This window comes from Ranitomeya variabilis, chromosome 4 (assembly GCF_051348905.1).
Source record: "Ranitomeya variabilis isolate aRanVar5 chromosome 4, aRanVar5.hap1, whole genome shotgun sequence".
NCBI classification, from domain to species: Eukaryota; Metazoa; Chordata; class Amphibia; order Anura; family Dendrobatidae; genus Ranitomeya; species Ranitomeya variabilis.
In genome coordinates, this window is record NC_135235.1 from 624081912 (window position 1) to 624186088 (window position 104177).

The 104177-nt window shown below is 41.8% G+C and overlaps 1 protein-coding gene across 3 annotated transcripts; it reads right to left on the reverse strand.

Annotated features, from left to right (window-relative positions):
• Nucleotides 1–564: 564 nt before the first annotated feature.
• On the reverse strand, nucleotides 565–103097 carry PIK3R5 (phosphoinositide-3-kinase regulatory subunit 5). 3 transcript variants are annotated; one of them, XM_077253533.1, is made up of 19 exons: nucleotides 102959–103097; nucleotides 41740–41855; nucleotides 40741–40841; nucleotides 23652–23720; nucleotides 23157–23295; nucleotides 23008–23077; nucleotides 21027–21201; nucleotides 20487–20643; nucleotides 19568–19648; nucleotides 17459–18221; nucleotides 17172–17328; nucleotides 15418–15537; nucleotides 15016–15135; nucleotides 13996–14089; nucleotides 12819–12895; nucleotides 12645–12738; nucleotides 12173–12255; nucleotides 2749–2861; nucleotides 565–1921 (listed from the first exon to the last, which is right to left on the reverse strand). In XM_077253533.1, exons 2-19 carry the CDS (start codon nucleotides 41840–41842, stop codon nucleotides 1780–1782), a joined length of 2658 nt encoding a protein of 885 aa, XP_077109648.1. In that variant the 5' UTR covers nucleotides 41843–41855; nucleotides 102959–103097; the 3' UTR covers nucleotides 565–1779. The 3 variants fall into 3 exon arrangements, with proteins under 3 accessions (XP_077109648.1, XP_077109650.1, XP_077109651.1); XM_077253535.1 differs by lacking the exon at nucleotides 102959–103097 and adding an exon at nucleotides 52081–52188; XM_077253536.1 differs by lacking the exon at nucleotides 102959–103097 and adding an exon at nucleotides 85957–85976 and having other exon boundaries at nucleotides 1642–1921.
• Between the last annotated feature and the right edge of the window lie 1080 nt (nucleotides 103098–104177).

The window sequence follows — 104177 nt, forward strand, 5'->3', positions numbered from 1 at the left end:
TAAAATGAGAAGAAAATCTGGCCACTTTTAATCTGGTAACTTGTCTTTTTTTTAAAAGGGCATTCCAGTTTCAGGAAAGCCCTTTCCCGGCTTCAGTTTGACTTAAAAACATACAAACTCCGCTTTACTCAACATCCTCAGGTCCAGTACTTAGTCTTCACCACTGCTCTGGGTGTCTTTTGTTTGTTGTTAGCGCTGTCATCACATTGACAGTACTACAGCCAATCAGTGATCTGAGCGCCTCTCTCTGAGTTGATAGCAAAAGCCGCCAGAGCCGCTGAGCTCAGTGATTGGTTGCAGTGTTCTAGAAATGGTATCAGCGCTGCAGACAATCACAGACACCAGTAGCGGTAGCAGTGGCAGAGACTCAGCACTGGACCTAGGCAGGTTTTTTTCTCTTCAAACTGCAACCGGGAGACATGTTTTTTGAAGCCAGAGAACCCTCTTTAATAATTATTTTTCATTTCCTAAAAATATTTTTTTAAAATCGTTTGATGTATGAAACAAAATATTATTCTATATATCCATATATGAAGGAAGGAAATAAAAACATAAATCACAAAAGAAAATTGAAATTTTATAATTACAAAAGTTGGAATATTTAAAGCTGAACATAATAAATACACATAAAAACACAAAGGAACAATTCCAATTTCCAAAAATGTTAAGTGCTGAGTACGGTATATTTTCTGAATCATCATATTTACAAAAACGATGAACTTCATAGGGAAAAATTGGTGCAAATAAAAAATGAGCTACAATTTAAAGGGTTATTCCCAAAATCATAAATACGTTTTTTAATAATCTACAATACGTTTTTTGATAATTTACATGATCTTTTTACAAAATGTGGCAACAGAGGAATTTTACAAATCCGCATAGTTTAGCAGTAATTACCCCCTAGTTATGCCCCCCTCAGGCTGTGTTAACCCTACTTTTGTAAGTCCAAAAGCTTAGGTCGCTCATGTGCAGTGCTTACGGGAGAGATTATGTTTATGAAAGTCTAATGTATATGGCTTTATAGGTCTATGTAATACTACATAAGTGCATTATCTACATGTATTACATGAGAAATCTTTGTATATTTATTATCTAACTGCTGTGTCCAGTTACTATGAACCTGTATATATACACGCAGAAGAGCAAATTGAGGGACACTGCAGCACTGAGGAGAAGCAGGGTGCTGCTAGGAAATGTAGTTTTAGCAGAGAATAAGACGTCTGCTAATTCACCTTTATTGAGCTGGAAGCACACAGTGCGAAGGTAGATTAAAAAATATACAAAGGTGCAAGTATGAAACCTAATATTAGATTCATTCTTTATATAGTTAACCTGATGCTGTGCTTGTGAAAAATAATGTGATTGTGGGAATAGCCCTTTAAATGACTTATTTCTATGTTGTAAGGTAAAATCTGGTTTCCATGCAGGCCTTATAAATTCTTAGAACACAGAGCTGTTGACTATGACAAGAACATTTTATTTATCGAACTTGTTAAACAAGCCATTGTGAAAAACCATTGGCCCATCAGTAGTACAAAGCTCCAGAAATCTGTATCCACAAGTATTGCACTTGTCTTTATTTCTTTTTTAATGTTCATCTCACTTGCCAATCAACAAAGTAGCAGAATTGCCTCCAGCTCACCTTATGGACCTACGCTTGTACCGTAAAGAAGGTGCGTTTCCACTTATGTACATCAATATACAAATAAAGTAATAATCATAAAATAGTTCAAAATCCATGATTTGAGGACATAGGCGAACCATCTTCACAACTTCCATCTACAGCTGAGCACCACTGAACGTTGCCACCGGCAAACACAAAAGGGAGCCGAATTGGTCCTGGGAGGTCTGTGACCAGTGAGGCCTGTAGATATGACGGAAGTCTCGGATTTCAGGTTTGTAGCATGGAGACACCTCGCACCTGGAGCACAAGGAAATTTACTTGGCATTAGTAATATGTTCCAAACCATTTTTGGTTAAATCATAGACCTCAAATATGATGTCCTCCTCTCGAAACCTACACTTTGACCCAGACCTGGCAACAAACTGTGGCTTTTACAGATCTGCCCTATCCAGCAATGACAGATAATTGATGAGGAATTCTAAACCCAGACCGGCAGCAATCGACTTCAGGGCTCATTCAGACAACCAAACTATGGTTTCATAATTGGTGATGCAGGGACTCCTCTGTCAGCTGGACTCTTTGTGAGCTGTAGCAAGAGCAAGATCGTACATCCTCCGGAAAAATGCTCGCGTTTCACATTGACTTCCATTATGCTCGCTACTCGAGTCGAGCATGTCCAAGTGTCTGACACGGTCGATTTGAGTACCGAGCACTTGAGCACTTTAGAGGGGTTATCCTTTACTGGCATTCAAGAGGTGTTGTCAAAGAGTGGACAACCCCTTTAAAGCCACAAGACCTGGCCCAGAATTTCCAGGATCATAGGCATATATGATGTTGTAAGTTCAAGTAATGAGGCCCTCTGTCAAGTTGGAAATTGTGCCAAACTACCGCCACATTACAGTCATCTGTATCAGCCATAAGAAAGAATTGTTATAGTGTGGAAACCGCCTTAAACTATTCTTATATATATTTTCTAGGCAGGATATACGTGTCTTTTATTTTAATAGGGACTTACTGTGCTTTCATGTAAAAATTCCAAACTCTGTTGGTCTGCTAATCTAATGCTGAACGCATGGCTGAAGATGAACTAGATATTGTGACCTACTGTACACACAATGACTCACTTTATAACTCGCTGAAGAATTTTGCGTTCATCTTGGTCCAAGCACAAGGGAAAAGTCCCGCCGTTCTGTGCTATAATTTGAGCTTTGTCCACTTTTATTTGTGAAATGCTGATCTGTGGAAAAGAATGGAAGTGAATTAGTTTAGGTAGAACAAGTATTATATATAATGACTATACTCATACATAGGGGCAGTACTAGATTACTTATATTCTTGTATATAGGCAGCAGTGTTACAGTAGTTATATTCTTGTACATAGGGGCAGTATTATAGTAGTTATATTCTTGTACATTGGGAAAAATATTATAGAAGTTATATTCTTGTACATACAGTTAGGTCCATATATATTTGGACAGAGACAACATTTTTCTAAATTTGGTTATAGACATTACCACAATGAATTTTAAACAAAACAATTCAGATGCAGTTGAAGTTCAGACTTTCAGCTTTCATTTGAGGGTATCCACATTAAAATTGGATGAATGGTTTAGGAGTTTCAGCTCCTTAACATGTGCCACCCTGTTTTTAAAGGGACCAAAAGTAATTGGACAGATTAAATAATTTTAAATAAAATGTTCATTTCTAGTACTTGGTTGAAAACCCTTTGTTGGCAATGACTGCCTGTAGTCTTGAACTCATGGCCATCCCCAGACGCTGTGTTTCCTCCTTTTGATGCTCTGCCAGGCCTTCACTGCGGTGGTTTTCAGTTGCTGTTTGTTTGTGGGCCTTTCTGTCTGACGTTTAGTCTTTAACAAGTGAAATGCATGCTCAATTGGGTTGAGATCAGGTTACATAGTTACATAGTTATTAAGGTTGAAGGAAGACTGTAAGTCCATCTAGTTCAACCCATAGCCTAACCTAACATGCCCTAACATGTTGATCCAGGGGAAGGCAAAAAAACCCCATGTGGCAAAGAGTAACTCCACCATGGGGAAAAAAATTCCTTCCCGACTCCACATACGGCAATCAGACTAGTTCCCTGGATCAACGCCTTATCAAGGAATCTAGTGTATATACCCTGTAACATTATACTTTTCCAGAAAGGTATCCAGTCCCCTCTTAAAAACTGACTGACTTGGCCATTCAAGAATATTCCACTTCTTTGCTTTAATAAACTCCTGGGTTGCTTTGGCTTTATGTTTTGGGTCATTGTCCATCTGTAGTATGAAACGACGACCAATCAGTTTGGCTGCATTTGGCTGGATCTGAGCACACAGTATGTCTCTGAATACCTCAGAATTCATTTGGCTGCTTCTGTCCTGTGTCACATCATCAATAAACACTAGTGACCCAGTGCCACTGGCAGCCATGCATGCCCAAGCCATCACACTGCCTCCGCCGTGTTCTACAGATGATGTGGTATGCTTTGGATCATGAGCTGTGCCACGCCTTCGCCATACTTTTCTCTTTCCATCATTCTTGTAGAGGTTGATCTTGGTTTCATCTGTGCAAAGAATGTTCTTCCAGAACTGTGCTGGCTTTTTTAGATGTTTTTTAGCAAAGTCCAGTCTAGCCTTTTTATTCTTGACACTTATGAGTGGCTTGCACCGTGCAGTGAACCCTCTGTATTTACTTTCATGCAGTCTTCTCTTTATGGTAGATTTGGATATTGATACGCCGACCTCCTGGAGAGTGTTGTTCACTTGGTTGGTTGTTGTGAAGGGGTTTCTCTTCACCATGGAGATTATTCTGCGATCATCCACCACTGTTGTCTTCCGTGGGCGCCCAGGTCTTTTTGCATTGATGAGTTCACCAGTGCTTTTTTTTTCTTTCTCAGGATGTACCAAGCTGTAGATTTTGCCACTCCTAATATTGTAGCAATTTCTCGGATGGTTTTTTCTGTTTTCGCAGCTTAAGGATGGCTTGATTCACCAGCATGGAGAGCTCCTTTGACCGCATGTTTACCTCACAGCAAAACCTTCTAAGGCTACGTTCACATTTGCGGTCAGCGCCGCAGCGTCGGGCGCCGCAGCGGCGCCGCATGCGTCATGCGCCCCTATATTTAACATGGGGGCGCATGGACATGCGTTGTGCTGCGTTTTGCGCTGCATGGCCGCAAGCGTTGGACGCAAGAAATGCATCAAGTTGCATTTTTTTTGCGCCCAACTTTCGGCCAAAAACGACGCATGCGGCGCAAAACGCAGCGTTTTAGCGTGCGTTTTGCCGCGTTTTTTGTTTGCGGCGCACAACGCAAATGTGAACGTAGCCTAAATGCAAGCACCGCACCTCAAATCAACTCCAGGCCTTTTATCTGCTTAATTGAGATTGAAATAACGAAGGGATTGCCCACACCTGTCCAAGAAATAGCCTTGGAGTCAATTGTCCAATTACTTTTGGTCCTTTTAAAAAGAGGGTGGCACATGTTAAGGAGCTGAAACTCCTAAACCCTTCATCCAATTTGAATGTGGATCCCCTCAAATGACAGCTGAAAGTCTGAACTTCAACTGCATCTGAATTGTTTTGTTTAAAATTCATTGTGGTAATGTCTATAACCAAAATTAGAAAAATGTTGTCTTTCTGAAATCGGCATGTGTAAACCCAGCTTCACTGGATCAATGTAGTGTGGGAAAGAAGCCGCAGTTTGTACAGCTCTGGCGATGACTCCAACGTTTGCAAGTTATGTTATCATGCCCACAGGGGCATAATAACATGCTAAGTGGGCAGACTAGACCGGGGAAAATACCACCCCAGCGACTAGTCAAAGCCTTCATTTACATATCACAAACTTACTTTAGAAATACTTTTTCCAAAGATCTCTTTATGTGTTTAATGTAATAAAGGAACTGGTAGGCCGGGAATTTAGATATGTAGGCACAACTGCTGGTGATTCTGGGGGCACATGGGACCTGACAAGTTCCCTTTCATTTCATATACGGTGATATGTAAAAGTCTTGGCACCCTTGGTCAGTATTACTATTATTGAGAACAGTTAAGCAAGTTGAAGATGAAATGATGTGTAAAAATGCTAAAATAAAGATGAAACATTTCTTTTGTATTTTAGGCAAATATATATATAGTCATTTTTTACTTTTTAAAAATAACAAAAAGAAAAATAGAAAATATGCTGACACAAAAGTTTGGCCACCTTGGAGATTTGTGTGCTCAGATAACTTTGACCAAGGTTTCAAACCTTAATTAGTCTGTTATGGTTATGGCTTGTTCACTATCATCGTTTGGAAAGACCAGATGATGCAAATTTCCCAGCTTTATAAAAATCCAGCCTCCTGTAACCTTGTGCCAAAAAACTGCAGCCATGGTTTCTTCTAAGCAGCTGCCTAGCACTCTGAAAATGAAAATGGTGGAAGCCCACAAAGCAAAAGAAGGTTTTAAGAAGTTAGCAAAGCGTTTTCAAGTTGCCCTTTTCTCACTTCAAAATGTAATTAAGAAATGGCAGTTAACAAGAACAGTGGAGGTCAAAATAAGGTCTGAAAGGCCAAAATTTCAGTGAGAACTGCTCATAGGATTGCTAGAGGCAAAACAGAATCCCCGCTTGACTGCAAAAGATCTTCAGAAAGATTTAGCAGACTCTGGAGTTATGGTACATTGTTCTACTGTTCAGAGACATCTGCACAAATATGGCCTTCACAGAAGAGTCATGAGAAGAAAACCTCTCCTGCATCCTCACAATGAAATTCAGGGTCAGAAGTATGCAAAAGAACATCTGAACAAGCCTGATGAATTTTGGAAACAAGTCCTGTAAATCAATCAGGTTAAAATAGAACTATTTGGCCACAATGATCAAAGATATGTGTGGAGAAAAAAGGGCACATAATTTCAGGAAAAAAACATCTTGCCAGCCATTTGGCATGGGGGTGGATCAATCCTGCTCTAGGGATGTGCTGCAACCAGTGGCACTGGCAACATTTCACAAATTCTTGATGCGAACAATACACCAACTTCAAAAATGCTGAAGTTGAAAAGAGGATGGCTTCTACAAATGGATAATGATCCTAAACACACGTCAAAATCCGCAATAGACTACCTCAAAAGGCGCAAGCTGAAGGTTTTACAATGGCCAAAACATTAGCCAGAAAGCATTGGTACTGAGATGTGGTCTGTGGTCCCCACCTGCAGAACCACTCCTTTATTGAGTGTGTCTTGATAATTGCCAATAATTTCCATCTGTTGTCTATTCCATTTGCACAACAGCATGTGAAACTGATTGTCAAACAGTGTTGCTTCCTAAGTGGGCAGTTTGATTTCACAGAAGTTTGATTCACTTGGAGTCATATTCAGTTGTTTAACCCCTTCATGACCCTGCCTATTTTGACCTTAAAGGGAACCTGTCACCCCCCCCCCCCCCCCGGCGTTTTTAACTAAAAGAGCCACCTTGTGGAGCAGTAATACTGCATTCTGACAAGGTGGCTCTGTTAGTTCTGGGTGCTGTAACTGCCGAAATAATCAGTTTTATAATTTGTCCTAAATACCTTGTCTTCAGTCAAGGAGGCAGGCGTTTCCCCCCTGCTACAGACGCCACACAGCCGTCACTCAAATCTTGGCGCTGGGCGCCACCTCCTCACTGCTGTTTTGAAATCTGCCGGCGCCTGCACTCTTTTGTCCTGCCTTAGGCAGATGCAGTGAGCGCTGCCCGTCCGTCCTCATATGCAGTCTAGCAGACTGCGCCTGTGCGGCCACCCTGCCTGTGAATCCCAGCCCCGCAGTGTCTTCTGATTTATTCACATTGCGGGGCTGGGATTTAGAGTCAGGGCGGCCGCACAGGCGCAGTCAGCTAGACTGCATATGAGGATGGACGGGCAGCGCTCATTGTGCCTGCTCAAGGCAGAAGAAAAGAGCGCAGGCGCCGGCTCATTTCAAAACAGCGGTGAGGAGGCGGCGCCCGGTGCCAAGAAGATTTGAGTGATGGCTGTGTGGCGTCTGAAACAGGGGGGAAATGCCTGCCTCCTTGACTGAAGACAAGGTATTTAGGACAAATTATAAAACTGATTATTTTGGCAGTTACAGCACCCAGAACTAAAAAAAGAGCCACCTTGTCAGAATGCAGCATTACTGCTGCACAAGGTGGCTCTTTTAGTTAAAAACGCCCGGGAAGGGGGGGGGGTGACAGGTTCCCTTTAATGACCTGGCCGGTTTTTGCAATTCTGACCAGTGTCCCTTTATGAGGTAATAACTCAGGAACGCTTCAACGGATCCTAGCGGTTCTGAGACTGTTTTTTCGTGACATATTGGGCTTCATTTTAGTGGTAAATTTAGGTCGATAATTTTTGCGTTTATTTGTGCAAAAAATGGAAATTTAGCGAAACTTTTGCAATTTTCAAATTTTGAATTTTTATTCTGTTAAACGAGAGAGTTATGTGGCACAAAATAGTTAATAAATAACATTACCCACATGTCTACTTTACATCAGCACAATTTTTGAAACAAAAATTTTTTTGCTAGGAAGTTATAAGGGTTCAAATTTGACCAGCAATTTCTCATTTTTACAACGAAATTTACAAAACCATTTTATTTAGGGACCACCTCACATTTGAAGTCAGTTTGAGGGGTCTATATGGCTGAAAATACCCAAAAGTGACACCATTTTAAAAACTGCACCCCTCAAGGTGCTCAAAACCACATTCAAAAAGTTTATTAACCCTTCAGGTGCTTCACAGCAGCAGAAGCAACATGGAAGGAAAAAATTAACATTTAACTTTTTAGTCACAAAAATGAACTTTTAGCAACAATTTTTTTATTTTCCCAAGGGTAAAAAGAGAAACTGGACCCCAAAAGTTATTGTACAATTTTTGCTGAGTACGCCGATACCCCATATGGGGAGGAACCACTGTTTGGGCGCACGACAGGGCTCGGAAGGGAAGGAGCGCCATTTGACTTTTTCAATGAAAAATTGGTCCAATCTTTTGCGGACACCATGTCGCGTTTGGAGAGCCCCTGTGTGCCTAAACATTGGAGCTCCCCCACAAGTGACCCCATTTTTGAAACTAGACCCCCAAGGAGCTTATCTAGATGCATAGTGAGCACTTTGAACCCCCAGATGCTTCACAAATTGATCTGTAAAAATGAAAAAGTACTTTTTTTTCACAAAAAATTTCTTTTAGCCTCAATTTGTTTATTTCCACATGGGCAACATGATAAAATGGACATAAACATTGGAGCTCCCCCACATGTCATCCCATTTTGGAAACTAGACCTCCCATGGAACTAATCTAGATGTGCGGTGACCACTTTAAACCCCCAAGTGCTTCACAGAAGTTTATACGCAGAGCCGTGAAAATAAAAAATCATTTTTCTTTCCTCAATTTTTTATTTTCACAAGAGTAACAGGAGAAATTAGACCCCAGAAGTTGTTGTCCAGTTTGTCCTGAGTACGCTAATACCCCATATATGGGGGGGAACCACTGTTTGGGCACACGTTGGGGCTCAGAAGGGAAGTAGTGACGTTTTGGAATGCAGACTTTGATGGAATGGTCTGCGGGCATCATGTTACGTTTGCAGAGCCCCTGATGTGCCTAAACAGTAGAAACCCCTCACAAGTGACCCATTTTGGAAACTAGACCCCCCAAGGAACTTATCTAGATGTGCAGTGAGCACTTTGAACCTCCAAGTGCTTCACAGAAGTTTATAACGCAGAGCCGTGAAAATAAAAAATAATTTTTCTTTCCTCAAAAATTATGTATTAGCAAGCAATTTTTTTATTTTCACAAGGGTAACAGGAGAAATTGGACCCCAATAGTTGTTGCCCAGTTTGTTCTGAGTACACTGATACCCCACATGTGGGGGTAAACCACTGTTTGGGCACACGTCGGGGCTCAGAAGGGAAGTAGTGACGTTTTGAAATGCAGACTTTGATGGAATGGTCTGCGGGCGTCACGTTGCGTTTGCAGAGCCCCTGATGTGCCTAAACAGTAGAAACCCCCCACAAGTGACCCCATTTTGGAAACTAGACCCCCCCAAGGAACTTATCTAGACATGTGAGCACTTTGAACCCCCAAGTGCTTCACAGAAGTTTACAATGCAGAGCCGTGAAAATAAAAAATCATTTTTCTTTCCTCAAAAATTATGTTTTAGCAAGCAATTTTTTATTTTCACAAGAGTAACAGGAGAAATTGGACCCCAAAAGTTGTTGTCCAATTTGTCCTGAGTACGCTGATGCCCCATATGTGGGGGTAAACCACTGCTTGGGCACACGTCGGGGCTCGGAAGGGAAGTAGTGACGTTTAGAAATGCAGACTTTGATGGAATGGTCTGCGGGCGTCACGTTGCGTTTACAGAGCCCCTGATCTGCCTAAACAGTAGAAACCCCCCACAAGTGACCCCATTTTGGAAACTAGACCCCCCCCAAGGAACTTATCCAGATTTATGGTGAGCACTTTGAACCCCCAAGTGCTTCACAGAAGTTTATAACGCAGATCCGTGAAAATAAAAAATCATTTTTCTTTCCTCAAAAATTATGTTTTAGCAAGCAATTTTTTATTTTCACAACGGTAACAGGAGAAATTGGACCCCAATAGTTGTTGCCCAGTTTGTCCTGAGTATGCTGGAACCCCATATGTGGGGGTAAACCACTGTTTGGGCGCACGTCAGGGCTCGGAAGGGAGGGAGCACCATTTGACTTTTTGAACGCAAGATTGGCTGGAATCAATGGTGGCGCCATGTTGCGTTTGGAGACCCCTGATGTGCCTAAACAGTGGAAACCCCTCAATTCTAACTCCAACAGTAACCCAAACACACTCCTAACCCTAATCCCAACTCTAGCCATAACCCTAATCACAACCCTAACCCCAACACACCCCTAACCACAACCCTAACCCCGACACAACCCTAACCCTAATCCCAACCCTAACCCTAATCCCAACCCTAACCCTAATCCCAACCCTAACCCTAATCCCAACCCTAACCACAACCCTGACCCCAACACACCCTTAACCCTAACCATAACCCTAACCACAAGCCTAATCTTAACCCTATTTCCAACCCTAGCCCTAATTCCAACCCTAACTCTAATTCCAACCCTAACCCTAAGGTTATGTGCCCAGGTTGCGGATTCGTGTGAGATTTTTCCGCACCATTTTTGAAAAATCCGCAGGTAAAATGTACTGCGTTTTACCTGCAGATTTACCGCGGATCTCCAGTGTTTTTTTGTGCGGATTTCACCTGCGGATTCCTATTGAGGAACAGGTGTAAAACGCTGCGGAATCCGCACAAAGAATTGACATGCTGCGGAAAATACAATGCAGCGTTGCCGCGCAGTATTTTCCGCACGATGGGCACAGCGGATTTAGTTTTCCATAGGTTTACATGGTACTGTAAACCTGATGGAAAACTGCTACGAATCCGCAGCGGCCAATCCGCCGCGGATCCGCAGCCAAATCAGCACCGTGTGCACATAGCCTAATTCTAACCCTAATTCTAACCCTAACCCTTACCCTAACCCTAGCCCTAACCCTAACCCTAATTCTAACCCTAATTCTAACCCTAACCCTAGTTCTGACCCTAACCCTAGTGGAAAAATAAAAGTAAATATATTTTCTTTATTTTTATTATTGTCCCTACCTATGGGGGTGATAAAGGGGGGTTCATTTACTATTTTTTTTATTTTGATCACTGTGATAGGTTTTATCACAGTGATCAAAATGTACCTGGAACGAATCTGCCGGCCGGCAGATTCGGCGGGCGCACTGCGCATGCGCCCGCCATTTTGGAAGATGGTGGCGCCCATGGAGCAGACGGACGGACACCGGGAGGCTCGGTAAGTATGAGGGGGGGATCGGAGCACAGGGGGAATCGGAGCACGGGGGGTGGGATCGCTCCGGGGGGAGCGGACAGGAGGACGGGGGAGCGGACAGGACGGAGGACTGGGGAGGCGATCAGTGGCGGTGGGCAGATCAGGGTTTCCAGCCATGGCCGATGATATTGCAGCATCGGCCTTGGCTGGATTGTAATATTTCACCATTTTCATAGGTGAAATATTACAAATCGCTCTGATTGGCTGTTTCACTTTCAACAGCCAATCAGAGCGATCGTAGCCACAGGGGGGGTGAAGCCACCCCCCCCCCCCCTGGGCTGAAGTACCACTCCCCCTGTCCCTGCTGATTGGGTGAAATTGGAGTTAACCCTTTCACCCGATCTGCAGGGACGCGATCCCTCCATGATGCCACATAGGCGTCACGGGTCGGATTGGCACCGACTTTCATGATGCCTACGTGGCGTCACAGGTCGGGAAGGGGTTAAGTGTTCCCTTTATTTATTTTTTTATATATATTTGCATAAAATGCAAAGTAAATATGTCATCTGTAACTTTTACAGATAATTTCATCTTCCACTTGCTTAATTATTCACAATAACAGTGGGTGCCCAAACTTTTACATGCCACTGTAATTAAATGAGCAGATGAACTACATGGACTTGTTATGTGTTTATTAATTATGCTGTAGAAATTGGTAATTTCTGGTCTAATATGGTTCTTACCTGATTAAAACATTTCTTTGTTTTGGAGTTCTGTCTTTTCACCACTTCCCGTACAGTTAGATTTAGACATTCCATTTTGGAATCTTTTAGAAAAATGTTAGCAAAAAAAGGACACATTGTTATTTCTATACCAGGATGTGTTAAGAGAATGCATTCTGCATACTTAATGTCTATAATTTCTCTTGATAATGTTTGACATGCAGTCCTGTCCCCACAGTTTCTTCCACGACCAGTAAAATATTTTTTTGCAATGCATGAGATTTTGTTTCTTCATTCATCAGTGATCTTCCACTTGCCCTCCTTACATTGTAACACTGTACACTAATATCACCACTGGAGTTGACCGGTCTCTGCCTTCCATAACATTTTAGATATTCTGGTGCATTAAGAAGTAATTTAACTTTTAATTTCAGTTTCCAGAAAATCAAAAATATATATATTTTTATGAATTGTAACATCTTGAGTCCCTCACCAAGTTCTTCAAATGTCTTGCACGCTTTTCTAAGGCTTACAGATGTACACAACTTTTCTCCATCGCTCCATCGGCTCCGGCCACTTACGCTGGACTAAAAAATAATGAGAACAATGCTATGATCTGATTGTCCTTTCCATTTTAGTAGAACTTTTATATGCATTTTATACCTACTTTGCTGTAAACAATTTGTAGTGTAAAGGGAATTGCTTCTCGATCTCCATCAATCCCAAGTCTCTTGCAGCCAGGTCCTAAAAGAAAGCCCTAAATCACCATGTTGCCAACTTTTGACTATGGTTTTATAACACTCATCGGTACAAATTCCGAGCAGTCCAGATTATGGGATCTGATTCATCGTTGATTTTGTACCTTTTTCTCAAGCAAAAATCGTTTAAAAGGGAAGAATCAGACTCTGGTATAACTCAGACGAGGATCGTAATGCAATGCTGAGACTGGCCTTCAGCTCTCTAGACTAGTGATGAGCGAGTATGCTCGTTACTCGAGTTTCTCCGAGCATGCTCATGTGGTCTCCAAGTATTTTGGCATGCTCGGAGATTTAGTTTATGTCGACGCAGCTGCATGATTTGCGGCTGCTAGACAGCTTGAATACAGTACATGTGGGGATTCCCTAACAAACATGCAATCCCCACATATATTCAAGCTGTCTAGCAGCCGCAAATCATGCAGCTGTGTTGACATAAACTAAATCTCTGGGTACGCCGAAATACTCAGAGACCACCCGAGCATGCTCGGAGAAACTCGAGTAAGAAGAATACTCGCTCATCACTACTCTCGACCTAAGCATGATGGCATGTATTTCTATGCAGCTGTCATGCTTAGGTGGGGAGTGCCGATGGAAAGTCCGAACATTGCGTTGCGATCCTCATCCGAGTTATACAACCGACTGACTCTCTCCTAATAGTGACTTATTATTATTAATTGATTTGTGTTTTTTTTTAAATTTGGCTTTACTTGATTTCACCTATTTTTTTTTTATTCTTTCGCAATGTGAGCATGTGTACGCCATGTTTACGTCTAATTCATCTGTTGCAACTTTTTGAAAATTATTTGCACAGTTGTACTCCAGTAGTCACTTGAGTGCAAAATCTAATTTTTTTTAAAGACTAAAACGCAACATCTTAAAAGGTCATGCAAGTTTTTTGCGCTAAGAAGATGCAACAAAAGGAAAAAGACAAGAAAAAAACAGTATTTTTGATTTTTGTTGAATTTGCCATAAAAATCAGCAACTAATACCACAAGGCAAGCAAACAGTCACTTACAAAAACACAATTGATGAATCTGGGTCTATAAATTTTTCATACAGACTTTTACCATTTGCATGACCCCTTACCTGAAGCTTTGATAGCTCTTAAGGCTGCAGAATGCCCCATTTCCAGAGATTGGATGAAAACCTCTGTTTGTTTTCTGCCGCCATCAAATGTGATCTAAAGGTAAAAGAAAATGGGACATACCATGTATCATTTTTATTTTTTTCAGTGAAATTGTTCTACATTCTTACACTGAGCTTTACTATTCGTTTTCCCATTTGTAAAGTCTTAGTCAAGATGAACCTCAGTGTTGAGCTTTTGTGTGATGCTAGTGGATGTTTCTTCATAACAGCACTCCATATGGTTTGACAGAGTACTGCAAGTAAAATTTTGAGATTGCTTGCTTTTTTGGGCCAGTTCAGGCATTCAAAAATATATATATATATTTTTTTAAAAAAATCTGTTTATTAAAATTTTTTAAAATTAACAAGACATCTGAACAGCCTTAACACATAGCAATCACAAGAACCCATAAACCCTAGCCCTCCCCATCCCACCCCAAGTCTTCTTCTCTGAAAGAAAAAAAATATATATTTTTTTTTAAAGTAGAAGATGCTCAAGGAATTGTTATTTTTTCAAGAGTTTTGAAAACCTGAAGCTTTTTTTATTTTAAGCATTTTCTGGTTGTTTGCTACAATTTCTTTCTAATTGATTTTTTGCTGACTTTTTTATTTAGCATTTTCTTTATTTGGCTATTTTTTAACAGACTTTAAAAAAAAAAATTCCATTAAACAATAAAGAAGACGCTGAAAAAAAAATATTTAAAGAAGCTCAAAAGTCTGAATGTGTGAACAGCAAGTTGTTTTTACATAGAAATTATTATTTATCATATATCATTGGGAGTTTTTTTTCCAGCATTTTCTACTCCAAAATTGCCAGAAAAAGGCATCTATATAAGAAGAAACAGTTTTTTCTTTCACGAGTGAATGAATGCAAGGTTGTTATTATTTTTTATGTTGAGAGAACATTATGACAATGCAGAGGAGATATTGGTGCATGACAGAGCTTTTTCTAGACCGTTGTTTGATGGAAATTGTGCTTACCTCGGCTTGGTACAACTGGAGAAGTAGAGAGCGATTGGCAAATCGGCAATAATACAGCACCATGTCGGCAAGGATGGGCATCTTTTGGGTCTCTACTAAGCCATTTTCAGGTGTAGAGGACTGCAGGAGATTATGGAAGAGATATATCGCTTATCACGTTTTTTGCATTTAATTGCCTGATCAAAGCACCCCTAATGTGTCATTTGTTTCCACATTGTTCATGGTACCAACACTTTTCAATAAAAATTAGATTTAGCCAAGAAATAATCATACCTCACAGCTAGTGTTGGTCTACCTTGCCCTTTGGCTTTGTCACATACATGATGTACTTCGGAGTCCAAGTCATATGGAAAGTTGTAAATTGCCTTCTATGGCCTCTAGTGCCTCATTGTTATTAATTACCTGAGAGAGGACAGATGTGGGAAGATCCATCAGACCCAAGATGTTCCGTTTGTACCATGGATCCAACATTCCGATGTAGTGAGAGATGTCGTTAGTGCTTTCCTCGGTTCCTGTCATGTCCTGGTGGAGGGCATTATGGAATTTAGGTCATGGTTAAACTTTTAAAAGGTTTCTTGTCAAGTTACTTTGTAGTCCTCAAAGATGACCTATTTCTTCAATCAGGTTTTCATGGTATAAATGTTTTTTTTTTTTTTAGTTTTTCATATCACTATCTATATTGAAGAAACAAAAATCTGGGGACTAGGCCTTATACTAGACTCACACTTTCTTTCTATACAGTAGATAACACAGGATCCACCACTAACAATGGATGATGTTACAGCTCACTTCCACCACCTTCCTTGACAATGACATTTGCCCTCATTAGTGCACTCTCTTAAAGGGAGCCTGTGTCAGAGGAAAACATACCGTAAAAGCTGCGAGGAGACTAATTGAACAGGCGGGTTCCCGGTGACTTCTCCTTGCTCACTGCCAGTGATTGACACATGCGGCAAAAGACCTGTCGCTCAAGGGGAGCAGGTTTGGAGAAGCTGCCGGGGACAAGCCGCACAGGAGACTAGTCAGAAAGGTGGGTCCTTTTAAATGTTGTTTTTCTCTGAAACGCTCCTGCATTCCAGAGTCATACATACCTGTCTGAAATCATGCTGCCAGTGTCTGATACATGCTGCCCATGGTTCGGATAGTATGTATCAGCTGTCAGGTTCCCTTTAAATGCTTCAATAAAATGCAATAGGGTCTGAATCAGTCTATAACTGCTAATGTCCCTGTGCCCAACGGGAGATCTAATATATTAGGCTTAATGGCCAGTGTGAAAATTGTATTATTTTTTTTTTTTTAAATATAGTGATATGAAAAATAAAAAATTGGACAAGAAGCACCTGTGTAAATGTGTGTGTAATGTAGTGTAAGTGTGCTATATTCTCACTGATCGCTGTCCTCCCCAGTTTTCAGCGTAGCTCCGTTCCTCTTCTGAGTCACGTGCCAGCTATTCTGACTCACGGGATTACAGTGGGTTCTATGTGTGAGCTGGAAGTCTTTACAAGAGTATGTCTGTGTCACAACGAGATTCCATAGACTTACATTGTAATAGTGACTGCTGGCTCACACGTAGAGCACCGTGTGATGATGTGAGTCAGAATAGCCGTCATGTGGCTCAGAAGAGGAGTGGACTGGTGCTGGAAATTGGAGGAAAAAACCCTAAGGCTAGGTTCACATTGCGTTAATGTGTGCACGCTAACGGACAGCTTTGCACGGCGAAAATGTCGCAATTAACGCCGTGCAACGGGTCCGTTAGCGCACCCATTGACAGCAATGTGAAGTTTCCCTGTAGCGCATCGCAAGCGCGTGCCTTTTTTGGCTCGCGCTAGCGATGTGCCGTTCTTCTGTGGCGCGCCTCGGACGCTGCTTGCAGCGTCCGCGGCGCGCCCGAGGTCCGTTCCCCGCTCTCGCAGATCGGGGATCTGCGAGAGCGGGGACGTTACCGCGACCCCTAAACGTGGCCCCTAAATAAACATTGCGTTAGCGCAATCTGCTAGCGCTAGCGCTAAACGGATTGCCCTAACGCAATGTGAACCTAGCCTACCACTCACATCACGAGCTGCATTCACAATTCAGCTATTTACCAGAGTTTCTGTAATTTATCACACAATGCACTGTTGAAGATGAACTGTTTATCTCTGCTAGGTAGACATTACCTCTGGGATAGTCTTTGCTGATGGACTTGGAGATTTTAAGGGGGAGTCTATGTTTGTCAGTGTTACTGTTGGGGAAAGACTGTTTCTTCTTACTGGCACATAGTGCAGCTGCAGCTTAAAGAACCGTGTAAGCATTGGACATTTACTTTCTTTCAACCTGAATGACAAAGACATAGACAATGAATGAAGGAAACATTACTTGGTGATATCAAGGTCTCACGAGATTTGATTATATTCCACCATTACATAATTTAGGTAAAAGCAAGCAGAAATTTACCGGTATTCACCTTAGGTTGCTGTATGCTCTCGCTAACTTTCCAGAAATTCGATCAGAACCGAACACTACGACCCTCAACGTGGAAGCTTTGGAGTCCTCATTAGAGCTCAGGAAAGGTCTCCTCTTTAAAGCCAGCTTTTGGTTCTGCTGAATTTCCCAGATATGAGCGCCAAGAGCATGTTGAGGAAGAGACTGAGATCTTTTTGACCTCACTGGCACTCGTCTCACCTGGGGCGTACATAAGCTACCGGCTCGTCTTAATGGTATATTCTGCAGGTGGGACATAGATCCTGTCATAGAATAGGTGGGAGAATTACTTAAATCAGTCTTTGACTTGCCCTTAGATAGATGGTTCTTGGGTCTAAAAAGCTTACAGATCTTCTGAGTGAATTTTCGATTGACCTTTTCTTCTCGGTAATCCACTCTTTCCGGTGTCTCCTGAGAACTGTCATCGCTGTCTTCAATATATCCACTATCTACACAGCTGGAGAGGTTGGAGACAAATTGCACGGAGTGGGTGGAGATGCTGGTCATGTTGGCTTCCTCTTGTACATTACTTGGTGTGCTCCAGTACACGTAACGTCTGGAGGCGTTAGAGAAAACAGAATCTCGCTGGTTAGTATCATTGGGAATTTCCTCTTCTACCTCTTCCAGTTCTTCTTCCTCTTCTTCCTCTTCAACATCAACGTCATCCTCCTCGTTGACTTCATTTTCTGGAGAAAGACTGGTTGCTCTAGTGTCTTCTTCAGATAAAAGTATATTATTCAGTACGTCTGCCAAAGAGAAATGAGGCAATTAATCTCTGATGACGTTGGAGAACATAAATGGCTCTTCGAATGAAACGGCAAATGTTTACGTGATTGGGGTGTGCAAAGACGTGGCTAGTGGGGGAATCCGTTTATGGGAAATTAGATCAGTTGCTGATATACAATGCGGCACATGTATCAATACTAATTGTCAGCATTTTTACAGCTTTTTTATGCAACTGATAAGCTGCTTTTTACAGTACCAGCAAAAGCTGTGAGATGTCAGAAATCTCATGTACACTCTTGTTTTTTTTCTCCTGACCAAATTTGAGAACTGTGTTGAGAGCGGTGTTTTTGAAACCCGCAGCATGTCAATACTTTCAGCGTTTTTGCAGCGATTTTCCACTCATAAAAAGCAATGACAAAGTAAAGAAACAATGCATTTTTGGCAAATAAAACTAACTTTATTAAACATCTGCACCCAAATAAAAAAAACACAGCTGTAGAAGACAGTCTGAAAATGTGCCAGATTTATGGGTCATGCTGTCTGATCTATCTATCATTTTTATTGCCTTTTTTGGGGGGTTGGGGAAGGGGGCGAGAGTAAAAGTTTGTGGGTCTGATTCATTCTTTGTGTATATTTTTTTAAGTCACATTTTTTGGTTTGGGTTTTTGTGCGGAATTTTTCAAAATGTTGCATGCAGTTCACTAAATTTTGTTCAAAGAAAGAAAGAAATAACATCATTTTTTTGTCTATAACCTTTAAACCACTATTTAGGACAAAAAGTCACACATTTGCAGAAACTGTGCCAAAATATCTGGCAAACATGAAATCACTCTTAGGAAGGGGGAGAACTAGAGTACTTTTGTCACAAACTTAGCAACTTTTCCTGTCTCGCGCTGTTGCACATTAGGACACGCCTCATTTCAACTAAACAACGTCCATTTTTAGTGAACAAGAAGCAGAAAGTGTCTAAAATACATAATAAATATGGTTACAAGTCATGAAAACAGGTTTTTTTGGCTGAAATCTGATGCATTTAGCTTGATGAGTTTCCTCCAATGTCTGTGGTTAGAATTTGTCGTACTTACACGCATTCATTGATTGGCTTACTTACTGATCCGTCATTAGATTTCACAATACAAATTACATTCATGATTAATTAGATCTCTTAGACCGCAAGGGGTTGCTGTACTTACTTAAAGAATCCACAACCGAATAGTTGCAATCACTTCAAATTAAAACAAGCATTTTATGATTCCAGTCAAAGTTGGTAATTTTAATATATAAGGGAGAAAAAAGGTTGTACAGCCAATCCGGCATGGATTTTCATAGTAAGTATACTACATATAATGTGTATATATCTACTCACCAAAGTTATCTTGATCCCAGGTGTATGTGTAACATTTGGGAATTGGAAGACAGATGGGCTGGAACTGGTCTAATGAGATGTCTAGTTGGATAGAGGGAAGAACATATTTGTCATTATTTTAGGTAACATAAGCTCAATATTGGGTACATGACCCTGATGGCTATGGCGTCCTTTGCCGTCTACATCGACATGACTGATGCTACCGGTGATTGACTGCAGTGGTCAGGTACTGTAGACAAGCTGTAACTTGTCAACTGCCGCCCTGTCAACAAATACTGGCATGGACCAACAGAGAGATGTTATTGTATCGGTATGGGCACAAGTAGGTAAGTACTGCTTGGTTTGTTGTTTTTAAAGTACAAGCAGCCATGGCCCGATATTTAATGTAACTGGACAACCCATCTGGGGACATCTGTGGCGCATTGGAAGATTGTCAAAGAAAACTCTGGGGTCTATGGGGTCATATTTTTTTCCTTCTGGAGAGTGACATGTCAAGCCTGGCATGTCAGCTTGCGGAGACTTATAGGCCATGCATGCTCCTCTGGGAAATTAAATATGCAATTGTCTCTTCAGAGAGAATAAGGACTTGAACTCTAGCGTCACCTATTGGAAGCAGCGATCTTATGTCTCCTCACTCTGATATGCCACTCTGATGTTACCCCTTAGACCCCAGTCCAGAGCCTCTCACCTAGCCAAATCAGACCTCATACTTTGCACTGACGAGGGGCAACATCCCTAAATACCGTGACTGCAAATTGAGATTCTGCTTTGGCTTTTATCCTAAACCATATTGCAAGGCTCGTTAAACGGTCAGTGTTTACTTTTAGGATTGCTGCTTCCAAAAGGTGGCGCTATAGAGTTCTAGTCCTCTTCTTCTCTGAAGATACAATTCGCATAAAGAAAACTCTAAAATCCTCACCTGTTTGGTACCCTAGAAAACCACCTTGTTTCCCAATCTCCTGTAGCTTGTTTTTTATCCACGCCCTATTCTTCTCCAGGTCGCCATCATTGAACGCTTCTTCTACAGTGTCCGTCAAATCCGAAAAGAGGGTTTTCAGCTCCTCTTCTGTCTTAGACTAAAAAAGAAAATAAAGGCATACATTATGGTATAATCAGATGCATACAGTAGTTAGTGGAACCAATCCAAGTTTCTCCCTGTCCCATTTCAGATCCCGTGAGGCTGGACCAGGTCCACCATAGCATGCAGTACTCCTGGGTCACACAGAACTTGTATTGTTTGATAAGGAAGCAAGGTACCACAGGAGGGTCAGGGTTAACAAATTGGGGCTTGGTACAGTACCCCCACAAAGATGGCACAGTAACACTGGGGGGACTCTCATCTTGTGAGGACTAACTTAACTTTCCTCTGGATATCGAGCAAGTGGTAAGCGTTCCACACAATGGCTCTTACTTAATATTTGGTGCTTTGGTAAAATCCACCCATTTAGTGGACACCTACCTTTAGCTTCTCCTTTATGACAGTGATTTGGGAGGATGGCCCCAGGTTGGCTTGGTACAGATGCTGAATAAGGGAAATGTAAGTGTTTTCAGCAGTTTGCTCTATGGTTCTTAGACGGTCAGTGACTGACAAAAACTCTTTAGGAAGTTCTACAGGATTCACCAACAGCACCGTCCTAGAAGAAAATGAAATCTTAAGGCATTAATTGTGTCCCGATCAGCAACCGAACTGTACATTAAAGTTTCCGTCCTGCTCTATGCAATTAAGACATGATCAACAATGTGATCGAATGGACCCCCTTATGGAATGAATAAAAAATGTAAAGAAAAAAAAAATACAAAGCAATAAAATGTTTACAATTATTAAGAAAAAATAGGAGCCCCCCACTATTTTGCTATTAAATATGCTTCATTATCTAAAAGAAAAAAAGTAGAGAAAGTACACAAAAAAGTACCCATTGGTATCTGTGACTGTTCTGCTGTAAGTTATAATCTTATCACTTTGTTAGAACGTCATAAAATAGATAAAACAAAGCCAAGATAGCTCCCAAAAATGGAGTAAGAAGTTATCAAAAGTCTCATCTATTCCAAAATAGTACTAGTAAAAATTTCACCTTTTCCCACAAAAAGAACAAGCTAGAATTTGTTGCACAAACAAAACCTAAAATAAACAACCCCAAAATTGCCCCATAACAAAAGGTCTATATACATACAGTGAAGGAAAAATTATTTGATCCCTTGCTGATTTTGTAAGTTTTCCCACTGACAAAGTATCTTTTGCCAGAGGGATCAAATTCATATTTCTCACAGCAAAATGCAAATACATTTATATAATTTATATAATATGATTTTCTAGATTTTATTTTTGATATTCTATCTCTCAATGTTAAAAATTGATCTACCCTTACAATTATAGACTGTTGATATCTGTCAGTGGGCATACTTACAAAATCAGCAAGGGATCAAATAATGATTTCCTTCGCTGTATACAGTATATGACGACAAAGTATGCAAAGGTGAAAAACATCACTTCCTTGTACTGTCCTATTGGACTTATCACTTTCCATTAGGTCATGAAAAGGCAGTTATTATTCGTCACAGGATTGTGGTAACAGGGCTCCAACTTTCTAATAGTGATCAATTCCCAGTGCTATATCAAAGGGGATTGATCGTGGTTACTGTTTACAGTGGCTCAGGTAACTCCTTACATACTGCAGTCAATTATGACAGCTGCATGTAAAGCGTAAGTGCGAGATCGCTCCCTCTGTCACTCCATTGGCATCCCACAGTGTGATTGCGGGGAGCTGCTGGTTTCTATTTCATCCAGAGGAGAATCAATGGCCTCAGGTCTGAAATAAATAAAAAGTTTAATAGGTTGTCTTGCACAATCTGTTAGAGTATGTGCACACAGTGTTTTTGGGGATGTTTTTGAGCGGGTCTGCTCCAAAAACGCCTTAAAAGTCTCTAAAAACAATGCGCAAAATAATCTTCCCATTTATTTGCATTGTGAGAACATTGTTTTTTATATATTAAGTATTTAGAGCATTTTTGTTCCCCTTCATGTTTTGAAAAACACCAGGTGGTAAAAAAGGAAAGTACAAGGGCATTGGGTGGTAATGGTGTGAAATTTCCTGATGAAGGTGTTCCTTTGACCTCACACCACCGCTCTCAAACGCTGTTATGGTGCAGCGTAAGATAGCAAAGGCGGTCTATCCTCTTCAGTCATAAGTCCCACTTTCATTTTGGGCGCAATCATAGCAGGAGATTGGTCTGGAGACTATGTGGGCATCACCATGAAGATGCCTTCACAGTGGAAACATCACTGTATGGTAGCCAGATCCTTCTAGTCTTCATTCCAAGTGCTCTAACAGCTTGACGTTACATTGATTTGGTCATATTTCCAGATGTAAAAAATACTCGTAAATTAAGACTGACATCGATATCTATGTTTTCTCGTTAAATCTTCACTTCGCTTTACTTACACAATGCTGGGCATGGAGGATTTCGTTAATAGACCTTGTTCTGCTCTAACCAGACGCTGATAGGTGATTCCTGCCAAAAGATATTACGTCATTGACTAGTAACTTGTAAAAAAGAAACAGTGGATATTAAAATATTATAATAATAATACCTGGAGCTTTTTGCTCCTCACTGATAAAGCTTAGGATCTCCTGGTAAATGTCGCAGTATGGAGCTGGCCAAGTAAGGAAGACATGAAATGTCTCAAAGGCTTTAGGTAGAAGGGTGCACTCTTCAGGAATCCAAGGGGCCTGCATTGAAGATAGACAGATGGACGCAACACTGTTACCACTATGACAATATTGGTCAATATTAGCGAATGCACAAACTCTGTTCTGCTACATTTAGAAGTGACCAGTTGCTAAATTGTAGACACCTCTCACACCATTCAAAGACATCTTTATCGCCTGCTTTTGTATACTTTTTTCTTTTTCCGTTCACGCTTTTTTTTATTAGTATTATGCTTTTTTTTGCTATATACTGTATTTATTTGTGCTTTGAGTCAAACAATGGATTTACTTTTGACTCGTGACCAGTAGGGGGCACCATATGGTCATCTGTTGTAAGGCTTCGGACTGTCGTCCGTCATATACTAATGATTGCTTACCAAGATAACTGCAAAATGAAACATCAACGCCAGAGGCGTGAGAAGCTCATACTCGCATTTTTCCTGGGCCTGAAAAACAATAAAATAAATCACATAGTTCAGAAAGTTGTATGGATATTTGGGATATGAATGCCTCCTGACGCCTTGACATTTGTTAAATGCGTATATTTGAAATATTCACCCCCATTAAAAAAAGAAAAAAACAAAAAAAATCATACCATCAGCTTTCTACATTTCTGTTTCTCCAAAGATCTGTCACATAGACTGTACCTGCTATAAAACTGAGGCCCCAATCGACTTCTAGAACTTCGGAGCTCTGTAGAATAAGGGGTTGATCCACCTTTGGCAACAATTTCTTTTTCTAACTTAAATGCAGATATTTTTGCTAAAAAAAAATGTTTGGAATAGAGTTTCATTAAAAATGTTGCACTCTTTATCTTCTATAGCCTCCGTGTTGCACTGTCTATTGCTGGCTTCAGAAAAGGCTTAAAGGCGTATTTCCATCTCAGAGATCCTATCTCAATATGTAGTAGTTGTAATAGTTATAATATGAGAAAATACCTCCAATTAGAACTGTAGTATAGTTTTTCTGATTAGCTATGTCGCTTACCCCATATGCAGGGGTGACATAGCGAATCAGAAGAACTATGCTACATTTCAAATTGGAGGTATTTGCTAATATTACAATTATTACACCTACTACATATTGGGATAGGAGCTCAGAGATGGAAATACCCCTTTAACTTGGCTCATTTTGACAGTCCGATGGTAGAATTTCTAATTCTTTTAGCTTTCTTTCCATCTCCTCTGAGTTGATCTATGACCATAGCAATTTTTAATGTGCAGAGAAACATAGAGCCTGATAAAGTCAGACAGTGCTTAAAGTTTTCATGAAACCAAAGTGCAAAAATGATTTCTAGCCCCAAATTCATCCATTTAAGTAAAAAAAAAAAATTCACAATGATGGAAATTATTAGGAGTTCTACAGACCCTTGGTGTTAAGGGGGTTGCCTGCTACTTGGATAGCCCCTTCTCAATTACTACATTTCCCCATGTAAAATAAAACAGCATGTTCTCACTTCTCCCAGGGCTTGCGTGACATAATTATGTGATGCGTCCCCTGCAGCCAATCAGCATCCGGTAATGGTCCGCGCCACTCTCACCTCCTTCCGATGTAGCTAAAATGTGGAGGGAGTCAGAGTGTGGCATCCATGATTTTAATGAGAGTGAAGTCATGGACTATGGCAGCTGCAGGGCTGACATGACAATATAATGTCACAGGAGATTCACCGGCGATGCCGCTGGAACAGCACTGGCACGGAGATGACTACAGGCTTTTTTTACATTTTATATAGGGGAAAATAGTAATTGAGAGGGGATTTTATGATTCGAATAGTGGACAAAGCCTTTAAGAATATGTTGAGTTTACAGCTCAGTGATCTCTATTGTTATCCATGTCAGAAGATAGGTCTATATAGCGTTCTTTTTTTGAGAAATTCTAAGGATCTAAACATGATAGAATCACTGTATTCTTAGAGGTGCAGGGATAACACAGGTTGTCTCTCCTGCTACACTGAATCAAAATAAACACAAATAAAATACAAAACAACGTATAAATGATTAATAATAATAATAATAATCTTTATTTTTATATAGCGCTAACATATTACGCAGCGCTTTACAGTTTGTACACATTATCATCGCTGTCCCCGATGGGGCTCACAATCTAAATTCCCTATCAGTATGTCTTTGGAATGTGGGAGGAAACCGGAGTGCCCGGAGGAAACCCACGCAAACACGGAGAGAACATACAAACTCTTTGCAGATGTTGTCCAAGGTGGGATTAGAACCCAGGACTCCAGCGCTGCAAGGCTGCTGTGCTAACCACTGCGCCACCGTGCTGCCCTCAAAATAACACCTTAAAAAATAACATAGTGAAAACAATAAAGAAATTGTTATTAATTATTTCTCCCGGAAAATTATTGAAATTACACGTTTTGTTATACATGTGTGTATTTCCCTTGTGTGTATTGCAGCAACACAAAAAAAACTAAGAAAAAAGGCAAATTAGACATAATATCACATAAAAACCCAAAAATGGGCCGGACAAAATTGTTGGCACCCTCAACTTAATATTTGGTTGCACACCCTTTGAAATAAATAACTACAATCCATCGCTTCCTATAACCATCTACACGCTTCTTACTCCTCTCAACTGGAATTTTGGACCACTCTTCTTTTTCAAACTGCTCCAGGTCTCTCATATTTGAAGGCGCCTTCTCTCACCAGCAACAATTTTAAGATTTCTCCACAGGTGTTCAATGGGATTTAAATTCTGACCCATTGCTGGCCACTTCAGACTTCTTGAGCTCTTTGTTTCCATTTCTGGGTGTTGTTTGAAGTACATTTGGGGTCATTGTCCTGCTGGAAGACCCATGACCTAGGTTGCAAACCTAGCTTTCTGACACTGGGCACTATATTGTGACCCAAAATCCGTTGGTAATCTTCAGATTTCATGATGCCTTGCACAGTCAGAGGCAGCAATACAACCACAAAACATCTTTGAACCTCCACCATGTTTGACTGTAGGTACTGTGTTCTTTTCTTTGTAGGCCTCATTCAGTTTTCAGTAAACAGTAGAATGATGTCCTTTACCAAAAAGCTCTATCTTGGTCTCTTCTGTCCACAAAACGCTTTCCCAAGAGGATTTTGGCTTACTCATATACATTTTGGCAAACTGCACTCTAGCTTTATTATGTCTTGGTGTCAGCACTAGGGTCCTCCTGGGTCTCCTACCATAGCGTTTCATGTTATTCTAATGTCGATGGACACTGATGCACCCTGAGCGTGCGAGACAACTTGAATTTCTTTGGAACTTGACGGGGCTACATATCCAAAATCTGGACTATTCTGCGTTGCAACCTTTCATCAATTTTTCTCTGCTGTCCACATTCAGGGAGATTAACTACAGTGCCACGGGTTGTAAACGTCTTGATTATATTGCGCACCGTGGACGAAGGAACATCAAGATCTCTGGAGATGGACTTGTAACCTTGAGATTGTTTTTCCTCAGACAGCTCTCTTCTCCTCTTTCTGTTCTCCATGCATCGTGTGGCACACACATGCAAAGATTGAGTCAACTTATCTGGTTTCAGGTGTGATTTTCATATTTCCCACATCTGTTGCTTGCCATGGGTGAGTTTGAATGACCATCTCATGCTTGAAACAAAGTTGTTTACCCACAATTTTGGAAAGGGGCCAACAATTTAACAATTTTGTCTGGCCCATTTTGGGGGTTGTGTGTGAAATAATGTCCAATTTGCCTTTTCTCTGTTTTTTTTGTGTTGTTCCAATACACACAAATAAATATGTGTATAACAAAACAAGTGTAATTGCAATAATTTTCTGGGAGAAATACTTCATTTTCTGGGTGTGAACACTTACATTCATGACTGTATATGAAAGTAACAGACTCTTAGGCTGCGTTCCCACAATGAGCTTTTGGTGAGCTTTTGATGTTTGCAGATTTTCTGCACCATTTCTGCACACATTAATTAAAATGGGTTACAGTGCCTAAAAGTAGTATTCAACCCCCTGCAGATTTAGCAGGTTTAATAAGATGCAAATAAGTTAGAGCCTTCAAACTTCAAACAAGAGCAGGATTTATTAACAGATGCATAAATCTTACAAACCAAAAAGTTTTGTTGCTCAGTTAAATTTTTATAAATTTTAAACATAAAAGTGTGGGTCAATTATTATTCAACCCCTAGGTTTAATATTTTGTGGAATAACCTTTGTTTGCAATTACAGCTAATAATCGTCTTTTATAAGACCTGATCAGGCCGGCACAGGTTTCTGGAGTTATCTTGGCCCACTCCTCCATGCAGATCTTCTCCAAGTTATCTAGGTTCTTTGGGTGTCTCATGTGGACTTTAATCTTGAGCTCCTTCCACAAGTTTTCAATTGGGTTAAGGTCAGGAGACTGACTAGGCCACTGCAACACCTTGATTTTTTGCCTCTTGAACCAGGCCTTGGTTTTCTTGGCTGTGTGCTTTGGGTCGTTGTCTTGTTGGAAGATGAAATGACGACCCATCTTAAGATCCTTGATGGAGGAGCGGAGGTTCTTGGCCAAAATCTCCAGGTAGGCCGTGCTATCCATCTTCCCATGGATGTGGACCAGATGGCCAGGCCCCTTGGCTGAGAAACAGCCCCACAGCATGATGCTGCCACCACCATGCTTGACTGTAGGGATGGTATTCTTGGGGTCGTATGCAGTGCCATCCAGTCTCCAAATGTCACGTGTGTGGTTGGCACCAAAGATCTCGATCTTGGTCTCATCAGACCAGAGAACCTTGAAACAGTCAGTCTCAGAGTCCTCCAAGTGATCATGAGCAAACTGTAGACGAGCCTTGACATGACGCTTTGAAAGTAACCTTACGGGCTCGTCTGGAACGGAGACCATTGCGGTGGAGTACGTTACTTATGGTATTGACTGAAACCAATGTCCCCACTGCCATGAGATCTTCCCAGAGCTCCTTCCTTGTTGTCCTTGGGTTAGCCTTGACTCTTCGGACAAGCCTGGCCTCGGCACGGGAGGAAACTTTCAAAGGCTGTCCAGGCCGTGGAAGGCTAACAGTAGTTCCATAAGCCTTCCACTTCCGGATGATGCTCCCAACAGTGGAGACAGGTAGGCCCAACTCCTTGGAAAGGGTTTTGTACCCCTTGCCAGCCTTGTGACCCTCCACGATCTTGTCTCTGATGGCCTTGGAATGCTCCTTTGTCTTTCCCATGTTGACCATGTTTGAGTGCTGTTCGCAAGTTTGGGGAGGGTCTTAAATAGTCAGAAAAGGCTGGAAAAAGAGATAATTAATCCAAACATGTGAAGCTCATTGTTCTTTGTGCCTGAACTGCTTCTTAATACTTTAGGGGAACCAAACAGAATTCTGGTGGGTTGAGGGGTTGAATAATAAATGACCCTCTGACAAAACTTTTCCCAATTTTTACAAAAAATAAACAAAGAAATAACATTATTTTTTGCTGCAGTGCATTTCACACTTCCAGGCTGATCTACAGTCCAAATGTCACAATGCCAAGTTAATTCCAAATGTGTAAACCTGCTAAATCTGCAGGGGGTTGAATACTACTTGTAGGCACTGTACTTGCAGTTTTTTTAAAATATGCAGCATAAAAAAATCACCAAAATTTTTTTGTGGGAATGTAGCCTTATTGTGCTGCTTCCATCCTGCATGACATCTTTCTAGGTTTTGGTATAACATTGTGTGCGGTGGATATTGATGGTTCATACATACAATGCTGGGACATGTCTGTCTTGTTTCCGTAAAGACTTGCCTATTTGATACGTACAGTGTGAATTTAGTTCATGAAGGAAGCTCAAAATGACAACCAGTATAAACAAGCGGTCATAATAGAGTAAAGCAATACAGTGACTGTGATGGCCCATTGTCTAGGCGCAGGTCGTGTGGTGGCTCTGGGGAGTAATTCATGTCACCTGTCTTGATTAATGACCTCCATGTTGTTTGTTATGAGTTTAAAGTTTGGAAACTAGAACCTTCTTCCTGCAGAGTCCTTCTTGTTTGTCTTGTGGGCTCATTGTTACCAGCCGAGATCTGGACAAGAGAGTAAACTCAGGAAGCAATGTCTCTTCCCCTCAACTTCCATTCACAGAGCAGATGGTAGAGAATATGTTTTGCTTCATTGACTGTAGGTTCCCATCAACCTCAGGGGAAACATTGCACCTGACATGACCATTCTTTGTAAGAGATCAAGCAGGTGTATTATGTCTATTATGTGAAAATATTGTGTATTATTGTAAACATATTTTAGGGGGCAGTATTCTAGTAGATAGATTACCATACATACAAGGGCAATATTATATAAATTATATTCTTTTACATAAGGGGCAGTATTATAGTAGTTATATTCTTGTACATAGGCGCAGTATTACAGCAATTATATTCTTATACATAGAGGCAGTATTATAGTTGTTATGTTCTTGTACATAGGGGCAGTATTATAGTAGTTATATTCTTGTACATAGGGACAGTATTATAGTAGTTATATTCTTGTACATAGGGACAGTATTATAGTAGTTATATTCTTGTACATAGGGGGCAGTATTATAGTAGTTATATTCTTGTACATAGGAGGCAGTATTATAGTAGATATATTGTTGTACATAGGGGCAGTAATATAGTAGTTATATTCTTGTACATAGGGATAGTATTATAGTAGTTATAGTCTTGTACATAGGGGCAGTATTATAGTAGTTATATTCTTGTGCATAGAGGCAGTATTATAGTGGTCATATTCTTGTACATAGGAGGCAGTATTATAGCAGTTATATTCTAGGATATAGGGATCAGGATTATATTAGTTATGTTCTTATAATTAGGAGCAGTATTGTAGTAGTTATATTCTTGTGCAAAGGAGGCAGCATTATAGTAGTTATATTCTTGTACATAGGGATAGTATTATAGTGGTTATATTCTTATATATAGGAGCAGTATTGTAGTAGTTATATTCTTATATATAGGAGCAGTATTATAGTAGTTATATTCTTGTACATAGAGGGCAGTATTATAGTAGTTATATTGTACATAGAGGGCAGTATTATAGTAGTTATATTCTTGTACATAGAGGGCAGTATAATAGTAGTTATATTCTTGTACATAGAGGGCAGTATTATAGTAGTTATATTCTTGTACATAGGGGCAGTATTATAGTAGGTATATTCTTGTACATAGAGGGCAGTATTATAGTAGTTATATTCTTGTACATAGAGGGCAGTATAATAGTAGTTATATTCTTGTACATAGAGGGCAGTATTATAGTAGTTATATTCTTGTACATAGGGGCAGTATTATAGTAGGTATATTCTTGTACATAGAGGGCAGTATTATAGTAGTTATATTCTTGAACATAGAGGGCAGTATTATAGTAGTTATATTCTTGTATATGGGGCAGTATAATAGTAGTTATATTCTTGTACATAGAGGGCAGTATAATAGTAGTTATATTCTTGTACATAGAGGGCAGTATTATAGTAGTTATATTCTTGTACATAGAGGGCAGTATTATAGTAGTTATATTCTTGTACATAGAGGGCAGTATTATAGTAGTTATATTCTTGTACATAGAGGGCAGTATAAAAGTAGTTATATTCTTGTACATAGAGGGCAGTATTATAGTAGTTATATTCTTGTACATAGGGGCAGTATTATAGTAGGTATATTCTTGTACATAGAGGGCAGTATTATAGTAGTTATATTCTTGTACATAGAGGGCAGTATAATAGTAGTTATATTCTTGTACATAGAGGGCAGTATTATAGTAGTTATATTCTTGTACATAGGGGCAGTATTATAGTAGGTATATTCTTGTACATAGAGGGCAGTATTATAGTAGTTATATTCTTGAACATAGAGGGCAGTATTATAGTAGTTATATTCTTGTATATGGGGCAGTATAATAGTAGTTATATTCTTGTACATAGAGGGCAGTATAATAGTAGTTATATTCTTGTACATAGAGGGCAGTATTATAGTAGTTATATTCTTGTACATAGAGGGCAGTATTATAGTAGTTATATTCTTGTACATAGAGGGCAGTATTATAGTAGTTATATTCTTGTACATAGAGGGCAGTATAATAGTAGTTATATTCTTGTACATAGAGGGCAGTATTATAGTAGTTATATTCTTGTACATAGGGGCAGTATTATAGTAGGTATATTCTTGTACATAGAGGGCAGTATTATAGTAGTTATATTCTTGTACATAGAGGGCAGTATAATAGTAGTTATATTCTTGTACATAGAGGGCAGTATTATAGTAGTTATATTCTTGTACATAGGGGCAGTATTATAGTAGGTATATTCTTGTACATAGAGGGCAGTATTATAGTAGTTATCTTGTAGGGCAGTATTATAGTAGTTATATTCTTGAACATAGAGGGCAGTATTATAGTCGTTATATTCTTGTATATGGGGCAGTATTATAGTAGTTATATTCTTGTACATAGGGGCAGTATTATAGTCGTTATATTCCTGTACATAGAGGGCAGTATTATAGTAGTTATATTCTTGTATATGGAGGCAGTATTATAGCAGTTATATTCTAGGATATAGGGATCAGTATTATATTAGTTATGTTCTTATAAATAGTTGCAGTATTGTAGTAGTTATATTCTTGTGCAAAGGAGGCAGCATTATAGTAGCTATATTCTTGTACATAGGGATAGTATTATAGTGGTTATATTCTTAAATATAGCAGCAGTATTGTAGCAGTATATTCTTATATATAGGAGTAGTATTATAGTAGTTATATTCTTTAACAATGGAGCAGCATTATAGTAGTTATATTCTTCTATATAGGGGAAGTATTATAGTAGTTGTATTCTTGTACATAGGGCAGTATTATAGTAGTTATATTCTTTTACATAAGGGGCAGTATTATAGTAGTTATATTCTTTTACATAAGGGGCAGTATTATAGTATTTATATTCTTGTACATAGGAGCAGTATTATAGTAGTTATATTCTTGTATATGGGGTCAGTATTATATGTAACAAAACACTCCGGGATCGCCTTTGCTGGGGTCAAAGGTCACGTAGTTTGTGCATTGAATTCTGAGGCGACAGCAGGTTTCCAAGTTGGCTGACCTTAGGTCAGGTGTATTAAAGTGAAAGCAACATAGAAAAAAACAAAACATAAAAATAAATCCTAGCCTGTCCGGCACTAACTAAACCAATACGTTGCTATCTTAACAACTGGGGGGGCTTCTCCCACCCAGCTAACAACACATAGTCCTTGATCACAGCTCTCACTCACGTTTGTCTCACACAGACAGGCAATCTGTGTGCCCCAGGCTGACGATGGAAACCCCCAGCTGGTCATCCTTTATTCCTGCACTTATTAACCCCTCGGTATCCTGAAGATACTGAGCGGCCTAACTCACATAGGACAAGTACCTGGGCGAGATATATCTGCCCCCGATTACCAGACCGACATGACTCTTACACATCCCCCCCCCCTTTGCTCAGACCGCTCCGGTCGAGCAAGAGCACTCCTGAAACAGTGCACTCGGGACAGGGCATCAGCGTTCCCCATCTGCATCCCGGGGCAGTGCTCCACCGTAAAAGAGTACGCCTGCAGAGCAAGGAACCACCGGGTTACCCGACTATTACGGTCCTTGTGTAGGTGCATCCACTTGAGAGGGGCATGGTCCGTGACCAGCCTAAACTTCCTACCCGCCAGGTAATACTTGAGGGAGTCGAGAGCCCATTTAATGGCTAGGCACTCTTTTTCAACTACGGCATACCTCTGCTCATGTACATTCAGTTTCCGGCTGAGGTAGAGGACCGGGTGTTCCACTCCGTCCCTCACCTGTGAAAGTACAGCTCCGACACCAGTATCAGAGGCATCAGTTTGCACCACAAACTCGCCGCTGAAATCAGGAGCCACTAGTACTGGCTGAGAGCACAAAGCCCGTTTCAGGCTGTGGAAGGCCTCTTCAGCAGCCGAGGTCCATTTTACCATGACGGAACCCTTCCCTTTGGTAAGGTCCGTCAAAGGGGTAGCCATGGCTGCAAAATTGGGTATGAACCGGCGATAATAGCCGGCAATCCCCAGGAAAGCTTGTACTTGTTTCTTGTTCACTGGTTGCGGCCAGCCCTGAATTGCCTGTATTTTGTCGATCTGTGGTTTAACCACTCCTCTGCCAATCACGTAGCCCAAGTAGCGGGCTTCTTCAAGTCCGATGTGGCATTTCTTGGGGTTCGCCGTTAAGCCCGCGTCTCGTAGGTCATCAATCACTGCCTGTACCTTCTGGAGGTGAGTTTCCCAGTCCATGCTGTAAGTTACGATGTCATCCAGGTAGGCCGAGGCGTACTGCCTGTGGGGCCTCAAGACTCGATCCATCAATCTTTGGAACGTTGCTGGAGCTCCGTGAAGTCCAAACGACATGTAGACATACTGGAACAGACCTTCCGGTGTAGCAAATGCCGTCTTCTCTCTGGCCGCCTCCGCCAGAGGGATCTGCCAGTACCTCTTTGTTAGATCCAGGGTCGTAATGTATCGGGCTTTACCAAGCCGGTCGATTAACTCATCGACCCGGGGCATAGGGTACGCATCAAATTTAGAAACCGCATTCAGTTTCCTAAAGTCATTACAAAACCGGATGGAGCCATCCGGTTTAGGTACCAACACGATTGGACTGGACCAGGCGCTGTGCGACTCCTCAATGACTCCTAAGTACACCATTGCCATTACTTCCCGGGAGACGGCTTCACGGCGCGCTTCCAGGATCCGGTAGGGCTTCGCATGAACTGTGACCCCAGGTTCTGTGACAATCTCATGTTTCACCAGCTTAGTCCGGCCAGGTTTTTCCGAGAAAAACTGTCGGTTCTGTAACAAAAACTGCTTAACCTCAGATTTTTGTTGTTCCGAGAGAGTCTCGGCAATCTGCACCTCCGGTACGGTAGGTGAGCAAACCGGTTGGGGCAGATTCGCCGTTAGGGCAGAGCGGTCTTTCCAGGGCTTTATCAGATTCACATGATAAATCTGTTCTGGTTTTCTCTTACCAGGCTGGTACACTTTATAGTTCACTTCACCAACTCTACCTACGATCTCAAAGGGACCCTGCCATTTCGCCAGAAATTTACTATCTACCGTAGGGATCAGGATCAACACCCTATCCCCAGATGCAAATGTACGGACCTTAGCGCCTCTATCATAACTTTGCCTCTGGGCTCCCTGGGCCTGTAGCATATGGTCCTTAACAATGGGCATCACAGCGGCAATACGGTCCTGCATTTGTGTTACATGGTCGATCACCGTTTTAAAGGGAGTGACTTGTCCTTCTGCCATGGAATAACGCTCGACCAACTCCACAAGTTGATCCGCGGTCGTGGGATTTCCTTGGCTTACCCACCTTCTCAGCGCTGGTGGTAGTACCCTCAGGTACTTGTCCAGGACAATCCGCTGGATTATTTCTGGTGTTGTCAGTACCTCGGGTTGCAACCATTTCTTTGTTAAGTAGATCAGGTCGAACATCTGAGACCGCGGCGGTTTATCTGGCTGGTATGTCCACTGGTGTACCCTCTGTGCACGGACAGCCGTCGTCACCCCCAGCCGGGCCAGGACCTCAACTTTCAGCTTCTCAAAGTCCTGAGCTTCTTCCGGGTCCAAGTCATGGTAAGCTTTTTGGGCCTCGCCGGAGAGAAACGGGGCAATCAAATCGGCCCAACGTGCCTTCGGCCACTTCTCCCTCAAGGCCGTCCGCTCAAACGTTGTCAGGTATGCCTCGACGTCATCTTCTGCAGTCAGCTTTTGCCAGTATCGACTCACATGGATCCTTCTGGACTCTGCTTCTGGGTCCACCTCAGGCATGCTCACCAGGCGCTGCACCACCTGTTGGAGAAGCTGGCGGTCTGCACCCGTCATGTCCACTAACTCCTTCAGCTGTGCGGCCATCAAGCAATTAGCTTCATGCTGTGCGGCAGTGGCCTGCTGCTGTACGGCAGTGGACTGTACTAGGGCTTTCACCACGTCTTCCATACTGTCGCCTGTCCCACGTTAATGCCCGCGTTCTCCACCACAATGTAACAAAACACTCCGGGATCGCCTTTGCTGGGGTCAAAGGTCACGTGGTTTGTGCATTGAATTCTGAGGCGACAGCAGGTTTGCAAGTTGGCTGATCTTAGGTCAGGTTTATTAAAGTGAAAGCAACATAGAAAAAACAAAACATAAAAATAAATCCTAGCCTGTCCGGCACTAACTAAACCAATACGTTGCTATCTTAACAACTGGGGGGGCTTCTCCCACCCAGCTAACAACACATAGTCCTTGATCACAGCTCTCACTCACGTTTGTCTCACACAGACAGGCAATCTGTGTGCCCCAGGCTGACGATGGAAACCCCCAGCTGGTCATCCTTTATTCCTGCACTTATTAACCCCTCGGCATCCTGAAGATACTGAGCGGCCTAATTCACATAGGACAAGTACCTGGGCGAGATATATCTGCCCCCGATTACCAGACCGACATGACTCTTACATATAGCAATTATATTCTTTTACATAAGTGGCAGTATTATAGTAATTATATTCTTTTACATAGGGGCAGTATTATAGTAGTTATATTCTTGTACATAGGATCCGTATTATAGTAGTTATATTCTTGTACATAGAGGGCAGTATTATAGTAGTTACATTCTTGCACATAGGGGCAGTATTATAGTAGTTATATTCTTGTACATAGAGGGCAGTATTATACTAGTTATACTCTTGTATATGGGGGCAGTATTATAGTAGTTATATTCTTGTACATAGAGAGCAGTATTATAGTAGTTGTACTCTTGTACATAGGAGCAGTACTATAGTAGTTATCTTCTTGTATATAGGGGCAGTATTATAGTAGTTATAGTCTTGCACAAAGAGGGCAGCATTATATTAGTCATATTCTTGTACATAAGGGCAGTATTATAGAAGTTATATTCTTGTATATGGGGCAGTATTATAGTAGTTATATTCTTGTACATAGGGGCAGTATTATAGTAGGTATATTCTTGTACATAGAGGGCAGTTTTATAGTAGTTATATTCTTTTACATAGGAGCAGTATTATAGTAGTTATCTTCTTGTATATATGGGCAGTATTATAGTAGTTATATTCTTGTACAAAGGAGCAGTATTATGGTAGTTATATTCTTGTACATAGAGGGCAGTATTATAATAGTTATATTCCTGTACATAAAGGGCAGTATTATAGTAGTTATATTCTTGTATATGGAGGCAGTATTATAGTAGTTATATTCTTGTACATAGAGGGCTTTATTATAGCAGTTATATTCTTGTACATAGGTGCAGTATTATAGTAGGTATATTCTTGTACATAGAGGGCAGTATTATAGTAGTTATATTCTTGTATATGGGGCAGTATTATAGTAGTTATATTCTTGTACATATAGGGCAGTATTATAGTAGTTATATTCTTGTACATAGGGGCAGTATTATAGTCATTATATTCCTGTACATAGAGGGCAGTATTATAGTAGTTATATTCTTGTATATGGAGGCAGTATTATAGCAGTTATATTCTAGGATATAGGGATCAGTATTATATTAGTTATGTTCTTATAAATAGTTGCAGTATTGTAGTAGTTATATTCTTGTGCAAAGGAGGCAGCATTATAGTAGTTATATTCTTGTACATAGGGATAGTATTATAGTGGTTATATTCTTATATATAGGAGCAGTATTGCAGCAGTTATATTCTTATATATAGGAGTAGTATTATAGTAGTTATATTCTTTAACAATGGAGCAGTATTATAGTAGTTATATTCTTATATATAGGGGCAGTATTATAGTAGTTATATTCTTGTACATAGGGCAGTATTATAGTAGTTATATTCTTGTATATAGGGGCAGTATTTTAGTAGTTATATTCTTTTACATAAGGGGCAGTATTATAGTAGTTATAGTGTTGTACTTAGGGGACAGTATTATAGTATTTATATTGTTGTACATAGGATCAGTATTATAGTAGTTATATTCTTGTATATGGGGTCAGTATTATAGCAATTATACTCTTTTACATAAGTGGCAGTATTATAGTAATTATATTCTTTCACATAGGGGCAGTATTATAGTAGTTATATTCTTGTACATAGGATCAGTATTATAGTAGTTATATTCTTGTACATAGGGGCAGTATTATAGTAGTTATATTCTTGTACATAGAGAGCAGTATTATACTAGTTATACGCTTGTATATGGGGGCAGTATTATAGTAGTTATATTCTTGTACATAGAGAGCATTATTATAGTAGTTATATTCTTGCACATAGAGGGCAGTATTATAGTAGTTATATTCTTGTACATAGGGGCAGTATTATAGTAGGTATCTTCTTGTATACAGGGGCAGTATTATAGTAGTTATAGTCTTGTACATAGAGGGCAGCATTATATTAGATATATTCTTGTACATAAGGGCAGTATTATAGAAGTTATATTCTTGTATATGGGGCAGTATTATAGTAGTTATATTCTTGTACTTAGAGGGCAGTATTATAGCAGTTATATTCTTGTACTTAGGTGCAGTATTATAGTAGGTATATTCTTGTACATAGGGCAGTATTATAGTAGTTATATTCTTGTATATAGGGGCAGTATTTTAGTAGTTATATTCTTTTACATAAGGGGCAGAGGGCAGTATTATAGAAGTTATATTCTTGAACATAGGAGCAGTATTATAGTAGTTATCTTCTTGTATATATGGGCAGTATTATAGTAGTTATATTCTTGTACATAGGAGCAGTATTATAGTAGTTATATTCTTGTACATAGAGGGCAGTATTATAATAGTTATATTCCTGTACATAAAGGGCGGTATTATAGTAGTTATATTCTTGTATATGCAGGCAGTATTATAGTAGTTATATTCTTGTACATAGAGGGCTTTATTATAGCAGTTATATTCTTGTACATAGGTGCAGTATTATAGTAGGTATATTCTTTTACATAGAGGGCAGTATTATAGTAGTTATACTGTTGTACATTGGAGCTGTATTATAGTAGTTATATTCTTGTACATAGAGGGCAGTATTATAGTAGTTATATTCTTGTACATAGAGGGCAGTATTATAATAGTTATATTCTTGTATATAGGGGCAGTATTATAGTAGTTATATTCTTGTACATAGGAGCAGTATTGTAGTAGGTATATTCTTGTACATAGAGGGCAGTATTATAGTAGTTATATTCTTGTATATGGGGCAGTATTATAGTAGTTATATTCTTGTACATAGAGGGCAGTATTATAATAGTTATATTCTTGTACATAGGGGCAGTATTATAGTCGTTATATTCCTGTACATAGAGGGCAGTATTATAGTAGTTATATTCTTGTATATGGAGGCAGTATTATTGCAGTTATATTCTAGGATATAGGGATCAGTATTATATTAGTTATGTTCTTATAAATAGTTGCAGTATTGTAGTAGTTATATTCTTGTGCAAAGGAGGCAGCATTATAGTAGTTATATTCTTCTACATAGGGATAGTATTATAGTGGTTATATTGTTATATATAGGAGCAGTATTGTAGCAGTTATATTCTTATATATAGGAGTAGTATTATAGTAGTTATATTCTTTAACAATGGAGCAGTATTATAGTAGTTATAGTCTTGTATATAGGGGCAGTATTATAGTAGTTATATTCTTGTACATAGGGCAGTATTATAGTAGTTATATTCTTGTATATAGGGGCAGTATTATAGGAGTTATATTCTTTTACATAAGGGGCAGTATTATAGTAGTTATAGTGTTGTACTTAGGGGACAGTACTATAGTAGTTATATTCTTGTACATAGGAGCAGTATTATAGTAGTTATCTTCTTGTATATAGGGGCAGTATTATAGTAGTTATAGTCTTGTATATGGAGGCAGTATTATAGTAGTTATATTCTTGTACATAGAGGGCTTTATTATAGCAGTTTTTTTCTTGTACATAGGTGCAGTATTATAGTAGTTATATTCTTGTACATAGAGGGCTTTATTATAGCAGTTATTTTCTTGTACATAGGTGCAGTATTATAGTAGTTATATTCTTGTACATAGGAGCAGTATTATAGTAGTTATATTCTTGTACATAGATGTCAGTATTATAGTAGTTATATTCTTGTATATGGGGCAGTATTATAGTAGTTATATTCTTGTACATAGAGGGCAGTATTATAATAGTTATATTCTTGTACATAGGGGCAGTATTATAGTACGGTAGTTATATTCCTGTACATAGAGGGCAGTATTATAGTAGTTATATTCCTGTACATAGAGGGCAGTATTATAGTAGTTATATTCTTGTATATAGGGATCAGTATTATATTAGTTATGTTCTTATAAATAGGAGCAGTATTATAGTAGTTATATTCTTGTACATAGGAGCAGTATTATAGTAGTTATATTCTTGTATATAGGAGCAGTGTTATAGTAGGTTGTACCTAGAGTAAATATTTTAGAAGTTTCAGTGACTGCTATGTTATTGATTATGTTATTCTATTACTTTTTATGTCATAGTGTCTTCATGTCACAGAAAGATCAGAGTATTTCTGACGAGTGAAATGCCCTTCAAACTTGTGGATTTCAAGGTGAAACATCTTGCTTTCTGAGGTTGTTTATTAAAGTTGTCTAAATAAGAAGGAAAACGTGATTAACAAAAAAAATTAAATCTTCAATTGAGAATGCTCATCAGGTCATGTTTTCCAGAAGATGTGACCAACGATGTCATCCCCAGGATTTCAGCCATTATTTGGTAGAGTTTACTCTCCTCTCTTTTTGCTATATCCTGAGAATTGAGTTGTGAGACCTCAGCCCACTTGCTGTATATTATTTCAGATGGCGGTCAGCACTTTTTCACCTGACAGTTATCTCTCCTACCTCCCTCATACACATGCACGCTCAGTTCAGCAGGATATTCATGTGTTTTTAGTGGTGAGATGTGAGGAAGCTACTTGTTTCCCAGTGATACACAAGGATTGGGCATTGTAATGCATCATGTCCAGTTTGTCCCTCTACTTCATCCACATGTCTATGGAGACCACAATACAAATTAGATAGTTGGCCGACCTCTACAAAAGTTAGATGAAGTCTATTTAACCCATTCATTCCCTTTTCTAGCTGATGGTAAGGAGAACTTTCATTTGGAACAGCCGTGAATAACCCATAGCAAGTGATATGCTTATGGTAGGAGACAGAGATGAGCAAATCAAATCACAGAACCGTAGTACAGCGGCCACATCTGTGGTCCAAGGCCACTAGGCAGAAGCCATCCCAACATCCTCCAACCTGCTAGAGTCCTTGGCATCTCTTCTGATTATTTTGCACAGCGTGACTTCATGCACGCATCATGCCGCAATGATGATGTCATGATGGGCCTGCAAAACAGAAGAGGCGCGGGGAACTCCGGCAGTTAGATGGTGGTTGTTCACAGTGGCCGCTGGACCAGGCTCCTGCGAATGGAATGATTCACTGGACTCTAGTAGGAGTTGATACATGGGGTCATTCCTCACCTCTCTTGTCCTGTCCAGGATTTTCTCAGCCAGTATAATGTGATTGGCAGCCTCACGATTCACCAGCTCCTCCAAGCTCCAGTAATTAAGACAAAGCCCCGCTGGAAGGCAACAATGTTTGTGACAATGAGTGATATGACTACAAGGTGCACGGTCAACCGTCGTAAGTTACAGTGAAGTGTGTGAAAAGTTACTTTCTCACGGTGCTAAGAAATATCAGAACACTTCCCTTATTTATACAAATGAAGTTTGTTACCTAGCTGAAGGGAAGCCGATACCATGCGGTATTTTTATTAGTCTGTTCTTCACATAAGCAATTTCCATCAGCTGTCCAACCTATCTTAATAGCTTTTCATAGTCTTCAGAGTTCAGTTTTTAGGATGTGTGTCATTTGTAACAAATGTCATTTTGTTACCTGGTGTAAATGCCGTTGTTCACCTGAATCCGAAGATCTTATTCTATTGTTCCCTCGACTCTCCGTTCCTGAGCTATGGCCTCCTCTTCTCTGTAAATAAATCTGTTACCCAGGTGGGTGTGGCCCTCAACTTTTCTCTGTGGCCATCTTCATGATGACACGCCCAGTTGACTAAAAAAGCCCTAGATTTATATACAGGTAAGAGGAGGCCATAGCTCAGGAACAGAGAGATGCACCGGATTCAGGAGTACAGCACCATTTACACCAGGTAAGAAATTGCATATTATTTTTGACAAGTGGTAGGTCTACATGAAAGGATTGGTCCAAAACTAATACAGATTTTCATTCTAAATGTCTCTCTAAATTTTATTTTAATAATATCAGCATTTTTCTAATATGGTTTAATTAAAAAGTCCCTAGCCTTCCATCTCTAATCGAATTGCTATATTTTTTTGTACCTATTCCTGTTTTGATGACACTTTGTTTGAGAATACTGGGATACTCAAACAAGGCTGCAGTCACTGTCTCCACCCTCAGTCTCTGCGTTGTAGTACCTTGTGATAGCTTATTTACAGAGATCTTACCTGTCCAAGTGGAGGAGGAAGATCCAGGTATAGCACTGAGCCCATGCAGACACCTCTCTAACGCATGCTGAATCCTGTCCTCGGTGCAGGATGTGTTCTGCATTTTAAGGCATGTCCTGAAAGAAGAAGATTCAATAAATCATCGTATTCTTAAGCAGTACCTCGAAAGTGTTTAATTTTGCAAAGAATAGTATGTGAATCTAAATAACGCTACAAGTTGTTTTTTTTTTAAATATAATCTCTTAAGAAAAATTATCTGGTGAAGTGCTATGACATTTACATATATAGTATGGTGGCTTAGCAATGTGCACATCCACTAAATTTCCAGAGTGCTGGTGGTCACACACAGTGGCGTATCCAGGGGGGGACAGCTGGGGCATGTGCCCCGGGCGCAGCCGACAGGGGTGCACCAGCGGGCCGCCTGATGATGCGGCGGTCCAACGAGGCTCCTCGTTGAGTCATACCCAGGGGTCGGCAGGAGAGGGGGAGCGGGGGCTGTCTAATTATACTCACCTGCTCCTGGCGCGGTCCCTGCAGGTCCCTGGCTCCCTGGCGCCCCAGCTTCTTCCTGTACTGAGCGGTCACATGGTACCGCTCATTACAGTAATGAATATGCGGCTCCACCTCCCATAGGGGTGGAGCCGCATATTCATTACTGTAATGAGCGGTACCAATGACCGCTCAGTACAGGAAGAAGCTGCCGGCGCCGGGGAAGCAGGGACTGCACCGAGCCAGGAGCAGGTGAGTATAACGGGAAGGGGAGTGCAGCGCGATATTCACCTGCTCCTCGTTCCGGGCAATGCTCCGTCTTCAGCATCTTCTGCAGTGACGCTCAGGTCAGAGGGCGCGGTGACGTGGTTAGTGCGCGCCCTCTGCCTGAACGTCAGTGCAGAAGACGCTGAAGATGGAGCGGCGCCGGAACGAGGAGCAGGTGAATATTGAAAGTGTCGGGGGCCTGAGCGACGGAGAGGTGAGTATGTGATTTTTTTTTTATCGCAGCAACAGCAAATGGGGCAAGTGTCTGTATGGAGTATCTTATGGGGCCATAACGTTTGTGCAGCACTATAATGGGGCAAGTGTCTGTACAGAGCATCTTATGGGGCCATAACATTTGCGCAGCATTATATGGGGCAAGTGTCTGTATAGAGCATCTTATGGGGCCATAACGTTTGTGCAGCACTATATGGCGCAAGTGTCTGTATGGAGCATCTTATGGGGCCATAACGTTTGTGCAGCACTATATGGGGCAAGTGTCTGTATGGGGCCATAATCAACGTTTGTGCAGCACTATATGGGGCAAGTGTCTGTATGGGGCCATAATCAACGTTTGTGCAGCACTATATGGGGCAAATTTCTTTATGGAGCATCTTATGGGGCCATAATCAACGTTTCTGCAGCACTATATGGCGCAAATATCTTTATGGAGCATCTTATGGGGCCATAATCAACGTTTCTGCAGCACTATATTGGGCAAATGTGTCTATGGAGCATCTTATGGGGCCGTTATTAACCATTATGCAGGATTATATGGGGCTCCTGATTCAATATGGACATTCAAAAACACTTAAAATACTGATGTCTCAATTAATTTTTATGGTATCTATTTTAATATTATGGGGATTCAGGAATGTACCTTGGCTTGGTCATACAGTTTCAATAGAGTTAAGGTTCAAATGGGGGAGGTTTTTTTTGGGGGGGGGGAGCCGAACTGATCCTTTGCCCCGGGTGCAGGAAGGGCTAGATACACCTCTGGTCACACATGCTCACTACCTCAATTAACTGCATGGTGATCTTCTGTTCACGATACCAAGCATCAATGACATTGTTTTGGTGGTCCGGGGTCTGCTGAAGGCCATGGTTTTACACCTACAAGATCAGCGCTTTTACTGTAGTATTGCAGTGTATAAGCAATCACAGGTTCAAAGCCTAAAAGAATGTACGTTATAAATATATGCACATACAGTTTATAAAAGCTGAAATCACCCCCCTTTTCCCCAAAAAAAGAAATCTAAAAAGTAAAAAAAAAGTTACGTGTGGCATACCACATATGTAACTGTCTGAAATAATAAAATATCATAGTATTTTCCCCATATAATGATTGCAAAAAAATAATTACATTGCAAAAACACAGGATTCCCCCCCAAAAAAAATGGAATAAAAAAAGATCCGAAAGTCTAATGGACCTTAAAATGCTTATGATAAAAACTACAGCTTGTATCTCAACAAACAAGACCAGCATAATCCTGGAGTCTCCCTGCCATGTACACTGCTGAGTAGCCAATAGAAATGGCTTTCTGCCCTGCTTGTCAGGGAAGGAGCAGAATCTCTGTAGTACAAGTGCAGCGCCCCAGAGTCCTGGTCGTTGCAGTACTGATGCCCCGCCGCTAAGGGGGGCTATGGTACGTCTGATGGCACTGAAGGAATTCACCTGACCAGGTATCACAGACACCAATACACTTCACGGTCTGGCCTCCAGGGGGAGCTAAGGGTGCTATGTATTAGGCCACTCCTCACAATCTGGTAAAACTGGGGGTTAGGCAGGAAGTTAGAGAGAAGCTGACTGGGAATCGAACAGGCAGCACCCTGTGGCAGAGGGTGTTGCGGGGAGAGACTCAGGGGGGTCCCTGTCAGGGGTGGGATCCTGACAGAGGCCTAGCGAACAGAGAGAACGTTACGGGACCGCGCCTGCACTAGATAGCGACGGTGCCCTAAGAAAGGACGAGAAGCGAGGTATATTGTGCTGAGTGAGAAACGAGATCAACGCAACAAGGAGAAATACCAGTAGGAGTCGTGCTGTAAGACGAGGCAACATCCTACTGAGGCGCGTAGCCGGAGGCCGGAACGCCGAGGAAGTACTAGGCTCCAAGCAATACTTCAAACCTACGGCAGGACAGTCAGCTATAGGCGGGCTGTCTCACACAAATCACCTACGAAGACATAGGGGGCAACAACAGGAGAAGGGCGACACTAGGGTCCAGGAAGAGCTCCGAGCCTACCCGTCATACGGGTGCGTCCTAGCCATATCATCTGGGGGACGAAGAAGATCAGAATCGAGTTGTGAGGGAACACGAGAAACAGACACAACAGTTGTGGGGACTATCCCGTAAGCACAGCAGGGGAGGACCGCAACACACAAGCGCTAGAAGGTAGGCACAGATTTCCACCTGCAAAGGGAACTCTGGAGGTGCCATCGGACCGGCCGGACTTGCGCAGCCTGGTTAACCGTATTCCGGACTGAGGATCCTGAAGCCTTCAGTAAAGAGGTAAAGAGACTGCAACCTGGTGTCCTCGTTATTTACTGTGACCAGCACTGCACCGCACTACCACCACCATCCACACCTTTCATTGGGCGCCCCTCAGCAGGGTCACGGACCGGGTCTAGCCACCGTGACAACCCCAGAGCAGAGACTCAGAGGCCCGGTACCGGGTACCCCTCGGCCCTGCGGCAGTGGGGGTGCTGCAAACTTGGCGTCACGAACAGGATCTACTTAAGCCTGAAGAATCAGGTCATGTGTGCCTTGGAACTGTGATTATTGTGCTTGGTCTGTGACTTATTGCAAAGACTGTGGACTGCCACTTGCCGCCAAAAGTTCCCGCCAAAACCGCCGCCATTACAGCGCTAAGGAGAGCGCAGGAGAAGAAGAGGGGCATGAAGTGGGCGTAAACAAGCTGAAGAGCGCAAAAGACAATGGCCGCCCAGTCTAAGTATTTCTGTCCCTTGAGGACATGTCCGTCAGCAGCCGAGATCCTCCTCCTAATCCTTAATGGAGGGCGGAGGCAAAGAAAGCGAAACCGCCCACGGAGGAGAGAGCGGGAAAAGGATGAAGAAGAAGAAGCGAACCATGTGGAGGATGCCATGGCGAGCTGCCCGGAACCGGAGCGTGGGGTCGGAGCAGAGGACTCCCCCAGCTACCCGGAGGGACACCATGACCAGGCCTCCACCGCTGATACTGACTTCCTGCCGGCCGGAGTGGATGAGCTCAGCGACCAACTCCTGCGGATGCAGCTGAGCACTGAGGCCGGGTGGAAGAAGACCTTCATCGGGAGCCTCACCAGACGTCTGTCGGCAGCCTCGTCTGGTCCGGAGCAAGAAAGAAGTTCCAGCGCTCCGAAGCCAGAAAGCAAGGCTCTGCCGGAAAGCGAAATGCTGCAAACGGAGATGACAATGCCGCAGCGCAAGGCCCTGCAACTAGCGTTCCAGACCCCAGCGGAGACGGAGCAGATCGGCACCGGAGGGACCGCATCTGAAGCAGGTATGAAGAACGACCCTGCCTCGCCAGCAGAGGACCGGCTGATAGGCCCCGTCACGGCACCCCCTCTCCCTGGGACCTATAGCCTCCAGCGCCTTACACCCTGGGATCGAGCCACGGGTAGGGAGCACTTCTTAAAGGCCCCGATCTCGCCGATCACCTTGCCGAGCGAGGTCTATGCGGAGCTACGGCCGCCAGAGCGAGAGTAAACCTCGATGCCATGGATATGTAAATAGTTAACTGTTTGTTTCCCTGCTTTTTGCTGCTTTAAAAACCCGACTAGGGTTATTCTTAAAGGGATCCCTTTGTTTACCCGGGATCCCTTCTTCTGCTTTTTGTTTTTGTTCCTGTTTTATTATTGTGGAAATGAACTGCTGGATCATGAACACTGCATGATTACAAACTCCTTGTAAATAGTTTGCACCTTCTTAAAGGTGCCCTCTACTGGTTTTATAAAAGAAAGGACTCTTTGCGAAGAAACTGTTCCTGGAAGCAGTACCGGAGTCCTTGCTGCGTACGGACTTGCAGCTTGAGAAGTTGCACTACCTCATAGAGACTTGGTTCCTTCTTAAAGGGAACGTTCACCCATAGCACTTAAAGTATAATGATGCCTTAAAAGAAATAGTGATAATGCTTATATGTAAAGTTATATGTAGTCAGAGAGTTGATAGTAAGAAATGTTTAATGATGTGTCAGAGAATGAGGACAGGAAGTGGGCCCGTACGGGGTTAGTCGGTGAGTCCTCCTAGGAGCCATACAGAGATGGCTCGGTGATCCTGAACTGAGAGATGGATGATACGTTCTATACTGTGTATAGTAGCAGAAAGGCAGTAGGCCTGGGCTGAAAGGGGCGGTCCTGCAACAGAACGAGAGGCAGTAGGCCTGGGGCAGATAGACAGGCGGTCCTGCAGATGTAAAGATGGAAAATGAAGGAAAAAGTTGATTAGCCTTATAATGTTTTATAAGAAGGTCTTTAGTGGATTCAGCGTGTACGTCCTTAAAGGCAACGTTAAATTATTGTTCAAAATTTTGCACTTAGTAGAATACCCGGTTGGGTAAGAAAAGTTATTTATAATATGCTATTTAAAGTATTTAACCAAGTTTGTAACGTTCAAGTGTCCTCACCTCCCATAAAGGGAAGCTCTGTTCAAATTTACTTATTGTTACTGCATTTTCAAAATTGTATGTCTTTTTGCTGACATGTATTGTTGTTTTCTTCCCAGTCCAGGAGTACTGGATTTAACCGGGGGGGAGTGCAGCGCCCCAGAGTCCTGGTCGTTGCAGTACTGATGCCCCGCCGCTAAGGGGGGCTATGGTACGTCTGATGGCACTGAAGGAATTCACCTGACCAGGTATCACAGACACTAATACACTTCACGGTCTGGCCTCCAGGGGGAGCTAAGGGTGCTATGTATTAGGCCACTCCTCACAATCTGGTAAAACTGGGGGTTAGACAGGAAGTTAGAGAGAAGCTGACTGGGAATCGAACAGGCAGCACCCTGTGGCAGAGGGTGTTGCGGGGAGAGACTCAGGGGGGTCCCTGTCAGGGGTGGGTTCCTGACAGAGGCCTAGCGAACAGAGAGAACGTTACAGGACCGCGCCTGCACTAGATAGCGGCGGTGCCCTAAGAAAGGACGAGAAGCGAGGTATATTGTGCTGAGTGAGAAACGAGATCAACGCAACAAGGAGAAATACCAGTAGGAGTCGTGCTGTAAGACGAGGCAACATCCTACTGAGGCGCGTAGCCGGTGGCCGGAACGCCGAGGAAGTACTAGGCTCCAAGCAATACTTCAAACCTACGGCAGGACAGTCAGCTATAGGCGGGCTGTCTCACACAAATCACCTACGAAGACATAGGGGGCAACAACAGGAGAAGGGCGACACTACGGTCCAGGAAGAGCTCCGAGCCTACCCGTCATACGGGTGCGTCCTAGCCATATCATCTGGGGGACGAAGAAGAACATCAGAATCGAGTTGTGAGGGAACACGAGAAACAGACACAACAGTTGTGGGGACTATCCCGTAAGCACAGCAGGGGAGGACCGCAACACACAAGCGCTAGAAGGTAGGCACAGATTTCCACCTGCAAAGGGAACTCTGGAGGTGCCATCGGACCGGCCGGACTTGCGCAGCCTGGTTAACCGTATTCCGGACTGAGGATCCTGAAGCCTTCAGTAAAGAGGTAAAGAGACTGCAACCTGGTGTCCTCGTTATTTACTGTGACCAGCACTGCACCGCACTACCACCACCATCCACACCTTTCATTGGGCGCCCCTCAGCAGGGTCACGGACCGGGTCTAGCCACCGTGACAACCCCAGAGCAGAGACTCAGAGGCCCGGTACCGGGTACCCCTCGGCCCTGCGGCAGTGGGGGTGCTGCAAACTTGGCGTCACGAACAGGATCTACTTAAGCCTGAAGAATCATGTCATGTGTGCCTTGGAACTGTGATTATTGTGCTTGGACTGTGACTTATTGCAAAGACTGTGGACTGCCACTTGCCGCCAAAAGTTCCCCCAAAACCGCCGCCATTACAGCGCTAAGGAGAGCGCAGGAGAAGAAGAGGGGCATGAAGTGGGCGTAAACAAGCTGAAGAGCGCAAAAGACAATGGCCGCCCAGTCTAAGTATTTCTGTCCCTTGAGGATGTGTCCGTCAGCAGCCGAGATCCGCCTCCTAATCCTTAATGGAGGGCGGAGGCAAAGAAAGCGAAACCGCCCACGGAGGAGAGAGCGGGAAAAGGATGAAGAAGAAGAAGCGAACCATGTGGAGGACGCCATGGCGAGCTGCCCGGAACCGGAGCGTGGGGTCGGAGCAGAGGACTCCCCCAGCTACCCGGAGGGACACCGTGACCAGGCCTCCACCGCTGATACTGACTTCCTGCCGGCCGGAGTGGATGAGCTCAGCGACCAACTCCTGCGGATGCAGCTGAGCACTGAGGCCGGGTGGAAGAAGACCTTCATCGGGAGCCTCACCAGACGTCTGTCGGCAGCCTCGTCTGGTCCGGAGCAAGAAAGAAGTTCCAGCGCTCCGAAGCCAGAAAGCAAGGCTCTGCCGGAAAGCGAAATGCTGCAAACGGAGATGACAACGCCACAGCGCAAGGCCCTGCAACTAGCGTTCCAGACCCCAGCGGAGACGGAGCAGATCGGCACCGGAGGGACCGCATCTGAAGCAGGTATGAAGAACGACCCTGCCTTGCCAGCAGAGGACCGGCTGATAGGCCCCGTCACGGCACCCCCTCTCCCTGGGACCTATAGCCTCCAGCGCCTTACACCCTGGGATCGAGCCACGGGTAGGGAGCACTTCTTAAAGGCCCCGATCTCGCCGATCACCTTGCCGAGCGAGGTCTATGCGGAGCTACGGCCGCCAGAGCGAGAGTAAACCTCGATGCCATGGATATGTAAATAGTTAACTGTTTGTTTCCCTGCTTTTTGCTGCTTTAAAAACCCGACTAGGGTTATTCTTAAAGGGATCCCTTTGTTTACCCGGGATCCCTTCTTCTGCTTTTTGTTTTTGTTCCTGTTTTATTATTGTGGAAATGAACTGCTGGATCATGAACACTGCATGATTACAAACTCCTTGTAAATAGTTTGCACCTTCTTAAAGGTGCCCTCTACTGGTTTTATAAAAGAAAGGACTCTTTGCGAAGAAACTGTTCCTGGAAGCAGTACCGGAGTCCTTGCTGCGTACGGACTTGCAGCTTGAGAAGTTGCACTACCTCATAGAGACTTGGTTCCTTCTTAAAGGGAACGTTCACCCATAGCACTTAAAGTATAATGATGCCTTAAAAGAAATAGTGATAATGCTTATATGTAAAGTTATATGTAGTCAGAGAGTTGATAGTAAGAAATGTTTAATGATGTGTCAGAGAATGAGGACAGGAAGTGGGCCCGTACGGGGTTAGTCGGTGAGTCCTCCTAGGAGCCATACAGAGATGGCTCGGTGATCCTGAACTGAGAGATGGATGATACATTCTATACTGTGTATAGTAGCAGAAAGGCAGTAGGCCCGGGCTGAAAGGGGCGGTCCTGCAACAGAACGAGAGGCAGTAGGCCTGGGGCAGATAGACAGGCGGTCCTGCAGATGTAAAGATGGAAAATGAAGGAAAAAGTTGATTAGCCTTATAATGTTTTATAAGAAGGTTTTTAGTGGATTCAGCGTGTACGTCCTTAAAGGCAACGTTAAATTATTGTTCAAAATTTTGCACTTAGTAGAATACCCGGTTGGGTAAGAAAAGTTATTTATAATATGCTATTTAAAGTATTTAACCAAGTTTGTAACGTTCAAGTGTCCTCTCCTCCCATAAAGGGAAGCTCTGTTCAAATTTACTTATTGTTACTGCATTTTCAAAATTGTATGTCTTTTTGCTGACATGTATTGTTGTTTTCTTCCCAGTCCAGGAGTACTGGATTTAACCGGGGGGGAGTGCAGCGCCCCAGAGTCCTGGTCGTTGCAGTACTGATGCCCCGCCGCTAAGGGGGGCTATGGTACGTCTGATGGCACTGAAGGAATTCACCTGACCAGGTATCACAGACACTAATACACTTCACGGTCTGGCCTCCAGGGGGAGCTAAGGGTGCTATGTATTAGGCCACTCCTCACAATCTGGTAAAACTGGGGGTTAGGCAGGAAGTTAGAGAGAAGCTGACTGGGAATCGAACAGGCAGCACCCTGTGGCAGAGGGTGTTGCGGGGAGAGACTCAGGGGGGTCCCTGTCAGGGGTGGGTTCCTGACAGAGGCCTAGCGAACAGAGAGAACGTTACGGGACCGCGCCTGCACTAGATAGCGGCGGTGCCCTAAGAAAGGCCGAGAAGCGAGGTATATTGTGCTGAGTGAGAAACGAGATCAATGCAACAAGGAGAAATACCAGTAGGAGTCGTGCTGTAAGACGAGGCAACATCCTACTGAGGCGCGTAGCCGGTGGCCGGAACGCCGAGGAAGTACTAGGCTCCAAGCAATACTTCAAACCTACGGCAGGACAGTCAGCTATAGGCGGGCTGTCTCACACAAATCACCTACGAAGACATAGGGGACAACAACAGGAGAGGGGCGACACTAGGGTCCAGGAAGAGCTCCGAGCCTACCCGTCATACGGGTGCGTCCTAGCCATATCATCTGGGGGACGAAGAAGAACATCAGAATCGAGTTGTGAGGGAACACGAGAAACAGACACAACAGTTGTGGGGACTATCCCGTAAGCACAGCAGGGGAGGACCGCAACACACAAGCGCTAGAAGGTAGGCACAGATTTCCACCTGCAAAGGGAACTCTGGAGGTGCCATCGGACCGGCCGGACTTGCGCAGCCTGGTTAACCGTATTCCGGACTGAGGATCCCGAAGCCTTCAGTAAAGAGGTAAAGAGACTGCAACCTGGAGTCCTCGTTATTTACTGTGACCAGCACTGCACCGCACTACCACCACCATCCACACCTTTCATTGGGCGCCCCTCAGCAGGGTCACGGACCGGGTCTAGCCACCGTGACAACCCCAGAGCAGAGACTCAGAGGCCCGGTACCGGGTACCCCTCGGCCCTGCGGCAGTGGGGGCGCTGCACATGTCAACATAGCTTTGAAAACTCCTTATACAAGAGAAATAAATAGCGACTATGTTGTCAGCTGCCAGTGGGAGAAGGAGACTGATTCTGTCTAGAGCTCTTTTTCAGCAGAATGAACAAGAAGTAACACCAAAGGGAGTAAGGACAGAAAAAAATTTTTTTTATGCTAGAAATGCTGCCAATCACTGAAAAACAGCTATTAACAGCATATTAGTAGGAAAATGATTTCAGAGATAGCTCTTTTAATAGCAAATAAAACACTACAAAAACTTCTCATGTGAAAGCTAAGTGGATTTCTCATAGAAGTGAATGGGGACATTTTTCCAACCATTTTTTTATCTGGTGTTTAAGGAGGATTTAGCGGAAAATCCAAAGTGAAAATTGTAAATGTATGCTTTGCGTTTTTCTTGCAGATTTCTCTCTTTCCACAAGGAAATTCACTATAAAATCGACACAATTTTTTTTACAGATTTTGTCACTTGATTTGCTGCTATTTTCAACTTGAAGAATTGAACACTGGAAATGTCCTGCATGGACATACCCATAAGGCACTGCTGCCAATTGGAGAGCTGTCACTTCTCCCCCGAAAGCAACCCATGACACCCAATAAACACAGCACACATTAGATTCCAGTTCGGTGGCCTAGGACAAAATAGAAGAAAACAGAAAATATTTAATCGCCATGATATATTGCGCCCACTAGATATTACGGCAGAGCCTTTGAAGACGTCATTGTGATGAATGTGTTTGTAAATATTATTGCATGAATATAAATCATTGATAATACACTTTCTAAATATAAAAATATAAGCCAATAAAATATCTTAAATTGGTGGAAAATAATTAATAGAATGAAAATACTTAATATTGCAATATTCATCGAAATAGCATAAGTTTGCGTAAAGGTTTAACCAATTATTTTTATGACGAGCTCCTTGGCCGGGGACAGGTCTGTAGGAGTTCTGATTATCAGCACATTTAGTTATGTTTTAGGCAGCTCGATGTTGAAACACTGGTCCTCTTCACATAGTAGGAAATTCCCCCAGAAATTTCTGTGAATGGGACATTATCCAGCACCATAAATGGCGACTGTAAAGTAAGATACAAGGCACTAGAGCTTACAACTTCCCTCTTTCTTATCTCATAGTGCAAAACCAAGCATTTGTACGTCAGTCTGAGCAGAAGAAAAGGGGAACTAATGTAGGAGAAAAGGCACACAACGTTGTGTCTGACCTTTTAAAAGGCAATACGTCATAAATGGTCTCGTGTGGACTTGATATGCTTATTCCTGTGCAAGTGCCTATTGTATAGCCCTAAAGGTGTCCATACATTGCTCAACTGAACCCACCGATATTTGTTTTATTGTCTACTTACAGTAATTGGGGTCTCCTAACTCTCCCTGACACATGATATCGGCAAAAATAAGGGTTGTTCACATTGTTGAGAGAAATAATCTGTATACCAAAAATTATCTAATATGTGTGACCACATTTAAAGTGTAACATTAATATATCGCTACCCTTTAAAACCACTGAAGATTGTCTGGAATTTAGAGCAGGGCAAAAGTGCCCAGCAAACACATGAGACTCTGGTAGGCTCACCCGGGGAGGTTAATTAATGAAGCCACAGGTCAGAGTGAACACGTGGACCCAGAATGTTGGCGCAGCAATCTGGAAGGCACGTGGAACATTTAACACCCGGACCCCAGACTATACTGGATGGCAGAAAAACAAGCAAGACAGGAAACATCGGAAGCCAGAGAACCAGGAGGGCTGATGAAGAGGAAAACAGCAGGTCTGAAATAATACTCCGATGTAGGTAGCAGAATCCACAACAAATTGTAGCATAATGTGAACAGCATCTAATAACAGTTCATAATGCTTACAGCAAATGATGGATTAGCCAGCAGGTCACAGAATGAGCATGTTCACATCACTTAAGAGGCTTCTAATGCTCTAGCATATGCCCCATCCACTCTCATACTAAATGCAAGTTATAGAAACCACAGCAGACTGGAACATAAGGTGAACAGATACTAATAACAGTTTGTGATGCTTAAAGCAAATGATGGGTTAACTGTCAGCTTTCAGAAGCAGCAGTACCAAAAAGGGCAAACACAAGAGTCTGAGGAGATGACAGCAACAGAAGCAACTGAATGCTGGTAATCTCCAAACAATTGGCAACTGAACACATTACAGTCTCAATACTCAAACACGGGTGAGTCCAAATGGACATTGAAAGACCTGACATGAAGCCCAATAAAGAGTGGCAGCCACAGAGGAAGGGATCGGAGTTTGTCTGTAGGTCCTTTCACTATAGTACATGCACACATGCAAGTGCTGAATACTTCGGCCATATAATTTGAGTTATCAGTGGAGTTCTCAGGACCTAGACTATCATTGATTCCTTATCCTTTAAGGCAGTGTTCCCCAACTCCAGTCCTCAAGAGCCACCAACAGGTCATGTTTTCAGGATTTCCTTAGTATTTCACAGGTGATGGAATTATTGCCTGTGAAGGTGATGCAAATATCACCTGTGCAATACTAAGGAAATCCTGAAAACATGACCTGTTGGTGGCTCTTGAGGACCTGAGTTGGGGAGCACTGCGTTAAGGGATATTCCCTTCTTGAATGTTTATGGAATATTCCTCCATGTGCCGTGAATTCCTTATAGGTAATCCTAATTCGCCACAATGCATGTCCTGAGTGTAATCTATGTAATGTCACTCCCCATTGAAGTCTATATATATATTTACTATTTACATAGCTATAATCAACAGAAAAAGCTATGAAGGGCTGGTCAAGTTTTGTAAATTCATCCCTTGCACATTAAATAAACATAATGGACATTTAATTTGATATAGAATCATATGAAGTGTTGGCTCTATTACTTTTCCTTCCTGCATTCAACTAATAGCAATAGGAAATTAAGACTTCCTTTCCACTGTATTAAGCTTCCCTTTCCCGTGCTTCATACAATAAGCTAGCTCAACCTGACAGTGGGTCAAGTGGCTTTATATTCCTTGTCTGAACGGACCCATTCATAGTGACCGCAGAATGACAGGATTCCCAGGAGTGGGCACCAGGCCAGATCTGCAGGCATTAAACACCGCCTGCCCGGTATAAATCTTAAGGGAAAACACAGGATTTGTAGGTCTAAATTCATCTACAATGTGTAGATTTTTTTTGGTGCAGTTGTAGGAATAAGGAGGAATAAGAAATCTCAAACAATTTTTTCATGGCGCGATTGAAAAAGTCGGGCAGGGTTATGAAACTTGTACTTCAGTAAAGGTCATCTTGCCTTGGTCTACCACCAGACAAAGGTCCAAGCTAAGAACCAACATCTAGCTTGAACTGTGGCTTAGCTGAGAGGACAAAGCTCATGTTAAGAGCATCTGCACATCACTTTACAGCCTTCATTGCTCCAGCATATGACACTTCCACTCTCATACTATAAATTCAAGATGATATTGCATAGAAAAGCATTGATTACTAGTGCTCTTTTATCTGTATAAAAAATACCATCATATTCTGGCCTGCAAGAGTGTCAAAAAGACACTGTTTGGTGCTGCTTTCTGACAGCTTCCCGACAATGATAATGTTTATTTGACCGAGAAAAATTTAAGTTGATCGACCTATGTTTTTTTTTCAACCTATGTAATTATGCATGTATGTATATTCATTGCTTTATTCATTTTTAGACTCCCTCATATGCAGTTTTTCTCTAGTGGGAGTTTCTCTCTCAGTAATACATGCTGGATGTGAGGTCTGTGTCTCCATTCCATTAATATAGGCTAGATGTTAGGTTTTTGTGTCTCTCTCAGTAATACAGGCTGGATGTGAGGTTTCTTTTTCTCACAGTAATACAGGCTGGGTGTGAAGTCTTTGTGACCATCCAAGTAATATAGGCTGGATGAGAGGTCTGTGTCTATTTCCTAGTAGTACAGGATTGAAGTGAGCTATGTGTGTCTCTCTCAGTAATATAGGCTGCATTTGAGGTCTGTGTGGCCCTCCCAATAATATACAGTAGATTGGGTGAGAGGTCTGAGTTTATCTGTGTCCAGGGTGTTGTCTCCATTAATTAATATATCAACCTGGTTTCTCTGCCCTCCCTGAGACTGTACATACATTCTCTCTCACCTTTCTGGAGGTCTGTGTACAACCACCTCCTCCTTTCTGCTATATCTAAGGCTAGGGTCACACAACAGTACTTTCTCTCATCCGAGAAAATTGGGTTGATTATGCTAATCACATTCTGATCAGAATTTGATCAGTGTGTGATCATAGTGTGATCCAATTTTTCTGGATGAGAAGATGGAAACAAAATTCTCCATCTTCTCCATTCTGTCAGTCCATGAAAATTGGATTGCACTCTGATGCCATCTGAGCGCAGTCTAATATTTTCCACAGATTCACTCACTTGCGTGGCCGAGTGCGATATGAATATATGATGCAAATCAAGTATTCTGTGATTTTTTCCTTGGACAGACTCTGTCCAAGGAAAATATTGGACATGTGAACGGTTTTGTAGTATAACATTAGTCAGAATGCGATCCGATGTTTTGTGTGATCACTCTCGGACTCGAAATATGGTCATCTGCACGAGCCTTAACACTGACAGAAGGGAGAGCAGAAAGAGCCGTCAGGACTGATCCTGAGCTCCGCTGGATTTGTAACATTTTTACAGAGCTCAAACAAAATGGTAAAACTATTTTAATGAAGACTATTTAGAAAGTTGCTCAACTTTGTATTTAGGACGCACCACTGTGATGTGAGTGTGTATGTGCGCAGCCTAGATAAATAGAATTTGCTAAAAAGAATAAGAAACCACATTTTTTGCTATTGTGCGTGACTCTGGGGTATTGGAAATGGTCATGGTTATGGTTCAAGTAACCTTATTTTGCTTCAAGCTTATGATTGTCGTTTGTGTAAGATCTTTTTTCATCTTAGTGTAATGTTATTTTCAGTCCTCGAGAGAGGCAAATGAGAGATAAACATCTGCGCTCACAATTCTGTTTGTCAGACATCAAACCATCTTCAGCCCCGTTCATCCTGTTTAGTTTTGCGGCTCTGGTTTAATCTAGCTAGAGTATGCTGCTTTTTACAAAGGGACCGGCCCCATAGAGAAAAAAAATCACGCCTCAAACCACAAAACTGCCACATTCATATGTTGTTGTGTTAAAAATAAGCACAAAGTCTGTAGGACCCAGCTCTGCTGTTATACCATCTAGACTTGGCAGCAACATAGTACCGTATATGCCATAAAGCACTTCTTTTGAGGAAAAGCCCAACAATGATCACCCTTTTTGTATAGATAGTGTGAAAATGCACTACTCTTCCCATGGCAGTAATCCACTGGTAGATCACTGTGTTCCCTGCCCTGGCTATACAGAAACACTTTTTTTGGTGTAACTTTGGGTAACCGAGTAGAAAATGATCAGCTCAAAAATCTCAATGCAGAGGGCCGTGAGGAGACCAAAGAAAATGTAAGAACGAACAGAATCCTCCAATACTGATTTTCATAATAAAATAATTATTTTATTGAAGTACAAAATTATTTTTTTTTTAAAACATTAAAAGTTGGAGATGCAACTTAGCCACAAAGATGATGAGAAAAAAAGCAAACACTGGTCGTGATGATGATTTTGAAAACTAGATGAAATGACACAAGTTATACAAGGTAACGAACATCATATAATGACCCTACAGACAGTCTAAAGTAGGATGGAAATACCTCTATGATTTAGATACGGTAATATCAAATATAATACCACCTATAGTGGTCATAATAATCGTATAACCAATCTGAAGTACAGTATAAAGATTTAAGCAAAGTGCATAGTGCAAACAGGATCAATAGAGTATAAAAATGTATGTTATGTAAGAAAAATAACTCTATCTGTAAGTACAGTGTCCGGTTATTTAACAATTATGTCCGTTTTCATCTGAAGGCAAATATCTATTGAAGAAAAATTCACAGTATGATAAAATCATTAGAGTTCGTAGCCTTCAGAGGAAAACCAGAGAGAATGTGCACACCATAACTCGAGATGGTCAAATGAACCACAATAGATGCAGAGTGAATCTATCAGAGGCAAATTAAATACAACCTGTCTGAAGTCACATACCAGTGTACCCCAGTGTAACCAAGGACAATACATTAATCTCATCCAATTGGCAAGAACATAGAATACGCCATAAAGAACTTCTTTTGAGGAAAAGCCCAACAATGATCACCCCTTTTTGTATAGATAGTCTGAAAATGCACTACTATTCCCATGGCAGTAATCCACTGGTAGATCACAGTGTTCCCTACCCTGGCTATACAGAAACACTTTTTTTGGTGTAATTTTAGGTAACCGAAGACAATACATCAATCTCATCCAAAGTAATTTGGGTCACAATTTCAACTAAGAAACCTTTGGGAAATGAGAACGTCAAATAAAGTCTTGTCGTACAAGTCAAAAGTCGCTCTCTACAGGAAATTGTCGAGTTCTACTCCTAAACTTCATAGTACTAATGAATCACCCTCATATTTTGTATAGTTTAACTTTTTTGTTTGGATTTTCTTTTCTTTCATTAAAGGGAATCTGTCAGCAGGTTTTGCCACATAATCTCAGAGCAATATGATATAGGGACAGATACCCTGATTCCAGCAATGTGTCACTTACTGATCTGCTTCTGCAGTTTTGATAAAATTGCTGTTTTCTCTGCTGCAGATCTACAAGCTCTCTGAATACTGAGCTCTGTATAACCCTGCCCACACCACTGATTGTCAGCTGTGTGCTCTGTGCATAAGCAGAAAGCTGCCAATGAGCGCTGGGTGCGGTGTTACACAGAGAAGGAAGACTAGATGGCATGAGACAACTAGTCCTCTAGTGATAATCTCCTGATGGTAAAACACAACAATAAGCACCCCAGTAGGTGACACATCACTGGAATCGGTCTCTCAGCCTACCTCATGCTGCGCTCAGATTACGTAGCAAGAACCTGCTGACAGATTCTCTTTAAGGCCTAATTCAGACTTCCATTTTTCACCTTCACGTTGTGTTATTTTTCACGTATATAAAACTTTCCCATTATAGTTGACAGGGCTGTTCACATGTCTGTGTTTTTTGGCAACACAAATCAATTTGTCCATGACAGACAAAACTTGGCGGCATATGGATACCATCGGTGTGTTATCTGAGTGCTGACCATTTTTTTTTACTATTAAATAGGTAGGAGAAGCTTGGATTTTATTTTGGCATACAAGAAACACTCGATGGTAAAAATGGACATATTGGCTGAAAATCAGATCCGGCAAAACTGATGAAAAATGGTCTTTCATTTTGCCGTATGAGAGGAAAAAAAACCCAAATATCTCAATGATCAATAGATGAGTTTCAGGAAACATATTAAAGGATTCATTCATAGTGGTCTTACCACCCTCCATTTCACGGATTATCCTGGTGACTAAGTTCTGATTCACAGAAGACCAGTTGTGGAATGAAGCAGACGAGCAATTAGCAATGTGTTATCTGTTCTTAGAGATGCAGAAAGTAAGGAGGAGAAGGAAACCATACTCTGCCCACCATGACTTATGGGGTCACATTTCACAGTCATTGTGTGGTTGACTACGTAGACCCTCCCAACATCTCATTACTTTCTTTTGCATATAGGCCTCTGCACATAGATTTCTCTCCCCCTTGTCCATCTTTCACCGTCACTGTGGAGAAAGATGCGCTTTGAAGAAGTGAGGTTTCCTGTTCTGAGTCAACTCATCTCCAGTTCGAAGAAATCAGTACGTGGAGAGCGCGGAAGCAGATCTGAGATGTGACCACATGGTGGAATTGTCGTCTTTGATCGGAACGCTAAGCCAAGCTTATAAGGGTTGGAGAGGGGGAGGGGAAACACGTGCAATATATACTTAATTTGGGCTGACCACTCTACGAAGGTCATTTCTACTGTAAATGATAATTATCTTCTGTACGCAGAGGTTTGCAAGCAGTATCCTCCTGTATGAGCTGAAGAGAGAAGTCTTTGTTTTCGTCTAGAGCCACTCAAATAATTTGACCACATAGTTTATACTAGTTCTTGTAATGATGTTTCCACAACCCACAATATCTTTAGCTGTAGTTTGGATGACTGGTGGAAGTAGTATTCTCTTAAAGGGGACCCTTTTTAAATATAAAATATGGGAGACTTTTGAAAAAATAACCTTTAAACCCTTCACGACATCCTCCGTACATGTATGGCGCAAGACAGAAGGGGGGGGGGGGGGTTGAGCCTGCCGCATGCCAGACAGATCATAGCTGTGTAATACAGCCAGTACCTGCCACTGAAAATCGTGGGTGAGCTCAGCCTGCGATTGCTAACCTGTTATATGCCGCTGTCCATGGACAAATCTGCGCACCCATGATGTGATCGCGGGTCTCCGATGGATGGCTATGATAGCCTGGACCCCCACACTTGTCATTACAGAGCTCCTTTGAAATCCTGCCTGTGACCGAGCTTCAGGGCTGCCACAAGAGATTTCAGGGCCCCATACTGGCAACATTTTCAGGCCCCCTTGAGACTCCGCCCAGCCTCCACCTTCCACAGTTCCACAGCCCACTTTAGGAAAAATTCCCCTTCTGCACCACGTCCTCACACATTAACAGTTCTCATCGAACACCAGATCACATACATAGCCAGCAGCTTTTGTTTTGTCCAAAAGATTGTTACAGCCACCACCATGATAAGACAGATTCTTTTGGCCGGGCCGTACTCTACTCTAACCTGTTAAACATTTGTTAAAATACCCTATATTCTTTTCAGGTATAGTTTTATTTCTTTTTCTTTAGGGAAATGTGTAACATACATTTTTTAAAATGACCGAATAATTCCACATACATGGGACAAATACTGTCACACCATGGCCGAACCACATATTACCACCACATAGTGACCAAATAATACCTCATACAAGGAACAAACACCACCACACCATGACCAGACCACATATTACCACCACATAGTGACCAAATAATGCCTCCTCACCAGGCCCCATATGCCAGTAAGGGCAGTAATGCCCTGAAGACAACCCTGCAGGTCTTCAAACAAAACTGTAATTTTCACTATATGCAGCAATGATGTGGCATCGCTGTATATAGCACAGCTTCAAGTCCCCTAAAGGGACTATTAAAAACAGTGAAAAGTAAACAACATTTTTTGGTAAAAAATATGAGAAAAGTTCAAATCCCCCCTTTTGCCCCTTAAAAATACGCAATTCAAGTCCCCTAAAATGACTATTAAAAACATTGAAAAGTAAAAAAGTGTTAACAAAAAACAAAAACAGAACATAAGTTAGAATTTCCCCCACTTTTACCCTATTAAAAAAGGATATATATATATATATATATATATATATATATATATATATATATATATATATAATACACATATTTGGTATTGCTGTGTTCAGAAAAGTGCAATCTATCAAAATATAAACATTATTAACCCAATCGATACACACCATAAAAGGGAGACAAAATCAAGAACACCAAAATTATGTTATTTTGGTCTCTGAAATTCCATAAAAAATGCTGCAACAAGCGATCAAAACGTCACATATATCCCCAAATAATATCAATAAAAACATCATCTCGTCTCATAAAAAATATGTAATTACACAGCTCCATCAACCGAAAAAAAAAAACACTATTGGTCTCGGAAATTTGATATACAACCACAACAATGTTGGGGGGTAACCTGATTTTTTTCACCTCTAAAATAATAAAAACATTAAACATTTTTGATATCACTGTAATCGTATCGATGAGGAGAATCATATTTCCAGGTCATTTTTTACCACAAAATATACACCCTAAAAACAGTTCTCAAAAAACAATTTTAGAATTGTGTTTTTTTCACAATTTCTATCTACTTGGAGTTTTTTTCCTGTTTTAAAATAGATTATGCAAGAAAGCGAATGGTGCCACTCAAAAGTACAACTACGGTAGTCTCCCCAAAAACAAGCCCTCGTATGTCTATATGGACAGAAAAATAAAAGAGGCTATTTTCCTTATTGTAATCCCATAAATGGTTCCATATTGGTATCTTTGATCTTATACTCCTGATTGAAAATGGTCCTTTAACCCCAGAGATTTTTACGGTGTTGTGTTTTCGTCTTTCGCTCCCCTCCTTCCCAGAGCTACAACTTTTCTATTTTTCCGTATAAATAAAGTATATGGCCATGTGAGGGCTTGTATTTTGCGGGACGAGTTGTGCTTTTGAACAACACCATTGGTTTTACCATGTTTTGTACTAGAAAACATGAAAAAAATTCCAAGTGTGGTGAAATTGCAAAAAAACGTGCAATCCCACACTTGTTTATTGTTTGGCTTTTGGGCTAGCTTCACTAAATGCTAAAACCGACCTGATATTATGATTCTCCAGGTCATTTTGAGTTAATAGACACCAAACATGTCTAGTTTCTTTGTTACCTAAGTGGTGAAAAAAAATTCCAAACTTTGCTAGAAATTTATTTATTTATTTTTTTTTTTTTTTCACTTTTGGCATGCTTCAATAGAATAGAAGCTGCCACAACTAGACCGGCTCTGCTACATAGAGGCGATGCTCAGATTGCCTCTATGCTCCAGAATTACAGACTTGCTATGAATGCCGACCAAAGGGTGGCACTCATAGCAATCCGGCGTCAACAACCATAGAGGTTGTCATGCCGACGCACCAATGACCCTTGATCATGTGACGGTTCGCGCATTTCCTGCCGGATGGCTGGAAGCGCTTGTTAAAGGGAACCTGTCACCTCGTTTTTTCGGTATGAGATAAAAATACTGTTAAATAGGGCCTGAGCTGTGCATTACAATAGTGTAGTTTGTGGACCCCGATTCCCCACCTATGCTGCCGAAATACGTTACCAAAGTAGTAGTTTTCGCCTGTCAATCAGGCTGGTCAGGTCGGATGGGCGTGGTGTCTTCCCCCAGATCTTGCGTAGTTTTCCGTTGGTGGCGTAGTGGTGTGCGCATGTCCAAGGTCCCGAATCCTGCACAGGGGTGTGAAAATAGCAGCGATGTCCGTTATTCCATTGGTGGTCGGTGGGCGCGGCCATCTTGCTTTGGCCGCGCGTGCGCAGAAGCGGCGCTCTGCTGGCCGCGGCTTCAGGAAAATGGCCGCGGGCATCCGCGCGTGCGCAGAAGGCTAGCGCGGCGGCAATTTTCGTGAAGCAGAGTTCGCATCTCGGCTTCACGAAAATGGCCGCCGCGATAGCCATCTGCGCACGCGCGGATGCCCGCGGCCATTTTCCTGAAGCCGCGGCCAGCAGAGCGCCGCTTCTGCGCACGCGCGGACATAGCAAGATGGCCGCGCCCACCGATCACCAATGGAATAACGGACATCACTGCTATTTTCACACCCCTGTGCAGGATTCGGGACCTTGGACATGCGCAAACCACTACGCCACCAACGGAAAACTACGCAAGATCTGGGGGAAGACACCACGCCCATCTGACCAGACCAGCCTGATTGACAGGCGAAAACTACTACTTTGGTAACGTATTTCGGCAGCATAGGTGGGGAATCGGGGTCCACAAACTACACTATTGTAATGCACAGCTCAGGCCCTATTTAACAGTATTTTTATCTCATACCGAAAAAACGGGGTGACAGGTTCCCTTTAAATGCTGCTGTCAGAGTTTGACAGCGGCATTTAACTAGTTAATAGGTGCGGGTGGGTCGTGATTCCACCCGCACCTATTGTGGGCACATGTCAGCTGTTCAAAACAGCAGGCATATCCCGGCTTTGATGCGGGTACAGTTGGTACAAATATAATTTGTGTATCTCCTGTATATAATTATATATGTAGAGCTGGAATAACCTGGGTATCCTCTGTATATAATTCTATATGTACAGCTGGTACAACCTGGGTATCCTCTGTATATAATTATACATGTACAGCTGGTATAACCTGGGTATCTCCTGTATATAATTATATATGTACAGCTGGTATAACCTGGGTATCCTCTGTGTATAATTATACATGTACAGCTGGTATAACCTGGGTATCTCCTGTATATAATTATATATGTACAGCTGCTATAACCTGGGTATCTCCTGTATATAATTATATATGTACAGCTGCTATAACCTGGGCATCCTCTGTATATAATTCTATATGTACAGCTGGTACAACCTGGGTATCCTCTGTATATAATTATACATGTACAGCTGGTATAACCTGGGTATCTCCTGTATATAATTATATATGTACAGCTGCTATAACCTGGGTATCTCCTGTATATAATTATATATGTACAGCTGCTATAACCTGGGTATCTCCTGTATATAATTATATATGTACAGCTGCTATAACCTGGGCATCCTCTGTATATAATTTTATATGTACAGCTGGTACAACCTGGGTATCCTCTGTATATAATTATACATGTACAGCTGGTATAACCTTGGTATCTCCTGTATATAATTATATATGTACACCTGGTATAACCTGGGTATCTCCTGTATATAATTATACGTGTACAGCTGCTATAACCTGGGTATCTCCTGTATATAATTATATATGTACAGCTGCTATAACCTGGGCATCCTCTGTATATAATTCTATATGTACAGCTGGTACAACCTGGGTATCCTCTGTATATAATTATACATGTACAGCTGGTATAACCTGGGTATCCTCTGTGTATAATTATACATGTACAGCTAGTATAACCTGGGTATCTCCTGTATATAATTATATATGTACACCTGGTATAACCTGGGTATCTCCTGTATATAATTATACATGTACAGCTGGTATAACCTGGGTATCTCCTGTATATAATTATACATGTACAGCTGGTATAACCTGGGCATCTCTTGTTTATATTTATGTATGTACAACTGGTATAACCTGGGTATCTTCTGTATATAATTATATATGTACACCTGGTATAACCTGGGTATCTCCTGTATATAATTATACGTGTACAGCTGGTATAACCTGGGTATCTCCTGTATATAATTATACATGTACAGCTGGTATAACCTGGGCATCTCTTGTTTATATTTATGTATGTACAACTGGTATAACCTGGGTATCTCCTGTATATAATTATATATGTACACCTGGTATAACCTGGGTATCTCCTGTATATAATTATACGTGTACAGCTGGTATAACCTGGGTATCTCCTGTATATAATTATACATGTACAGCTGGTATAACCTGGGCATCTCTTGTTTATATTTATGTATGTACAGCTGGTATAGCCTGTGTATCCTCTGTATATAATTATACATGTACAGCTGGTATACCTGGGTATCTCCTGTATATAATTATATATGTACAGCTGGTATAACCTGCGTATCTCCTGTATATACATGTAATTATACATGTACAGCTGGTATAACCTGGGTATCTCTTGTTTATATTTATGTATGTACAGCTGGTATAGCCTGTGTATCTTCTGTATATATTTATATATGTACAGCTGGTATAACCTGGGTATCTCCTGTATGTAATTATACATGTACACCTGGTATAACCTGGGTATCTCCTGTATATAATTATATATGTATAGCTGGTATAACCTGGGTATCTCCAGTATATAATTATACATGTACAGCTGGTATAACCTGGGTATCTCCTGTATATAATTATATATGTACAGCTGCTATAACCTGGGTATCTCCTGTATATAATTATACATGTTATGTGCAAAAAGAGAAAAAAGAGCATGAACCGCACATCCCAAAATCATACGTTGATCTAAAGCCGCTAGGCAAAAATTTAAATACTGAACATGAGGTTTTCAGTTTAACATTCTGATCAGACTGTATGAAGCCCACTGCCCCTTCACGGCAAACCTCGTAGTGGGTCCTAACGCCCTAACGGAGCGGAGCCGTGCGGCGACCACCGCCGCAGCGGCCATGCACCAGCAGGGCGGACGGTCTAGCCCATTTTGGCTCTCACTGAAGAGCTGGAGGAAGGTGAGTTGAAATGCTCCCTTCATTTTGGTGCTGGTGCTGTGTGGCGGCCATTGTTGCTGTGGCTTTGTGCTGGTGGGGCGGCGCGGTCTGGAGTCTTGGGGACTCAGTCTCGCAGCATGGGTGCTGTGGGGCAACAGGCCGTCTGCCCTGCTGGTGCATGGCCGCTGCGGCGGTGGTCGCCGCATGGCTCCGCTCCGTTAGGGCGTTAGGACCCACTACGAGGTTTGCCGTGAAGGGGCAGTGGGCTTCATACAGTCTGATCAGAATGTTAAACTGAAAACCTCATGTTCAGTATTTAAATTTTTGCCTAGCGGCTTTAGATCAACGTATGATTTTGGGATGTGCGGTTCATGCTCTTTTTTTTCTTTTTGCACATAATTATACATGTACAGCTGGTATAACCTGGGTATCTCTCGTTTATATTTATGTATGTACAGCTGATATACTTTCTTGTATACTAGGATAACCTGGGCATATCCATGCATAGTCCTATTAATGGTGATGTGGCGGTACATACAGCGTACACTACAGTAGCGGATGTTATATTAGGACACACACTCATTTGCTGTAATTTGAATAGATACACTGGTCTTGGCGCTGTTTTCCTGAGTGGGCAGGCCACAGAGGCTTTGTATGGTGTTTTTTACACACTTACGGTACCACTTCTCCTTTTCCACAATGGAGCTATTAATAGTGTAATTCACTGGAAGACTAAGCAGGAAGTAGACTTGGAAATAATCCCCTTTAGGTGATTGCATGCACGGCATTTTAATTGCGCTCGACTGCTGAATGACTTATAATACTTTTATTAGGAGGACGATGTTGGTGTTTAAATAACAATTAATTTACATATAGAAATTTTCCACTGTTTGATCGATTAGTATTTCAGCTCAAATTCTTTGTCTAGTTGATTTGAATATTTAATGATGAACTTCCTGTGATGAAGTTCTAATTATCTTTAGTGACCACTAGGGGGAGTTACGTGCCTAATGTTTACATACTAAACTTAGCCCCCTCTAGTGGTAACTGAGGGTAGCTACAATTTTATCAGCCCTATATAGGTAATTTGAAGTCAATTAAGAGGAGGATCACAGGGCTTTGGTTTGATGGCTATGAACTACTGATTTTTCCGCGGGAACAGGCTCCTGCAAATCTTTATTGATCAAATGTATATATTATGACTTTTTGAGGGAGCCTATCACTTTGGAGAACACTATTAACCGGCAGATATAGGCACTTGTATGATTGCAAGCTGGCGGCTCTGGGGAGGAATAAAGTTCATTTTCTCCTTGGAACAACAATGCTAGAGCGCCAGTGCACAGGAGAACAGCAGCGCTGGAGAGCAGCAGGGCTGGAGCACGAGAAAGCAGCAGCACAGAAGGGCAGCAGCGCTGGAGCACAGGAGAGCAGCAATGATGGAGTGCTGGAGCACAAGAGAGCAGCAGGGCTGGAGAACAGGAGAGCAGCAGGGCTGGAGAACAGGAGAGCAGCAGGGCTGGAGAACAGGAGAGCAGCAGGGCTGGAGCACAAGAGAGCAGCAGGGCTGGAGAACAGGAGAGCAGCAGGGCTGGAGAACAGGAGAGCAGCAGGGTTGGAGAACAGGAGAGCAGCAGGGCTGGAGAGCAGCAGGGCTGGAGCACAAGAGAGCAGCAGGGCTGGAGAACAGGAGAGCAGCAGGGCTGGCGAGCAGCACGGCTGGAGCACAGGAGAGCAGCAGGGCTGGAGCACAGGAGAGCAGCAGGGCTAGAGCACAAGAGAGCAGCAGGGCTGGAGCACAGGAGAGCAGCAGGGCTGGAGCACAGGAGAGCAGCAGGGCTGGAGCACAGGAGAGCAGAGGGGCTGGAGCACAGGAGAGGAACAGGGCTGGAGCGCAGGAGAGCAGCAGGGCTGGAGCACAGGAGAGCAGCAGGGCTGGAGCACAGGAGAGCAGAGGGGCTGGAGCACAGGAGAGCAGCAGGGCTGGAGAACAGGAGAGCAGCAGGGCTGGCGAGCAGCACGGCTGGAGCACAGGAGAGCAGCAGGGCTGGAGCACAGGAGAGCAGCAGGGCTAGAGCACAAGAGAGCAGCAGGGCTGGAGCACAGGAGAGCAGCAGGGCTGGAGCACAGGAGAGCAGCAGGGCTGGAGCACAGGAGAGCAGAGGGGCTGGAGCACAGGAGAGCAACAGGGCTGGAGCGCAGGAGAGCAGCAGGGCTGGAGCACAGGAGAGCAGCAGGGCTGGAGCACAGGAGAGCAGAGGGGCTGGAGCACAGGAGAGCAGCAGGGCTGGAGAACAGGAGAGCAGCAGGGCTGGAGCACAGGAGAGCAGCAATGATGGAGTGCTGAAGCACAGGAGAGCAGCAGGGCTGGAGAACAGGAGAGCAGCAGCCCTGGAGCACAGGAGAGCAGCAGCACTGGAGCACAGGATAGCAGCAGTGATGGAGTGCTGGAGCACAGGAGAGCAGCAGCGCTGGAGCACAGGATAACAGCAGTGATGGAGCACAGGATAGCAGCAGTGATGGAATGCCAGAGTACGGGAGATCAACAGTGTTGGAGTGCCAATACACAAGAAAGCAGCAGTGCTGGCGCACAGGAGACAGTAGCACTAGAGCAGAGAAAAGAAAGCAGCTGTGATGGAGTGCCGGAACGGAAGAGAGCAACAGCAGTGATTGAGTCCTGAAGCAAAAGAGATCAGCAGCGCTGGAGTACAGAAGAGCAGCAGCGCTGGAGCACAGAATAGCAACAGTGATAGAGTGCTGGAGCACAAGAGAGCAGCAACATTGGAGCACAGGAGAGCAGTAGTGATGGAGTGCCAGAGTACAGGAGAGCAACAGCACTGGAGTATGGGAAAAGAACAGTGATTGAGTGCTGGAGCAGAAGAGAGCAGCAGCGCTGGAGCACAGGAGAGTAGCAGGGCTGGAGAACTCTTTAACCCCTTCACCCTGAAGCCTGTTTTCACCTTCCTGACCAGGCCATTTTTACAATTCTGACCACTGTCACTTTATGAGTTCATAACTCTGGAACGCTTCAACGGATCCCACTGATTCTGAGAATTTTTTCTCGTGACATATTGTACTTCATGATAGTGGTAAAATATCTTTGCTATGACTTGTGTTTATTTGTGAAAAAAATGGAAATTTGGCAAAAAATTTAGCAATTTTCAATCTTTTGAATTTTTATGCCCTTAAATCAGAGAGTCATATCGCACAAAATAGTTAATGAATAACATTTCCCACAAGCCTACTTTACATCAGCGCATTTTGAAACATAATTATTTTTTGCGATTTCTCATTTTTACAACAAAATTTGCAAAACCATTTTTTTAGGGACCACCTCACATTTGAAGTGACTTTGAGGGGCCTATATGACAGAAAATGCCCAAAAGTGACACCGTTCTAAAAACTGCACCCCTCAAGGTGCTTAAAACCACATTCAAGAAGTTTATTAACCCTTCAGGTGCTTCACAGGAATTTTTGGAATGTGAAAGGAAAGAAATAAACATTTACTTTTCTTTCACAAAAATTTTCTTTTAGACCTAATTTTTGTTGCTTTCGCAAGGGTAACAGGAGAAAATGGACTATATAATTTGTTGTGCAATTTCTCCTGAGCATGACGATACCCCATATGTGGGGGAAATCTACTGTTTGGGCGCACAGCAGGACTCAGAAGGGAAGGAGCGTCATTTCACTTTTTGAATGTAAAATTTGCTGGCATAATTAGCAGACGCCATGTCACGTTTGGAGAGCCCCTGATGTGCCTACACAGTGGAAACCCCGCACAAGTGACACCATTTTGGAAACTAGAACCCTTAGAGAACTTATCTAGATGTGTATTGAGCAGCTTGAGTCCATAGGTGCTTCACAGACATTTATAATGTAGAGCCGTAAAAATAAAATAATCACATTTTTCCCAGATACATTTTTTTTTCAGCTCCAAATTTTGCATTTTTATAAGGGCAACAAGAGAAACTGCTCCATACAATTTGTTGTGCCATTTCTCAAGAGTGCGTACATACCCAATATGTGGAGGAAAACAACTGTTTGGGTGAATGGCAGGGCTTGGAAGGGAAGGAGCGCCATTTGACTTTTAATGTAAAATTTGCTGGAATAATTAGTGGATGCCATGTCACGTTTGGAGAGCCCCTGATTTGCCTAAACAGAGTAAACCCCAAACAAGTGACACCATTTAGGAGACTAGGCCCCTTAGGATCTTTTCTAGATGTGTATTGAGAACATTGAACCCACGGGTGCGTCGCAGAAGTTTATAACGTAGAGCCTTGAAAATAAAAAAATCTAATTTTTCCCAGATAATTCTTTTTCAGCTCCAAATTTTGCATTTTCATAAGGATAACAGGAGAAAATGGACCCAAAAATTTGCTGCGCAATTTCTTCTGAGTTCACCGATACCCCATATGTCATCAAAAACTACAGTGCAATGCTCAGAAGGGAAGGCGTGCCATATTACAGTGCAGATTTTGCTGCACTGGTTTGAGGGTGCCATGTTACATTGTCAGAGCCCCTGAGGTGCCAACAAAGCAGAACCCCCATAAGTGACCCCATTTTACAAACTAAACCTCTCAATTAATTCATCTAGGGGTACAGTGATTATATTGACACCACAGGTGTGTCACAGACTTATGAAGATAAAATAATTTACATTTTTACCACCAAGATTGTGTATTAGCCCCAAGTTTTATATTTTCATACTGGGAAATGGGTAAAAATTACACAACAATTTGTCCCACAATTTCTGCTGAATGTAGCAATACCCCAAATGTGGCTGTACAGTGCTACTTATCCTTACGGAGAGACTTGGGAGGGACGGAGCACTATTTTCCTCCTGGAACGCAGATTTTCCAGACCCCCTAATTGCTAGAAAAGCAGAATCCCCCTCAAGTGACCCCATTTCGGAAATTATAACCCTTGGGGAATTTATCTACTGGTGATGATTTTGACTCCATGGGTGTTTTCCAGAAACAAGCAGCAGTGGATGTTGCGGAGTGAAAATTGAAAACTGCCGTTGTATTGACCAGTACATTATGCCCAGCGTGTGCTTCTGGAGACACGCACCTGTAAATTAGGCGGGTTCTCATCACTACAGAAATGCCAAACATTTATTACAGTTATTACATTTTAAAAATTTAATCCGGAAAGGTAGGCAGTGTTTACAAAAAATATACAACGATGTTACAAAATGGAAACAAAACAATACAGTATATACAATTACATAAAATAAAAGGTATAAGAAAAGAAAATTAAAAAACCTGATGTCACAAAAATGGCTCATAGCTTAGCGGAGGGAGGTATTTCTTAGAAAAATGGACAGAACCCACAGCAAACTGTACCTTCCAGGTCTGACAAAGGACCAAACCCAATTTAGCTTTTTATTAGATCAAAGTTATACCCACGTACCTCCTCTTGGTGAGGTCATGTGGGGGCTGGTTGTGGGATATGTTAGGTCCTTTAGAATTTTATGAGATCCTCAACTTACAGGATATCATCTCCTCTGGAGGTCCAAGGCGGTAGGTATTGTCGTCATGTTTCTTATCGTGATTTTACCTGTCTATAAAGATGAAACATGGCATGGATAGCACCATCCATTGGACTAATATTAAGTTGGAGGTTTTCTACCGGCCTTACGGTGATGTAAGGGAATGTATTATGTTTGTTCCATCGCTACGACGCCAAAAGTATATTCCCCATAAATATTGGATCAATGCAAACCCTATATTCACCACTGACGACTGGCTCCAGAACGTCTCAGAACAGTGCTTTGATCAGAGGAAGCGCTGTCCCTAGGAAGTGTACTTCCCTGCCTCTGTGTATATGAATCCTAGCATTTTCATATAGTTCCCATCAGATTCTCTGTATATTAGTCCTATCATTTTCGTATGGTTCCCATCAGATTCCCTGTTGTAATTACCTGATCACCTTACCTGCAGGATGCCGCTACTTCAATAGAGGTTGAAATGTCATCTCTCCCTTCTCCAGTTATAATTAGTTTCTCTCTTCCCCAGCTATAATTAATTCCACATTTTCAATGTGGCATCCTACTTCAGCTGAAGTTGAAGTGTTCTTTCTCATTTTCTGTGTTATGATTAATCCTATATGTTCAATAAAAGGGTGATATGCCCCCTCTCCGGAGATGTCTTATGGATTTTAATTTTTTGTCTATGACAATATATACCCAGTGAACATGAAAATCTGAAAAGTCTACACACTCCTGTTAAAGGGAACCTGTCACCCCCAAAATCGAAGGTGAGCTAAGCCAACCGGCATCAGGGGCTTATCTACAGCATTCTGTAATGCTGAAGATAAGCCCCCGATGTATCCTGAAAGATGAGAAAAAGAGGTTAGATTATACTCACCCAGGGGCGGTCCGCTGCGGTCCTGTCTGACAAGCGTCGCTGTCCGAGTCCGGCGCCTCCTATCTTCATAGGATGACATCCTCTTCTTGTCTTCACGCTGCGGCTCTGGCGCAGGCGTACTTTGTCTACCCTATTGAGAGCAAAGTACTGCAGTGCGCAGGCGGGACCGCCCGCCCAGTTGAGTATAATATAACCTCTTTTTCTCATCTTTCAGGAAACATTGGGGGCTTATCTACAGCATTACAGAATGCTGTAGATAAGCCCCTGGTGCCGGTGGGCTTAGCTCACCTTCGATTTTGGGGGTGACAGGTTCCCTTTAAAATGCAAGGTTTTTGTCATATGAAAAAAATCATATCAAGAAGAATAATTTCAAAACTTTTTCCTTTCCACCTTTAACCCCTTTACCCCCGAGGGTGGTTTGCATGTTAATAACCGGACCAATTTTTACAATTCTAACTATCCCTTTATGAGGTAATAACTCTGGAACGCTTCAATGGAACCCAGTGATTCTGACAAGGGAAGGAGCGCCGTTTTACTTTTTCAATGCAGAATTGGCTGGAATTGAGATCGGACGCCATGTTGCATTTGGAGAGCCTCTGATGTGCCTAAACAGTGGAAAAACCCCACAAGTGGCACCATTTTAGAAACTAGACCCCCCAAGAAACTTATCTAGATGTGTGGTGAGCACTTTGAACCCCCAAGTGCTTCACAGAAGTTTATAACGTAGAGCCGTAAAAATAAAAAATCATATTTTATCCACAAAAAAATATCTTTTTGCCCCCAATTTTTTGTTTTCCCAAGGGTAACAGGAGGAATTGGTCCCCAAAAGGTGTTGTGGTAATTTGTCATGAGTACGCTGATACCCCATATATTGGGGTAAACCACTGTTTGGGCGCATGGCAGAGCTCGGAAGGGAAGGAGCGCCATTTTACTTTTTCAATGCAAAATTGGCTGGAGTTAAGATCGGACACCATGTTGTGTTTGGAGAGCCCCTGATGTGCCTAAACAGTGGAAACCCTACACAAGTGTCCCCATTTTGAAAACTAGACCCCCCAAGGAACTTATCTAGATGTGTGAACCGTAAAAATAAAAAATCATATTTTTTCCACAAAAATGATCTTTTTGCCCCCAATTTTTATTTTCCAAAGGGTAACAGAAGAAATTGGACCCCAAAAGTTGTTGTGCAATTTGTCTTGAGTATGCCGATACCCCATATGCAGGGGAATACTACTTTTGAGGCACAGTGCAGAGCTCAGAAGGGAAGAGGCGCCATATTGGAGTTCAGATTTTGCTGGAATGGTTTGAGGGTGCCATGTCAGATTGGCAGAGCCCCTGAGGTGCTTTTAGAACAGAAAACCCCTATATGTCAACTCATTTTACAAACTACACTCCCCAATTAATTCATCTATGGCTGCAGTGATCATATTAACACCACATGTGCCTCACAGAATTTTATACCACTGAGCGGTGACGAAAGAAACATTTACATTTTTTGCCTGCCACTAAAATGTTGTTTTAGCCCCAAGTTTTAAATTTTTCTAAGGGTTAATAGGAATTTTTTTTTACAACAAACTGAGGTCCATTTTTTCCTGAGTGTGCCAATACCCTACATGAAATCGGGAAATATTTTTCAGGCACAGTGCAAAGCTCAGAAGAGAAGGAGCGCCATACTATAGTGCAAATTTTACTGTTATGGTTTCCAGGTGCCATGACCCACTGGGAGAGCCCATGATGTGCCAGAACAGCAGATCCCCCCAAAAGTGACCCTATTTTACGAACTACACCTCTCAATTAATTTATCTAGGGGTGCAGTGATCATATTGACACCATGGGTGTTTCACATAATTTTATACCATTGGGCAGTGAAGGCAAAATAATTAAAAATAATTAAATTTTTACCACCAAAATTTTGTTTTAGCCAAAGATTTTACATTTTCACACAAGAAGTGGGTAAAGATGGCACCAAAATTTGTCCCACAATTTCTACTGAACGTGGCAATACCCCATATTTGTCTGTACAGTACTACTTAGCCATATGGAGAGACTCGAGAGGAACAGAGCGCTATTTGCCTGTTCAAGTGAATGGGTCTGTGCACATGTCAGTGTGTTTCCACGGATCATGTGTCTGTGGGCAAAACATGCTGACATGTCCATTTTTTAATGTCAGCTCGGGCCACAAAACGTCCCGCACACTTGCACACGCATAACACACATGGATGTCATCCATATGACAAGCATCGGTGCCTGGGAAGAAGCTTTACAGTAAGCGCTGTTCCCCAGCGTCGGGTGCTGAACGCAGCTCTCATCATTCTCCCCTGCTCTGCCAGTGATGAGGAGAATGATGAGAGTTACATTTAAGTGATAAGAGAGACAGCAGGCAGTGGCTGATGGGACTGCTGCTAATAACAGTGACAGCAGGAGCGGTTGATGGGGGTATTCAGCAGCCGCCGCCTGCGCTTTAAATAAATAAACAAATGAAAAAAACCAGCGTGGGTTCCCCTGTATTTTCTATAACCAGCCAGGCAAAACTCACAGCTTGGGCCTGCAACCCTCAGCTGTCAGCTTCAGCAAGTTTGGTTATCAGGAATAGAGGGGTTCCCACGCTGTTTTTTTTAAATTATGTAAATAAATAATTAAAAACACCGGCATAGGGGTCCCCCCATTTTGGACAACCAGCCTTCCTAAAGCTCACAGCTGGGGACTGGTATTCTCAGGCTGGTAAGGGGCCATGGATATTGACCACCCTGAGCCTAAAAATAGCAGCCCGCAGCTGCCCAGAAAAGGCACATCTATTAGATGCGCCAATTCTGACACTTTGCCCGGCTTTTCCTACTTGCCCTGTAGCGGTGGCAAGTGGGGTTCATATTTGTGGGGTTGATGTCACCTTTGTATTGTCAAGTGACATCAAGCCCACGGCTTAGTAATGGAGAGGCGTCTATAAGACACCGATCCATTACTAATCCTACAGTTATATGGCAAGTAAAGACACAGCCAGAATAAAGTCTTTTATTAGAAATAAAACAAAACACACTTTTCCATTTTTATTTAAAAATAACAAACACAGTTATACTCACCTAACGCCTATTCCACCGAAGCCCTTGTTCTCCTATAATAAACCAAAAATAAAAACAACAATATCCCTCACCTGTCAGTCGTTCTGTCCCACCCCGTAATCCATGTCTGGGGGATAACTAGTTTTCAACCCGGACGGTACCAAGATGCGACCGTCCAGGCTGAGAACCACTTGTGAATGAGCTGCTGCTGCGTCAATGACCGGCCCGGCGGTGACGTCATAGAGGTTAACTCCAGTCACTGAGGCTCCGTTCCCAGCCGGACTGAGCTGCGGTGAGATCCAGTGAGATCTCCGCTAGCACCGTGAACTACACTGTGTGCAGAATTATTAGGCAAGTTGTATTTTAGAGGATTATTTTTATTATTGATAAACAACTATGTTCTCAATCAACCCAAAAGACTCATAAATATCAAAGCTTAATATTTTTGGAAGTTGGAGTGGGTTTTTTTTTTGGCTATCTTAGGAGGATATCTGTTTGTGCAGGTGACTATTACTGTGCAGAATTATTAGGCAACTTAATAAAAAACAAATATATTCCCATCTCACTTGTTTGTTTTCACCAGGTAAACTGCACAAAATTTAGAAATAAACATTTCTGACATGCAAAAACAAACCCCCCAAAAATTAGTGACCAATATAGCCACCTTTCTTTATGATGACACTCAACAGCCTTCCATCCATAGATTCTGTCAGTTGCTTGATCTGTTTACGATCAACATTGCGTGCAGCAGCCACCACAGCCTCCAGGCACTGTTCCGAGAGGTGTACTGTTTTCCCTCCCTGTAGATCTTACATTCTATGAGGGACCACAAGTTCTTTATGGGGTTCAGATCAGGTGAACAAGGGGGCCATGTCATTATTTTTTCTTCTTTGAGACCTTTGCTGGCCAGCCACGCTGTGGAGTAGTTGGAGCCATGTGATGGAGCATTGTCCTGCATGAAAATCATGTTTTTCTTGAACGATACCGACTTCTTCCTGTACCACTGCTTGAAGAAGTTGTCTTCCAAAAACTAGCAGTAGGTCTGGGAGTTGAGCTTCACTCCATCCTCAACCCAAAAAGGTCCCACAAGTTCATCTTTGATGATACCAGCCCATACCAATACCCCACCTCCACCTTGCTGGCATCTGAGTCGGAGTGGAGCTCTCTGCCCTTTACTGATCCAGCCTCTGGCCCATCCATCTGGCCCATCAAGAGTCATTCTCATTTCATCAGTCCATAAAACCTTTGAAAAGTCAGTCTTAAGATATTTCTTGGCTCAGTCTTGACGTTTTATCTTATGTTTCTTGTTCAAAGGTGGTCGTTTTTCAGCCTTCCTTACCTTGGCCATGTCCCTGAGTATCGCACACCTTGTGCTTTTTGTTACTCCAGTAACGTTGCAGCTCTGAAATACGGCAAAACTGGTGGCAAATGGCATCTTGGCAGCTTCACGCTTGATTTTCCTCAATTCATGGGCAGTTATTTTGCGCCTTTTTTGCCCAACACGCTTCTTGTGACCCTGTTGGCCATTTGCCATGAAACGCTTGATTGTTCGGTGATCACACTTCAAAGGTTTGGCAATTTCAAGACTGCTGCATCTGTCTGCAAGACATCTCACAATTTTGGACTTTTCAGCGCCCGTCAAATCTCTCTTCTGACCCATTTTGCCAAAGGAAACTAAGTTGCCTAATAATTAATCACACCTTATATAGGGTTTTGATGTCATTAGACAACACTCCTCCTCATTACAGAGATGCACATCACCTGATTTACTTAATTGGTAGTTGGCTCTCAAGCCTGAACAGCTTGGAGTAGGACAACATGTATAAAAAGTATCATGTGATCAAAATACAACTTGCCTAATAATTCTGCACACAGTGTAGTAGTTTTATAGGTCGGGTCATTGCGGAAGCGGCGATACCAAATATGTGTACTTATATTGTTTAGATTTTTTTTCATTTAAATATTTATTTAGAGATATACAGCTCTGGCAAAAATTAACAGACCACCACATCAAGACCCTGTCATGGGCAGCCCAATCTCCAGACCTGAACCCCATTGAAAACCTCTGGAATGTAATCAAGAGGATGATGGATAGTTACAAGCCTTCAAACAAAGAACTGCTTACATTTTTGCGCCAAAAGCAGTGTGAAAGAATGCCAAGACGCATGAAAGCTGTGATGAAAAATCATGGTTATTCCACAAAATATTGATTTCTGAACTCTTCGTGAGTTAATACATTAGTATTGGTATTTGTAAATGATTATGAACTTGTTTTCTTTGCATTATTTGAGGTCTGAAAGCACTGGGTGTTTTTTTCTTCATTTTGACCAAATTTTCTTTTTCAGAAAAAAAATAAATAAATTATTGCTTGGAAATTCGGAGACATGTTGTCGGAAGTTTCTAGAATAAAAGAACAATTTACATTTTACTTAAAAATATACTTACAAAGAGAAAAATCAGACAAACTGAACATTTTGCAGTGGTCTCTTAATTTTTGCCAGAGCTGTATATTGATTTTTTGATTATTATTTTGGATTTATATATATATATATATATATATATATATATATATATATATATATATATATAAAAATTATTTAAAAAATGTACACCATACCCACAGTGAAGCATGGTAGAGGCAGCATTATGCTTTGGGGTTGTTTTTCAGCAGCTGGTACTGGGGCTAACCAAAGTGGAGAAAATTATGAACAGTTCCAAATATCAATCAATTTTGCTAAAAAGCTTAATATGAAGAGGAATTTCACCTTTCAGCACAACAGCGTCCCTTAACTACCTGCAAAGCAGCAACAGAATGATTTGCCAAAAGATCATAGTTTTGGTATGGTGATCTGAAAAGGCGCTATACACAGGAGATGCCACCGCAATCTGACAGATGAGCAGCTACTGAAAGGAAGAGAGGGCAAAGATTGACAGTTCTAGATGTGCCATGCTGATAGACTCCTACCCAAAAAGACTGAATGCTGTCATAAATTCAACAAAATGCTACTTTTTTGGGTGTGCATATTTAGGCAACCACATTATTTTGGTTCATTATTTTTCTTTTTCCACCACAAAAGATTTCAGTTTATTTTTTATCTGAACTGTACGGATTATGGACGAAAATTAAAAAATCCCTCCCATATACACAGATTTCTTAAATAAAACAAAAATTCATAGGAGGGCTTCCTCTCAAAAATGCTGTAAAAAGCGTTAAAAAAATTAAGCCCATACACAACTCCATAGACAGAAAAGTACAAAAAAGTTAGATATCTCAACAAGCTGCAACACAAAACAAACTTTTATTTTATTTTTTCCAAAGTTATGAATTTTTCTTTTTAGCCACTAAAATATATATTGTAAAAAAAAAACAAAATAAAAATTTGGTATCCCTGTAATCGCACTGACATGGAGAACCATTTTGCCAGGTTGTTTTGATTGTACAATTAATTCTTTAAAAAAGAAACAAAAAAAATTACCCCACTTGGATTCCCCCACCCCCCATTTCTCAGTACATTGTATAGTAATATGAATGATGTCATTCAAGATTACTACTCACTTCACTAAAAAATAACCATACTCACACAGCTATATTGATGGAGAAATAAAACAAAAAGTTATGGCTCTTAGAAAGGGGGGGCAGAAATTAAAGCACAAAAACAAAAAAAAAGTCTGGTCCTGAAGGAGTAAGGCATAGGTAGGATTTCCTCAGGGAGGGCATTCTTGGTCCTCAGGGGCTGGAACATGTAACCGCTCATATCAGATAGCCGTACAGTAAAAATATGGAATATGCGATCAATGTTGTCCATCAGCCACATAACCCTGCCCCGTGTGTGGTGTGAAGCTTTTGCGAAGCTTATTGCATCTCTCATTAACATGCTCTGTCCTATGACAAGGTGGAAGGGAAACTTTGTAAACATCAGCTTTGCAAAACCCAACTTCCCCCTGTTCTTTTCACTTCCTGGTATGCGGCAGAATTCTGCTTTTTAATGTTGCAACAACATTTTTTAACCCCTCCATGTCCGGAGAGGGCAACACATCCTGGAATGTCTCACCGACATATAGTACAGACCAAAAGTTTGGACACACCTTCTCATTTAAAGATTTTTCTGTATTTTCATGACTCTGAAAATTGTAAATTCACACTGAAGGCATCAAAACTATGAATTAACATGTGGAATTATATACTTAACAAAAAAGCGTGAAACAACTGAAATTATGTCTTATATTCTAGGTTCTTCAAAGTAGCCACCTTTTGCTTTGATGACTGCTTTGCACACTCTTGGCATTCTCTTGATGAGCTTCAAGAGGTAGTCACCGGGAATGGTTTTCAGTTCACAGGTGTGCCCTGTCAGGTTTAATAAGTGGGATTTCTTGCCTTATAAATGGTGTTGGGACCATCAGTTGTGTTGAGCAGAAGTCTGGTGGATACACAGCTGATAGACCTACTGAATAGACTGTTACAATTTGTATTGTGGCAAGAAAAAAAAAGCAGCTGAGTAAAGAAAAACGAGTGGCCTTCATTACTTTAAGAAATGAAGGTCAGTCAGTCCGAAAACTTGGGAAAACTTTGAAAGTGTCCCCAAGTGCAGTGGCAAAAACCATCAAGCGCTACAAAGAAACTGGCTCACATGAGGACCACCCCAGGAAAGGAAGACCAATAGTCACCTCTGCTTCTGAGGATAAGTTTATCCGAGTCACCAGCCTCAGAAATCGCAGGTTAACAGCAGCTCAGATTAGAGACCAGGTCAATGCCACACAGAGTTCTAGCAGCAGACACATCTCTACAACTACTGTTAAGAGAAGACTTTGAGCAGCAGGCCTTCATGGTAAAATAGCTGCTAGGAAACTACTGCTAAGGACAGGCAACAAGCAGAAGAGACTTGTTTGGGCTAAAGAACACAAGGAATGGACATTAGACCAGTGGAAATCTGTGCTTTGGTCTGATGAGGCCAAATTTGAGATCTTTGGTTCCAACCACCGTGTCTTTGTGCAATGCAGAAAAGGTGAATGGATGGACTCTACATGCCTGGTTCCCACCATGAAGCATGGAGGAGGAGGTGTGATGGTGTGGGGGGGCTTTGCTGGTGACACTGTTGGGGATTTGTTCAAAATTGAAGGCATACTGAACCAGCATGGCTACCACAGCATCTTGCAGCGGCATGCTATTCCATCCAGTTTGCGTTTAGTTGGACCATCATTTATTTTTCAACAGGACAATGACCCCAAACACACCTCCAGGCTGTGTAAGGGCTATTTGACCAAGAAGGAGGGTGATGGGGTGCTACGCCAGATGACCTGGCCTCCACAGTCACCAGACCTGAACCCAATCAAGATGGTTTGGGGTGAGCTGGACCGCAGAGTGAAGGCAAAAGGGCCAACAAGTGCTAAGCATCTCTGGGAACTCCTTCAAGATTGTTGGAAGACCATTCCTGGTGACTACCTCTTGAAGCTCATCAAGAGAATGCCAAGAGTGTGCAAAGCAGTCATCAAAGCAAAAGGTGGCTACTTTGAAGAACCTAGAATATAAGACATAATTTCAGTTGTTTCACACTTTTTTGTTAAGTATATAATTCCACGTGTTAATTCATAGTTTTGATGCCTTCAGTGTGAATGTACGATTTTCATAGTCATGAAAATACAGAAAAATCTTTAAATGAGAAGGTGTGTCCAAACTTTTGGTCTGTACTGTATATACTGTAGGTTGTGCAATCTATCCTTAAAGTTAGGACTGAGGTGGACCGACTTGTATCGGTTTTTAGCAGTGTCATCACCGCACATTTTCAAAAATTTGTGAAAATATTAAAATATCAAACTTGGTTTTCTTCCATTTCACACACAGTACTTTACAAAATGCAAAAAAAAAAAGGTTGATGAGTGCTCCTACCAATGAAATCGGATATTTGGAAAAGCTTATTTTTAATCCAAAATGTTATGTTTTGGCTTAAATTAAGCCTTTTTTTCATGCGTGCTTAAAATAAGCTTAAAGTAAGCCGAAATGTTGCCATTGATTTATTATTTCCTTTTTTTGTCAGCATCATATGACTGTAAATTGCCCAATCTACATGGTGCGCCTGCCAAAATGCACATGATCAAAGTGAACTATCCAAACTCTGCACAAGAAAGGGATACTCTTTGATGTGAGCTCTGCCTGCAGAACTATGATTGTAGCTCTAGCAAGTGCAGCATGTACAGGATATAACTCAGGATCAGTACAGGATAAGTAATGTAATGTATGTACACAGTGACTGCACCAGCAGAATAGTGAGTGCAGCTCTGGAGTATAATACAGGATGTAACTCAGGATCAGTACAGGATAAGTAATGTAATGTATGTACACAGTGACTGCACCAGCAGAATAGTGAGTGCAGCTCTGGGGTATAATACAGGATGTAACTCAGGATCAGTAATGTATGTACACAGTGACTACACCAGCAGAATAGTGAGTGCAGCTCTGGAGTATAATACTGGATGTAACTCAGGATCAGTACAGGATCAGTAATGTAATGTCCCACAGTGACTGCACCAGCAGAATAGTGAGTGCAGCTCTGGAGTATAGTACAGGATGTAACTCAGGATCAGTACAGGATAAGTAATGTAATGTATGTACACAGTGACTGCACCAGCAGAATAGTGAGTGCAGCTCTGGGGTATAATACAGGATGTAACTCAGGATCAGTACAGGATAAGTAATGTAATGTATGTACACAGTGACTGCACCAGCAGAATAGTGAGTGCAGCTCTGGGGTATAATACAGGATGTAACTCAGGATCAGTACAGGATAAGTAATGTAATGTATGTACACAGTGACTGCACCAGCAGAATAGTGAGTGCAGCTCTGGGGTATAATACAGGATGTAACTCAGGATCAGTACAGGATAAGTAATGTAATGTATGTACACAGTGACTGCACCAGCAGAATAGTGAGTGCAGCTCTGGGGTATAATACAGGATGTAACTCAGGATCAGTATAGGATAAGTAATGTATGTACACAGTGACTGCACCAGCAGAATAGTGAGTGCGGCTCTGGAGTATAATACTGGATGTAACTCAATTTCAATTAATGCAATGTATTCACACAATGACTTCACCTTTTAGGTAGGTTAATTCTGTAAAACGGTGTAAAAACTAGAGATAAGCAGAACAATCAGACAGATATTTTGTTACAGCTCTGGTGTTATTGGTATGGAGTAGAGTTCAGCGAATGATTTTGCCATATTGTTACCATATTTGTGCCAAATGTGTGTGTGTTGTTCGGTTCCGAACATATTCCGTAATTTCTACTCTGATTGACTATAATGACGTTTGGCTGTGTTCGATGAATATTGCAAAAACAATATTCGCTGCCGATCTAATTCGGAACCAAATCTGTACAAATTTGCTCAGCTCTAGTATGGGGCACTGTGGGGAATAATGGATATTTACATAAAGGTAAGGTCAACAAAGTTGTGTGTTCTATTCCTGTTTCCTTGAGAATCCAGAAACATAATTTAGAACTTAGTATTTGCATCAGAGACATCAAATTAAATTGTGAAATCCTTGGGGCATTGTAGCCGCCAAAAAGCATTGTTTGCTTTGGAATTTGTTGCAGCATCCTCCCCCATGCTTTACACTGCAGCTCGTCTATGAGGCATGAAATTCTATTAAGGAAGACTATGTTGTTTGTGCAACTTTTCGATCAGTTGGATGAAGACAGTGCCGTAATATGCAGATGACCGGATGGCAACTTTGGCTTTATTTGTGGTGTAAACACTTCTTCATCTTTCCTCCATTATCATAGGACCAATACCGCAAAGCCGCCATACATGCGAGCACCTGTCTCTTTACATGCAGCTCAGTCCTATCAGCAGTCATTCGGCCACTTATTCAGCTGCTGACTTGTCATGTGAGGTCTGCGTATTCTGCAATATAGGGCTTTTATAGTTTTGCAAATCTCAGCAATGCTGTAAAATGACTAAATGAGATCCACATTCTGCCTTGTACTGCAGTACAGATAACGACCTTCTTTAACCTAGTTTCTACTTTGTTTTTTATTTCCTTTTTTTTGTTATACTTTTGACCTATTTTACAAGCAGAGAAATGTGACTCAAAGCCGACTCTTTCTGGTGTTAGGTATTATGGGGCTGAATGTTTTTTTAAAATACACTCGAAAAATTAGACTTTCTCATCGGCCTTACTAATCTCTACTCTGTCCTGAATCAGTAGCCAGGTTCATCTTTCTGTCCAATTGCTATACTAATGCCGCCACTCTGCCAGTCATTGCACTACTTTCCCACTACATAACCTTATCACTATCTCCTATAAAGCTCTGCACTGTGCTGCATCACTCTACATCTTCTCTCTCATCTCGGCCAATCACTCTCCCCACACTCTTCAATTTGCCAATGAGCTTAGACTAAAGCCCCCCCAAATACCTAAGATGGCTGTCAGATGAACAATGTTTTGTCCAGTTGTTCATTTGGCCGGCAGCTGTCTCCCCCAACTCTCCCGTACACAGGAGTGCTCACTCTGCTGAGCTCTCCCATGCACAGCAGTGCTCACTCTGCTGAGCTCTCCTGTACACAGCAGTGCTCACTCTGCTGAGCTCTCCCGTACACAGGAGTGCTCACTCTGCTGAGCTCTCCCATCCACAGCAGTGCTCACTCTGCTGAGCTCTCCCATACACAGGAGTGCTCACTTTGCTGAGCTCTCCCATACACAGCAGTGCTCACTCTGCTGAGCTCTCCCATACACAGGAGTGCTCACTTTGCTGAGCTCTCCCATACACAGCAGTGCTCACTCTGCTGAGCTCTCCCATACACAGGAGTGCTCACTTTGCTGAGCTCTCCCATACACAGCAGTGCTCACTCTGCTGAGCTCTCCCATACACAGGAGTGCTCACTCTGCTGAGCTCTCCCGTAAACAGGAGTGCTCACTCTGCTGAGCTCTCCCATACACAGGAGTGCTCACTCTGCTGAGCTCTACCATACACAGGAGTGCTCACTCTGCTGAGCTCTACCATACACAGGAGTGCTCACTCTGCTGAGCTCTCCCGTACACAGGAGTGCTCACTCTGCTGAGCTCTCCTGTGATCTCTGTGACATTTCTGGTGGGTGCTTATCTCAAGGAACACAAAAGAATCAGTAGTTCGAAATTGGTGATGCTGGATCCGTAAGTCCCCCAACAATTAAAATAAATAATGTGATAGTACTATTCAAAAACTTATGTTTTTTAGGGAATATTAAAACTGTTGATATTGGAAATTAACTGAATTGTCTGGAGTAGCGCATTCCAGAGAACGGGTGCCGCACAAGAGAAGCCATGGGGATTGGAATGGGTGGTTCAGAGTTTGGAAGAAGTTAAGGCCCCATACACACAAGACTGTCATTTAAGCCTGTCGATATTGGTGGGTTTTGCTGATGTTAATCTAATGTGCATTGAGGGCTTAACATCCTCCATAGTCTGAATAACCCATTCCAATCACAATGACTTCTCTCGTGCTGCACCAGTTCTCTGGAATCTGCTACCCCAGACAATTCAGTAAATTTCCAATATCAACAGTATTAATGTTCCCTAAGAACAACTGCTTATAGGCAGTCCTATAACATTCTTTAATTTAATTCTTCTCAGTCTTTTCCCTTCTACATTATTTTTCAGAGCCTGATTCCATATCCAAGGAGCCCAGAGTTCACGCAGCTTTATGCACTTCACCTCTGTACCTAGATCTGGTTGGTTATTAGTTCATGCATGGTTCTCTCCCATGTAGTATAAAAGATGGCAGGGCTGTAGTAATAAAAGAAAACCTTCCAGCTCTTCCATGGCCTCTGTTTCTTTACAGACTTGAAGTTCTTGTGAGCATGATCCTCACTACCCTTGCTTTAAATGATAAAGGGGTTGTGTCCTTTTAAAAAAAAAAAAAATTGGGAATTCATGCTGATAAAATAATAAAGAAAACTTTCTACTTAAAGGGGTTGTCCAGGCTTAGGCTTACTCTGTGACTGCAGACCTGTGAATCGTCACAGCGCGCAGTGTCCATGCTGTCAGGATTCTCCGGTGTCGGGAGAATTGCATACATGCTGTTTCATGACTACTAGAAATGAGTGGCCTCGCTCAATATAACTGAATTGAGTGAGGCTGGACACGTCTAGTCTGAATGTGATCATAAGTGTAACAAAATTGCATCCTTGTGGTCACATGATCGCTCAGAACTGGTGAATCCTGACAGCATGTATTGTGCACGCTGTGAGGATTCACGATCTGCCAGCATAGAGTGCCAAACATGGGCCACCCCTTTAACGTTGGGAATCTGCTACCCGCTCCAGTGCTACTGCTCAGTCTCCGCTGATGACAGGTTGTCGGGAAGTCGTTGTTTCCGTCAGTGATCCAGTGACTGTCAGAGCAGCAGTGCTGGAGCAGGAGGCAGATTGCAGGGATGAGTATAGCTTCTTCTTTTTTTTCTTAGCATAGTTCCACACTGTAAAATTTTTTAAAAAGTCAGAAAACTGTGAAAAATGTTGGCGCTTAATATTCACGTCACAATTGTAAATTTTCATTTTTGCAGAAATCTTTGACTTGGGCCTTTTAATGACCCCAAATTGCAAAAAAATGAGGGAGGGGGCATTTGAACAGTAGACTTCTGAAAAGTGTCCACCAATGTGCAGGTCTGGTCGTGCAACCTATATATTGAAGACTGCTGGAGTTACAGATTAGCAGACTATATGTAAGTAGTGTTAATATTAAGGTGTTAATGGATGTATTAGTCGGGGATGTGAATCTTTTCGAGATTTGTTTGAAACTATATGTACCTTGCCGGTGCCCACACCTTGTGTCCATGCCGTTCCGGCATCTGAGTTGGATGATCGGAAAATAAACTTTGGTACAAAATGTGTCCTAATGTAAAGGCTCCATATGACACACACTTAAAGGGGTTGTCCAGTGAAAAAAAGTAATGACTGATCAATGAAGGTCCGACTGCTGGAATCCGCACCGTTAACTTTTAACCCCATCAGAATGGAGTGCACATGCTCGATTGTTGCTATATTAAAGGGGTTATATGAGATTTGCGAACTACCTGCCTGTTTTGCATGGTGGCAGTACCTCCCAGCTTAGGCGGTGACTCTCCTGCTTCCTTTGGCCTCATGTCAACAGAGCAGCTCTTTCTCTTCCAGTTTGCTCTGTCGATGGAGTGTGACTACAGTCGTCATGCTGATTGACAGAAAAAAAAGAGCCATATTGCATCCATGCATAGGTCTTTGACATGTGCATGAGTTCTTACTTGACAGCCTTTGAAATCAATATTGTAGCGGCAATATAGTCTTGAATAAGAGACCCCCCTCACTTTCATCCATATACCCTACTAGAGCATACAGATCGGCGTTGTCTTAACCTAACAACCCTTGTCAGACGATTTTCATCATCTGGTTAAAAATAGCTAGGTACAATGGAGACAGGTGCTATCTGATGTTAAGCAATATTCACAAAAATTCAGCCGATTAGCTAGAAACTAGTAACCACATTACGCCGTCGTGCTCTCTGCTATTGGAAACGTGCATAAAAAGAAAAACCAAACAGGTGAACTATTGGCCTCATGTATCTTGTGATCTAAAATCCCTTGGAAAGAACATTTATAAATCTCTGAAATCTTTATTTTGCAGAACAGAAAAAATACACGTTGTATCTGATTCATTATTTGTGATTTATTTTAGTCACTTTTCTTTTTAATTTGGCTTTTGGTATCCGCTGATGTTTTTTTTGTGTGCTAAGTTCATCCTTTTAAAAAATCACAAAAATGCGCCAAAGTGAAATTTTACTCTGAGGAATGTGACATTTGTTAAAAATTGTATTTCATGAAATTGTCTAAAACATCTGGATGGGCAAAGTTGTCGAGGAAAAATTGAAAAAAAAAAAAAGACTTAAAATAGAAAGAAAACTTAAAAAGTGGCTAAAAAACTTGTAAAGAATAAGCAGCAAATAGTAAAGCAGCTAAAAAGGGAGAAAATTACTCCAGAAAAGTGGAGAAGCGGCAGTGCTGAATCGGAGCTGTTATGTATAACCTTGCTGTCACTTTCCATTTTTATTCATTAATTACACTGGTCAACAGCATTTTTGGTGCCAAAGATATTTCATCGAATTTAGGGTATTTTTGGGGTGCTGATTCTGAATATGTCATCAGTTTTGCCAGATTGGCTCAAGTTTTTGAGATTTTTTGTATCTTATTTATAGCACTTGTTGGTAAATGCGACGCATCATCTCATTAATTTCTTTGGATTAGTACTTGAACTGAGCAGTTCTCAATATAGTTTTGTGTTAATTAGTGTTCTAAAAGTTTGTTCATAGCTTGATTTTTGCACTAACTTTATGTTGTTGTCTGTTTTCCAGTGAAAAGCATGAACTCATCAAGAAGAAGTTGTCTTAACGATCCAGACTCATTCTGTTACATTTGCGGTGAATACACACTGCCAAAACATAGAAGAAACATAACAGACTTCGTAAAAAAAGTGTATTTTGCCTATTTTGGGGTTATGCTTGGGGACCAAGACAAGTTTTGGGCACCACACATAGTGTGCAAAGCATGTATCGAATTATTACGAAAATGGAGCAAAGGACAAAGAAAAAGCTTCAAATTTGGTGTTCCAATGGTGTGGAGAGAGCCAAAAAATCATCATGATGACTGTTATTTATGGTAAACACAGGTACAGGCACATCTTCACAATGAGGGACAGGCCTTCTTGCAGATTCCATGTTACTCCCATTTTCGTTTCTTATACTTATTGAATCCTTGCACTTGCACTGCACAGAAATAACAGTCATCATGATGATTTTTTGGCTCTCAAATCTCAAAAACTTGAGCCAATCTGGCAAAACTGATAGCATATTCAGAATCAGCACCCCAAAAATACCCCAAATTCATTAAAATATTTTGGACACCAGAAAAAAAATTGTTTTTTGTTGACCTGTGTTATGCTTAATAGCAACATAATAGTAAGGTTTGTTCTTATAGACCCCAATATACATACTATAGAGGCACCCCATTCCAGATTTCATATCGTACCCTGTTTAGGATGATGCATGTGTGTGATCCTGAGCTTTCATCATGTACCACTGTAAACATACGGGACACATGGAAATCTTCTGCATTCTCCAACAGCCCCGAAGCCCGAGGAGAAGGCAGAAGCGCTGTAGAACAGCTTCTGTCTTCTGGATACATAGGCCCTGATTCATCATTGCTGTTTTTCCACTTTTCAAGAGTAATTTTCTTCCTGTTTTTAGTGGCTTTAGTATTCGAGTATTATTCTATCATATGCTGTTTGTGTACATTGAGTATTGACAGAAAGCTGATAATCAGTGGTGAGGGCGTGGTTGGACTAGGAGGCAAAAGACACCTAGTCCTGTAGTGAATCTCCTGCTGATAAAACACTGATTTTATTAAAACAAAAACACAGCCCAGTAAGTGATACATTGCTGGAATCAGGGTCTCAGCCCCTAAATCATGCTGCTCTCAGGTTACATAGCAAGTCCTGCGGAGGGATTCCCTTTAAATGATTTGTATCAAGATATGAAGACATCCGCTATTCATAGGATAGTTCCTGATGTCCAGAGGTGTGACCGCTAGCATCCCAGTGATCCTGAGAACCGGGCTCAAAAATTTTAACAAACAACTCTACGTCAATATGTGTACAAAATTGGCAGAAAGTAGTCAAAGTACTCTTAAAGAGGTTGTTAGGTGGGGTAGGGATGTAGTATTTGGTATCTCTGTACATCTCTGGTCACTAATAAAGGTTTATTGACCTTTGCTCGTTGCCATAGCAAATTATGGCAAATGTTTAGGCAGTATGTAAGATCAGCTGACCACATAAGAAGAACAGTGAATGTCAAGAAACCAACTGCAGGACAGGAAATAAGATATTTAAGGAGATGTAGGATGATAAGTGAAAGAATAAGGTTTTGGAAAACCCCAAGTATGTATTTTTGAGTGTGGAGGGGAAGGACAGGGACTGTTTTTTCTTCTATTCCTGTGATCTCTTTGGTAACTAATGAGGGGGGTTAATGATGACTTTTTATGCAAATAACGTCATTAATGAGTCATAAAAAAATCCTGGTATAAAGGTCATTACAATTTTAATGTGACCTGATAACAGAGCAGCGTAACGCAAAACAAAAACAAAGAGCACATTCATCACTCACTGACCTGATGATTTTATAGATATGTTCTACTCAAATGACCAATTCTTTAATAATTAGAGCAATGTGGTTTAAAAAAAAAAAAAACACTATTGCCGGTAAGAGTGAAAAATTTGCATTAAAAATGTAATAATATGCATGAGACTGTTACTCATTCATAGGTGTACTTTTATTTAGAGGTGGATTTTTACAACTTTCCCTTATTGCAGCGTCTTAAAGTGGAGCTGTCATTTTAAAAAAAATTTGATGTGAAAAGTATGTAAAAAGTTTTGATTGATTGAGAGCTAGATGCTGAGACCACAAGATAAAGGGGTAGAAGCTCCTAGGAGTCCTCTCCTCTGGCAAAGAAGATTAATTTAATTTCTTTATAAATAAAATAAAAGCCAAAGCTCTTAGCTGAGCGCTGCTCTCCTCTGTTACACAAGATTTATTTTATTTATTAAATAGAAGAAATAAAAGCAGATTCTCTTAATGAATATAAAAAAGTTCTTTACTGCTCTTCTCTGTCACAGAAGATATATTTTATTTATTTATTAGATTAAATAAAAGCAGAAGCTCTTAGCTGAATGTTGCTGTCCTCTCTCATAGATTTACTTAATTTATTAATTGATTAAATAAAACAAGCTCTTAGTTGAGTGATGCTCTCCACTGTCACAGATTCATTTTATTAATTTATTAATCTATTAAATAAAAAGCAGAAGCTCTTAGCCAAATGCTGCTTTCTTCTGTCACAGGTTTATTTTATTAATTGATTAAAAGCAGAATCTCTGTCACAGAAAATGTATATTATTTATTAATCAAATAAAAACCGAAACTCCGAGCCAAGCACTGCTTTCCTCTGTCACATAAGATTAATTTTACGTATTAATCAATGAGATAAAAGCAGAAGCTCTTAGTTGAGTGTTGCTCTCCTCATACACAGATTTATTTTATTTATTTATTAATAAATAAAATCCAAAGTTCTTAGCCAAGCACTGGTCTTCTCTGTCAGAGAAAATGTATTTTATTTATTTATTAATAGATCAGATAAAAGCAGAAGCTCTTAGTCTAAAGTTACACTAAACGACTTACCAACGATCACGACCAGCGATACGACCTGGCCGTGATCGTTGGTAAGTCGTTGTGTGGTCGCTGGGGAGCTGTCACACAGACAGCTCTCTCCAGCGACCAACGATCAGGGGAACGACTACGGCATCATTGAAACTGTCTTCAACGATGCCGAAGTCCCCCTGCAGCACCCGGGTAACCAGGGTAAACATTGGGTTATTAAGTGCAGGGCCGCGCTTAGTAACCCGATATTCACCCTGGTTACCATTGTAAAAGTAAAAAAAAAAAAAAACACTACATACTCACATTCTGATGTCTGTCACGTCCCCCGCCGGCGTCACACATAACGAGATCGTTAGCGGGATCGTTGCTACGTCACCAAAAGCGTGACGTTGCAACGATATCGTTAACGATGCTGCTCTCTTATGTCACAGAAGATAAGACCAAATAAAAACCTGTAGAGTCTGTCTTCCGTGTAACAAGAGATTAGCATTCAGCTGTTTACTTCTGTTCCTCTTAATTCAATGATTGCTGGGGGTCCCAGCACCCAGACCAAAATGTTGACATGTCAAAAGGTTTCTGAAATGACACTTACACTTTAAAGGAATTTCCAGGAAAAATAAACTATAAATGGATAACTCTAGAGCAAGACCAAAATGATGTTGAATTCTAAGTTTGGTAATCATTGAGACCCTGTGTCAGACACTGCATTTGGCAGAACACAGTTTTGCCCTGAATATTCCTTTAAGATACAACACAGAATCGCACTTATTTTTACACAACTAAACCAAAAGAAACTCTTTCTACATCCTTAGATCAACACAGTAATGTGTTGAACTATATTAAAGGTGTTGTTTCCCAGAGTTGTAGCAACAAAGACAGACACGTGATAAAGTATTGTCTCACCTCGTTAGGTTGTTATCACATAGTTGCATAGTTTCTAAACAATTAGGAGAAACAATTCTAGAAAAATGATGATCAGATTCAAAAAGCCTTTACAAAATGTGTCCATTGGTTCATTCAAACTATCATACTAAAGCCTCCCATTCTCCTGGGACGGCTGTCGGTCACCATCTTGGCCAGCAGCTCTCTTGGCCGTCTCTCCGACATGCTTGCGCTCTCTGCCTAATGCTCCTGTGTTCTTTATGAAAATGCCACTGCTAGACATCACTGACACCAGCTTATCTCAGGGAGAACAAAAGGATCAGTAGTCGGATTTTCGGACTGCTTATCTTAAGGCTGTCTGCCAAATCAGTCGATATTGGCAGGTTTGGGCGAGGTTAGTCCAATGTGTACGGGGAGCGTAAGGCTGATTTGGTATCCTTGACTAAGCTCTGATCGAAGACTGCTCATTTTATCATCTAAACTTTCAAAGAAAGGTTGACCCTGTGTTAGGGCTGGCGGAACGCACCGAGTAAATAGTGAGATGATATTTGGTGCGTTCGCAGCCCGGGGTCCACCGTGCAGGAGAGAACCTGCTGCTGGCAAATGGCGACCCTATATGGCAGTAGAAGCGACCTCTGTTACTTCACAGAATTGCTTAAAGAAAGCACTGTGTCATGTTAAAGGTGTATACAGCGACTGCCGAGCAGAGAGCAGTTTGTAGTTACGCAGTCATACAATCTCCTCACCGGAGGTGCCGGTATTCTAAGGGCTTATTTCAGCCCGGGCCCTGAATCCATACACACAATCTCCTCACCGGAGGTGCTGGTATTCTAGGGGCTTATTTCAGCCGGGTACCTGAACACATATATACGTAACCACACTGGCGCAAAGCACATAACTTAGATTTCATACTAGCGCATGGCCGTGTGGCCATGCGAACCTTTTATAGCTGCAGCCAGTACAGGGCCTTCCTAGAAGGACCAATGAGAGGCTGCCACAGAGCCTGAGCAGCTTCAGGAACTTCCTGGAGAACCAATGGGTTTTGCTGCAGTATCTAAGCATGGGACCCTCGATTTCCAGTGAGAGATCTTACCCTGGGCATGCTCAGAAGGGGAAAAGCAGGACTTAGTCCCAAAAGCATCTGCTCGCCGCTGCCCAGCACTGGCTTCAATGGCAGAAGCTGGAAAAGCAGCAGTAACCCTTTGCACAGAGTCAGACTGAGCGAGACGCTGGGACCGATGTCTCCGCTGAGCAGGCTCCACTGCGGCAGGAGAAGAATGGGAGACTGCAGCGGAGATGGCCCGAGATTCCCCCTGTGCAGAGGCGGGAACTCGACCCCCAACACCCTGTGCCTCAGCTTTGACTCCACCATGGTCACCTATGACATCACTATGGAATTGCAGACTAACTCCTTACATGGCTTGACTGCAGAGTCCCTACCTATGTGTCATCCAATCTCAGACTTGCCAGTTATTTAGACTGTGTTATCTCACTGTACTCAATCTGTGACATCATCATAGGCTGGAGGATGATGTCACAAAGAGCAGTAAAATCACACAGTCTATTGGTTATGACAGAGTGATTGCCCATGGGTCAGAAGACGTTTGTGATAGAATGCAGAGCCAGGCAGCAGATTAAAGGGATCCTGTCACCTGAATTTGGCGGGCCCTTTATTCGGTCCGATGGGCGGTGTTTTCGGGTTTTTTATTCACCCCTTCCTTTCCTGCTGGCCACAATGTTGTCTTGAAGTTGATTCAGTTTCCTCCGTAGAACACGCGTGTGCAAGGCAATCTTGCCTTGCGCACGCGCAGTATGCTTTGCCCAACTGCGGGCAAAGCCGAAAAGCATTAGTGCGCATGCACCGGCGCACTATGTCCCGGAAGTATTTCACTGTGTTCCGGGACATCTACGTCATCATCTCGCGAGATCGCAATGCATGGAACGGTCACCGGAGCGTCGCGAGGAGCGGGAAAGGCCTGTTTTGGATGCGGGGGTTGACGGACGGTGAGTATATAACGATTTTTTATTTTTTTTATTATTTTTAACATTAGATCTTTTTACTATTGATGCTGCATAGGCAGCATCAATAGTAAAAAGTTGGTCACACAGGGTTAATAGCAGCGGTAACGGAGTGCGTTACACCGCGGCATAATGCGGTCCGTTACCGCTGCCATTAACTCTGTGTGAGCGCTGACTGGAGGGGAGTATGGAGCGGGCACTGACTGCGGGGAGAAAGGAGTGGCCATTTTGCCGCCGGACTGTGCCTGTCGCTGATTGGTCGTGGCTGTTTTGCCGCAACCAATCAGCGACTTGGATTTCCATGACAGACAGAGGACGCGACCAATGAATATCCGTGACAGACAGACAGACAGAAGGACAGACAGAAGTGACCCTTAGACAATTATATAGTAGATAGTAATATCTAGAATTGATTTGCTCTTGTAATGGACAATTCAGAGATTTCTCAGAAAGTATGTGGACAAATGTCCTCCTTCTGTTCACGAGAAATGCAATGCACCTTCCACATGTGCCATAAATATATAGTAGATGTGGTTTCCGTCAATGGTTCCCACAGCCATCTCAAGAACGGGGCCGCATTACACTCTGCTGTCAGCGGAGAGGGGTTCAGAATTGCTATACACAAGAATAAGAATTCTGGCCACCTCTCCACTAACAGCGCTCCCATTCTGAATGTAAGTGCAAGTACCATTGGTGAAACTAGCATCTACTAATCACTTACGCCATAGTCTGTTGGTGTGCCATAAATGTACAAGATGATGATACCCCTATAAATTTCGCCTATGCCGAAACTGAATTCACAGCTGTTATTTTGTTGTCAACACACAGACCCAGGCAGCATGCTTCCTCCCTCAGGACAAGCACAGAACACACTACCGGACAGGAGCAGCATGCTTTCTCCCTCAGGACAAGCACAGAACACACTACCGGACAGGAGCAGCATGCTTTCTCCCTCAGGACAAGCACAGAACACACTACCGGACAGGAGCAGCATGCTTTCTCCCTCAGGACAAGCACAGAACACACTACCGGACAGGAGCAGCATGCTTTCTCCCTCAGGACAGGCACAGAAGACACCACCAGACCAGCATGCTTCATCCCTCAGGACAGGCACAGAACAGACTACTGAAGTCAGGCAGCATGCTTCCTCCCTCAGGACAAGCACAGAACACACTACCGGACAGGAGCAGCATGCTTTCTCCCTCAGGACAGGCACAGAACACACCACCAGACCAGCATGCTTCATCCCTCAGGACAGGCACAGAACAGACTACTGGAGTCAGGCAGCATGTTTCCTCCCTCAGGACAAGCACAGAACACACTACCGGACAGGAGCAGCATGCTTTCTCCCTCAGGACAGGCACAGAACACACTACTGGAGCCTGGCAGCATGCTTCCTCCCTCAGGACAAGCACTGCACAGAACACAGTACCGAATCAGAGCAGCATGCTTCCCAATTCAGGACAGGTACAGAACTCTACCGGACCTGAAAAGCATGCTTCTTCCCTCAAGACAAGCACAGAACACACTACTAGTCCGTTATGTCATTATGTCGTCATGGTTGAAGACTACAAACTTTGCATGTCTTCTGATCTTGTCCCTATTGGGGAAAATGGGGAAAAACAAATATTCAAAAAGACATCGAAAAGTATCCAGACACCTCTGTCCCCTAAAAACTCAGCAGACAACTTTAATGTGGGGCCTTTATAGCCTGTTCAGTTCAGTCTCCAATCACCCAACAGTGATATCTGGCAGCCGCTCCATCCTCCTCCTCCTCCACCTAATGAAGCTGTCTGTCAATGATGGGGAGAGGGTGAGATAAATGCTAGAACCCCATTCATATGGCAGGTCCCCCATGGAAATGGCCGGATGAACATCTATCTGACCCCATTTTCTCTCTCTCTCTTGTAATGATGTAATTTGACCGTGACTAGGTCTAGATCATTATCTGGCTACCGATCTGGGGTTAATTGTCTAGAAGAGGATGTAGATCACCAAACAAAGCCGCGTTCTCTCATATCGCAGCCTCCCGCTACTCAACTCCATATCCTGACTTCCGAGTCCCCTACAGTCTTGTATCACTGTCATGGTCTTTTCACTTGTTTTCCCCCCATTGACATTGAACATGCCATCCAAAAACGAGAAGAAAGCTTTTACAGCTACTAACGTCAAGCTAATTGCTGAATGTGTAGCCCTGTCCTCATCTATACCTCTCCCAGTACCAGTGCATTACTCTGCTAAAATCCTCTGTGCTGCTTGTTTCCATTAATCCAATACAAGTTAGATAAAGCAGCAGCAACCGTGCGCAATCATCAATGCATTCAAACATGTGATCATGTGGGTAACAGGGAAAGGGTCTCAAGATCGGTGAGGGTCCCAGTGAGGAGTTTAAGGCAAGAAGCAGACATTTGAGGTGGAAATATTCTCTTCCGGCAGGAACAAGAAGTAACCTGATGAATCCTCTCAGGGATGGAAATCTACTTACTAAGCCCAAATTCCTGCAGATATTTCCTTATAGAAATAGTTAAACATCCAGCGATTCCTCTGATTGTTAGCTTCAATGCTTGAAATGGCTGTTCTAATGAGAGATAGTTTCATAGTTGAGAGAAGACATAAGTCCATCAAGATCAGCCTATAACCTAACATGTTAATCCAGAGGAAGATAAAGAAAACTATGGGGCAGACACAGGTATGGACTGGGACTGAAATTCAGCCCTGGCATTTGCAATCACACAGGCCCATGTTGTCCCCGTTTCCAAGCACCAGATGGGGATATATTGCTAATATTACCCTGGATGGAGGAAAGAAAGACTTACTACAAGACCAGTATTTCTAATAATGCCTGTGGCCTGCTGGGGTAAGTGACGGAGTCAAGTACTTTGTGCTCCATCACAACTGTGAACAGTATGGGTGTCTTGAGAACACTGATTCTGTTAACAACGTAGCAGACAAGGCGGCCCATGACCAGACAGGCCCTTCTGGCATTTGCCAGAATTGCCAGATGGCCAGTCCGGCCCTGGGCAGACACTAATTGCCCCATATTAAGGGAAAAAATCCTTCCTGACTTCACATCTACATACAGCAACTAGGTCTTTGAATCAAGGTCCCATCTCCAGAATCTAGTACCCATAATCTGTAATGTTATATTTGCCAAGAAAAACATCCAGGCTCTTTTTGAACTTGCTTTGAGAATCAACTAATACAGCATGTTGAGGCAATGAGTTCCATAGTCTCACTACTCATACGATAAAGATCCATAGTCTTATTGCTCGTATAGTAAATAATATTTATTATTATTATTTATTTATATAGCACCATTAATTCCATGGTGCTAATACAGAGTCTTACTGCTCATGTATTAAATAATACAGAGTCTTACTCCTTGTACAGTAAAGAAACCGTACAGTAAAAACTACCATCTCACTGCTCATACAAGAACGAATACAGAGTATCACTGCTCACAGTAAAAAGTAATCTTACTACTTTTACAGTAAAGAATCCATAGTCTCACTACTCATACAGTAAAAAGGTTCTATAGCCTCACTGCTCGTACAGTATGGAATACATATCCTCACCGCTCGTAGCAGTAAATAATCCATAGTCTCACTGCTCGTAACAGCAAACAATCCACAGTCTCACTGCTCTTTACAGTAAAAAATCCATAACGTTGCTGCTCATACAGTAAAGATTCCACAATCTCACTTCATGTACAGTAAAGAATCTATATCCTTATTGATCATACAGTAAGGGATACAAATCCTCACTCCATGTATCAGTAAAGAATCCATAGTCTCCCTGCTCGTACATTAAATAATCCATAGTTACCCTGCTTGTAACAGTCTCACTACTGATAACAGAAAAGAATACAGTCTCACTACTGATAACAGTAAAGAATCTAGAGTCTCACTGCTTGTACAGTAAATTCAGTCTTACTACTGATAACAGTAAAGAATCCAGAGTCTCACTGCTTGTACAGTAAACAATTCAGTCACTACTGATAACAGTAAAGAAGCCAGAGTCTCACTGCTTGTACAGTAAATAATTCAGTCTCACTACTGATAACAGTAAAGAAGCCAGAGTCTCACTGCTTGTACAGTAAATAATTCAGTCTCACTACTGATAGCAGTAAAGAATCCAGAGTCTCACTGCTTGTACAGTAAATAATTCAGTCTCACTACTGATAACAGTAAAGAAGCCAGAGTCTCACTGCTTGTACAGTAAATAATTCAGTCTCACTACTGATAGCAGTAAAGAATCCAGAGTCTCACTGCTTGTACAGTAAATAATTCAGTCTCACTACTGATAACAGTAAAGACTCCAGAGTCTCACTGCTTGTACAGTAAATAATTCAGTCTTACTACTGATAACAGTAAAGAATCCAGGGTCTCACTGCTTGTACAGTAAATAATTCAGTCTCACTACTGATAGCAGTAAAGAAGCCAGAGTCTCACTGCTTGTACAGTAAATAATTCAGTCTTACTACTGATAACAGTAAAGAATCCAGAGTCTCACTGCTTGTACAGTAAATAATTCAGTCTCACTACTGATAACAGTAAAGAATCCAGAGTCTCACTGCTTGTACAGTAAATAATTCAGTCTCACTACTGATAACAGTAAAGACTCTAGAGTCTCACTGCTTGTACAGTAAATAATTCAGTCTTACTACTGATAACAGTAAAGAATCCAGAGTCTCACTGCTTGTACAGTAAATAATTCAGTCTTACTACTGATATCAGTAAAGAATCCAGAGTCTCACTGCTTGTACAGTAAACAATTCAGTCTCACTACTGATATCAGTAAAGAATCCAGAGTCTCACTGCTTGTACAGTAAACAATTCAGTCTTACTACTGATATCAGTAAAGAAGCCAGAGTCTCACTGCTTGTACAGTAAACAATTCAGTCTTACTACTGATAACAGTAAAGAAGCCAGAGTCTCACTGCTTGTACAGTAAATAATTCAGTCTCACTACTGATAACAGTAAAGAAGCCAGAGTCTCACTGCTTGTACAGTAAATAATTCAGTCTCACTACTGATAACAGTAAAGAATCCAGAGTCTCACTGCTTGTACAGTAAATAATTCAGTCTCACTACTGATAACAGTAAAGAAGCCAGAGTCTCACTGCTTGTACAGTAAATAATTCAGTCTCACTACTGATAGCAGTAAAGAAGCCAGAGTCTCACTGTTTGTACAGTAAATAATTCAGTCTCACTACTGATAACAGTAAAGAATCCAGAGTTTCACTGCTTGTACAGTAAATAATTCAGTCTCACTACTGATAACAGTAAAGAATCCAGAGTCTCATGGCTTGTACAGTAAATAATTCAGTCTCACTACTGATAACAGTAAAGACTCCAGAGTCTCATGGCTTGTACAGTAAATAATTCCGTCTCACTACTGATAACAGTAAAGACTCCAGAGTCTCACTGCTTGTACAGTAAATAATTCAGTCTCACTACTGATAGCAGTAAAGAAGCCAGAGTCTCACTGCTTGTACAGTAAATAATTCAGTCTTACTACTGATAACAGTAAAGAAGCCAGAGTCTCACTGCTTGTACAGTAAACAATTCAGTCTTACTACTGATATCAGTAAAGAATCCAGAGTCTCACTGCTTGTACAGTAAACAATTCAGTCTTACTACTGATAACAGTAAAGAAGCCAGAGTCTCACTGCTTGTACAGTAAATAATTCAGTCTCACTACTGATAACAGTAAAGAAGCCAGAGTCTCACTGCTTGTACAGTAAATAATTCAGTCTCACTACTGATAACAGTAAAGAATCCAGAGTCTCACTGCTTGTACAGTAAATAATTCAGTCTCACTACTGATAACAGTAAAGAAGCCAGAGTCTCACTGCTTGTACAGTAAATAATTCAGTCTCACTACTGATAGCAGTAAAGAAGCCAGAGTCTCACTGTTTGTACAGTAAATAATTCAGTCTCACTACTGATAACAGTAAAGAATCCAGAGTTTCACTGCTTGTACAGTAAATAATTCAGTCTCACTACTGATAACAGTAAAGAATCCAGAGTCTCATGGCTTGTACAGTAAATAATTCAGTCTCACTACTGATAACAGTAAAGACTCCAGAGTCTCATGGCTTGTACAGTAAATAATTCCGTCTCACTACTGATAACAGTAAGGACTCCAGAGTCTCACTGCTTGTACAGTAAATAATTCAGTCTCACTACTGATAGCAGTAAAGAAGCCAGAGTCTCACTGCTTGTACAGTAAATAATTCAGTCTCACTACTGATAACAGTAAAGAAGCCAGAGTCTCACTGCTTGTACAGTAAATAATTCAGTCTCACTACTGATAACAGTAAAGACTCCAGAGTCTCACTGCTTGTACAGTAAACAATTCAGTCTCACTACTGATATCAGTAAAGAATCCAGAGTCTCACTGCTTGTACAGTAAACAATTCAGTCTTACTACTGATAACAGTAAAGAAGCCAGAGTCTCACTGCTTGTACAGTAAATAATTCAGTCTCACTACTGATAACAGTAAAGAAGCCAGAGTCTCACTGCTTGTACAGTAAATAATTCAGTCTCACTACTGATAACAGTAAAGAATCCAGAGTCTCGTCTCACTGCTTGTACAGTAAATAATTCAGTCTCACTACTGATAACAGTAAAGAATCCAGAGTCTCATGGCTTGTACAGTAAATAATTCAGTCTCACTACTGATAACAGTAAAGACTCCAGAGTCTCATGGCTTGTACAGTAAATAATTCAGTCTCACTACTGATAACAGTAAAGACTCCAGAGTCTCACTGCTTGTACAGTAAATAATTCAGTCTCACTACTGATAGCAGTAAAGAAGCCAGAGTCTCACTGCTTGTACAGTAAATAATTCAGTCTTACTACTGATAACAGTAAAGAATCCAGAGTCTCACTGCTTGTACAGTAAATAATTCAGTCTCACTACTGATAACAGTAAAGAATCCAGAGTCTCACTGCTTGTACAGTAAATAATTCAGTCTCACTACTGATAACAGTAAAGACTCCAGAGTCTCACTGCTTGTACAGTAAATAATTCAGTCTTACTACTGATAACAGTAAAGAATCCAGGGTCTCACTGCTTGTACAGTAAATAATTCAGTCTCACTACTGATAACAGTAAAGACTCCAGAGTCTCACTGCTAGTACAGTAAATAATTCAGTCTCACTACTGATAACAGTAAAGAATCCAGGGTCTCACTGCTTGTACAGTAAATAATTCAGTCTCACTACTGATAGCAGTAAAGAAGCCAGAGTCTCACTGCTTGTACAGTAAATAATTCAGTCTCACTACTAATAACAGTAAAGAATCCAGAGTCTCACTGCTTGTACAGTAAATAATTCAGTCTCACTACTGATAACAGTAGAGAATCCAGAGTCATGGCTTGTACAGTAAATAATTCAGTCTCACTACTGATAACAGTAAAGACTCCAGAGTCTCACTGCTTGTACAGTAAATAATTCAGTCTTACTACTGATAACAGTAAAGAATCCAGAGTCTCACTGCTTGTACAGTAAATAATTCAGTCTTACTACTGATAACAGTAAAGAATCCAGAGTCTCACTGCTTGTAGAGTAAAGAATCTAGAGTCTCACTGCTTGTACAGTAAAGAATCTAGAGTCTCACTGCTTGTACAGTAAAGAATCTAGAGTCTCACTGCATGTACAGTAAAAAATCTAGAGTCTCAATGCTTGTAAGTAAAGAATCTAGAGTCTCACTGCTTGTACAGTAAAGAATCCAGAGTCTCACTGCTCGTAGAGTAAAGAATCTAGAGTCTCACTGCTTGTACAGTAAAGAATCTAGAGTCTCACTGCATGTACAGTAAAAAATCTAGATTCTCAATGCTTGTAAATAAAGAATCTAGAGTCTCACTGCTTGTACAGTAAAGAATCCAGAGTCTCACTGCTCGTAGAGTAAAGAATCTAGAGTCTCACTGCTTGTACAGTAAGGAATCTAGAGTCTTACTGCATGTACAGTAAAAAATCTAGAGTCTCAATGCTTGTAAGTAAAGAATCTAGAGTCTCACTGCTTGTACAGTAAAGAATCTAGAGTCTCACTGCTTGTACAGTAAATCCAGAGTCTCACTGCTCGTAAAGAATCTAGAGTCTCACTGCTTGTACAGTAAAGAATCTAGAGTCTCACTGCTCGTATAGTAAAGAATCTAGAGTCTTACTGCATGTACAGTAAAGAACCTAGAGTCTCAATGCTTGTACAGTAAATAATCCAGAGTCTCACTGCTTGTACAGTGAAGAATCTAGAGTCTCACTGCTCGTAGAGTAAGTAATCTAGTCTCACTGCTTGTGCAGTAAAGAATCCAGTCTCACTGCTTGTACAGTAAATAATCTAGAGTCTTACTGCATGTACAGTAAAGAACCTAGAGTCTCAATGCTTGTACAGTAAATAATCCAGAGTCTCACTGCTTGTACAGTAAAGAATCTAGAGTCTCACTGCTCGTAGAGTAAATAATCTAGAGTCTCACTGCTTGTGCAGTATAGAATCCAGTCTCACTACTTGTACAGTAAATAATCCAGAGTCTCACTGCTTGTACAGTAAAGAATTCAGTCTTACTACTGATAACAGTAAATAATCCAGAGTCTCACTGCTTGTACAGAAAAGAATCCAGAGTCTCACTGCTTGTACAGTAAAGAATCCAGAGTCTCACTGCTTGTACAGTAAATAATTCCTACTCTCACTGCTGGTAAAACTGAAGAATCCATAGTCTCACTCCTCGTACTGTAAAGAATATGTGATGATTAAACCTTCTGTCCTGTAGATGTAGAGGATGCCCGCATGTCAGCGTTGTAGGCCTATGTGATGACTAGATTGGGCAATATGAATTAAAGTGCCTAATCTTTTTATCCTCCGGGAAGATAAGCTGCAGCTTTCTTTCCTCTCCCCATTGAAAACATGTGCACGTTTGGCTGAGCATTTATGTGTATGGGGCTGACACTTGTTCATCTGACCGCTGTCCAGTGTGTTGGGGCTCTTTTACTCCCCCATCCACTGAGCGGAATCTACTCATTTATTTTACGATTTTTAATGGTATTTATAGACTTGGAAGCACTACCAGAAAAATAAATGTATATTTTCAATTTTTTTTATATTTTTCCTTTTTTTTTTTTTTTTACTAGTATAGCATATAATAATGTAACTCATCTACAAATCTGGCACTTCCTAGATGTCCTCGATACCTGCAGCCCACCCCTTGTAGAGTCCCAGATACCGCCGGGGGTTCTCAGCTCCGTCACTTCAGTTGCTCTGGAAAACTTCCTTATATTCATGATTCAAATGACTTTCCACCTTGTGAAGTTTCTTTCAGTAAGGGACAGTCCACACTTGACTCATCTCGGTTCATTTCCAGAAACAAAACCACACTGCAATGGTTCTGGCAGCGTTCTCTTCGCCCAGTTCCTGTCCGTCACTGACCACCACCGACATATTTTTTTACATTTTTTTCTCGTTTTGTAAGGAAAGTGAAATTGTGAAAACGTTCCATTATGTATGTATCGGACGGGGGACCCAGGACATCCTGTACTCAGTCTATGATGCAGCACGCAAGAGTTTTGCAACCCTAACATCCTGGCGAGCGCTGCCAGATATTGCATTAGTTCTAGCCTTTCCTGGGAAAGCTGGGTAGAAACAATGTCACCCAGCTTTCCTGCACCACTGAAAGGCAAAACAGCAATAAATAACAAAAAGTACATTGCTCAAATCTGCATCACTTCTCCAAATAATGCTCAATACGCAAAATGTTTGCACACCCCCTCCCCAAATATAAAACAAGAACTAAGCTCGAGATTGAGGCGATTGCTATTTATGCAATTTGCCCAAATATTTGCTGCACGGTTTAAGCTAAAGTGGAAACTCCCTTTAAATTGTCATTGCATTGCTAATGATATATTAGTTTTATGCTGCAAACTGAGAGACTAGTTGCTCTTACCTTTGGCTCCTTTACGGCTTGTCTGCCATCCACCTGCAAAGGGGCAGGAGGTCAGAATCGGTGGTCCCTAGAGATGCCAGGTGTTCATCTGACCCATGTCACACACATCTTGTCTAGGAAACTGCTGTGTGTCAGTGACAGGCTGTGACAGAGAGGAGGGGAGGTACACCTCTCACCCTCCCTGGGAGGATGGCCAAATGCAATGCTTCCTTGTGCAGAGACCTGCCCTGTTATATGAGGACGGCGTGCACTTGTATATTAGGCAAATGCATAAGTTGCAATCCCCTAAAATCTTATGGCAGCTGGAAAACAGCTGACGGCAAAGGGGCGCAAGTTTAATCCCCCTTTTGTAAAGGGGATCTGTTCCAATATAATTTATATGCAAAAGGGAATCACGATAATCTTGCAGTGTAAACAGATACAGTGGGTACAGAAAGTATTCAGACCCCTTTACATTTTTCACTCTTTGTTTCATTGAAGCCATTTGGTAAATTCAAAAAAGTTCATTTTTTTTCTCATTAATGTACACTGCACCCCATCTTGACTGAAAAAAACAGAAATGTATAAATGTTTGCAAATTTAATAGAAAAAGAAAAACTGAAATATCACATGGTCATTAGTCAGCAGTATTCAGATCCTTTGCTCAGTATTTTGTAGAAGCACCCTTTTGAGCTAGTACAGCCATGAGTCTTCTTTTTTTTCACACCTGGATTTGGGGATCCTCGGCCATTCTTCCTTTCAGATCCTCTCCAGTTCCGTCAGGTTGGATGGTGAACGTTGGTGGACAGCCATTTTCCAGTCTCTCCAGAGATGCTCAATTGGGTTTAGGTCAGGGCTCTGTCTGGGCCAGTCAAGAATGGTCACAGAGTTGTTCTGAAGCCACTCCTTTGTTATTTTAGCTGTGTGCTTAGGGTCATTGTCTTGTTGCAAGGTGAACCTTCTGCCAAGTCTGAGGTCCAGAGCACTCTGGAAGAGGTTTTCATCCAGGATCTCTCTGTACTTGGCCGCATTCATGTTTCCTTCAATGACAACCAGTCGTCCTGTCCCTGCAGCTGAAAAACACCCCCATAGCATGATGCTGCCACCACCATGTTTCACTGTTGGGATTGTGTTGGGCAGGTGATGAGCAGTGCCTGGTTTTCTCCACACATACCTCTTAGAGTTATCACCAAAAAGGTCTATCTTCGTCTCATCAGGCCAGAGAATCTTATTTCTCATA

Excerpts from the sequence above, each read along its gene's own strand:
- PIK3R5 (XM_077253533.1), bottom strand. The coding sequence starts at position 41,842 with ATGCAGAACACATCCTGCACCGAGGACAGGATTCAGCATGCGTTAGAG. Across the intron at positions 40,842-41,739 it reads TTCCTCCTCCACTTGGACAG|CGGGGCTTTGTCTTAATTAC; the intron begins GTAAGATCTCTG and ends GTTGCCTTCCAG. Across the intron at positions 12,256-12,644 it reads CAAGACATTTGAAGAACTTG|ATTCCAAAATGGAATGTCTA; the intron begins GTGAGGGACTCA and ends TTTTTCTAAAAG.